This window comes from Pleurodeles waltl, chromosome 12 (assembly GCF_031143425.1).
Source record: "Pleurodeles waltl isolate 20211129_DDA chromosome 12, aPleWal1.hap1.20221129, whole genome shotgun sequence".
In the NCBI taxonomy this organism is placed as follows: Eukaryota; Metazoa; Chordata; class Amphibia; order Caudata; family Salamandridae; genus Pleurodeles; species Pleurodeles waltl.
Window position 1 is genome coordinate 715,959,972 of NC_090451.1, and position 144,179 is coordinate 716,104,150.

General features: G+C 46.5%; 1 protein-coding gene and 1 pseudogene across 1 annotated transcript; both read right to left on the reverse strand.

The window, feature by feature from the left end:
• Positions 1–4,354: 4,354 nt before the first annotated feature.
• LOC138266968 (zinc finger protein 585B-like) lies at positions 4,355–73,007 on the reverse strand (annotated as a pseudogene).
• A 26,145-nt stretch (positions 73,008–99,152) lies between these two features.
• Positions 99,153–103,740, reverse strand: LOC138266966 (zinc finger protein 84-like). Its single transcript, XM_069215774.1, has 2 exons — positions 103,651–103,740; positions 99,153–102,450 (listed from the first exon to the last, which is right to left on the reverse strand). The coding sequence occupies exon 2, from the start codon at positions 102,440–102,442 to the stop codon at positions 100,838–100,840; it is 1,605 nt and encodes a 534-aa protein (XP_069071875.1). The 5' UTR covers positions 102,443–102,450; positions 103,651–103,740; the 3' UTR covers positions 99,153–100,837.
• Between the last annotated feature and the right edge of the window lie 40,439 nt (positions 103,741–144,179).

The window sequence follows — 144,179 nt, forward strand, 5'->3', positions numbered from 1 at the left end:
TTGAGCTCCAGGCTGAGGAAGATGCTAGAGGCTGGATCTGATCCTTTTTAAGGGACAGAACACAACCTGTCAAGAAACTAAAAATGTAAATGCAAAATTCAAACTAAAAAAACTGCACTCAATGAGATGAAATCAATCGTACAGCAGAAAATGCGCAATACATCATATAAAATCATAGGCCATTGGAGCTGAAGAAAAGGAGTCCATAACAGTAAAACAAAACCATATGCTTACTGAGCCACTGACATTATTTAATAAAATAAAATAAATGAAAGAAAGAATACAGTGCAATTTAAAAAATAAAGCAATGAACACAGCAATGGAGGACAGCTCTTATCTTGACTGCCAAGCAGCAAAGAAAGAGACATCAAGATGATCTGCATCCTATTTAGAGACACCTTGGATGGTAGAGTAATAATTTCAGAAAGCGTAGCTTGTGTTTTTAACTTTAATAGGCTGCCATGTTTAGTGTGATAAAGAAAAAAGAAGCATACTCTGAGCCTCTGGTCCTCACTGTGTTCTGTGGCACTATTAACTGGGCAGAGCCCATGTTCTATTAAACTATAAACAATGCTGTGATGTCCCATTATAAACTAGGCCTGTGCCGTGCCTTGAGACGGTGCATGCCAGACTGCATCAGTTGTCTTTATACCACATGTAGCACATTTTGCGAGTAGCCAGTCTGCACATCTGTGGCAGCTAGCACACATTGCTAATGGCAGATATGATCACTGCTGTCAGTTCTCAGTGTATATATCATTGCCCTTTTCCAGTAAGTGCATAATTGTCAGCTCGCAGTAAGCACCCCACTGTCCAGAGCTCTCACATTGTCCAGTGTCAGAACGGAGGGCCTCATATGCGTTTAGGACAGAAAACCGGCACTCTGGTTTTCTGCCCGGTGGCCCTATTACGAGTTTCCTGCTGGCCCGGCGGGAAATAGGGCATGACATTGACACCGGCTCATAATCGAGCCAGCGGCAATGTTGCATAATGTCAGCTGCCCAGGTGCATGCGCAGTGCAGGGGCTCCCATAGGGCCCCTGGCACCCTATCTCCGTCAGCTTTTGCATAACAGTGGAACCGCCATGCAAAAGCTGGTGGAGACAGGACTCGTAATCCCCAGGGCAGCGCTGCCCTGGCAGATTAAGACTGCCGGCACCGCCAGGCTGTTGACTGGCAGAGCCGGCGGTAGGACCGTGGCAGCTCCGCCACGGTCATAATGTGGAGGCCGGACCACTGCTTTTGCGGCGGTCCTACCGCCACCGGGACTGCCAGACTCGTAATGGTGACCTGAGTGTCTAATTTAGTATTTTCTTTCTCGTTGCTTCTAATACTTGTGTTCACTCTTGTAATAAGAATCAAAGCAAAAAATATCAGAGCAGGAGGAGCTGGTCTTGCTTGATAGGAGTCGGTGCAGGTTGCATGTATCTTCTCAGCACATTATCACCAGTTTTGCAATTTCCCACTAAGAGTATAATTACCATTTTCTACAGAGCATGCCCTGGCCTCCCTCACAAAGCACGTCATTACCATTGCCCAATGACTACATTTTCATTAATGTCCATTGTGGGTCCCCTGGAAACCTCTGTAGAGCATGCATCCCTTACCCAAAGTCATTACAGGAAATTGTCGCTTTTTGACCCCCTACTTCAGCACACACTATGGTCCAGAGCGGGGAAGTAACTTGTGTGACAAGGATTGAGACCTGGGGCCCAGCTCTGTGTTCGCTGTTATGGCCCACACTGGTCAGCAGTGCACAGCTGGATCAGTTCATAGCCAGAGAGGAAATATACATGTGCTCTGGATGAATACAAAGGGCTGCAGTCTCCTCCCTCAGGGCCCAAGGTTTAGCCTGTCGTGGTCTTGGCCCATCGGTAGTGCATCAGCTGCCGGGTACTGTCCACCTCAACATAGGCTGCCTCTGACCCTGCACCTCCCTATTCAGTCTTCCCCACTCTCCTTACCACCAGGAATCCAGAGTATGGGCGGCCGCTTGCTTGGTGTGTCATGGGTTGTCCCCGAAGGGGGGCAGCGTGCAGGCGCCGTGCCGAAGAGTCAGCCATTGACAGTGGATGTGCAGTGCCACGCAAACCCGATGCTTCAAGGCCTCAGGCGCGGGTAAGATCAAATTATCAGTGGGAGTGGGGGAAATCGCCAGGTATTTCTTCCTTGAGGCATCGTCGGGGTGAAAATCACATGTAGATGGAGTCTATCAATGTTAAATGTATATGGCTCGACCGTTGGTGCGCTCTTAGAGGGAGGCCCTCTTCGTCTGGCTCTCCAGCACCCCGATAATTGTGTTGTTAGCGTGCTCACATGTAGGTGCAACACAGTAGCACAGGCACTAAAACATACAAGTCTTGGTTTTCTATTTCACGGATTCCCTTGTTTCAATAATAAAGACATGTGACACTTAGTTAATTGCTGGGTACGAGGCATTACCCAACACAAGGCGAACCTTGAAAACACTACTAAATTCACCCTTTTCACTGAGGGTTTATCATGCTGCGATGCCTACCCTCTACATTAGTATTTTATTTTTTCAACTAGCCTTACTAAAAGATGGGTATCTTCAGTACCTTATTATGTTTATTAAATTTGATACAATTATAAAAAGTAGAAATAATTTAAAGAACACTGACAATGCTTTTTCTTTTGAAATCTTGCTCCTAAAGTTGACAAGCGTGCTACAATGTTGAGCTTTAACTGACTTTAAACATGCAGTTGGAGAAAAATCAAACAGGGGGTGCAAGGCGGCACGTTGAATATATTGCGCACCCTTCTGACTGAACAAGTCTTGTGATGAACAAAAGCTGGCTGGTCACAGTTTGAAGCAAAGCATGCCCCAAAGCAGCACACGAGGAAGAATGACCATGCATATGTTACCACAAATCAAAACACAACATGAAATCAAGCATAAATACTATGTAAAGTATTACCAGTATAATTAGCAAAAAAGAAGAAAAAGCTAAAACACTGGTATTTGTCTCTGCTATTGCAGAGAAGAAGAGAGAGAGTTTGCTGCTCTACAGAGGCCATTATACCAAAGTACGCCTGTTATCAGGGGTCCTGTTGTGGTGTCAATGGATGACTAGTCTGTTAACCTGCGTCCACTGTCACTGTGAGTGATTTCTTCACCCATGTTTGATTTGTTTTTCATAAATGCCCGATATTTGAGGCTAGAGTTTGCAGTAACAAAGATTTGTCAATAACAGAGCCTCCAGCCTTGTAATACAATACGTTTAATTGACATTTACTTCAATTATTATAGAGGTAATTCATACAAATGATGCTGTTTTTCAAAGAGCTACCATTTTGAGTCACAGATATTAGAGAAAACATGATTAAATGCAAGCAAACAAAGTAATGTTGGGTAACAAATACAATAAGAAATCAAAGTGGTGTTCTGTGTGTAAATATGATGTGTTTTACACCAACGCTTTGAGCTACACCACTTCAGTGCACTCTATACACAATATATTACAATACAGTGGAATGCTTGAATTTACATTTTCGTGTAAGTTATGTAATCAAGTTGTAAGAGGAGATAGCGCACAGAAGGAAGAAAAAGGGTTACCTCTTTACCAGGACTATGCATTTGCAGAAATGTTCCAACGTAAAGTTATTATTTATGATGCACTCAGAAAAATATCTACATTTACGGAGTTGGATTAAACACAATTGCTTAGCCTTTTCTGGAAGGTAGAGCGTTAGCCGTGGGTGTATACAGATGATAACCGGGTCCAAGATTTCACAAGTGAAAGAAGTCACTACAAAAGCAAGAAGGGGCATGATATACACCCAACAATTACGGATTTGTGTTGTTGGGTCCTGACCCAATTTTATGTCTGGTACTCTGGTGGTTGAATATATTTACAAGGTTTCTAATGCACGAGACCACCTATTTTGTTCTTTTTCAGTCACAGACATACGGCATCCATAAATCAGGACTTAAACTGTCTCCATCTCTGTACAGACAAAACTGGATTTATGCATTCACTTGTTCTTGTATGTCTGCCATACACCACTCCGTACAGTGTACAAGGCACTATTGTGGGCTCAATTTACTACTTTCTCAACTATGAGGTTCGGTTTTCTGTGTCTCTTCATCATTGATATGGGGTTTCTTCGAGTGTTAGTATAATTATCATTGCACGTTTCCACTCTGAAATTGTCTTTTCTTTTGTGATGATCCAGGTATTCCTTCCTGTTTTGCTGCTTGGTCATGAGGCTTCTTGCATTACTGTGGCTGTTCTTAGATTCACAGCATCTGCACACTGTTCCAGTGTTTAAGTGTAAATGAAAAATCATAACAGTTTAAAGTTTTTCTGGCATCAAAATTTTTTCTTCATTTATTTCATTTATAAGCATGCTTTTTCATGTCTGTGGATTAGTTGATGTTCTTTTAAGGATGATAACTGAGCCTCTTTTCACATTCAATGTATTTGCATGTTGTTTTCCCCTGTGTGTATTTACTGATGAGTCAAGATTGTGCTTGACTGAGTAAAACTCTTCCCACATTCTTTGCAGCTGTATGGTTTTTCTCCTGTGTGTATTCGCTGAAGAGATTTCAGATTTGATTACTGATGAAAGCTCTTCCCACACTCACTGTATCTATATTGTTTTCCTTTAGTATATGTGTTTGTTGATAATTCAATAGTATAATTGACCAAGTAAAGTTCTTCCCAGATTAATTGCACCTCTATGGTGTTTCTTCTGTGTGTTCGCTGATGAGCTTTCAGATTTGAAGTTCAATTAACACTCTTCACCTACTCACTGAATCTGTATGTTTTCTCTGCGTGTTTTTTTGGTGATGATCCAATAGTGCTGCAGACTGAGTAACGCTCTTGCCATATTCATTTCACCTGCACGGTTTTTCTCCTCTCGGTATTCGCTGATGAGTCAATAGTGTAATTTACAGAGTAAATATCTTCCTGCATTCATTACAACTTTATGGCATTTCTTCTGTGAGTATTCTCTGATATTTCAGATTTGATTATCGATTAAAGCTCTTATCATGCTGACTGCATCTATATGGTTTTCCCTATTGTGTGTTTGTTCATGGTTTAATAATGTAGCTCTTCCTAAATTCATTGCACTTGTATGCTTTTTCTCTTGTGTGTTTGATGATGAGATTTCAGATTTGATGACTGATTAAAGCTCTTCCCACATTGATCACATCTGTATGGTTTTTCTCCAGTGTGTGTTCGTTGATGGTTTATTAGTGTTGATGACTGTGTAAAACTCTTCCCACATTCATTGCATCTGTATGGTTTTTCTCCTGTATGTGTTCGCTGATGAGTCAATAGTGTGCTTGACTTAGTAAAACTCTTCCCACATTCATTGCACCTGTAAAGGTTTTCTCCTGTATGTACTCGCTGATGTGTTTTCAGATTTGAAGATAGACTAAAGCTCTTCCCACACTCACTGCACCTGTTTGGTTTTTCGCCAGTGTGTGTTTGTTGATGATTCAATAGTGTTGCTGACTGTGTAAAACTCTTTCCACATTCATTGCAGCTGTATGGTTTTTCTCCACTATGTGTTCGCTGATGAGTTAACAGTGTGCTTGACCGAGTAAAACTCTCTCCACATTCATTACACCTGTATGGTTTTTCTCCTGTGTGTGTTCGTTGATGATTCAATAGTGTTGTTGAATGAGTAAAGCTTTTCCCACATTCATTGCACCTGTAAGTTTTTTCTCCTGTGTGTATTCGCTGGTGATATTTTAGATTTGATGATCGATTAAAGCTCTTCCCACACTCACTGCACCTATATGGTTTTTCTCCAGTGTGTGTGCGTTGATGATTCAGTAGTCTCAATGACTGACTAAAGCTCTTCCCACATTCACTGCACCAGTATGGTTTTTCTGCTGTGTGTATTCGCTGATGATATTTCAGACTTGATGAGTGATTAAAGCTCTTCCCACAGTCACTGCAGCTGTATGGTTTTTCTCCTGTGTGTATTCGTTGATGAGATTTCAGATTGGATGACTGATTAAAGCTCACCCCACACTCACAGCATAGATATGGTTTTTCGCCAGTGTGTGTTCGTTGATGGTCCATTAGAGCCATTGACTTAGTAAAGCACTGCCCACACTCATTGCACTTGTATGGTTTTTCTCCTGTGTGTATTCGCCGATAAATTTTTAGATTTGATGTGCGATTAAAGCACTTCTCACACTCACTGCATCTGTATGGTTTTTCACAAGTGTGTGTTGGTTGGTGATGCAGTAGGGTTGCTGAGAGACGCTCTTCCCACATTCACTGCACCTGAACTGTTTTTCTTCTGTGTGTGTTCTCTGATGTATCCTTAGCTTTGATGAGCCGGTAAAGCCAGTCCCACATTCACTGCACTTGTATGGTTTTTGTCTGGTGTGCATTCTCTGATGTATCTTTAGTTTTGATAACGCAGTAAAACCTTTCCCACATTCAGAGCACTTATATGTTTTGTCTCCACTGTTTATTGGCCGATAAGATGTCAGTTGTGAGGACTCATTAAAACTCTCACCACACTCACTGTACCAGTATGGTATTTCTCCTGAATATACTCGCTGACAGGCCATGAGTTGCATTCCCACATTCACTGCATTTAAATGGTTTTTCTTGTGTGTGTGTGTGGTTGCTGATGTGCCCTTAGTTTTGATCCTTTAATAAAGCATTTGCCACATTTACTGTAGATGTATTGTTTTTCCAGTGTCTTTGTTGAATTTACCTCATAACTGATAATTGAGTAAAGCTATTCCCACAATCACTGCATCTGTATGGTTTTCTTCAGTGTGCAACTGCCAATGAGAAGCTAGATTTGATTAACCATTAATCTCTTGTCACACTCACTGCATCTATGTTGCCTTTCTCCGGTGTGTAATCACTTATTTGAGGTTAGATTGGATGACTGATTAAAGCTCTTCTCACATTCACAGCACCTGGAGCATTTCTCGGCTGCCTACACCTGCTGGTCAGATGTTATTTTGGATGCCTGGATAAAGATTTTACCCAGTCACTGCATACATAAGGTTATTCACCTATGTAATTTTCCAGATGCGAGAGGAGATTACAGCTCTTCGCAAGGTGGCTTCTTCTGTCTGACCTTTCTCTAGGGCTTAGGGCCTCTAGGTTAGTTGTGTGTGCAGTCTCTGTTTGCTGATCGACCCTTATGACTAATGAAACACTATAGATATGAGAACACCGAGTGCATGCGCGGAATTTCCAATGCAGGTTCATCAGTCTGATAAAAATTTTGCCTTATCTTAAAAGCACTTGCCATATGCTTTTCAGTCTAGGTTTCTGCCTTGCATTAGTGTGACACGAGTCAAAAATTGGAGAAGGAATTGAGAAGAGACTAAATGAGAATGGATGGTATTGTCTTATAAATGTAGGCACTGTTGCCATCAGCTGCTATCAGTCTCTGGAGCAAGGCTCATGTATTATGTGGATGTAGAGCTAGTGATGTTTACTTGCTTAGATATTAGAAAGTATTTTTCGGAGTCGCAGAGTATGAACGTACTCAGCTCGGAGACCTGCATCAACGGGGTAGCTCTTCCATGTTTTATCTGGAAGGGGTTATTCATGGTTAAGTTCCTTTTTATCTTGTTGGAAGCTTTAGTTTCACAAGACTGATTACAGTAATATTTGACTCTTCTTCCGCATATCTGAAATGTTTTCAGTAATTCAGCATGAGTCAGCTATCTGTTGAATGTAAAGTTATCTAAAATCAGTACAATATTAGTCCGACGTAGATAACCTTCTTATAAGATACAAACAATAAGAGAACTGACTAGGACATAGCCATATAAACTACTATAAAATTAGAAGGCAACATTGCTATCCTGAAACTTCCCATCCATTTCCATGTGTGCAAAATAAAATACAACCACAGCCAAACCTTAAATTAAAAAAACAATTAACCTATGCACATGCAGCAAAACTCAGTGATAAAGCCTGGATGAATTTGCAAAACGTATGCAACTGAATTGTCTGTAGATTACCTTTTCACCTTAAATTATGAGTACAGAGGCCAGTCGTGCACACCAGCAACACAAAACCCACAATATATGAAGAAATAAATAGGACTTTTTGAGAACATATTCCTGAATACCACATATCCCCCTTTTCTTGCAATGTAGCTAAACTGGTACTAGAAGATCTTATTCTAAATGTTGGTTTGTGTAAGAAAATGGGTGGCTTTAGACAACAACCGAAACCCTAGTTGGGCTGAACCACAGAAAGTAACTAAATTAACCGGTGCTTAAGCATCCGGTAGCTTGCCGCAAAAGCAGTTAGAATTAACTTACAGGCAAGGAGTAAAGTGTTCATCCATCACTCAAACAAAAACAACACAATAAAAATCACGAACCAATTTAGGAAAATACAGTACATAAAAATAAAAAAAATGACATCAAAACAAATTAAATGTAACAAGTCAAACTAAACGTATGAATTTTTAATGTTTTAGTGAAAAATAGCGCCAACTATGGGTATCTGGTCATGAGAGACAGGATAAAAGTCAAAAGTTTGGGATGATCGTGACGGAGCGTGGGTCAGATACAAGGGGTGAACTGGCCTCAATCTTGACTACCTTTGGCCTTGGAAAGACTCTTCAAGATTTCCAGGAAAAGATAGTCATCCGCGGGGCAAGGCAGCAGGCTGTGACCGAGAAGAAGTTGTCGTCGAGGAGCCAATGGACTAGGTCGGGTGAACATTGTTACTTTCAGACTTAGACAATTTTTTTAAGTCAGATTTCTCTAGCGGGATACGCTGTGGACTTGTAGTTGTAGGGAACTCAACAGGAACTGCTGCGAAGTCAATCACACCAGTGGTGGTCCTTTGTTGGATAGGCTTGCAAGTAGGTCCCAATCTCCTGTCAGTTCTTACAGCGATTTTTCTTGAAAATGATTTAAATTGTAGGTTTTAGAGTTTGTCACAAGCAGTACTTGTAAGTGTCCAGGAGATGGGAGCATCACTTGGGGGTTAGGACTCTTTCCAGCAGCAGGGCTAAAGGCCTCAGGAGCTTGTTGTGTTGATGTAGCTCACAAAAGGAGGCCACCCAACTACCCCTTGGAGTCACTCTGAGGATGAAAGAATGGACCTGCTCTTTGAATCCAGGACCACCAAGCTGCATAGCAGTCCTTCCAGCAGCAAGGCAGCAGGTCAGTCCTTCCGGAGCTAGCGCAGTCCTTCTTCCAAATCTGACACAGATCCAGATGTGATCTGAATTGGGGTCTGAGAATGTCACCTTTCATATCCAGTGCTACTTTTTTGTGTAGTAGACACCAGCTGGTGCACTACTCTGCCTTTCATGGGTGTGGCTCCCCAATGTCAGAGTTGACAAAAGTCTAGTGTCAGGTACTTTGTGTGTAAAGGAGGAACAGTTCTGTGTAGTGTAAGTGGGGCTGAGTGCAGCTAGGCCCCCAGCCATCCTGGCAGGATGACCCATCCTGTCACACCTAAGCCCCCTTTGTCCCAATATATGTGAGCAATACACAAACCCCAACAGCAGGAGAGCCATTCACAATCATGTGACCCAAAACACTGGCAGGAAGGAAAAAGATAAGGCACACAATGTGGCAATTTAGTAAAAGTGGCATTTTCACAGTTGCGACTCAAAATCCAACGCTACCATTAAAGAGGATTTTAAATTACAATTCTTTTGAATGCAACCCTAATTTCTCTATCTGATCCCAATCCTAAATTCTCAATTAAGTATACTAAGGTAACCCAATGTTAGTCAGTGGGAGAGATGGCCTTACAATTATGATAAACGTATTAAGGAGTTTTTCACTATTAGGCCATGTAAAGCTTAAACTTGCGATGCACCCTACCTTAGGAGATGTTATGGTCTACCTTAGGGGTGACATAAGTATTAAAAAACGGAGAGTTAGGCTGGGCAAAGGGTTTATTTTGCCAGTTTAAAGATGCACTACAGGCTGAAGTGGCAGGCTTGGGACATGTTTTAAAGTGCTACTTTAGTGGGTGGCACAATCAATGCTGCAGGCCCACTAGAAGCATTCAATTTAGGTGCTCTGGGTACATGTAGTACCATACTTTAGGGACCTGAAAGTAAATTGAATGTGCCAATCAGATGTAGGCCAATTTGGTCATGTTGTCTCCTAGTAGTCCGGAAGTTTGATTATAAGCACCTTCTCAGAAATTTTAATCAAGACAGACCACTGGCCTGATGTTTGTGGGCTCAACTGTGTTCTAAAAATTTTGTTTTTAACAACGGTTTTCCCAACAGTGTTTAAGGCATTGGAGGCCGCTCAGGATGCAGGTGAGTGATAAAGACCAAGGAGTTACTGCTGGCATCGCGGCTGGATAGCCCAGATGACGTTATGCACATGGAACCATGTAAAAGCTTGGAGGAGATGGGCAGTGCATGAGCCCCCTACCACTAGAGTGCAGGATGGTGTCCCGGGAAACCTAGGATGTTTCTGCCAGCAGCAGGGGACGATGCTAGGTGTGAGTCATGTAATTCTGAAGCATCGGGGTCTTCATGGGGCAGTCATCTTTCTAATTCAAGGGGCTCTGGCTAGAAGGTGAAGCCATCTCCACGATGCAGCTGAATCCACTCATCTAACAGAAAACAATGAGATCTAAGTGGCGACAACACTGAGGCGGACACATTGTTTTCAGATTAAACTCTTATGGGGACACTATCTCTCTCATAGCAGACCTGGAAAAAGATACCATAGTATCCCAGGTGGTTCAGAATTTATCCATCAAAGTCCATGTTAAGACCTTATTTTGAGCTATGCTTGCCAACACGCAATGACCATGATTACAAGTGGGCTTGTGATCCATGTACAAATACTGTTTTTCTCACAGATAGCAATTACAAGTGTGCGAAGTTTAACGCACCCGGTAAATTTCAAGAGGTCAAACCTGAGAAAATTTAGCAGAGAGAAAAGGTCCAGTAAATAAAGAGACATGCAAATAATATTTCAGAAAGCACTAAACTCTGCACATTGGGAATCATTTTAAGGGAAAAGTTGTGAAATGTGGAATTTATCACACCCAACAGAATTCAGAATCCAAGGATTTGAGATTTTATTGGGAGTGATAGATACTGCATACGTTTCTGGGGTACTCATAATAATAGCCAATGTCTATCAATTTGGGGCACAGTTGACAACAACTATGCTTTCAACACATCCACAGTCAATGTAGAGTGTGTATTTATCTTAGTCAACAGTTTGCTTGTTAACTTAGTAAACCTTTCGTTCTTTGAGTCAAAACGGGACATACTTGCAAAGTGAAACCTCATCAGAAATGTTGTGTCTAATTTGTGCTATATAAAATAGCAAATTAATAGATACAAATAAATACATAAATCCACTACCCTCCAGTGTGCAGAGGGTGAATATATCTCTGTGATCACTGAGAAAACCATGTGCCTAGGTTACTTAACCAGCATCATAGGCAGAAGTCACCGGGGTACAGGAAATGCTAATGTCTCCGATTAGTTACTCAATTGTTACAGCAAAAGCCTTTCTTACAGCAAATATAAGTGGTGGTACTGAGATTGGTCTAAAATCCGGAGGCAGTGTAAGACAGCAAACTTTGATCCTCTTTCCTTTATTTATTGGATTATATTATGCCATTTGTAAAGAACTTACTACCATCTGTGGGGTGGTGAGCATGCTACAATGTGGGTGTGTGGTTGGAATTGGTTTGTCTTTGCACTGATCCTTTGTGGGAAGTCTTTCCATGTCGTACGTGATGAGCACAAAGGGGCAGTTATTGTGTTATAGAACCCAGCGTCTGGTGGTCAGTTGAATGAGGAAGTGCGAGAGAGGTGCACATGTGTATAGTCTGTGGTTTGCGGACAGTTGTGAAGGTCCCTCTGTAGTGCTGGTAGTTCACTTTTTAGGCTCTATATCTTATTTTCAATGCTGGCTGTGGTAAGAGGCTATCCGCTAAGAGATCTTAAGGATCCGGGGAAGGTAAGAGGTGTAGAAAAAGATCTGTTTGGACAGTGTAACAATCCTCCTGTGTATGATTGCCACAATAAGATATTGAGCAAGGAGAATATGGCAAGGTGATCTACATATAATTATCCTTTTTGTCATTATTAGATGTTGGTGTTCACAGTATGAGAATATTTCAGACCTGGTAGGCTCACTACTTTAGAGTTGTCCTTGAACAGCAATTCTGGGCAGATGCCTTCGGTCTTTGAAGGCCTGTCTGGTTAGCATTGAGTGGATATTTAAACAGCCTATATCTGATCACTTCAGTTGCCACCAAGGTTCTTCAGGTCCTTCCATATATTTTGCAGTTGTACTATTGATAAATGCAGGATTTTGCATGGTCATTTTGCATTTTGGTGCCACCCTTTTTTCTAGACCCCCACTTGACAGATCACCCCGAAACATTCCATGTATAAACTAGTGAAAAACTAACACCTTTTTCGAAAGTTTCATGGAGATTTGTCAAACAGTGTCAAAGTTAATAGCAACAAAAACAAAATGCTATTCTTATGGAACAGCAGACCTAACTATAACTATTTAGGGGCAACAGAGTCACTACCCAAAATGGGTACCTAGCCCACGTGGGCTCAGAATGATCTTGATGCGCGGATGGAATATGATAATTATGTCATCCAACCATAAAATAAGCCCTGCAAATCAATAGTAGAGGCATCCAACAGGGGTGTGGAATTTAATAAAATATCTACTGGTCCATGGGACAGGTCGCTCCATAAATCATCTTATCCTGTAAAAATCTACTTGTCCCTTTGCTGCCATGAAGTGCAACAACAAATTATGGCAGCAATCTCATTATAGAAAGGCTCTGATGATAGCCTCCCTGAAAAACAAAGTCAGGGATTATACTATAGTAGGGCTTTAATACTTGCAATTTCCTTATTTTGCCACCGTCCCCGCAGATCTATGTACTGGGGCTGGAGGTAGTGGTAAGCAACATTTCCGAGTTTGGAATGCCCTTATGAGTCTGCAAATCCACTGACCTGCATGTTTGGAAACTTACTCCTGACAAGGGCTGAAATAAAGCTTCTTTCATGGTTGGGTAAAAAGTGGTTGGAAGGAAAGTGACTTACAGATTCTCACATGAGAAAATCTACCATGCATATTTGCCCATTCTAAAATACAGCTCACACTTTTTAGGAGTATGATTTTCTGGGCTATTCTTGTCAGTTCATGAAATATGTTGATCTGCACTAATGGAAAGACATATGCCGTGGGGGCACTTTTGTGACTTTCTTTAAGAATTGGGCCCCTAATTAGGTCTGGCATTAAACAAGGCCTTTTTGTTTTTATTAAAAGTCTCTCTCTCTCTTTATACATCTGTTGGCTGGCTTCACTGTGAACGACAGCAAACTCCTTACTCACAAGGAGCATATCAGCACACAAAGTAATTTTGTTCAGTGACAAGAAAAATGTTAATTTGCGCTGTTTGAGACCAAAAATATTTTGCTTTTTGCCAGTGTTTGTTACAATGGTGATGGTCAGACAGCTCCCACAACCATACAGTTTTACAAACTTTATGCCAAAACAACACACATTGACAAAACCAAAAGACTGACCACCAACGTCTGACTTATTGGCTTTGCCAATGCTTGTTTATTTTAATGTTTTCCCCATAATCCTGTTGAAATTGGTTACACTGATTTTTCATTAGGAACATTTTTTGGAAATACTAGCAAGCATCAATACATTTTACTAAATTTTGCTTCAAAGAAACAGTACCTAAAATGTCACAGTAGTTTAGCAAAACATTTTTTCCAAGTTCTATTTTTTTTTAAACATTTTATTTTGAAAACAAAGACTCATCAGTCTTGAAGTCTAGCCACCACCACATGACTGAGGAGCTTGAGGTCTACATTCAACATAGAAATGGGTCTATTTGTGCCAGTCTCAGCAGGGTTCCTACCTGGCTTAGACACCACAACTATTAGAGACTCCCTCATAGACTGTGGCAGTTCTCGTGTATCAAGGGCCCCTGCTAAAAACCTCTAACAACCTATTGGCCAAAATGTCTGGGAATTGCTGATAAAATGCAGCCAGAAAGCCATCTGCCCCTGGGGTTTTGGCAAGCTTCAATACCTTCATCGCTTTAAGCAGTTCCAGCTTACTTAACAGACAGTCTTGACCTCACAGTCCCCAGAGGTAAGACAAGGGAGTGAGACACCCTTCAGATAAAACTATATTACCTGGACATTCACATCGCTATTCAGATCAGTGTAAACAGCCCCTAAATGGTCTGCAAACACAGAGTTAATTACCTGCTGTGTATGTAGCCGAGTACCACCACTGTCTCACACCGCCAAGACAGTAAGAAGCTGTTTTCCAACCTAAAGAGGCGTGTCAGTAGGCATCCCGATTTATCACTCTCCAAGTACCAAAACGTCTGGCTAGTACTCCTAATATATTTGTCTAGTCTATCCCATAACTCTCCAGTCTTTTGTCGTTGGGCATTCCAATTCTATCTATCAGGCTGCCCTGAGGGGAGGGCCTTTTCCAGAGTCAATTATTTGCGTTCCTGCCTAGATAATTCTTCCTCCAGTGTACGACGTATCCCAACCACAGTGGACATGCATACTCCTCTAAGGACCACCTTCATGGCATCCCATTCTGTGACTGTTGGAAACGGCCTTTTTTGCAGGGTTATCGCCAAAATTTTTGCCTTCTTTCTCCTATTTTTTATGATTTTTTTTGCTGGTTTATTGTCTCTGCACACTTTACCACTGCTCCCTGTGTAAATTGTATTGGTGATTGGTTTATCCATGATTGGCATATTTGATTTACTCATAAGTCCCTAGTAAAGTGCACTATGCGTGCCCAAGGCCTGTAAATCAAAAGCTACTAGTGGGCCTGCGGCACTGATTGTGCCACCCACATAAGTAGCCCTGAAATCATGTCTAAGACCTGCCACTGCAGTGTCTTTGTGTGCAGTTTTAAACTGCTGATTCGACCTGGTAAGTATACCCACTTACCAGGTCCAAACCTTCCCTTTTTGTACATGCAAGGCACCCCTTGGGTAGGCCCATGGTAGCCCTGTGGGCAGGGTGCAATGTATGTTAAAGGTGAGACATGTACTGATGTGTTTTACATGCCCTAACAGTGAAATACTGCCAAATTTGTTTTTCACTATTGCAAGGCCTATCTCTCTCATAGGTTAACAAGTGGGCTGCCTTTAAATATCCTTAAAGTGTGGTTTCCCTTTGCGAACAGATAGAGATATGGAGTTTGAGGTCTCTGAACTCACAATTTCAAAATACATCTTTTGGTAAAGTTAATTTTTAGATCGTCGGTTTGAAAATGCAACTTTTAGAAAGTGGGCATTTTCTTGCTTTACCATTCTGTGCCTTTACCCGCTTGTGTATTCCATGTCTGGGTCAGACTGACAGTTGGGCTGTTTTTGAATCTCTACTAGACAGTGACACAAAGGGAGCTGGGGTGTAGCCTGCATATCCTGTTGGGCCATCTGGCTGGAGTGGAGGGAGGAGTGGTCACTTACACCTGAAAGGGCTTTATCTGCCCACACACAATGCAGTCTCCAACCCCCTGGTGTGTGTCTGGGGCCAACAGAGACTTTCCTTTGAAGTTTGTTTACTTCAAAGGCAGAACTGGGTATAAGTAGTGGACCCAAAACCCCAGACTTTGAATACACTTCCGGATCAAGAGGAACCTCTGTCAAGGAGAAGAAATGAAGAGCTGGAGGAGGAGTACTGCGCCTTTGCCGTGTGTGCTTTCCTGGGTTGGCATGCAGCAGCTGCTAATGGCTTAAAGAGGGCAAAGACTGGACTTTGCTGGGTATCCTGCTTGTTAAGTTTCTCTAAGGGCTGGGAGTGGAGCTTGTATCCTGTTGTAAGTCTCAGGAATAGCAAAGAGTTCAGCTTCATCTGTCTCCAGCACTGGGAATTCTGTGTTTTGTGCAGCAACAGAAGAAAAACCACAGCGATGCTGTCAACGACACCGCTGTCTGCACTGTGACCTGAGGAGGGCACATGGAGCTGTGCCCCATGTCATACTGCAACCCAGGTCTCACCTCCACCGCCACCGCCACCGAGCCGCTGCATGCACTGTGACCCGTGGGCCCTGCAGTCCGCATTGGCATGCTCACATCGCAGCCTTGGAATCCACGATGACACCACTCCAAGCTGACACCGATGCCTGTACTGTGACCTGTGGGCACTGCTTGTGAGGTACACAAAGCACCATCCTGCACCGACCTGTGTGCGCCACACGGAGCCCGCCCCTCCGTCTTGGGCCTACCGACAACAGTGCTTCAGCAACAATGACGGCGCTGCCTGCACTGTCACCTAGAGGCACCGCCCTGCTTCACACCACAGCCCTGGTCTCACGATGCTGCATGACGCCGTCACTGAGCTGCAACCTGCACCATGACCTGTGGGCACTGCACATTGCATCATTCCAATTTGCACTGCAGCCCCGACGCCATCCACTCCTGCGCTCCCGACTCTGTCATCAGCCTGGAGTTCGATCTGCAATGCGTGTGACTTCAAGGGCCTGGCGACCCCCGCACCGACCTCCGGAACAGATGCCTGTGATGCCAGCAACGCCACACTCCAGATCTCATTGCGAGGATCACAATGCCTTGCATTTCCAAGGCACTGTTTGTGGGTGTTCCCGACACCGTAGCTGGCCTGCAACGCTGCAGCCAGCGTGAACTGTTGGACTTGTTGTTCACTACGCCATGATAGCCCCAGACGGAGCTATCGACTTCAAGGAACTGCATTTTTAAGTCAATTCTTGCAAAATTCATATCTTCATTACTGTATGTTTGATTTTTCTTGTTTTGGTCTGGTTTTACCCAGATAAATATTGGCTTTTTTTCTAACACTGGTGTGGTGTCCTTTTGTAGTGTTTTCACTGTATTACTGTGTGTTATGTACAAATGCTTTACACATTGCTTCTGAGATAAGCCTGACTGCTCGTGCCAAGCTACCAAGGGGGTGAGCAGGGGTTATCTAAGCTGGGTATCTCACTTATCCTGACTAGAGTGAGGGTCCCTACTCTGATAGGGTGCAAACCGACTGCCAACTAGAGACCCAATTTCTAACAGTGACTACTGTCACTGGACTTCCAATTAATCTCAAAGTATTGTGTCAGCTCCTGACATACAGTCTCTCAGAATATCAGATCGGTAAATGCATTTGTATTGAGCCGTCAATGTGGTATTCTGGTAGAGGTCTATGTAGTGTTTATTTAACTAATAATGGACAGTGATCTGAAAAATAGCAGACTCATAGATGTGTACTTTACCATCGTGTTGTACACCGAGTCTCGCCCGGAACACAAGGCTATATTTAATATCATGCTTACGCTTGACCACCGGGAAGCCATTAAAAAGGTCCTGAATCCATCTAGTGCAGTCAGGATAAATATGAATCAGCTTATCCTCATAGCGAGAAGGGCCATGAGCTCCTGCGTATTGTAGCATTGCATCCTTTTCTCTGTAGTTGAACATTCGTACTATGAGAGCCCAAGGAGGCATTCCCGGGCGAGGGACAGGACCCAGTGCCAAGTGAGCTCTTTCAATAGTAAAGAAATTAGAAAGGCGAACAGGGCTAAGTGCAGTCAAAGACAATTTTCCAGGAATAATTCAGCTGAGGGTCCTTCTGCCTTCTCAGGAAACCTTAAGAAATCGGAGATTATTCCTTTGGGATCGGCCTTTGGCATCTTCTGAGTGTTCTTCCATTTGGGCGTGTTAGTCTGGAGAATTGCCACTGTGTCCTGTAGCATCTGCACATTCTCTTGGAGTGTTACCACTTCCCTATTTGTGACCCTCTCACCGAATTTATGAATGTCGAGACGTAAATGATTAATGTCCATAATGTTCTGGCTTAACCTGCACCTGTTCTTGATGCTCAGGGCCCAGCTGCTCTCTTCACCCCTGTTCTCCAGTTCCAAGGCCAGGGACTGTGTATTGCACTATTTTATTAGCCTGTGATCCCCTCTGAGATTTATATTTCACCACTGTCAAGTCCTGTTTCACCTGTAGCATTATACTTAATGTCTAGTCTGGTTAGTATTGAAAAGCAAACCTGTAGACTCGATCAGAGAGATGACCAGGAACCCGCCAATCCTCTCAGCACAGCATCTACCGAAGAAATGTCCTGCAGGTCATATTAGAGTCCGTATCATCAAAGCCCTGACCATTACAGAAGGGCGTCGCAGTATCCACCTTGTGTGCCAGTCTGCACCACCCAGCCTAACGCTCTGGGCGGGCCGCTAAATGATCACACAGGTTGTAATAGGCCTCTCACCATAAGAACCTTCTTGTACCCCATGTAGAAATACTGTGTATTTCAATCCCTGTGGCCCCCTCTTGATCATCTTAGTCCCACAGGGTTATCGGCCCAACCCCTGTGCATTTGGTTCTGTGGGCACCAGCACTTAATTCAAGATAGGTTTTCTGGGCAGATTCCCACTGACCTCTTCATCCAGCTCCACAGGGCCCTGTAGTCTCTCCTGGAGGGGTCACTTTAAAAGTCAGGCACAGGATATTTGTAAGGTGCATCACCCCTCGTGGCATCACCGCCAGGGCCCGTACAGCAAGGCCGGCACGTCCTTCATCCCAGGCAAGCCCTCCTCTCTTGGGCCTATGATTATAGTTGTTGGTCACATGGCTGCCTCTGCCTCATAGCAGGTCAGGCCACACCATGTCATGGTCAGGATGGGTTCTCTTTGTTACAGTTGTTCTTTCTTCACAGTTGTTTATTCGTGGGGGTGCCTCCTGCAGGGTCAGCAAGCAACCACCCAGTCGCAGGAATCACTCCAGTGGCATTTGCATTAGTAAACGCACCGGTCTCATTAGGATGCTTTAGGATTTTGTATCTTAAAGCAGGAGCTCAGCCCGAGCACGTCAAACCAGACATTTTGTCAAGCCACGGCCCAGGGGCAAGTTAGTTAACTCTGCTAACTATAACTGGTGAATGGCTGTTTTTTTTTTTTCAAAACGTAAATGTCACTGACAAATTCACCTAACTATAATATGACTTCAGCCTTTTTTTTTTCAGTATGTATGTTAAGTCGGTGTGCACAGAAGCATGAAAGTTTGTTAGCCCTCGTGCTCTGAAGCCTCTGGGTGTGTTGGCCCTTCTGCAATGAACCCTGTAAGTTTGTTGGCCAATATGCGGGGGGCCTGCATGATTGTTGCAGCAAGTGAAGACGTGCACCGGTGGGGTGTTGATCTGTGCACCCCCTGCACTGTGCATCCAAAACTTCTCTGCTTGATCAGTGGCTTGTTACACAGTTGGAAAGAGTCTCAGGCAGTTCAGGGCCATTTTAAACCTGTCTGGAGAACCTATGATTTCATCCCAAATTGCCCCAAGTTGGCTTGAAGCCTTGCGACCTGGGTGAGAGAGGGCTGGGGTATAACAACAGTGCGAGGGAGGGGAGAGACAGGAGGGATGGGGTCAGTGACACTTTGGTAGGTACAGGAGGGCTGGAGCAGGGTCAGTGACACGATGGGAGGTACAGGAGGGCTGTGGCGAGGTCAGTCACACCATGGGAGGTACAGGAGGGCTGGGGCGAGGTCAGTCATACGACGGGAGGTACAGGAGGGCTGGGGCGGGGTCAGTCACACGATGGGAGGTACAGGAGGGCTGGGGCGAGGTCTGTCATACCATGGGAGGTACAGGAGGGCTGGGTCAGTCATACGATGATAGTACAGGAGGGTTGGGGCAAGGTCAGTCATACGATGGTAGAACAAGAGGGCTGGGGGAGTAAGTCACACTTTGGTAGGTACAGGAGGGCTGGGCGACGTCAGTCATACGATGGGAGGTACAGGAGGACTGGGGCGGGGTCATTGACACTTTGGTAGGTACAGGAGGGCTGGGGCGAGGTCAGTCATACGATGGTATGTATAGGAGGGCTGGGGCAAGGTCAGTCATACGATGGTAGGTATAGGAGGGCTGGGGCAAGGTCAGTCATACGATGGTAGGTATAGGAGGGCTGGGGCGAGGTACGTGACATTTTGGTAGGTACAGGAGGGCTGGGGCGAGGTCAGTCATACGATGGTATGTATAGGAGGGCTGGGGCAAGGTCAGTCATACGATGGTAGGTAAAGGAGGGCTGGGGCGAGGTACGTGACATTTTGGTAGGTACAGGAGGGCTGGGGCGGGGTCAGTCATACGATGGGAGGTACAGGAGGGCTGTGGCGAGGTCAGTGACACTTTGGTAGGTACAGGAGGGCTGTGGCGAGGTCAGTGACACTTTGGGAGGTACAGGAGGGCTGGGGCGAAGTCAGTCACACGATGGGAGGTACAGGAGCGCTGGGGCGAAGTCAGTCACACGATGGGAGATACAGGAGGGCTGGGGCGAGGTCAGTCACACGATGGGAGGTACAGGAGGGCTGGGGCGAGGTCAGTCACACGATGGGAGGAACAGGAGGGCTGGGGCGAGGTCAGTCACACGATGGGAGGTACAGGAGGGCTGGGGCGGGGTCAGTCATAAGATGGTAGTACAGGAGGGCTGGGGCGGGGTCAGTCACACGATGGGAGGTACAGGAGGGCTGGGGCGGGGTCAGTCGTACCATGGGAGGTACAGGAAGGCTGGGTCAGTCATACGATGATAGTACAGGAGGGCTGGGGCAAGGTCAGTCATACGATGGTAGAACAAGAGGGCTGGGGCGAGGTAGGTGACACATTGGTAAGTACAGGAGGGCTGGGGCGAGGTAGGTGACACATTGGTAGGTACAGCAGGGCTGGGGCGAGGTAGGTGACACATTGGTAGGTACAGGAGGGCTGGGGCGAGGTCAGTCATACGATGGGAGGTTCAGGAGGGCTGGGGCGGGGTCAGTCATACGATGGGAGGTTCAGGAGGGCTGGGGCGGGGTCAGTGACACTTTGGTAGGTACAGGAGGGCTGGGGCGGGGTCAGTCATGCGATGGAAGACACAGGAGGGCTGGGGCGGGGTCAGTCACACGATGGAAGACACAGGAGGGCTGGGGCGGGGTCAGTGACACTTTGGTAGGTACAGGAGGGCTGGGGCGGGGTCAGTGACACTTTGGTAGGTACAGGAGGGCTGGGGCGGGGTCAGTGACACTTTGGTAGGTACAGGAGGGCTGGGGCGGGGTAGGTGACACTTTGGTAGGTACAGGAGGGCTGGGGCGGGGTCAGTCATACGATGGAAGACACAGGAGTGCTGGGGCGGGGTCAGTCATACGATGGAAGACACAGGAGTGCTGGGGCGGGGTCAGTCATACGATGGTACAGACTGGAGGGCTGGATCAGTGAGTCGATGGCAGGTACAGGAGGGCTGGGGCGGGGTCAGTCATACGATGGGAGGTACAGGAGGGCTGGGGCGGGGTCAGTCATACGATGGGAGGTACAGGAGGACTGGGGCGGGGTCAGTGACACTTTGGTAGGTACAGGAGGGCTGGGGCGGGGTCAGTGACACTTTGGTAGGTACAGGAGGGCTGGGGCGGGGTCAGTCATACGATGGGAGGTACAGGAGGGCTGTGGCGAGGTCAGTGACACTTTGGTAGGTACAGGAGGGCTGTGGCGAGGTCAGTGACACTTTGGTAGGTACAGGAGGGCTGGGGCGGGGTCAGTCATACGATGGTAGTACAGGAGGGCTGGGGCGAGGTCAGTCACACCTTGGTAGGTACAGGAGGGCTGGGGCGGGGTCAGTCATACGATGGTAGTACAGGAGGGCTGGGGCGGGGTCAGTCACACTTTGGTAGGTACAGGAGGGCTGGGGCGGGGTCAGTCATAAGATGGGAGGTACAGGAGGGGTGGGGCGGGGTCAGTCATACGATGGGAGGTACAGGAGGGCTGGGGCGAGGTCAGTCACACGATGGAAGTACAGGAGGGCTGCGGCGGGGTCAGTCACACTTTGGTAGGTACAGGAGGGCTGGGGCGTGGTCAGTCATACGATGGTAGTACAGGAGGCCTGGGGCGAGGTCAGTGACACTTTGGTAGTACAGGAGGGCTGGGGCGGGGTCAGTGACACTTTGGTAGTACAGGAGGGCTGGGGCGGGGTCAGTCATACGATGGGAGGTACAGGAGGGCTGGGGCGGGGTCAGTCGTACCATGGGAGGTACAGGAGGGCTGGGTCAGTCATACGATGATAGTACAGGAGGGCTGGGGCAAGGTCAGTCATACGATGGTAGAACAAGAGGGCTGGGGGAGTAAGTCACACTTTGGTAAGTACAGGAGGGCTGGGGCGGGGTCAGTGACACTTTGGTAGGTACAGGAGGGCTGGGGCGAGGTAGGTGACACATTGGTAGGTACAGGAGGGCTGGGGCGAGGTCAGTCATACGATGGGAGGTTCAGGAGGGCTGGGGCGGGGTCAGTCATACGATGGGAGGTTCAGGAGGGCTGGGGCGGGGTCAGTGACACTTTGGTAGGTACAGGAGGGCTGGGGCGGGGTCAGTCACACGATGGAAGACACAGGAGGGCTGGGGCGGGGTCAGTCACACGATGGAAGACACAGGAGGGCTGGGGCGGGGTCAGTGACACTTTGGTAGGTACAGGAGGGCTGGGGCGGGGTCAGTGACACTTTGGTAGGTACAGGAGGGCTGGGGCGGGGTCAGTGACACTTTGGTAGGTACAGGAGGGCTGGGGCGGGGTCAGTCATACGATGGAAGACACAGGAGTGCTGGGGCGGGGTCAGTCATACGATGGAAGACACAGGAGTGCTGGGGCGGGGTCAGTCATACGATGGTACAGACTGGAGGGCTGGATCAGTGAGTCGATGGGAGGTACAGGAGCGCTGGGGCGGGGTCAGTCATACGATGGTAGTACAGGAGCGCTGGGGAGGGGTCAGTCACACTTTGGTAGGTACAGGAGGGCTGGGCGAGATCAGTCATACGATGGGAGGTACAGGAGGGCTGGGGCGGGGTCAGTGACACTTTGGTAGGTACAGGAGGGCTGGGGCGGGGTCAGTCATGCGATGGAAGACACAGGAGGGCTGGGGCGGGGTCAGTGACACGATGGAAGACACAGGAGGGCTGGGGCGGGGTCAGTGACACTTTGGTAGGTACAGGAGGGCTGGGGCGGGGTCAGTGACACTTTGGTAGGTACAGGAGGGCTGGGGCGGGGTAGGTGACACTTTGGTAGGTACAGGAGGGCTGGGGCGGGGTAGGTGACACTTTGGTAGGTACAGGAGGGCTGGGGCGGGGTCAGTCATACGATGGAAGACACAGGAGTGCTGGGGCGGGGTCAGTCATACGATGGAAGACACAGGAGTGCTGGGGCGGGGTCAGTCATACGATGGTACAGACTGGAGGGCTGGATCAGTGAGTCGATGGGAGGTACAGGAGGGCTGGGGCGGGGTCAGTCATACGATGGTAGTACAGGAGCGCTGGGGCGGGGTCAGTCACACTTTGGTAGGTACAGGAGGGCTGGGCGAGATCAGTCATACGATGGGAGGTACAGGAGGGCTGGGGCGGGGTCAGTGACACTTTGGTAGGTACAGGAGGTCTGGGGCGGGGTCAGTGACACTTTGGTAGGTACAGGAGGGCTGGGGCGAGATCAGTCATACGATGGAAGACACAGGAGGGCTGGGGCGGGGTCAGGCATACGATGGTAGTACAGGAGGGCTGGGTCAGTCACACCTTGGGAGGTACTGGAAGGCTGGGGCGGGGTCAGTCACACCTTGGGAGGTACTGGAAGGCTGGGGCGGGGTCAGTGACACGATGGGAGGTACAGGAGGCCTGGGGCGAGGTCAGTCATACGATGGGAGGTACAGGAGGGCTGGGGCGGGGTCAGTGACACTTTGGTAGGTACAGGAGGGCTGGGGCGGGGTCAGTCACACGATGGGAGGTACAGGAGGGCTGGGGCGGGGTCAGTCATACGATGGGAGGTACAGGAGGGCTGGGGCGGGGTCAGTCATAGATGGTAGTAGAGGAGTGATGGGGCGGGGTCAGTCATACGATGGGAGGTACAGGAGGGCTGGGGCGAGGTCAGTCACACGATTGTAGTACAGGAGGGCTGCGGCGGGGTCAGTCACACCTTGGGAGGTACTGGAAGGCTGCTGCGGGGTCAGTCACACCTTGGTAGGTACAGGAGGGCTGGGGCGGGGTCAGTCACACCTTGGTAGGTACAGGAGGGCTGGGGCGGGGTAGGTGACACTTTGGTAGGTACAGGAGGGCTGGGGCGGGGTCAGTCATACGATGGTAGTACAGGAGGCCTGGGGCGAGGTCAGTGACACTTTGGTAGTACAGGAGGGCTGGGGCGAGGTCAGTCACACGATCGTAGTACAGGAGGCCTGGGGCGAGGTCAGTCATACGATGTAAGACACAGGAGGGCCGTGGGCGGGGCCAGTCACACCTTGGTAGGTACAGGAGGGCTGGGGAGGGGTCAGTGACACTGTGGTAGGTACAGGAGGGCTGGGGCGGGGTCAGTGACACTTTGGTAGGTACAGGAGGGCTGGGGCGAGATCAGTCATACGATGGAAGACACAGGAGGGCTGGGGCGGGGTCAGGCATACGATGGTAGTACAGGAGGGCTGGGTCAGTCACGCCTTGGGAGGTACTGGAAGGCTGGGGCGGGGTCAGTCACACAATGGGAGGTACAGGAGGGCTGGGGCGGGGTCAGTCATAAGATGGGAGGTACAGGAGGGGTGGGGCGGGGTCAGTCATACGATGGGAGGTACAGGAGGGCTGCGGCGGGGTCAGTCACACCTTGGTAGGTACAGGAGGGCTGGGGCGGGGTCAGTGACACTTTGGTAGTACAGGAGGGCTGGGGCGGGGTCAGGCATACGATGGTAGTACAGGAGGGCTGGGGCGAGGTCAGTGACACGATCGTAGTACAGGAGGCCTGGGGCGAGGTCAGTGACACTTTGGTAGTACAGGAGGGCTGGGGCGGGGTCAGGCATACGATGGTAGTACAGGAGGGCTGGGGCGAGGTCAGTGACACGATCGTAGTACAGGAGGGCTGGGGCGAGGTCAGTGACACTTTGGTAGTACAGGAGGGCTGGGGCGAGGTCAGTGACACTTTGGTAGTACAGGAGGGCTGGGGCGAGGTCAGTCATACGATGGGAGGTACTGGAAGGCTGCAGCGGGGTCAGTCGCACTTTGGTAGGTACAGGAGGGCTGGGGCGGGGTCAGTGACACTTTGGTAGATACAGGAGGGCTGGGGAGGGGTCAGTCACACCTTGGTAGGTACAGGAGGGCTGGGGCGGGGTAGGTGACACTTTGGTAGGTACAGGAGGGCTGGGGCGGGGTCAGTGACACGATGGTAGGTACAGGAGGGCTGGGGCGAGGTCAGTCATACGATGGTAGGTACAGGAGGGCTGGGGCGGGGTCAGTCACACCTTGGTAGGTACAGAAGGGCTGGGGCGGGGTCAGTGACACTGGTAGGTACAGGAGGCCTGGGGCGGGGTCAGTCACCCGGTGGGAGGAACGGACACCCTGCTGCGGGCTCCTTACCCTGTGCAGACATGTCCGGGCTCCTCTCCTCCTCCTGGGGCTGGAGGGGTCTCTGAGGACTGAAGATGAAGGGACTTGGCACGCAGAGGCGGCTCCTTCCTCCAATGCCGGGGACTGACGGAGGGGCGGAAGTGATGTCACCCATCCGCTGCTGGTGCTGGCTCTGCTGCCGCCAACCCGGAAGTGCCATGGGCGTCCATGAGCCCCAGGAGGCGGAGCCTGGGATTTACCGGCATTCCCTGCTGGTGCTGGCTCTGCCGCCGCTGACCCGGAAGTGGACGTCAGCCGCCAGGCTCCCACTTCCGCCTCCGGCGGTTTCAAATCCCTCCGAAGAGTTAATAAACACAAAGAGAGGAGAAGGAAAGAAGCAAGAGTGAACTTAAATAAACTCACTAGAACCGGACGCTACTTCTTCAAGGAAAGGGCGCCAACGTGTAAAATCTCCCAGAACTGACCTGTATGGAGCCTGAAGGCCAGAGCTGCCTGTCTCCATTACTGTTCTGCAACCAGCCCCCCTGTGTCCCCATCATTACTGTCCAGCCCCCCTGTGTCCCCATCATTACTGTCCAGACCCCCTGTGTCCACGTCATTACTGTCCACCCCCGTGTCCACGTCATTACTGTCCAGACCCCTGTGTCCCCATCATTACTGTCCAGACCCCCGTGTCCCCATCATTACTGTCCAGACCCCCTGTGTCCCCATCATTACTGTCCAGACCCCCTGTGTCCACGTCATTACTGTCCACCCCCGTGTCCACGTCATTACTGTCCAGACCCCTGTGTCCACGTCATTACTGTCCAGACCCCCGTGTCTCCATCATTACTGTCCAGACCCCCGTGTCTCCATCATTACTGTCCACCCCCCTGTGTCCCCATCATTACTGTCCAGACCCCCGTGTCTCCATCATTACTGTCCAGACCCCCTGTGTCCCCATCATTACTGTCCACCCCCCTGTGTCCCCGTCATTACTGTCCAGACCCCGTGTCCACGTCATTACTGTCCACCCCCCTGTGTCCCCATCATTACTGTCCAGACCCCCGTGTCTCCATCATTACTGTCCAGACCCCCTGTGTCCCCATCATTACTGTCCAGACCCCTGTGTCCCCATCATTACTGTCCAGACCCCCGTGTCTCCATCATTACTGTCCAGACCCCCGTGTCTCCATCATTACTGTCCAGACCCCCGTGTCTCCATCATTACTGTCCAGACCCCCTGTGTCCCCATCATTACTGTCCAGACCCCTGTGTCCCCATCATTACTGTCCAGACCCCCGTGTCTCCATCATTACTGTCCAGACCCCTGTGTCCCCATCATTACTGTCCAGACCCCCGTGTCTCCATCATTACTGTCCAGACCCCCTGTGTCCCCATCATTACTGTCCACCCCCCTGTGTCCCCATCATTACTGTCCAGACCCCCGTGTCTCCATCATTACTGTCCAGACCCCCGTGTCTCCATCATTACTGTCCAGACCCCCTGTGTCCCCATCATTACTGTCCACCCCCCTGTGTCCCCGTCATTACTGTCCAGACCCCCTGTGTCCACGTCATTACTGTCCACCCCCCTGTGTCCCCATCATTACTGTCCAGACCCCCGTGTCTCCATCATTACTGTCCAGACCCCCTGTGTCCCCATCATTACTGTCCAGACCCCTGTGTCCCCATCATTACTGTCCAGACCCCTGTGTCTCCATCATTACTGTCCAGACCCCTGTGTCTCCATCATTACTGTCCAGACCCCTGTGTCTCCGTCATTACTGTCCAGACCCCCTGTGTCCCCATCATTACTGTCCAGACCCCTGTGTCTCCATCATTACTGTCCAGACCCCTGTGTCCCCATCATTACTGTCCAGACCCCTGTGTCCCCATCATTACTGTCCAGACCCCTGTGTCTCCATCATTACTGTCCAGACCCCCGTGTCTCCATCATTACTGTCCAGACCCCCGTGTCTCCATCATTACTGTCCACCCCCCTGTGTCCCCATCATTACTGTCCAGACCCCCGTGTCTCAGTCATTACTGTCCAGACCCCTGTGTCCCCATCATTACTGTCCAGACCCCCGTGTCTCCATCATTACTGTCCAGACCCCCGTGTCTCCATCATTACTGTCCACCCCCCTGTGTCCCCATCATTACTGTCCAGACCCCCGTGTCTCCATCATTACTGTCCAGACCCCCTGTGTCCCCATCATTACTGTCCACCCCCCTGTGTCCCCGTCATTACTGTCCAGACCCCGTGTCCACGTCATTACTGTCCACCCCCCTGTGTCCCCATCATTACTGTCCAGACCCCCGTGTCTCCATCATTACTGTCCAGACCCCCTGTGTCCCCATCATTACTGTCCAGACCCCTGTGTCCCCATCATTACTGTCCAGACCCCCGTGTCTCCATCATTACTGTCCAGACCCCCGTGTCTCCATCATTACTGTCCAGACCCCCGTGTCTCCATCATTACTGTCCAGACCCCCTGTGTCCCCATCATTACTGTCCAGACCCCTGTGTCCCCATCATTACTGTCCAGACCCCCGTGTCTCCATCATTACTGTCCAGACCCCTGTGTCCCCATCATTACTGTCCAGACCCCCGTGTCTCCATCATTACTGTCCAGACCCCCTGTGTCCCCATCATTACTGTCCACCCCCCTGTGTCCCCATCATTACTGTCCAGACCCCCGTGTCTCCATCATTACTGTCCAGACCCCCGTGTCTCCATCATTACTGTCCAGACCCCCTGTGTCCCCATCATTACTGTCCACCCCCCTGTGTCCCCGTCATTACTGTCCAGACCCCCTGTGTCCACGTCATTACTGTCCACCCCCCTGTGTCCCCATCATTACTGTCCAGACCCCCGTGTCTCCATCATTACTGTCCAGACCCCCTGTGTCCCCATCATTACTGTCCAGACCCCTGTGTCCCCATCATTACTGTCCAGACCCCTGTGTCTCCATCATTACTGTCCAGACCCCTGTGTCTCCATCATTACTGTCCAGACCCCTGTGTCTCCGTCATTACTGTCCAGACCCCCTGTGTCCCCATCATTACTGTCCAGACCCCTGTGTCTCCATCATTACTGTCCAGACCCCTGTGTCCCCATCATTACTGTCCAGACCCCTGTGTCCCCATCATTACTGTCCAGACCCCTGTGTCTCCATCATTACTGTCCAGACCCCTGTGTCCCCATCATTACTGTCCAGACCCCTGTGTCTCCGTCATTACTGTCCAGACCCCCTGTGTCCCAGTCATTACTGTCCACCCCCCTGTATCTCCGTCATTACTGTCCAGACCCCTGTGTCTCCATCATTACTGTCCAGCCCCTGTGTCCCCATCATTACTGTCCACCCCCCTGTGTCCCCGTCATTACTGTCCACCCCCCTGTGTCTCCATCATTACTGTCCAGCCCCTGTGTCTCCATCATTACTGTCCAGCCCCCCTGTGTCCCCATCATTACTGTCCACCCCCCTGTGTCCCCGTCATTACTGTCCACCCCCCTGTGTCCCCATCATTACTGTACACCCCCCTGTGTCCACGTCATTACTGTCCAGCCCCCTGTGTCTCCATCATTACTGTCCAGACCCCCTGTGTCTCCATCATTACTGTCCACCCCCCTGTGTCTCCATCATTACTGTCCACCCCCTGTGTCCCAGTCATTACTGTCCACCCCCCTGTGTCCCCGTCATTACTGTCCACCCCCCTGTGTCCCCGTCATTACTGTCCAGCCCCCTGTGTCTCCGTCATTACTGTCCAGCCCCCCTGTGTCCACGTCATTACTGTCCACCCCCCTGTGTCCCCGTCATTACTGTTCACCCCCTGTGTCTCCATCATTACTGTCCACCCCCCTGTGTCTCCGTCATTACTGTCCAGCCCTCCTGTGTCTCCATCATTACTGTCCACCCCCTGTGTCTCCATCATTACTGTCCAGCCCCCCTGTGTCCCCATCATTACTGTCCGCCCCCCATGTCTCCATCATTACTGTTCAGCCCCCCCGTGTCTCCGTCATTACTGTACAGCCCACCTGTGTCTCCATCATTACTGTCTGCCCGTGTCTCCATCATTACTGTTCAGCTCCCCTGTGTCTCCATCATTACTGTGCACCCTCTGTGTCTCCATCATTACTGTACAGCCCCCCCTGTGTCTCCATCATTACTCTCCAGCCCCCCTGTGTCTCCATCATTACTGTTCAGCCTCCCGTGTCTCCATCATTACTCTCCAGTCCCCCTGTGTCTCCATCATTACTCTCCAGCTCCCCTGTGTCTCCGTCATTACTCTCCAGCCCCCCTTGTGTCTCCATCATTACTGTCCACCCCCGTGTCCACGTCATTACTGTCCAGACCCCCTGTGTCCACGTCATTACTGTCCACCCCCCTGTGTCCCAGTCATTACTGTCCAGCCCCTGTGTCTCCATCATTACTGTCCAGCCCCCTGTGTCCCCGTCATTACTGTCCACCCCCCTTTGTCCCCGTCATTACTGTCCACCCCCGTGTCCCCGTCATTACTGTCCAGCCCCCCTGTGTCTCCGTCATTACTGTCCAGCCCCCCTGTGTCTCCGTCATTACTGTCCACCCCCCTGTGTCTCCGTCATTACTGTCCACCCCCCTGTGTCTCCATCATTACTGTACAGCCCCCCTGTGTCTCCATCATTACTCTCCAGACCCCTGTGTCTCCATCATTACTGTCCAGCCCCCCTGTGTCTCCATCATTACTGTCCAGCCACCCTGTATCTCCGTCATTACTGTCCACCCCCCTGTGTCCCCGTCATTACTGTCCAGCCCCTGTGTCTCCATCATTACTGTTCAGCCCCCCTGTGTCTCCATCATTACTCTCCAGACCCCTGTGTCTCCATCATTACTGTCCACCCCCTGTGTCTCCATCATTACTATCCACCCCCCTGTGTCTCCATCATTACTCTCCAGACCCCTGTGTCTCCATCATTACTGTCCACCCCCTGTGTCTCCATCACTACTGTCCACCCCCCTGTGTCTCCATCATTACTGTCCACCCCCCTGTGTCTCCGTCATTACTGTCCACCCCCCATGTCTCCATCATTACTGTTCAGCCCCCCCTGTGTCTCCGTCATTACTGTCCACCCCCCTGTCTCCATCATTACTGTCCACCCCCCATGTCTCCATCATTACTGTTCAGCCCCCCCTGTGTCTCTATCATTACTGTCCACCCCCCTGTGTCTCCATCATTACTGTCCACCCCCCTGTGTCTCCATCATTACTGTCCAGCCCCCTGTGTCTCCATCATTACTGTCCACCCCCTGTGTCTCCATCATTACTGTCCACCCCCCTGTGTCTCCATCATTACTGTCCACCCCCCATGTCTCCATCATTACTGTTCAGCCCCCCCTGTGTCTCCGTCATTACTGTCCACCCCCCTGTCTCCATCATTACTGTCCACCCCCCATGTCTCCATCATTACTGTTCAGCCCCCCCTGTGTCTCTATCATTACTGTCCACCCCCCTGTGTCCCCGTCATTACTGTCCACCCCCCTGTGTCCCCGTCATTACTGTCCACCCCGTGTCCCCGTCATTACTGTCCACCCCCTGTGTCCCCATCATTACTGTCCACCCCCGTGTCCCCGTCATTACTGTCCAGCCCCCCTGTGTCTCCATCATTACTGTCCACCCCCGTGTCCCCGTCATTACTGTCCACCCCCTGTGTCTCCATCATTACTGTCCACCCCCCTGTGTCTCCATCATTACTGTCCACCCCGTGTCTCCGTCATTACTGTCCAGCCCCCTGTGTCCCCATCATTACTGTCCACCCGTGTCTCCGTCATTACTGTCCAGCTCCCCCTGTGTCTCCGTCATTACTGTCCACCCCCCTGTGTCTCCGTCATTACTGTCCACCCCCCTGTGTCTCCGTCATTACTGTACAGCCCCCCTGTGTCTCCGTCATTACTGTACAGCCTCCCTGTGTCTCCATCATTACTGTACAGCCCCCGTGTCTCCATCATTACTCTCCAGCCCCGTGTCTCCATCATTACTGTTCAGCCCCCGTGTCTCCATCATTACTCTCCAGCCCCTGTGTCTCCATCATTACTGTACAGCCCCCTGTGTCTCCATCATTACTATCCAGCCCCCTGTGTCTCCATCATTACTGTCCAGCCCCCGTGTCTCCATCATTACTGTTCACCCACTGTGTCTTCATCATTACTGTTCAGCCCCCGTGTCTCCATCATTACTGTCCACCCCCCCTGTATCTCCATCATAACTGTCCACCCCCTGTATCTCCGTCATTACTGTCCACCCCCCTGTGTCCACGTCATTACTGTCCACCCCCCTGTGTCCCCGTCATTACTGTCCACCCCCTGTGTCCCCATCATTACTGTCCACCCCCCTGTGTCCCCGTCATTACTGTCCAGCCCCCCCTGTGTCCCCGTCATTACTGTCCACCCCCCTGTGTCCCCGTCATTACTGTCCAGCCCCCTGTGTCTCCATCATTACTGTCCAGACCCCCCTGTGTCTCCATCATTACTGTCCAGCCCCCCTGTGTCCACGTCATTACTGTCCACCCCCCTGTGTCTCCGTCATTACTGTACAGCCCCCCTGTGTCTCCGTCATTACTGTACAGCCTCCCTGTGTCTCCATCATTACTGTACAGCCCCCGTGTCTCCATCATTACTCTCCAGCCCCGTGTCTCCATCATTACTGTTCAGCCCCCGTGTCTCCATCATTACTCTCCAGCCCCTGTGTCTCCATCATTACTGTACAGCCCCCTGTGTCTCCATCATTACTATCCAGCCCCCTGTGTCTCCATCATTACTGTCCAGCCCCCCTGTGTCTCCATCATTACTGTTCACCCACTGTGTCTTCATCATTACTGTTCAGCCCCCGTGTCTCCATCATTACTGTCCACCCCCCCTGTATCTCCATCATAACTGTCCACCCCCTGTATCTCCGTCATTACTGTCCACCCCCCTGTGTCCACGTCATTACTGTCCACCCCCCTGTGTCCCCGTCATTACTGTCCACCCCCTGTGTCCCCGTCATTACTGTCCACCCCCTGTGTCCCCATCATTACTGTCCACCCCCCTGTGTCCCCGTCATTACTGTCCAGCCCCCCCTGTGTCCCCGTCATTACTGTCCACCCCCCTGTGTCCCCGTCATTACTGTCCAGCCCCCTGTGTCTCCATCATTACTGTCCAGACCCCCCTGTGTCTCCATCATTACTGTCCAGCCCCCCTGTGTCCACGTCATTACTGTCCACCCCCCTGTGTCCCCGTCATTACTGTCCACCCCCGTGTCCCCGTCATTACTGTCCACCCCCCTGTGTCCACGTCATTACTGTCCACCCCCCTGTGTCCCCGTCATTACTGTCCACCCCCTTTGTCCCCGTCATTACTGTCCAGCCCCCCTGTGTCCCCGTCATTACTGTCCACCCCCCTGTGTCCCCGTCATTACTGTCCACCCCCCTGTGTCCCCGTCATTACTGTCCAGCCCCCCTGTGTCTCCGTCATTACTGTCCAGCCCCCCTGTGTCTCCATCATTACTGTCCAGCCCCCCTGTGTCTCCGTCATTACTGTCCACCCCCCTGTGTCTCCGTCATTACTGTCCACCCCCTGTGTCTCCATCATTACTGTACAGCCCCCCTGTGTCTCCATCATTACTCTCCAGACCCCTGTGTCTCCATCATTACTGTCCAGCCCCCCTGTGTCTCCATCATTACTGTCCAGCCACCCTGTATCTCCGTCATTACTGTCCACCCCCCTGTGTCCCCGTCATTACTGTCCAGCCCCTGTGTCTCCATCATTACTGTTCAGCCCCCCTGTGTCTCCATCATTACTCTCCAGACCCCTGTGTCTCCATCATTACTGTCCACCCCCTGTGTCTCCATCATTACTGTCCACCCCCCTGTGTCTCCATCATTACTCTCCAGACCCCTGTGTCTCCATCATTACTGTCCACCCCCTGTGTCTCCATCATTACTGTCCACCCCCCTGTGTCTCCATCATTACTGTCCACCCCCCTGTGTCTCCGTCATTACTGTCCACCCCCCATGTCTCCATCATTACTGTTCAGCCCCCCCTGTGTCTCCGTCATTACTGTCCACCCCCCTGTCTCCATCATTACTGTCCACCCCCCATGTCTCCATCATTACTGTTCAGCCCCCCCTGTGTCTCTATCATTACTGTCCACCCCCCTGTGTCTCCATCATTACTGTCCACCCCCCTGTGTCTCCATCATTACTGTCCAGCCCCCTGTGTCTCCATCATTACTGTCCACGCCCTGTGTCTCCATCATTACTGTCCACCCCCCTGTGTCTCCATCATTACTGTCCACCCCCCATGTCTCCATCATTACTGTTCAGCCCCCCCTGTGTCTCCGTCATTACTGTCCACCCCCCTGTCTCCATCATTACTGTCCACCCCCCATGTCTCCATCATTACTGTTCAGCCCCCCCTGTGTCTCTATCATTACTGTCCACCCCCCATGTCTCCATCATTACTGTTCAGCCCCCCCGTGTCTCCGTCATTACTGTCCAGCCTCCTGTGTCTCCATCATTACTCTCCAGTCCCCCTGTGTCTCCATCATTACTCTCCAGCCCCCCTGTGTCTCCGTCATTACTCTCCAGCCCCCCTTGTGTCTCCGTCATTACTCTCCAGCCCCCCTGTGTCTCTATCATTACTCTCCAGCCCCCCTGTGTCCCCGTCATTACTGTCCACCCCCCTGTGTCCCCGTCATTACTGTCCACCAAGTGTCCCCGTCATTACTGTCCACCCCCTGTGTCCCCATCATTACTGTCCACCCCCCTGTGTCCCCGTCATTACTGTCCAGCCCCCCTGTGTCTCCATCATTACTGTCCACCCCCCTGTGTCCCCGTCATTACTGTCCACCCCCTGTGTCTCCATCATTACTGTCCACCCCCCTGTGTCTCCATCATTACTGTCCACCCCGTGTCTCCGTCATTACTGTCCAGCCCCCTGTGTCCCCATCATTACTGTCCACCCCGTGTCTCCATCATTACTGTCCAGCCCCCCTGTGTCTCCATCATTACTGTCCACCCGTGTCTCCGTCATTACTGTCCAGCTCCCCTGTGTCTCCGTCATTACTGTCCACCCCCCTGTGTCTCCGTCATTACTGTCCACCCCCCTGTGTCTCCGTCATTACTGTACAGCCCCCGTGTCTCCGTCATTACTGTACAGCCTCCCTGTGTCTCCATCATTACTGTACAGCCCCCGTGTCTCCATCATTACTCTCCAGCCCCGTGTCTCCATCATTACTGTTCAGCCCCCGTGTCTCCATCATTACTCTCCAGCCCCTGTGTCTCCATCATTACTGTACAGCCCCCGTGTCTCCATCATTACTATCCAGCCCCCTGTGTCTCCATCATTACTGTCCAGCCCCCCTGTGTCTCCATCATTACTGTTCACCCACTGTGTCTTCATCATTACTGTTCAGCCCCCCGTGTCTCCATCATTACTGTCCACCCCCCCTGTATCTCCATCATAACTGTCCACCCCCTGTGTCTCCATCATTACTGTCCACCCCATGTGTCTCCATCAGTACTGTTCACCCCCTGTGTCTCCATCATTACTGTCCACCCCGTGTGTCTCCATCATTACTCTCCAGCCCCCTGTGTCTCCATCATTACTGTCCAGTCCCCCTGTGTCTCCATCATTACTGTCCACCCCTCTGTGTCTCCATCATTACTGTCCACCTCCCTGTGTCTCCAACATTACTGTACAGCCCACCTGTGTCTCCATCATTACTGTCTGCCCGTGTCTCCATCATTACTGTTCAGCTCCCCTGTGTCTCCATCATTACTGTGAACCCCCTGTGTCTCCATCATTACTGTACAGCCCCCCCTGTGTCTCCATCATTACTCTCCAGCCCCCCCTGTGTCTCCATCATTACTGTTCAGCCTCCCGTGTCTCCATCATTACTCTCCAGCCCCTGTGTCTCCATCATTACTGTCCAGCCCCTGTGTCTCCATCATTACTGTACAGCCCCCTGTGTCTCCATCATTACTGTCCACCCCATGTCTCCATCATTACTGTCCACCCCCCCTTGTGTCTCCATCATTACTGTCCAGCCCCCGTGTCTCCATCATTACTGTACAGCCCCCCTGTGTCTCCATCATTCCTGTCCAGCCTGTGTCTCCATCATTACTGTACAGCCCCGTGTCTCCATCATTACTGTCCACCCACCCTGTGTCTCCATCATTACTCTCCAGCCCCCTGTGTCTCCATCATTACTGTCCACCCTGTGTCTCCATCATTACTGTCCAGCCCCGTGTCTCCATCATTACTGTCCAGTCCCCCTGTGTCTCCATCATTACTGTCCACCCCTGTGTCTCCATCATTACTCTCCAGCCCCCTGTGTCTCCATCACTACTGTCCAGCCCCCCCTGTGTCTCCATCATTACTGTCCAGCCCTCTGTATCTCCATCATTACTGTCCAGCCCCCCTGTGTCTCCATCATTACTGTCCAGCCACCCTGTGCCTCCGTCATTACTGTCCAGCCCCCCTGTGTCTCCGTCATTACTGTCCACCCCCTGTGTCTCCGTCATTACTGTCCAGCCCCCCTGTGTCTCCATCATTACTGTCCAGCCCCCCGGTGTCTCCGTCATTACTGTCCAGCCACCCTGTGTCTCCGTCATTACTGTCCAACTCCCGTGTCTCCGTCGTTACTGTCCAGCCCCCCTGTGTCTCCGTCATTACTGTCCAGTCCCCTGTGTCTCCATTATTACTGCCCAGTCCCCTGTGTCTCCATCATTACTGTCCAATCCCCCTGTGCCTCCATCATTACAGTCCAGCCCCCCGGTGTCTCCATCATTACTGTCCAGCCCCCTGTGTCTCCATCATTACTGTCCACCCTGTGTCGCCATCATTACTGTCCAGCCCCCTGTGTTTCCATCATTACTGTCCAGCCCCCCTCTGTGTCTCCATCATTATTCTCCAACTCCCCCTGTGTCTCCGTCATTACCGTCCAGCCCCCTGTGTCTCCATCATTACCGTCCAGCCCCCCTGTGTCTCCATCATTACTGTCCATCCCCTGTGTCTCCATCATTACTGTCCAGCCCCCTGTGTCTCCATCATTACTGTCCAGCACCCTGTGTCTCTATCATTACTGTCCAGCCCCCCTGTGTCTCCGTCATTACTGTCCAGCCCCCTGTGTCTCCGTCATTACTGTCCAGCCCCCCTGTGTCTCCGTCATTACTGTCCACCCCCTGTGTCTCCGTCATTACTGTCCAGCCTCCTGTATCTCCGTCATTGCTGTCCAGACCCCCTCTGTGTCTCCGTCATTACTGTCCAGCCCCCCTGTGTCTCTGTCATTACTGTCCAGCCCACCTGTGTCTCCATCATTACTGTCCACCCCCGTGTGTCTCCATCATTACTGTCCACCCCCCTGTGTCTCCATCATTACTGTCCAGCCCACCTGTGTCTCCATCATTACTGTCCACCCCCCTGTGTCTCTATCATTACTGTCCAGCCCCCCTGTGTCCCCATCATTACAGTCCAGTCCCCCTCTCTGTCTCCATCATTAGTGTCCAGCCCCCCTGTGTCTCCGTCATTACTGTCCTGCCCCCTGTTTCTCCATCATTACTCTTCAGTCCCCACTGTGTCTCTATCATTACTGTCCACCCCCCCTGTGTCTCTATCATTACTCTCCAGCCCCCTGTGTCTCTATCATTTTTGTCCAACCTCCCTGTGTCTCTATCATTACTGTCCAGCCTCCCCTGTGTCTCCATCATTACTGTCCAGCCTCCCCTGTGTCTCCATCATTACTCTCCAGCCCAGTGTCTCCGTCATTACTTTCCACCTCCCTGTGTCTCCATCCATACTCTCCAGCCCCCCTGTGTCTCCATCATTACTGTCCAGCCCCCTGTGTCTCCATCATTACTCTCCAGTCCCCACTGTGTCTCTATCATTACTGTCCAGCCTCCCCTGTGTCTCCATCATTACTGTCCAGCCTCCCCTGTGTCTCCATCATTACTCTCCAGCCCTGTGTCTCTATCATTACTGTCCAACCTCCCTATGGCTCTGTCATTACTGTCCAGCCTCCCTGTGTCTCCATCATTACTGTCCAACCTCCCTGTGTCTCCATCATTACTGTACAGACCCCGTGTCTCCATCATTACTCTCCAGCCCCGTGTCTCTATCATTACTGTCCAGCCCTCCCATCTGTCTCCATCATTACTGTCCATCCCCCCTGTGTCTCCATCATTACTGTTTAGCCCCCGTGTCTCCATCATGACTGTCCAGCCCCCCGTGTCTCCATCATTACTGTCCAGCTCCCCCTTTGTCTCTGTCATTACTGTCCACCCCCTACGTGTCTCCATCATTACTGTCCAGCCCCCATGTGTCTCCATCATTACTCTCCACCCCCGTGTCTCTGTCATTGTTGCCAGCCCCCCTCTGTCTCCATCATTATTGTCCAGCCCCCTGTGTCTCCATCATTACTGTCCAGCCCCCTGTGTCTCCATCATTACTGTCCAGCCCCCATGTGTCTCCATCAGTACTCTCCACCCCCTGTGTCTCCTTCATTGTTGCCAGCCCCCCTCTGTCTCTATCATTAATGTCCAGACCCCTGTGTCTCCATCATTATTGCCAGCTTCACCAGTGTCTCCTTCATTACTGTCCAGCCCCCCTGTGTCTCCATCATTACTGTCCCGCTCCCCCTGTGTCTCCATCATTACTGTCCAATCCCCCTGTGTCTCCTTCATTATTCTCTAGCCCCCCTGTGTCTCTATCATTACTCTCCAGGCCCCCTGTAGCTCAATCGTTACTCTCCAGCCCCCCTGTGTCTCCGTCATCATTGCTAGCTCCCTTTGTGTCTCCATCATTACTGTCCAGCCTCCCCTGTCTCCATCATTACTCTCCAGCCCCCATGTCTCCATCATTACTTTCCAGCTCCCCGTGTCTCCGTCATTGTTGCCAGTTCCCCCTTGTCTCCATCATTACTCTCCAGTCCCCGTCTCTCCATCATTACTGTCCAGCCCCCTTGTGTCTCCATCATTATTGTCCAGCCTCTCTGTGTCTCCGTCATTATTGCCATCTCCCCGTGTCTCCATCATTACTGTCCAGCCTCCTGTCTCCATCATTAGTCTCCAGACCTCCCATGTGCTTCCATCATTACTCTCCAGACCTCCTGTGTCTCCATCATTACTCTCCAGACCCCGTGTCTCCATCATTACACTCCAGCCCCCTGTGTCTCTGTCATTATTACCAGTCCCCCTATGTCTCCGTCATTACTCTCCAGCCCCCCTGTGTTTCCGTCATTACTTTCCAGCCCCCCTCTGTGTCTCCATCATTACTCGGCAGCCCCCATGTGTCTTCATCATTACTCTCTAGGCCACTGTGTCTCCATCATTATTGTCCAGCCTATTCTGTGTCTCCATCATTACTGTCCATACCCCCTGTGTCTCAGTCATACTGTCCAGACTCCCTGTGTTTCTATCATTATTGACCAGCTCCCCCTGTGTCTCCATCATTTCTCTCCAGACCTCCCCTCTGTCTCCATCATTACTCTCCAGCCCCACTCTGTGTCTCCATCATTACTTTCCAGCCCCCCTGTGTCTTCATCATTACTGTCCAGCTCCCATGTCTCCATCATTATTGACCAGCTCCCCCTTTATCACCATCATTACTCTCCAGCCCCCGTGTCTCCATCATAACCCTCCAGCCCTATGTCTCTGTCATTATTGCTAGATCCCCTGTGTCTCCATCATTAGTGTCCAGCCCCCCTGTGTCTCCATCATTATTGCCAGCTCCCCGTGTCTCCATTGTTACTGTCCAGTCCCCGTGTCTCCATCATACTGTCCAGCTCCCCCTGTGTCTCCATCATTACTGTCCAGCCCCCCTGTGTCTCCTTCATTACTCTCCAGCCCCTCTGTGTCTCCATCATTACTCTCCAGCCCCCCATGTCTCCGTCATTATTGCTAGCTCCCCCTGTGTCTCCATCATTACTGTCCAGCCTCCCCTTTCTCCATTATTACTCTCCAGCCCACCCTGTGTCTCCGTCATTATTCTCCAGCTCCCCGTGTCTCCGTCATTATTGCCAGCTCCCCCTGTGTCTCTATCATTACTCTCCAGCCCCCCTGTGTCTCCATCATCATTGCCAGCTCCCCGTGTCTCCATCATTACCGTCCAGCCCCCCTGTGTCTTCATCATTACTGTCCAGCCTCCCTGTATCTCCATCATTACTGTCCAGCTCCCCTGTGTCTCCGTCATTACTCTCAAGCTCCACGTGTCTCCATCATTACTCTCCAGGCGCTGTGTCACCATCATTACTCTCAGCTCCTGTGACTCCATCATTACTCTCCAGAGCCCCATGTCTCCATCTTTACTCACCAGCCCCAGTGTCGCCATCATTATTCTCTAGACTCCCGTGTGTCTCCATCATTATTCTCCAGCCCAGTGTCTCCTTCATTATTCAACATCCTGTGTCTCTATCATTACTCTCCAGCCCCTGTGTCTCCATAAGTACTCTCCAGGCCCCTGTGTGTCTCCATCATGATTTCCAGACCCCTGTGTGTCTATTCTTACTCTCCAGCCCGTGTCACCACCAGTACTCTCCTGACTCCTGTGTGTCTTTATAATTACTCTCCAGCCCCTGTGTCCCCATTATTATTCTCCACACCGCATGTCTCCATCATTATTGTCCAGTCTGTGCCTCCATCATTACTCTCCAGACCCCCATGTGTCTCCATCATTACTCTCCAGCACGTGTCGCCATCATTGCTCTCCAGCTCCTGTCTCTATCATTACTCTCCAGCCTGTGTCTCCATCATTACTCTCCAGACCCCTGTGTGTCTCCATCATTGCTTTCCATAACCTTGAGCGTCTCCATCATTACTCTCCAGACACTCATGTGTTTCCATCATTACTCTCCAGACCCTGTGTGCCTCTATCATTACTCTCCAACCCCTTGTGTCTCCATCATTATTTTTCAGGCCCCGTGTCTCCATCATTATTCTCCAGCTCCTGTCTCCATAATTACCCTCCAGATCCTTGTGTGTCTCCATCATTACTCTTCACCCCCTGCGTCTCTATCATTATGCGATAGCCTCTGTGTCTCCATCATTATTCTCCAGCCCCTGTGTCGCCATTGTTACTCTCCGGAGTCCTGTGTGTCTCTATCATTACTCTCCAGCCCCTTTGTCTCCATCTTCACTCTTCAGACCCCTGAGTGTCTTCATCTTTATTCCCCACCCTTGTGACTCTATCATTACTCTCCAGTCCCCTCTGTGTCGCTATGATTACTCTCCAATCCCACGTGTCCCCTACTATTCCTTTCCAGCCCCCTCTGTATCTCTATCATTACTCTCCAGACCCTCTGTGTCTCTAGAATTACTCTCCAGCCCCCTGTGTCTCCATAATTACTCTCCAGACCCCGTGTGTCTCCATCATTACTCTCCAGCCCCAGTGTCTCCTTCATTATTCTCCAAACCCCATGTGTCTCCATCATTACTCTCCAGACCCCAGTGTGTCTCCATCATTATTCTCCAGCCCTGTGTCTCCGTCATTATTCATCATACCGTGTGTCATTACTCTCCAGCCCCTTGTCTCCATCACTACTCTCCAGCCCACATGTATCTTCATCATTACTCTCCAAGCCCCCATGTGTCTCCATCATTTTTCTCCAGCCCCCACGTGTGTCTCCATCATTATTCTCTAGCTGCAGTGTCTCCATCATTACTCTCTAGCAAGTCAATAGAAATACCCAACTTGGGTCCGGAGAGTTCTATCTGGTGGGGTGACATGTCCGACAGGTGGGTCGTGAAGTCTGGCTGCTAGACTGGGAATTCTGCCTAGTGTGTTTCAATTTCAGGCTGGTAGCTTTGATTGTCAGGCTGGTGAATTTGTGTGTTTGCGTACACTGATGTCTAGCTGTTGTACCCTGAGGGCTAGCTTGAGTGTGTTGAAGCCTGGTTTGTGTGCCTTGAGATATGGCTGGTGGGTGTAGCAGTCCAGCTAGTGGGTGGAGATGACCGTCAGGGAGGTGGTGAAGTCTTGCTGGTGGGTCATGAGGGCTGGCTCCTGGGTGGCGACATTTTTCTCATGGTGATGAATTATGGCTGCTGTTTGCAAGGCTAGGCTGTAAAATGTGGCTGGTGAACTCTGGTGACAGTCTAAAAGTGGGTGCCAAGATCAAACTGCTGGGCTCTGATGTCTGGCTGGTGCATTTTGATTTCAGCCAGTTGGGGTACAATGTCAGGCTGCTGAGTTGAAATGCCAAGTTTGTAGAACCGGAAATCGAGCTGGTTGTCTGACCACCTTCAGGGGGAGGGGAGAGGGCAGAGCAAAGGGTAGGCAGCGGCTATTTGACCTCAACTGTGAGGGTTGAGATTGTTTGTGAACTGATGCCTCTACAAAACACTAAGAATGCCGAAACATGATCCAGCTAGTCTTCTGGCTTGTATTTCCATTGAAAGATTTTTATCACTTCTAAAACCCAAGCTTCTTACTGCTTAGGCCGGCTTGGGTAGTTCTCCTAGTTGTTCTGGCCAGGATGGCTCCAGCCACCTAGACCTATTATTGCCTACCACAAGCACCTGCGTTTTTGTCACCATTTAGTTTTAGGCAACTGGAGGCCATCCAGTCTGAGACCTCATAAAGCCACGTCTTAAGGAGGGTGGAGGAGTGGCTGACTTCTGGTGTAAGGGCCATGATGATCTGGGTGTCATCTGCATATGATACTATGGTGAAACCATGTGATTGTATGATTTCCTCAAGAGGCGACACATGCGAGTTTGAAAATTGTGGGGCTAAGGGAGGATCCTTCTGGGACGCTGCACTGGAGAGACTGAACTGCAGAATGTAGAGCACCTTCACACACTTAGAAACTTCTATCAGTCAGGAAAGCTTTCAGCCATTTAATGGTATCTCCTGTGATTCCAACTTCCCCCATCATCTGGATGAGGGTGGGATGTGGCACGGTGTCGAATGCTGCACTGAAGTCCAGCAAGATCATAGCCGCTGAACCTCCCTGATCTATGATTGCCCTAAGTACCTCAGTTGCTATCACAAGAGCCATTCTGTGCTACTGCCTGTCTGCAAAGGATGAAGAATCTCCTGGTATTCCAAAAAACTAGACAGGTGCTTATTAACATCCTTCTCTAGTATTTTCTTGGTTACTGGAAGCAGTGAGATTGGCCTAACAAGGGATTTGCTGTTTTTTTTTTTTTCAAAAGCGGTTTTACCTTTGCATGTTTCCCTTTTTAGGGTTGAGCGCAAAGCGCTCTGTCCCTGGTGTAATCTCTCTGTGGGTTTTTAACCACGCCCACTGCACGCCCATCAGTTTGGTTGGTTTGTGGGCTTGCCTTTAAAAAATTGCTCCATTTAATTAGTGAAAGGCATGCATAAGTCATGCCTTTTCTGGCGTTTAGCCTCACTTGAGCGCATCGGCCAACTACTGAAAACATACGAGGGTCAATGTTTTCCGTATGGTTTCTGGACTACTTTTTCTTTTTAATTCATAGGCCGCACGATCTCGCTGGGCAGTAGTTGAGCGGTTTGCATGACACTGACCGTGTTACATGGATAATTGCACTTTTGCAGGTACGTTTCACTGTGAGCGAGCTTCTGTTTCCTTTTGTGTGTTTGCTTTGTGCTCATGGCGGCCGTCGGCTTGCTTATATGAAACTGTTTTACTTTTCTTTTTCAGTTTATGTGGCAAGAAAAGTCCGGTTAGGAGTTTACAACGCTGAACTCGAGGAAACACAAGACCCATTGCATTGCAAATGCTTGTTGTCTGATGCAGCCTGTTCCTAAGGAATGATTACATTTTGAAGAAGAATAGCCATACCGGTGGGGCCAGCCACAACTAGAACATCCAGATAGGACAGGTCTTTAGGGGATCCTGACTTATTGGATCTGTATCTTCCTGACTCAGAACAGGGAAGGTCAACAGGGCAAGGCCTTTCCTCCGTCTTACCGGGGAAGTCCTAGAGGCAATAGGCAATGGTAATAAACTTCACATTTTGTTGCCTTTCTCAAGAAAAACGTTTGCTTACAAGTTGCATTGTTGTATAGAAGGTGTGGGGGAGGGCTTTACTACAAGAAGGGAGACGCATTAAGTATTTTACTGCCTTAACTATGTCCTTCAGGACATTAGGTGTACTTCGTAATTTTCCTTAAAATGGACACATCTGGCCTGCTCTATGGCTTTCTTGTAGTCTTTTAAGGCAGTGCATTTATTATTTTACTGTGTTCATTATATGCCTTTTCCATTCCCTTTCCTTTCCTTTGCTTCTTTCTTCCGCATGATCCTTTCTTTTGTATACCATGGCGCCCTGCATTTAGTTTTTATCGAGCTCCCGTGTGTTAGTACATCAGTTCTCAGAGATATTATATCTGTCCAGTGTGTCACCCGTAAGAGTGGGAGTTGATTCATTCAGCACATCCTGCCATTCCCTCACATTAGGTTTAGACCAGAGTTTCTTATGTGTTTGAGGCAGGGGCTGTGTGGCTGTTGTTTCTAAAACTTCAAGCCTGAAGGGGACTATGAAATGAGAGAAACAGGGTATCGGAAGGGACTGATCAGCAGCCAGCTTATTAAGAATTGTAAACACAGAATCCAGGAAATGCCTCTATTCGTGGTTAGATGTTTTTACAGTTGGTGCAGTTGAAGTGCTTCAAGATCTTGGATTAAGAGTTTTGCATTTTTACAACTGATTTCCTTGAAGTGCAAATTGAGATCCCTGATGAGGTAAATTTGGCTTTCATTAGCTGTGTTCAGCCACTAATTCCGGTAGAACTATGCCAAACTGGGAGACTGATCCAGGAGAGCGGTATAGCTGGATCCCAGAGAATGTAAAAATCAAGCTCACCACTGGAGCGAACTGGAAGCTCCCACTTCCCTGTATATTGATGGGAGTAAAAGTGGCAACAAACTCCTCTTTGTGTATCATGGCTGCCCCTCCCCCTCTACCCTGCTGTTTTGATTTGCTGTTAAATAACCAGGTGGCAGGGCCACGGCACTGTCTGGGGCTGACTCGTTTGTGAGCCAGGATAAAAAAAAATCTAGCATTCGCGTTAAGAATTTTTCAATTCTATTAAGGACACGGAGGCGAGGATTATGCTTTTCTTTCCATGCTTTATTTTTAACAGCAGCCAATGAAAATCATGGAAAACAAAAAACTACATATCCCAACACTCGATATGTCACATGATGATCATAGAGGAGGAAGCCTATAAAGTGTTGCTTCACACCCAGCCACTCCTCTTTCTTTGTCCAATATTTGCAACAGATAAAGTCAAAGTCTTAACATGAAACTTGTAAACGCAATCCTGAAAAAAGGAAGAACTGGAAATCAACTTGACTGGAAACTTGAACGGTGCCAGAACAGACCAAAATTTACTTCTCGTCATTTCCTAGGAAAAAAGAGAAGATTCAGGCCATAAAAACTGAACATCATAAAATGATACTTATATCTACTACTAAATAGGGTGGGTTAGCACTGAAATACAGTAAACTTGTACATGAACTTCATAGCAATATTATGTACCACAATATAACATATACAACAGTGCGGCGGGATAATCCTCGCCTCCGTGTCCTTAATAGAATTGAAAAATTCTTAACGCGAATGCTAGAATTTTTTTTATTCTATGTCAGGACCGGAGGCTCAGATTATGCTTGCTCAAAGCTGATTCACAGCCACCGATGCAATATCCACAATAGGTTTACAATAGAAAGTTTTAAAAGTCGAAGGAGAAGACCAGTCTGCTGCCCTTAGAATGTCCTCTAAACGAGAACCCAAAGCAAAAGACTTTGAAGCCAGAGCACCTCTGGAAGAGTGAGCACCAAATCTCAAAACATCAATACTTGATTCATTCAGTAACCATCGCATCCATCTAGCAAGGGATGCCTATGAAACAGGATGATAAGGCTTAACCAACGAAATGAGCAATTGACCCCCCATATCAGAACGAAACTCTTCTGTACTCACCTCGTAAGCTATAAGACACTGCACAAGACATAGTTTGGGGTTATCCACAAAACAAGGATAAGAAACGGACTTCAGACTGCATTTAGTTCTACGTGAAATAGAAAAAGTAACCCCATCAGGGGAAAAAACTCTCCCAGCCAAATCCAGAGCTCTAACATCTGAAACCCTCTTACATGAAATTAAACATAACAACATTGTGAGTTTAGCTGAAAGTTGTTTCCTAGACAAAAATCTAGTGGAAGGCCATGATTCCAAAAAATGAAGAACAATGTTCACATCCCAAAGGGAAGAATAACGAGGAATAGGAGGGTTAGCCAATCTGATACCTCTCATCAATTTACAAACAATTAAATTAGCAGACCGATAGTTATTAATGGAGCGATAAGCTTGACCTGATGCCGATAGAGAAGATAGAAAATTTAGGACCAGGCAGCAATCTGCTGAAGAAGGGTTCGCACCCCTAGAACTACACCAAGAAGACCATCGTTTCCAAGCCGAAGCGTATCTCTCGTGAGTACTGGAGGACCAGGAACCCGCAATGAACTCGGAAGACTCTTGCGAAAGTCCTGGGATACTCCATCTTTCCCTGAAAGACGCCAAGCCATCAGGGATAGTTGACCCAACAGGATCAATGGATGCAAAAGACCCAGAGGGTCCTGGAGAAGATTCTCCCAGAAGGGAAGTAGGATCGGATGATCACAACTCAACTCCATCGCCAACGGAAACCATGCCTGAGATCTCCAAAGAGGTGTCACCAGAACCAACTCCACTTGCTGACGTCTGATCTGAGCCAATACCCTGGGTATCATTAAGAAGGGGGGAAAGGCGTAACTCTGTTCTTGGGACCAGTCCTGGAGAAAAGCATCCGTCTCCGATGCTTCCGGATCTGGCCTCCAACTGAAAAAACTTTGACCTGTTGATTGAGGCGAGATGCAAACAGGTCTATCGAAAAGGGACCCCACCGAGCAGCAAGTGCCCGGAAAACTCTGGGGTGTAACCTCCAATCCCTGTAGTCTCTCAGGTGACCCGAGTTCCAGTCTGCCACCAAGTTGCTGGCTCCTGGAAGGTACTCCGCAACGACTGAAATCCTGTGCTGAAGGCAAAAATGCCAAAACTCCTTGGCTATCTCCGCCAAGATGCGGGAACGAATTCCCCCCAACTTGTTGACATATCTCACCGCTGAGATATTGTCCATGCGAAGAAGAACACAACAGTTTGCCCTGAGAGGAGAGAGACTCTTGATCGCAAATGAGCCGGCTAGGAGTTCCAAACGATTGATGTGGAGGTTCAACTCCATGTTGGACCATTTACCTCCTGTGGACACTGATCCGCAACGGGCTCCCCATCCCCAACGACTGGCGTCGGACTCTATCACTACATCCGGGTAAGAACTGAAAATAGCTTTGCCGTTCCAGGCTTCCATATGTTCCAACCACCAATTCATCTCTGCACGAGATTCCTCTGAAAGGAGAACCTGATCCGCATAGCTGAGACCTCTCTGAAGATGGGAGATCTCTAAACGTTGCGGGGCTCGGTAATGTAAAGGGCCCCGAAAAATCGCTTGAATCGAGGAGGAAAGCAGGCCACCATGCGGGCAATTGCCCTCAATGATACAGTCTGTTTGGATAATAGAGACCTCAACTCTCTCTTGATCGAATGAATCTTCCTGGGGGGAAGCACCAACTGAGATAGTACTGAGTCTATCCGGAACCCCAGAAAATCCATCTGCTGAGAGGGAGTCAGAATGGACTTCTGGGCACTGATTATGAAACCCAGACTCTGAAGCAGCGACACTGTGCATTCTAGATGTGAAAGCAGCAGATCCTGATTCTGGGCCATGATCAGGATATTGTCTAGATAAATTATTAACCGAACCCCTTGGGAACAATGAAATTCCATGACTGGACGCATTACCTTCATGAAACACCAGGGAGCAGAAGAAAGACCAAAAGGGAGAACTTTGTACTCGTAATACTCGGTCTCCCATTGGAACTGGAGAAATCTCCTATGAGGAGGAAAAATAGGAATGGTCAGGTAAGCGTCCTTTAAATTTAAACGGACCATCCAGTCTCCCTCTTGGACAACATCTCTCAACAAATGGATACCCTCCATCTTGAAATGACGATACAGTAAGCAACTGTTGAAGTCTTTTAAGTTTAGAACTAGGCGAGACCCGCCCCCTTTCTTGTCCACTAGAAACACTGGTCTGAAAAAAAACGGAAGGGTGATGAGGTACCTTGACGACGTCACCTTTCTTTACCAAAGCCGCAATTTCTGCGGAAATGAGATTGTGTTCTTGATGGGAGAAATATGCTGGCCTGGGTGGACACATCTGAAACGGGGACTCGTAAAATTCTAGTTTGAACCCCTGTACGGTCTCTAAGGCCCAAGCATCCGAAGATATCAGACGCCAAGATGAGTTTTGCCCCCCAACATTACATCTGAACTTACAACCAAGCTCACCTGTGCCTCCCGACTCCTGGGAGAAAGACTGATGAGCTTTGGATCTCCCCCTGCGGAATCTGCCCCGACCAGATCTTGGCCTCAAAGGGTAGAAGGTAGAAGAGGAGGAGTTGTACTCCTGAAAACCTCCTCTTCCTTGCTGGTAGTAACCTCATTGAGGGCCTTGTTGGTTGAAGCGGCCGAAGGCACGCCCTCTGTAAGTAGAAACAAATTTAGAAAGCTCTTTCATAAAGGGGGATCCAAACAGCAAACTCTGGGCCACGGGGCCTGATTCAGAGATAGCGAGGTCTGCCAATTTGGGTTCTAACTTCATCAATACTGATCTGCGACGTTCAGAAGATATGGCACAATTGGCATTGCCCAGGAAGCAAAGTACTCTCTGAGCCCAACCCACTAGAATGTCAGGGTTGATAGGCTCACCTGACTCATTGGCCTGAAAAGCCAACTCTGAAATCTTGGTTAATGGACCGGAGACATCCAACAGCTTATCCTGACATCCACGCCAGGCACGATCTATACCCTTCTTTTGGTCCTTTGCGGATTTCTTGAGAAAAGTGACCAGAGTAGGGTCTAATTCGGGAGTTTCAGTCACCTTAGAGGTGAAATCTGGTCTGGAACATTCAGACCTCAGCCTAGAACGGACCTCCTTATCGAAACTGTGTCTAATGTGGGATTCCACATAATCCGCCACCTCAGGGGGTGGTAACCAAAGCGAAGACCTGGGGTGCACAATGTCTTCGGGCTCGAATGTCAGAACCTTAGGGGTAGGTGCTTCCTGATGATGAACCTTCTTCTTGCGCTTGCGAGGGGGATTATCTCCCTGCTCGGAGGACTACTCAGAAGAAGAAGAAACTGGGTCACTTACAGCTTTCTTTTGTGATCCTGAATTATAATCATGTTCCCATGCCATATTCCTGATAAGGGATTCAAAGTCCACAGAATGCGGATTAGTACTCTGATTAGAAGCTTGGGTGTTCGCCAGAAGGGGCAGTTCCCCAATGGGTTGGGTGCCCGACGGAGCTATCCAGCCTTGTTGCTCCACAAAACCCAAGAGATGGTGTTTAATGGGCTGAATGGCTGGAGCTAAAGCTTGATTAACAGTATGACGCACTACTGCGTCAAGCGCATATACCAAGCCTTGATCAAGGGAACCAGCCAGTTCATCCAGATAATATAAATCTTCGGCTTGGTCTTCATAGCCAGCCATACTGTAATACAGCAGATGAGCTCCAAAGGAGCAGTATCAATAGTTGTAATAAAGCAGGGTAGAAAAAACAAATTTAGTTTAGGACGTGCAGAGAGCTGTACTGAGATGAGAAAAAACACACCCTTAGAGCAGGCCCAGCCTGAATAATAATTGTTGGAAAATGGGTTATTGGTAAGGGCAGGTAGGTACCTACACTTAGCAATAGGCCACTAACCTCCACTAAGGTCCAGTTAGGTCTCAATAAATTAAACCCAGCTCAACCCTTGGTAGCTTGGCAACAAGCGTCAAGGCTTAACTTAGGAGACAGAGTGTAAAGCATTCAAATATCACAAAACAGTATTTAAATAAAACACAAGCAACAGTTTAAAAATCCAAAACCAATTTATAAAAATAGATTATATTTTTATCTTTAAAATGACACCAGAACGAATAAAATCAGATAAGGGGAACCGGAGATATGAATTTTTAAAGAATTATTATTTTTTAGCGCCTAGAAACAAAAAGCGCCAATCAGGTCATCTGGTTGCACCTTGACCGGGGCAAAGACAAAGTTTCAGGCCGACCGCGATGGAGCCCTGCTCGGCAACAGGCCGCGGGAGGCCTCGGTTAAAAGTTTACCTTCAAACTTAGTCTCTTTTTTGAAGATTTTCTTCAGCGGGCCAAACCTGCCAGTCCAATCAGACCTCCTGGAGCCCTTCTCCGGATACGCGATGCGGGAATCCTCGGTGGAGATTTTTACCTTCGGACTTAGTCGTTTTTTCGAGGTGAAAATCCTTCGACCGGGATAAACCTGGATCTTGATCCGACGTCCATGGAGCCCTCCTCGGATACGCTGGCTGGGTGGTCCCGGTCAACTTTTTACCTTCGGACTTAGTCTTTTTTTCGGAGATTTTCTTTACCGGGACGAACCAGCAAATCAGGCCGGGTCGCGGTTGAGGCAAGCCGGCTAGAGTTGCCGCGGCGGGTCGGTCCCTCTATGGAGCTTTTTTTTTCAAAAGTTGTCCAAACTTCTCCAAACTTCTGGGGCTTCTCCCAGATGTCCTTTTAAGGTTCTTTTGGGGTCCACAGCTCACCCCAAGGGTCCAGAAGTTCTGAAATGGTCCTTGGGGGGTGCGGACTACAACTCCCAGAATGCACCTGGCGCAAACTCCTTTTTGGCCACTGGACAGTGGTCAGATGGTCGCTTTCTTCAGGAGTTGGTGCAGGGGACTCTGGATAGCAATTTTTCACCTGTAGCAAACAGGGAGTCCCTCCTTGAACCAGTTGAAGCCAGGAAAAGTCCTTCATGTGGTGAAGCCCAAGTGTGCAGCTGGTGCAGTCCTTCTGAGTGCAGGTTCCAGGTGCAGGTCAGGGGTCCAGCAGGGCAGTCCTTCTTCTTCTGTAGTTCTTCCTTGTTGGATGCGGTAAGGAACTGAGGTGTGGGTGCAGGTCTGCCAGTTTTATCCTTGCTCCTGGGTGAAAAGCAGGGGCTCCTGGTTCTCCAATCAGGTGCAGGGTCCTTCCCCCTGTGATGACCACTTCCTGGGAAGTGTGGCAAAAATCAATCCCAGGAGGCAACATTCTCTAAAAATCCATCATGGCTGAATCTGATTTTTGGAGGTTACATCTGGCTGAGCCCACCCACTGGTGTGGCTAAAAATCATAAACACACCCCTCTCCTGCCCTCTCCTAATCTAATCAAGGGGGCACCTAGTTGTTTGGGGTTGCAGGATGTGGGGGTGTTGCTGGTTGCTCCAAATGTCCTTCTCTGCCTTTGAAGACCAGTTTGGCAGCCCTCCCCCTTCCTGTCTCACCATCTGCTGAGGGGAGATTCCTTCCCACAGGCACATTCCTTTGTGTGAAGCCAGGCCACTTCACACCTCATCAAGGCAGCTTGCCCAAGCTGCTACAGGCTGGCCAATCAGAGCACAGCAGCAAAAACAATGCAGGGCTGAAATTGGCAACTTTTTAGGTAAAGTTTAAAACTCTTTACCTGAACAAGTTATATTAAATCCAACAACTGGAAGTGGTGGGATTTATTACAACAATTAATTTGATACCAAACTCTTGGTATGCATCATTTAAGGAGACTTTAAAAATTTAAATAAAGTCTCCCCATTCTAGCCTAGAAAGGCCATTTACTAAAATGAGGGAAAAACGAATTTGGCTGTTTTTATCTCACCAGGGCTTATAAAACTATTTTTATAAGGTCCCTGCTTATAGTTACATGGCACCCAGCCCTAGGGGCACATAGGGCACACCTTAGGGGTGACTTATATGTAAAAATAAGGTAGTTTAAGACTTTGGAACTACTTTTAATTCCAAAGTCAAATTTGCATATAACTTTATTTTAAAAGCAGCCAGCAAGGCATGCCTGCCTTTAAAATGACACTGGGCGCCTCAGCAGTATGGGTGCACTACCTATGCTGTGGTCCCTAAACCTACATGCCCTACCATATACTAGGGACTTATAGGTAGGTTAACTTAGCCAATTATAATTAGCCTAATTTACATATCCATTTTACACAGAGCACAGGCCCTGGGACTGGTTAGCAGTACCCAGGGCACCATCAGAGTCAGGAACACACCAGCAAAAAGTGGAAAATGGGGGCAAAAAGTTAGGGGGCCTCTGCAATCAGCCCTGTTTTCTCACAATAATTTATTGCAACCCCAGTGTACAGGCACTGGGGTGTAGGTGGGGAGCTGAGCCGGTGAAGTTTTATTGTTTAAAATAACAACGGTCCAGTCATGAGCATGTAAACAAGGAAAAAGAAAACCTTCAATCAGATGAAAAATGCTCAAACGAGCGTGAAATTGCCATAATAGGCTTAACTTTGTAGTGTTCAAAGTCGCTCGGCATGAGCGCTTGTTAAAAGGGCCCCCGGGGCAAAGTAAACATCAAACTCAGCCCGGCTCACTGAACGCTCGGGACGTGAGTAAAGATATCCGGCCCCCTGGGGCAGAGTAAACGCTCTTGCAGCTCTGCTTCAGAGTCAGAGAAACAAAGCCTTCGGGGCACAACACTCCGGCACAGAGACGCGCACTTAAGGGACTGCATGGACTCTGGGAAGACGCGCTCACGCAGAGAGTGAGCAGGATATATATAATAAATTAAATTAAATTAAAAGTACCGTCAATAAAGAGAGGACTGCGCGGGAACGCGCGAGTCCTCGCTCATCTGCTCCCAACTCCACAAAGATAAAAGCGATCCAAACGGACGCTTTTAGGGAGGGAAACACCGCTCCCAGACACAAATCAATTAACATACAACTCATGAGAGAAAATAGGAAAACCACTTAACTGGCTGCGGAGCAGCAAAGAAAGAGGAGTGGCTGGGTGTGCAGCAACACTTTATAGGCTTCCTCCTCTATGATCATCACGTGACATATCGAGTGTTGGGATATGTAGTTTTTTGTTTTCCATGATTTTCATTGGCTGCTTTTAAAAATAAAGCATGGAAAGAGAAGCATAATCTGAGCCTCCGGTCCTGACATAGAATTCTCCTTTCCTCTGTAAGCTGAAGAGGCTCTGCGCTGCGCTTGGGGCAGAACCTGCGATTCGGGAGGTGCATGTGTAGTTTGTAAGGATGGGCGGCGTTCCAGCACCCTTAGCGCAGCTTCCCTTCCAGTTACAGTTGTGCTATGCCAAGGGTGAGTTGTTGACTTGCACTGTGTTCCTAGAGTTGCTCTTCATGGTGTAGTTAATTAGAAGCTGTTGTTCTGATGAGTTAATTCTACCCGTCTTAAAATTAGCAGTTTCTCGCCCCGGCAGGGCGCAGACAAGTGTCCCTTTGGCACGTCCGCACCACAGTGTGGCTTACATACTGGGTCTGACTTCTGCAAAACAACTAGACCATGCTGCCAAGACAGCCGATCTAGTCAGTAAGGATCATTTGCAATGTTGCCACCCCACAGTCCACTCACCAGTGGCGCCCATGGGTTCCCGGCCTGCTAGCTGTCCACCAGAGGCCACGGAGTCCAGGTGGGTCTGTGGAGCTGGGCAGCCACACCCTGGGCCTGGGGAATGGGGGCATGGTGGGGGTATGTGGCGTGAGGGTGCTTTGTTTCCTCAAACAAAGACGAACATCAGAAGGTCGTGGGACTTCAGAGTGATAGCTGTGGGTCTCTGTCCCGCTGTCACCTACATTGAGATGGTACTCGTTCCTAAATAATAAAGGGCAGCAAGATAAAGGCGAGCGAGAGAGGAGGAGCGGAAGTGGGAGCCGCAATCCCCCGGTACAAAAGCAGCACATTATGCTAGTCAAGCATGCTCCAGGGGGCAGAAGGGATCGCAAATCCCCATTCAAACGTCAGAAGTCTGAGCAGAACAATTGACACAAAATTTGCATTTTTGGCAAAATGTCCATCTGCCTTCTCATGGCGATGTGTGGACCCCCTGGCACTCCTTTCCTTGTTTTAAGGCAGATTTGCAACAGAGGGGATCTGTTCTTTGGGGGTCGCACCTAAGATGCGCGGTCTGTTGCTAGACATTTTGTTGTCCTACAGTGGGCTTGGAGCTCGCCACAACTTCACCGTGATGTTATTTTATGGTTATTTGTAGGGCGCACATACTACTGTGGAGGGTATCCGGGCTCCTTGGGGGAGGAGGCCCTGGCCCGACTGTGGGCCTATTAGAAGAGCCATGCTTGTGGGATTTGTTTGCTTATTCGATGCTTGTGTGGCACTGCACACAGAGGGCGACACAGATTGTGAATTAACATGTAAATGGCGAACAGAACAGGAATTCGAACCTACCCGAGACACATTATTTCAAATAGCTTGGAACAGTCAGAGCAACAGGCCCCGAAACCCAAACAACACGTCTTGTGTGTGGGAATCTCACTGGCATGTACAAACAGTAAACTGCAAAAAAGGTGTCAATCTGATGAGGTGTTTAAGCACTGCAAAAACTAGGTGCTAGCGAGTGACTTCTTGTGCAATCTGGAGGCTCTGAGGCACCAGCAGGAACAATTCAGCTTATTATGCTACAGCGGTCGATAAGATGTGATTTAATATATAAAGTACTCGCAGCAGACACCATTTACAACACTTCGAAATGCCAACATGTTTTATTAGTATTATAGCATCACAAAATTACAGTCTTGTGTATAAACTGGAGCCAAATACCAAAGAAAAGTACAAAAGAAATTTAATTGTGATTATGTAAGGCAAACTTAAAAAGTAGATGTTCAAAAACAGAGGTGAAGGAGAAATGCATAAGTATGGATAAATACCAGGACATACTTTATCACAACAAATAACATGTTCTTGCCATGGAAAGATAAAAACAATCTTGGAATACCAGAAGATACAATAACAGACTAATTAGGTTTTGATGGTCGATTAAAAGGAGTCAGCGTGGATTCTGGCCTCAACAGTTACATTTACAATAACAGACCCAGACAGTTTGTGTGTTACGGTGGTTGCTTAATGGTTATTTTAACACAGAAAAATCATATACATTTATTCTGTCAGTATGTACGATCACACAAATAAATACTTACAATGGCGTGATGCCCTACTTTGCGATTTTGTGTTACAGTGTGTATCCAAGCAACCACCTTTGGCTTTGATGCAACCACTGAAGGGTTTTGATGCAAATCCCCACAAAATAATTACTCATCCCCTAGGGAGGCAGAAAAGTGGAGCAAGTTTTAAAACTCTCCATTTTTTTCCAACTTTACATTTGAGCTGCCCTGTACGTTACACACATCGGGAAAAGTATTAAAGCATAGTTTTGTCTCCTTCGATTCTAAGCAGCACAGTAACATCAGGACGTGGTTTGTCTTTAGTTCATTGGACCACAAAGTTATTCCTTATTTAATCTTACACTTAGGCACAAGTTTGCGCTGAAGTGAAAATATAAAAATATTTTTTATGAGGACCTTTTCACCAATCTAGGCTGTGGTACGGAGGATCGATTTGAGTTTAAAGGCAGCCATGATGTCTCGGCCCCACTCTGCTTCTTGCAGAGCAGAATGACATCAGGATTCTTGAGTTTCTACGTGACTGATCCAGAGGTCATCGGGGTTTAGATGGACACAGTGAGGAGACAGGCGGAGGCTGGGAAACCCACTCAGCAATGGAAATGTCGAAAGAGGAGACTTAGAAAACCAACTAAAAGTTTTGTCACTTAATTTCCTTGACCAGGGGTGGTGAAGTATATATTCTACGAATACATGAAAGCTCTGATTCACAAAGCTTTCTTCAGTGAGTTTAGGACTCTGGGCACTTTAAAACTACTAACCCGAGCTAAAGAGCATATGCTCACTGTCTAAAATGTATTGGAGATTGGTTTCTCTATGAATGGAATATTTCATTACTAGTAAGTCCCTGCTACATTGCACAGTTGGGCCAAGGGCCTGGTAATCAAATGGTACTAGTAGGCCTGCATCACTGATTGTGCTACCCACGGGTAGCCCTACAAACAAGTCTCAGGCCTGCCATTGCAGTGTCTGTGTGGGCAGTTTTAAGCTGCCATTTCGACCTGGCAAGTGCACCCACTTGCAAGGCCCAAACTTTCCCTTTTATTACTTGTAAGGTGCCCCTAAGGGAGCCCCATGGTAGCACAATGTAATTGTGTGTTTTCCATGTCCTGACAGTGAATACTGCTAATTTCAGGTTTCACTATTGCAAGGCCTATCTCTCCGATAGGGTAACTTGGGGATTGCCTTAAAATATCTTTTAAGTGTAATTTCTCATTGGAAGCAAAAAGAGAAAAGGAGTTTGGAGTCTCTGAACTCACAATTTAAAAGTATAACTTTTGGTGAAGTTGGTTCTTGAACTGCAGGTTTGAAAAAGCCACTTTTAGAATGTGGGCATTTTCTTGCTTAACCATTCTGTGCCTCTGCCTGTCTGCTGTATACACATCTGGGTCAGGATGACAGTTGGGCTGTTTATGTATTGACTCTAGACAGTCACACAGAGGGAGCTGAGGTGTGCCCTGTATATCTTGATGGCCCATCACCATCCTGATGGGTCTCCCCGAGCTAGTGTGGTGGGAGGATCTGACACCTGCACCTGAATAGGGCTGGGCTTACCCTTACACAAAGCAGTCTCCAACCCCCTGGAGTGTGTCTGAGGCCAGGGCAGGAAAGGCAAGATCTTGTGCACTACAAAGACTTTTCTTTGAAGTTTGTCTACTTCAAAGGCAGAATGGGTATACATACTGGACCTCTGACCCCTCCAAATTTAGAATCCGCCTAGACTGGGACAGTCAGCGAGTAATTGGAGCTGGATGCTATAGGAGGGACTGCCACGCAGCCTGCTGCTGTGCTGTACTGGCCTACTGCTTCGGTCATGGGAGTGAAAGGACTAGACTCTGCTTTCTACATCCTGCTTTCAAAGGTTCACCAAGGGCTTGGACTGAGCTTGCCTCCTTTTAAGAATTTGCAGGGCACCCAAGACCTCATCTGACAACACCTGGGCTCTCTTGCTGAGAGTCCTGCCTTGCCAAGTGGTGCCAAATCCAGTTCCTGTGCCCCTGGGAGTGAGTTCTGGTATAACCAAGAAGAAACGAGAACATCGACTACAGAATAACTTCGGAACCTGTGCCACTGTCCAACTCCACGCCACTGCCTGCACCACAGTCGTGGTCCCCGCTGAGAGCAACGACCGCAATCAATGCCGTAGGCTTGCTGCAGCATCCCAAAGTCCTACCACAGTGTGAATCTCAAGTTCTGGGTCAACGATACCCGTGACACCCGACTCTGATGCAGTACCTGTGGCCCCGTGGTGTGATTTTGACACCGCAAAGTGAATGCCTCACGTCTTGACCTGCTGGGTTCACTGACTCCACCTTGTTGTAAGGAACCGATACCTTGCCACTGAAACCGCATCACCTCCCCCGCAACCATAATGAACCGACCCCTCCACCCCCACAGTAAGGAACCAACACCTCACCTCTCCAGTGGCAGTAAGTAACCAAAACCGTACCGGCTTCAGCAACGCCTTACCTCCCCAACTCCGTGCAACGTCTTTGTTTCCTCATTTTCTAAGGTACTGTACCTGGGGTCCGTGCGACTCCGTGTCCGGTGAACACTCCCTCATGAGTGGTGTTGGACTTCAGGGAACGACTCCGTCAAGCTGTTGTGATAGCCCCAGTTGGAGCTATTGTCTTTCTAAGCACTTAGATTTAGTCTTTGAAAATTTGTATCTCTGAATAAGTATGTTGGATTTTTGTCGTTTTGGTCTTGTTTTACTCAGATAAATGTTGGCTATTTTTTAAAACTGGTGTGGAGTACATTTGTGGCATTTTCAATGCGTTACTGTGTGTGTGTGTGTGTGTGTGTACAAATACTTTGTATATTGCCTTTGAGATCATCCTGACTGCTTAAGCTAAGCTAACAAGGGGGCGAGAAGGGGTTATATTAGCTGTGTGACTCTCTTACCCTGACTAGAGTGAGGGTCCCTATTTGGACAGGGTGCAAACCACTGCCAACTGGACACACCATTTCTAACAAATACATTTTTCCAAAAATAGCTAAAACACACTTCTTTGTAAACACTGCACATCGACTCTTCTTAGGAGAGGAATGAGGACTGAGGCAGAAGGAGCAGGCTGAAGGAGCTCACCAGCATGAAATGACGGGCCACCCGTTGCCAGGCTTCCTGGAGCTTAGATTTCTAAGCTTGTGAGATGCTACAGCACCTAAGTAACATCATCTTGAAGAACTAGAGGGGCTGGAATGTTACAGAACAACATCTCGGCTGGCATGAGAATGTCACCAAAGCAGTCCTCTGTTTCAGAGTGTACTATGTCTACTTCTGCATCTCCTAAAGAACACCTGCAGAGGTCACAGCTGGGTTCCTGATCTGCAGAGGTCACAGCTGGGTGCTTGACCTGCAGAGGTCACACTCAATCTGCAAAGGTCAAACCTGGCTTCACGTGCAGAGATCACACCTGACCTGCAGAGGTCACACTTGAGTGCCTGACCTGCAGAGGTCACACTTGGGTGCTTGATCTACAGAGGTCACTGGATGCTTCACCTGCAGAGGTCACGCTTGGATACTTGACCAGCAGAGGTCACAACTGGGTGCTTGACCTGCAGAGGTGATACCTGGGTTTGTGAATGTAGGGGGATTCGGCATTTTATCAAGATGTCTTTCTGTTTTGATTGCTTCCTTTTGAAACTGGAGTTTTTAGAGCGTATTGGTCGAAACTCTTCAGCTTGACTCTGCTGCAGCTAAAACCACGCTGGGTGATGGTTTTATACTGCAGTGACATTCTTAAAACTTGTCTCCCACAACCTGGTGGTTCACTGTCTTTAACAGTTATTTGTGGTCTCCCATTTGTGGGGACACTGTCCTTTCATCGGACACACTCAGCAATAGTCTTCCTGCTTTATTTTCAAGTGTAATGTCAAATAAATACTAATACAAGAGTGGCAGTGCATAAATACACACACATTTTACACACACACCCACCTCATTTGTGGAATGACTGATCCAGATCATTTAAAATGGAGAAAAAAACAGTGATTAATTATAAACAGAAACTCTGAATTACAACACAGTGAAACAGAATGCTGGGCAGAGATTTAAGGGACGTCCAAACATGCTTCTTCACTAACAACATTTATCCTTTTCAGAAAGGAAAACTAGGACAAAGCCAGTGACGCTGAACACCAATTTACACCCGATGGCACCAATGTGTAAAACTCGCTAGTGGTGAACACTGTAGTGACACACTTTACACATTTACTAGATTTCACTTGAGGTTCGTGTTTCCAAGTTTTAATATTTTCACATGGCTGAGATGATGCAGCTGGAGCTCATGTAAAGTGAAGCTGGTGCAGGGTCTCGTATTAGGTGATTACATAATGCCATGGTAAGCCTGGAGAGCCTATTACACACCCTGTTGCACCTTTTACAAACAGAGCAACTAAGGTCTTGTATTGAAGGTTACGCTAATGCATGATTGCATGCGTTTTGTAATCTTCTCGCTTTTCAGCTGCTGTAGCTGGAAACAAAATATTTATCCAGCTGACAGGATGCCTCAGTGAGTTGAACGCTCGTCACCAAGGTATGCTGTGATCGGCAGGTCTTTGGTTTGAATCCCGGTAAGGCCGTTTCAGCCTTCCATCCTTCTGGGGTAGGGACAATGAAAGTGCCATTAGGGTGGGATAATAGTAAAATCAGGTATTTACAGTGCTGAGTAGGTTTGTATGAAATGGTGCATAACAAATGAAGATATTATAATTATATAAATACAAGTTCTTGGTATAAGTTTGCTATGCTTGTGTTTTTCTTCTTCAACAACATGTTTGGTTTTGGAGTTTCCCAAGTATTCAGGACATCCTCAGTTCTGTAATCTCTCTGGCTCCTGCTTCCAGAGTTTCATGGGATCTGGTATATTGTTCAGCCAGGCCCTCGAGACCCCTTGGTTGAAGGTAATATATACATTGATTTGGTTAGTGTTCTCAGTGCTGTCAATGTACAAGTCTGCAAACTATCAGGTAAGTGGCTGTGTCATCCTGCTTAGCCATGAGCGACCTGCACCAAGTGGGATGATGAGACAAGCTGAATGCAGAAGCAGTTTCTAATTTTCCAGTGTTGTGTACACTTATTGAACAATAATGTGGGCGTCCACTGCCTGGGGCTGCCATGTTTAGTCACTATCCTTTAGATCTGATGCTCATATCTCAATAATATGGCATTAGCTGCAACAGCTACTTGCACTTTTATATAGTTGCTATTTCTCCAAACTAGTTTTCTTTTCAGTTTCTTCAATTTCATAAATTATTAAATTTTACTGCTTCTGTCACCTTTCAAAAGTGGTTTGGCATTTTCTAGCCATATCTGGAAGGCTTCTCCCCATCGGCCTGATTTGAGATTGCCAAGCACGTCTGCAGACCTATGATGGGTGAAGTGTCGGCGCACTTGCATCCTGTAAAACTCCTATGCCGCCATTATTTTATTCCATAATCTTGGAAATTTCTAAAAAATTTTGTGTGTCCTTTCTCATCCCCAAATAGCAGTTTTCTTGTTCCTACACAGGACTGGGTTACTCACCAAACTAAGGCCCTCATTATGATCTTGGCAGTCTGGCCTGCCATGCTGGCGGTGGCGGGAAATACCACCATCCGGCATGGCAGCCCAGACAGCCATTGAATGTCCCGCCCAAAACCCCACAGCGGAATACACTGCGGTGATGCTGGCGGGGGCGGTGTATTGTTATCCGACAGGCCCATTCCGCCAGCCTTTCCCCAGCGGTTCACATCGCCAGGGAAAGGCTGGCGGAATGGGTATCTTGGGGCGATTCGGGGGCCCCTGCACTGCCCATGCACTTGGCATGGGCAGTGCAGGGGCCCCTGTGCAGTGCCCCATAGCGCAGGTCACTGCCCGATTTACGGGCAGTGATCTGCACGACGGGTGCCGCTGCACCCGCCGCACAGAGGCATTGATGGTGGCTCCATGTGGAGCTGCCGGCAATGTCCCGGCCAGGTATTCTGCTGGGCCGGCGGGCGGAAACAATGTTTCCACCCGCCAGCCCAGCAAAATGTTCTTTATGCGGCCGGCGGGGTCCCGGGTGGCTGGCGGTCAGTTAAATGACCGCCAGCCTGAACACGGCAGTAAACACTGACGTGTTCATAATGAGGGCCTGAGACTTCAGTGTTTTAGGACAGCACCAGAACGACAACTTGCTTTATAATTTTTGTTTGGTTTCCTGTTATTAAGAATCTTCTTAGAACCAACTTTAGGGGAGGCAATTTTTCTTGCTAACCTTTTCTTTCTGATATGCTTTTCACTGTGCGTAGCTAATCCAGACCTGCGCCGGAAACATTCCCCACATTCAGCACAAGAAAAGGGTTTCTCTCCTGTGTGTATCCGCTGGTGGTAGACTAACGCAGAAGACTGCCTGAAAGACTTTCCGCATTCACCGCATGCATAAGGTTTCTCACCCAAGTGTATCCGCCGGTGACCGATTAATGCGGAGGACTGGCGAAAACACACCCCACATTCACTGCAGGCGTAGGGCTTCTCTCCTGTGTGAACACGCTCATGTTGAATTAAATGTGATGACCTGCTGAAACTCTTGGCACACTCACTACATGTAAAAGGTTTCTCTCCCAAGTGTGTCTTTTTGTGTTCTTTTAAGTGGGATGATCTTCTATAACACTTGTCACATTCACTACATGCATAGGGCTTCTCGCCTGTGTGTGTCTGCTGGTGTCGGACAAGATGCGATGACCTAATAAAACACTTCCCACATTCACCACATGTATGTGGCTTCTCTCCTGTGTGTATTCGATGATGGGCAACTAAAGAAGACGACTGGCTGAAAGACTTCTTACATTCACTACAGGTGTACGGCTTTTCTCCTGTGTGAACTCGCAAATGTTTGATGAACTCTGATTTTTTACAGAAAGTTTTCCCACATTCGGTACATGTGTGCCCAGCTGCTTTTCTCTGTAGCTCGGTGGATTGTGCTTCCTTGCGGACATAGACTGCATGTTCAGTAGACTTTATAGGTTTCCTTTCTGGGAGGAATCTTCCCTTTCCCTGTCTCTTGTTTAGAGTCTTGCCTGTTTTTCTGAGCGGTGACAGTGGGGGAGATTGCAATTTGCAATTCCTTGGCAAAGTCACATATATCTTTGGGTTTTCAAGACCTCCTGTGATGTTTCTCTGCCTTTTGTATATGGGTCTGAAGTCCTGTCCTGTTGGAACAAAAGTGAGGAGATATTTTAATGCCCATCTAATGAAATATTGGACTTCTATTGAGAAGTATCATAAATGACTGACAATGTTCACTGCAGCTCTCGCTTTAAGTTAAACCATATGTAAGATAAACGAGAAGCTGCTCTGAAAAAAATATTTGCCTACCTGCATCTTAGGGAATAAACCTGTGACTAAAGAATATGTTTACCAGTTAATCAATTCTAAGTCTTATATTTGTAGAATGCAAAATAAAATTATGTAATATGCTATCCTCACGGATGTCAAGCATATCAGAATTCCTGATGACGAGCCTGCAGACTGTGACTCAAGCATATAGATGCATCACCCACTCCAGCCTCTTCTGCGTTTAGTCAAAAGCCATGCAATTTGAGCACTGGCTGCCAGGAGGACGTGGGTGCAGAGCCTGTGTCAAATACCTGTTAACCCTGTTAAATTCCAGCTTGTGAGAGGTAAGGTTTCATTAGGACTGATCTGCTAAAGGAACTCTCATGCTCATGAAAAGCAAGACCACTGTCATCCAGTGCCAGCTATCAAGATAACCATCCATTAGACTAAAGCCTGGACTCGGCAATGTTAAGTACCTCAAGGTGGAAACAGAGTTAAGAGGCTTCCACAGATTAGAACCACTTATAGGTAATTAATGTTGGTGAGGTGGAAACAAAGGAGCCCCATGATTTACAGGCATTCGGGGTCTGATAATCAAATCAGCAACACGCCCGCAGTAGAAGAATCATTAACCCTAGAAGCATTTGATGTTGCTTTGCAGCCATTAGTCTGAGAACCTATCTTGGATTATAAGAGGTCAAGGATTGCATTGGATAAAATGTCACAGGAAAACCTCTATACCTTGAAACGTGCACAGAGGGGGAGAAACCACAACATGAAACTGAACTCTCTTAAGACCATTTTTCGAAAAGTAGGTCAGTTTTCTCTTTTTAAGATTTTATATTGATGGTGGTTTTGGGGGCCAAGCTGTCTTGGCTAAAAGTAGGCTTCACTCAGCCAATGCATAGATTGATAATAATAAGGCTTCCTTATCCACTGCCTTTTTGATAAACATACTTCAGTTATGGGTTGATGAAGCTGGATAACACTATGCTTGGGCTCAAGACGTGAAATGGTGAAAAGTGCGTAATTTGTCAAAACTTCAGAATTACGTATCTTAAGAAAATCCATCAATACGGCAGACTTTGCAGATCCTACCTGTATAAATACTGACTTAAAGGATATACGACCTGCACTATGCCCCACTAATACATTGACATGTATTATTGAGATGGTAGAAGAAGGTGATCCTCCTACTGATCAGTTTCTGTGGCTGTTTAATTGGGTCAAGACCCCTTTGTTGTTGTGAGGGTTTTAGCACATATGCTTCTATGGCAACTGGTTTACTATACCAGCAAAGACGTTATGCATATCTAACATCATAGAAGAAAGTGGGCGATCTGCAACATTGGGCAGATGAGCATTTCTATCAGACGCAGGTGTGGACTCATGAGAGAATATGGGAGAGACATACTTCACTAACAATAGCGCATATCTGATTTAAATCAGAGTGTTACGTTAATGGATTCTTTTGATTTCTGACCACTGACTCCCCCACTTGAGTATAGAGCTCACATGGAGCAAGAGCAGATAAAATGTCTGTTACCGTGCTATTAAAATGTATCTTTGGTAAAGTCTACCTATATTTATCAAATACCTGTCCCTTTGAATTCTCTACTAGGGCTCCCTCAGTGTTACGCAGAACAGGGAAATCAGGCATCAAAGAGTGAGTTAAATGATTGCATGGAAAGGAGGGTAGTATGTGGGCATCATTGCCAAATTCTCTAAACTATGGTGAACATTTGTCTATGATGCTGTGTGTGTGTCAGCAATTAGGGGAGAAATCAATCAACAAAAGTCTTTCTACTACACTTCCCCAAGCTAACAGGGACACAAACTGTATCTCTGTTCATAGAAACAGATTCATACTTACTGGAAGTGTCTTTATATTAAACAGTTCTAAGCAGTATGGGACAGATGTAGAAAGCGTTTTGCATGGTGCAAACAGCGAATTTCGCTGTTTGCGCCATGCAAAACACACATTGCGATTCTCATTCCCATTTTGCGAGTCGGTAAGCTTGTTACCGACTTGCAAAATGGGAATGTGACTCGCAAATAGGAAGGGGTGTTCCCCTTCCTATTTGCGATTTGCATCGCGATGTAGAATTGCTTTGTGACCGCGGTCGCAAAGCAATTCGCAGTTAGCACCCATTTCAAATGGGTGCTAACCCATTCGCCAAAGGGAAGGGGTCTCCATGGGACCCCTTCCCCTTTGTGAATGGCTCTGAAAAAATGAAACAAAAATGTTTCATTTTTTCGAGTGTATTGCAACTCGTTTTCCTTTAAGAATAACGGGCTGCTATACAAAAAAAAAAAACTTTCTTTATTTAAAAGCACTCACAGACATGGTGGTCTGCTGTCTCCAGCAGGCCACCATCCCTGTGAGTGCTGCGAATCGCAAGGGGGTCGCAAATTGCAACCCACCTCATGAATATTCATGAGGTGGGTCTTTGCGACTCCCTTGCGATTCAGATGGTGTCAGGGACACCATCCAGCATCCGGCATTGGGACTCGCAATTTGCGAGTCGCAATGCGGTTTTACCTACATCTGGCCCCATATGTCTAAACCTACCGTTTCAATTGCGGCTGGTATGAGAGTTGTATACCGGAGAAGATACAAGAGGTTCTGGATCCCACAGCCCATTAATGGTGTGGTTTGTGCATCAACACACTGCTGAGAGCAAAGAAATCTCACAAGGTGACAGGCAGATTGGAGGTCCACCACAGGCAATCCTAGAGGGTGGGTGACACTGGAAAGTGTTGAGGGCAACTCGTCCCACATAATCACCACCAGTTCCATGTAAAAGTACAACTTCCCGGTCCTTGAAGAATCAATGAGGGAGATTGGATAGAAAAATAAAGTAGACAGTTACACGTTCAGTGCCTGAAGTAACAGCACCGCACTGCTCACCATGCAAGGTTTAGAAAGAAACAAACAGATCAATTTGTGGCATCACTTGAAAGGCAGGCAATCCTTGCAGCAGCGGGGTGAGAGTGGAAATAGTTGAGGATAACTCATGCCACACAGGCATCTTGCCCCTACGTGCTGCCTTAAAAAAAACGAAGTAGACCAGCAGCAAAATTACATTGGATGTCGTAACTTCAGCCCCCCAACCCTATGTGCCCAAACCCAGAATGCAGGGATCTAAAGAGGATATTTATCCAGGTGTTTCTGGGCTTTTTTACTTCCCCTATTGTTTTTTAAGCAAGGTTATAAGAGATTAAACCTCAATGGACTGAAGGAAAATTCATTTACTAAACAGTCCAGTTCAAACATGGATTCTGCCTCTTCACTGGAAAGGAAAGGAAACTCTAACCCTGAAGGAACGATAGCTGCTGTGGGCAGCACATTTGATTCAGATTGATTTGGTATCAGTCACTATGATTCATGCTCTTATGGCAGTGCTGGTATTGGCAATACCTGATTTTATCATTAGCGGCTTGCAAAGAGCTACACCAGGATTTCCACTTCAATGAATTAGAAGAGATGCCACTGATGGAAAAACTGCTGCTGGAAAACTGGAGGTTGATTTTACTTCACACAAGCAGGTTCAAGATTTAGGGCCTGATTACGACTACGGCAGATGGGATACTCCGTCACAAACGTGACTGATATGCCCCCAGCCGTTTTACAAGTTCCATATGACATAATGGAACTTGCAATAAGGCGAGCGGGATATCCGTCACACTTTGGACGGAGTATCTCATCCACCAAGGTCGTAATCAGGCCCTTAATTTCTTCTACGGTGTAATGATGTTTCTAAAAATGCTTCAGATCGTTTTTATTATGCTCCGTTATTTTTCTAATACTTGGCGTATATTCTAATTCGGAAATTATTTGGTTAATTTCAATTCTCCGAAAAACAGGGAGAATGATGGGTCTTTATATCAATGCTACTTAGAAACGCAAATGCTTCTTAAAATTATTGCCACTAAGGTTTAAAAGTATTGAACTAACAGTGTTAACATAATGCTATGTCGCAGGTTTCTAGTTCTTATGCCGGCTGGGTGGGCAGCTTTAATCGGTACCGTTTGTATGGAACTGTTTGTACACATGCTCGTGGCTTCAGGGTCCTCGTAGAAAGTTGGAGCAGTTCTTTGCTGTTCCTACTTTCTTCACCAACTACAACGTAGCTGACAATGCTGGCACGTCTCATAATGACTACTCATACCTCTTCTCCTTGCTCATAAGGACATGTACCTCAACATCTGGCACATAATGACTGCTCATGTGCCAAGTTTGGAAAGTAATTTCTGCTTGTAGTTGACTACGTGCGTTGAGTTAACTGACCTTCATCTTCCTTAATAGAATTTATTACAGGGATGACTTCTAAAAATGGGTGATTTTTTTTAACTTTATCTAAGGGCAAAACTTGTTACGTAAAATTGGAATATTGTGTTCCTGCTTTACCTGCAGATGTGCTTTGAAGCCTTCCTCCTTGCTCAGAATCTGGAGGATCTCCAGTATCTCGCTTTTCCTCCTCTTCACAAGTTTTCAATTTCCTGACTTCGTGTGCTTCTTTGCAAGAAGGCTCTCCTTTTCCACTAAAGTTTACAGAACTCCTCGAGGTCGGACAAGCCCAGATAGGGGGCGTCTCTCTTACTTTCACATTAACATGGTGGGTGGAATACTGGTGAATCTGGGCAGAGGCCTTTGCCTCTGCTCCAGTTCTTAACTCATCAATAATGTCCTGAACAATGGCGGCAGGAGGCTCCACCCGTGCTTCAGATCTGATCAGGGCTGTTTTGTCTCCATGACCACTGCCAAGAGGATCCTCTTCTCCTTCAAGATCACTGCCAAGTGGATCTTCAGTGCACATCGGGTCAGGTTTGTCTCCATGGTTACTGCCACGGTGAACCTCGCTTTCTTTAGTTTTTATTGGGATAGTGTTGACAACATGATCTTCACCACATAGCTCCCTTCCACCTTCAGCTACCAGATAAGTATTGTCTTTGTATTTATTGCCAGAGGGCTGCTCTCTTGCGCTGGATCTTAATGGATCATTATTGTTTTGATGGTCAACAGGCAAGAGCTCCCTTCCTGCATCAGTGCTTATGGGAATGATGATGTTGTTCTGATCATTACCAGGTTTCTCACCTACTTCAGTTCTTATTGAAAAAGTGATGTCTTGATGATTGGTAAAAGAAGGTTCCTCTGCTGCTTCAGTTCGTCTTGGATCAGTAATGCAATCATCATTGCCAGAAGGCTTCTCTCCGACTTCAGTCCTTATAGTATCAGTGATGTCATGTTGATAATCAGTAGAAGACTTTGTTCTGGCCTGGGGTCTTGTTGCATCAATCATTTTGTGAGTATTATCAGAAGGATTCTCTCTAACTTCGGTTCTTCTTGAATCAGTGACGTCTTCATGAGTAAATAGAGAGGGGTTCATTTCTGATTCAGTTTGTATTGGATCCGTAACATTATCATGAATGGGTGGAGATGACTTCTCTCCAGCTTCGGTTCGTATTGGATCAGTTATGTTGTCATAATCTTTACAAGAATTCTTCTCTCGAACTTTGGTTCTTACTGGATCAATACTATGTAGATGATTAGATCGAGATTTCTCCTTTCCGGCTCCAGTGGTTACTGGATTAGTAATGTTGTGATTATTAGTGGGACATGTCTCCTCTCTGGTTTCAATTCTTATTGGATTAGTCATCCTGTGATCATCATTACCAAAGGATTTCCCTTCTGCTTCGTTTCTGATCGGATCAGTGATATCCTGAAGCTCACTACCTGAGGGCGCCTTTCCGGCTTCAGTTTTTATCTGATTGTTGATGTCCTGATGATCATCTGAAGAAGGTTCCTCTCCTACTTCAATCTTTACCCAGTCGATGGACTCCCAATGATCACTGGAATCCTCTGCCTCTTCTATCTTTACCAGGCTCACAGAGTCCTGGTAATCACTGGCAAAGGGCTCTGCACCTTCCACATACATTTTGTCAGTGGAATCTTGAGCAGCATCGTCAGAGGGCTCCTCTCCTATTTCAACCTTCACCCAGTCGATAGAGTCGTAATGATCCCAAGAATCAGAATCTGACTCTATCTTCACCAGGTCAATGAAGTTTGACTGGTCACTGGCATCGGCTTCCGCTTCTGAGTCCACCTCTGCATGATCCATTGTATGAAATATATCACAGGAACAAGGGTTCTACTATTGTTCAGATTTCACATGGTTTTTAAGTAACAACAAACACTGGAAGTTGAAGTCATCTCTTTTACTTCAATCCAACTTCAGTCCAGGCCTCCTCATAATTCCTGGCAGCAGGTTCCTCCTCATTGTCCTCCCTTTTCTGAGCCATGGAGCGCATTTGGTCCTCAACAGATTGCTTACTTTTTTTGTAAATCGATCTCAACTCATTCTATGTACTTCAGCTGTTCCATTGGACATTACAACCTCTCCGACAATCCTCTGTTTCTCCAGTCACCATTTCCTATCTGAAGCAAACATACTTTTACTCAGCCTGTAATAATATTTATTACAAGGTCATGAAACCTGACGAGAGAAGGAAAGAAAGCACATTTTAAAATATGCACCCTTGGAATGCAGCATGAAGTCCACCAGAACCAAAACATAACCCACATACTAATGAATTTTCTCTCAGCAACAGAACATCAGTATTGAAATAGCAGGTTACAGAGCAGTGATCATGCTGAAAGGATAATCTTTCTAGTTTTATAAGATGGGGGAGAGACTGGCACAAATCTCTAATCATAACGTTTATCTGTGATCATGAATTGTGCATTTCCATCTATCTAGGAAACAGGAATTCGACAGAGTGACAGCAACTTCTCATTCACTTGTCTTTTCACAAATGTTTCATGTGTTTCTTTCATATACGCTCCTCTATGACATCTTAAAATTGGAGTGGAATTACATTTTAGTAAACTCAATGGCAGAAAAAAACATTTTCATCAGAACTGTGACCACATTTGTCTGTGGTGGGTGGCTGGGTGTGAGGGGTGTTTGTGATGGGTGGTTGTGTATGAGTGGTAAAAGGTGGAGGTGTCTTATGAGGATGGGTGTCAGATGTATACTTGTGGTGGGAGTGTTTATGGTGTGGGGAGGTTCGTGCATTTGTGATGGGGGTGTATTTGGTGTGAAGTGTCTAGCAGGCAGGTAAGCCTGGAGGTAGATGTGTGGTCAGTATCTTGTGAGCTAGAGGTTTGGAGTGGATGGTTGTGTGAGGGTCTGAGGTTGTTTGCAGTGCAGCTTGTGGTGAGGAGGGGTGATTGTGAAGTGCCTAGTATCCATTGAAAAGGGGTTAATTGTGGTGGGTGGTTGCGTGTGACTAGGGGAATGTTCAGGTATTCAGATGCCGTTGGTTGGAGTGTTTATGCTTTGGGGGCTATTTGTACTGGATTGAGCGTCTGGTCTGTAGAAAGGTGTCTTGTGAGGAGTTGGTGCTACGGACAGGTGGTTATCAGAAAGTTTTAACTTTGATCTGGAGGTAGGTACCTGGTGTGGAAGTGTGTGATTTGTCGCTGTATGCAAGTGATTCATGTTTGTGGCGAGTCGTGCCATAGGGGTATTTCTGGAAAAGGGGAGATGTCTGATAAAAATGTCTGTGGTGGAATTGTTTATGCAATGGAGAATGTATTTAGTTGGTAAAGGAAAGTACTTTTTGGTCATTTTGTGATTAAAAGTGGTTTGTGGACCGTGGCCATGTGTGGGTGAGGGATATTTGTGATGGTTGGTTTTGAGAAGGTGTTTGCACTGTGGGGGTTTGTGACCGGAAATAAATTGGGATCATAGTTGTGTTTGAGTGGTGAGTAGTTTGCATTGTGAAGGCGACTAAGTAAATTAATAATTTTGTGTTCGTTGAAGGAGGAGTGCTATTTGACCTTGAGATGGATGTCTAGCGAGGAAGGGTGTTTGCTGTGGTGGCTGAAGCAATATTTAGTGTGATGGCATGTGTCGAGGGAGAGGGGAGTTTTCTGTGGTGTGTGGGTAAAGGGGTGCATGGGGTGGGGGTAGATGTTTGGTGAGGTGTTTGTGTTGAATAGTTTGAGTGAGGTTTCATCGTGCTTGGAATAGATGTCTGGTGGGGAGTAGTATGTAGTGGGCAATTTAGTCAGGGATGGGTGTTTTATGGGTGATCAGGGATTCTTCTTGATGTGGCCTGTGTCTATTTAGGGAGGTTGTGCTGGGTGCGTAAGGAAAAAAATAGATTGGTAGGACGCAGAAAATGGTTTTTCAAAGGGCAGATTGTCATATGTACACAGGATAACTATTTAATGAAGAGACACAAGTTTAACACTTACATTGGGATTATTTATGTGTTAACAGAGGGTCTGTTGAGAAAGGCATACCTCTCATCTTGAGCAGAATGCCCATCAAGAACTTAATTCCGAGCACCTGATGTTAACCTTGCTGTCCCTCAAAACAAATGTTATCACAACTGATTTTAATGGACCAATTGTTCGAGACCACTTCAAAAAATCCTCTTTAGAGATTCAAAATGGTGAGGTATGTGGTATATGAGAAAGGTGCTTCGGATGGGATTTAAGTGTGTGTGTCCTGGGAGAAGGGGTGTTTGGCGTGTGTGTGCCTTGTGAGAAGATGTCTGTGGTGTGGGTGTCAGAGGTATGTGAGAAGGGATGTTTGTAATGTGGGTTGTGTGGTTGGTATGTGTGAAGGGGTGTTTGTGGTGTGGGCTGTGTGTTTGGTATGCGTGAAGGGGTGTTTGTGGTGTGGGCTGTGTGTTTGGTATGCGTGAAGGGGTTTTGTGATGTGGGTTGTGTGTTTGTTCTGTGTGAAGGGATGTTTGTGACATGGGTTGTGTGTTTGGTATGTGTGAAGGGCTGTCTGTGGTGTCTTTAGTATGTGTGAAGCGGTGTTTGTGGTGTGGGTTGTGTGTTTGGTATGTGTGAGGGGTGTTTGTGATGTGAGTTGTGTGTTTGGTATGCGTGATGGGGTGATTGTGGTGTGGGCTGGGTGTTTGGTATGTGTGAAGGGGTGTTTGTGGTGTGGACTGTGTTTGGTATGTGTGAAGGGGTGTTTGTGGTGTGGGTTGAGTGTGTGGTATGTGTGAAGGGTGTTTGTGATGTGGGTTGTGGGTTTGGTATGTGTGAAGGGGTGTTTGTGGAGTGGAATGTGTGTTTGGTATGCATGAAGGGGTGTTTGTGATGTGGGTTGTGTGTTTGGTCTGTGGGAAGGGGTGTTTGTGACGTGGGTTGTGTGTTTGGTATGTGTGAACGGGTGTCTGTGACGTGGGTTGTGTGTTTGGTATGTGTGAACGGGTGTCTGTGATGTGTGTGGTGTGTTTAGTATATGTGAAGGGGTGTTTTTGGTGTGGGTTGTGTGTTTGGTATGTGTGAGGCAGTTCTTGTGATGTGGGTTGGGTGTTTGGTATTTGTGAAGGGGTGTTTGTGCGAAGGGGTGTTTCCGGTGAGGGTTGTGTGTTTGGTACGTGTGAAGGGTGTTTGTGGTGTGGGTTGTGTGTTTGGTATACGCAAAGGGGTGTTTGTGATGTGAGTTGTGTGTTTGGTATGTGTGAAAGGGTGCTTGTGATGTGGGTTGGTTGTTTGGTATGTATGATGCGGTGTTTCTGGCTGTGGTGTGTGTGCTTGTGTGTGGAGGGGTGTTTCTGGCACCTTTGTCTGTGGTGTCTGTGGAGAGGGGTGTTCTTGGCACATGTGTGGTGTGTGTGTTTAGGGGTGTTTTGGCACGTGTGTGTGCTTGTCGTGTGTGTGTGTGTGTGTGGAGGAGTTTTTCTGGCACATGTGTGTGTGCTTGTCGTGTGTGTGGAGGGGTGTTTCTGGCATGTGTGTGTGCTTGTCGTGCATGTGTGCTTGTCGATGGGTGTTTCTGGCACATGTGTGTGTGGTGTGTGGAGGGGTGTTTCTGGCACATGTGTGGTGTGTGTGCATGTGGAGGGGTGTTTCTGGCACATGTGTGTGTGGTGTGTGGAGGGGTGTTTCTGGCACATGTGTGGTGTGTGTGCATGTGGAGGGGTGTTTCTGGCACATGTGTGGTGTGTGTGCATGTGGAGGGGTGTTTCTGGCACATGTGTGGTGTGTGTGCATGTGGAGGGGTGTTTCTGGCACATGTGTGGTGTGTGTGCATGTGGAGGGGTGTTTCTGGCACATGTGTGTGTGGTGTGTGGAGGGGTGTTTCTGGCACATGTGTGGTGTGTGTGCATGTGGAGGGGTGTTTCTGGCACATGTGTGGTGTGTGTGCATGTGGAGGGGTGTTTCTGGCACATGTGTGGTGTGTGTGCATGTGGAGGGGTGTTTCTGGCACATGTGTGGTGTGTGTGCATGTGGAGGGGTGTTTCTGGCACATGTGTGTGTGGTGTGTGGAGGGGTGTTTCTGGCACATGTGTGGTGTGTGTGTTTAGGGGTGTTTTGGCACGTGTGTGTGCTTGTCGTGTGTGTGTGTGTGGAGGAGTTTTTCTGGCACATGTGTGTGTGCTTGTCGTGTGTGTGGAGGGGTGTTTCTGGCATGTGTGTGTGCTTGTCGTGCATGTGTGCTTGTCGATGGGTGTTTCTGGCACATGTGTGTGTGGTGTGTGGAGGGGTGTTTCTGGCACATGTGTGGTGTGTGTGCATGTGGAGGGGTGTTTCTGGCACATGTGTGTGTGGTGTGTGGAGGGGTGTTTCTGGCACATGTGTGGTGTGTGTGCATGTGGAGGGGTGTTTCTGGCACATGTGTGTGTGGTGTGTGGAGGGGTGTTTCTGGCACATGTGTGGTGTGTGTGGTGTGTGGAGGGGTGTTTCTGGCACATGTGTGGTGTGTGTTCATGTGGATGGGTGTTTCTGGCACATGTGTGGTGTGTGTGCATGTGGAGGGGTGTTTCTGGCACATGTGTGTGTGTGTGTGCATGTGGAGGGGTGTTTCTGGCACATGTGTGGTGTGTGTGCATGTGGAGGGGTGTTTCTGGCACATGTGTGGTGTGTGTGCATGTGGAGGGGTGTTTCTGGCACATGTGTGGTGTGTGTGCATGTGGAGGGGTGTTTCTGGCACATGTGTGTGTGGTGTGTGGAGGGGTGTTTCTGGCACATGTGTGGTGTGTGTGCATGTGGAGGGGTGTTTCTGGCATGTGTGTGTGCATGTGGAGGGGTGTTTCTGGCACATGTGTGGTGTGTGTTCATGTGGAGGGGTGTTTCTGGCACGCGTGTCTGCTTGCCGTGCGCCTTTCTCTCACCTCAAAGCCTCAGATCTCGTGACATCTCCAATCTCCCGCAGGCCGGGTCACCGAGGACTGAGCTGTCTGCGGGTGCCGGCAGCATTGCTCATCCGGGTCACCGAGGGCAGAGACAGAACTAGTCCTGGTGCAACGACTTCCGCTTCAGTGGACGCGCTGGAACAAGATCCGGAACTACTTTCGCTTCAAGCGAGAGACGCGGTACAAGCCCCGGAAGTACTTATGTGCCGGTGTCAGAGTAACTACAGGCCCTGGCACTACTACTTCCGTTTTCAGCGGCGGACACCGCAGTAGGCGACAGAGTCGGGGCTACGAAGGTCCTTGTTACCCCACTGTTGCATGAGACGACGCCTGACCCGTGTCAGGCTGCAGCTGGGGGTCCAGGGCTGCAGAGGCCTTTGTTACCCCACTGGTGCATGAGACGTGTGACCCGTGCCAGGCTGCAGCTGGTGTCCCAGGACTACGGGAGCCTTTGTTACTCCGCTGGTGCACGAGACGACGTCTGACTCGTGCCAGGCTGCAGTTGGTGGCCCAGGCCTGCGGGGGCCTCTGTTACCCCTACGGTTGCATGAGACAACGTGTGACCCGCGGCAGGCTACAGCTGGTGGCCCAGGGCAGCAGAGGCCTTTGTTACCCCCGTTTCATGAGACAAGGTGTGACTTGTGCCAGGCTGCAGTTGGTGTCCCAGGACTACGGGGTCCTTTGTTACCCCGCTGGTGCATGAGGCGACGTGTGAGCCGCGCCCGGATGCAGCTGTTGTTCCAGCCTTCTCTGCGGCGTGGGCGGAAGATTCCTCATTTGTATAAACTGCCGTAAAATGACAGAGCCCCGCAGAGCTTGTGTGTGGGCAGAGGCTCTCATGGAGGGTGTAACTGCACTGAAAGCACCAGCTAAGCACACTCCAAGGGAGCCAGACGGGAAGCATCTTACAAGGCAGAGAGTGCTTAGTCCCAGTCCTGTTTTTACTATTTTTTCCTTTCTGGTGCCACTTTGGTTGGATTTGTGGCAACAGACGCTGCAATCACGCACCTGTGGGTGTCTAAAACTTCTGAGCCCGGCTCTGCTGTGCCAGGAGAGGTGCAATGATTCGTGCTCCTGTTCTGCCCAAACTCCACCCAGTACCACCTGTTCCTGAGGCAGGGCTCCATCAAAGAGACTTTCAGGGCGAGGTTTGCGAAGGAGAAGGGGGTGCAGATATCAGTGCTAGACAGACACAGGCCTAGTTTAAGGGCCCTGCACAACTACTTCAGGCTCTGAACGAGGGATGCTCAGGGAAGGGTGGATCTGGCACCACTGGAGTGCAGTGTAAAAGAAATAACACGATCCAACCCAGAGACTAACTTCCCACTCCCATAGCTGGGTGGGGTGGGGTGGGATAGAGTGTCAACTCCTCAGTAGAAGGTCTACAGGTATGAAAGTGCCCTCCCCCAGGTCATGAAGTAATCAGGCCACCAGGGTGGTCTCTATGCTGTGATTGGGGAGGAAACCCACATGTTCTGGGGCTCAGGTTATTTGAATGCAGAGGCTGGGAGTCCTCCACATTTACAGCACCCACTTTGGCCTTGGATGGAAAAGTCAGCATTGACATGGTTCAATAGTTTGACCGTTATCAGGAAGGTGATGTATATTCTCGCTGGTTATTCTCAGGTAAAAGAACCAACTGAAACATACTGTATTAATCTGAGAGGGGAGTCTATTTTGAGCCAGATTTTTTTGCAGAGCGGATAAGAATGGGGGGATCCTAACGCATATGGCCACCAGTTTGAGATCCAGATATCAAACAAACTCCCAATAATAAAAGGCTCAGTTTTATCAAGTTAAGCTTTAGGTGAGCAACTGAGGAAATATGACTCAAGCATAGGACAATATGTGTAGACCATTATGGACAACCCGTACAAAGGTGTCCGCCTGGCCAGAGGAGCAACATCCCAGTAAAAAATTACAATGTATGACACTTGGGATACATCATAGATGAAGTGACAAAAACTGGATTGATAAGGTGGTAAGTGGTCAGCCTGACACAGACCCACAAGAAAGTATGCATACCATTGGAGCGCATTGCCTTGAATTCAGCAGATGTCAACAAGGTCAAGTAAAATGGAAATGATTCACATTACTGACCTTGAGATCTTCAGCAACAGATAAGTGTGCCTAGGTGCTGGGAAGATGCCTGAGCCGGACCGAATTGCATCAAATATAGGGTTATCTTCAAAATAGGACAACTGTCCATTTACAAGCTTTTCAAGGGTTTGGATGGAAGAGGGTGTTAAAAGGTGGGGCAAAAATAGACCCCACCGCGTGGATCAGCCGAAACCACCTTCAGCGGAGGAACCACTAAAGCCACCTTGGAGGAAGTAGTCACGGTGTAGTAGGGGTTGTGCAGGGAGGCGAGGTTGGGGACAGGGAGGCAGTGATCCTGACTGTATGGAAAGAAGCACCTTAGTAGACAGATCAATAGTGAGTAGTGAGAATTCAGAAAGAGAACGCCTTCAAGGACTTCCTGGGTCTGAGTGAGTTTGACAGTTATCAGAAGTAGAGGGGTTCAGGATAGTTCTGACAACCGTGTGGTAGTCCATTGGAAAGTCCACAACAACCATATCACTGCAGAATGTGCCAGAGAAAGTAGTGTGAGTAGTATCAATTTTGGAATGGAAAAAATTAAGATAGGTGAGACCAGAGTTCCAAAGAAGGCTTCACTGTTGTATAGGAATAATCAGGTGAAAACAGCCCATGGACAATAACTAAAACGTCTCTGTTATATAGGCACGCTGGGAGTTATTCGATAAACCTCTTTAAGTGTCATAGAGAATATCTATATTGACCCATCCATGCAGCAGTCCTCTCGCCTCCAGCTCTCCTTCCAACTGTCGACCCTTGCACACTCACTGAGAATTCTAAATTCTCTTTAGAATTAATACAACACATCTTCCCTTTATAACAAAACAATGACAAAACATTAAACAGCCTGTGAAAAGAAAGATTATTGGTAAGAGGAAAAAGTCTATACATAATCATGAAGGTAGGCTGGGCTCTGCGTCTTCCTGGTGGACTTCCTCTGCGACATTTCACTGTGCTTGTGTTCATCTCCACCCTTAGCCAGGTCGCCGTTCACCACTTTGTCAGATAACTTTTCCTTGTCATGTTGATGTTCATATACAGAACTTCCTTTGTATAAAACCACTCTGCTGAGGTTCCACACCCGATGATAACAAGTTTTTACACCATTGGTGAAGATCTTGATGACTCTCAACGGTTTAGACAGCTTATCACCAGTAAAGGACAAACCAGGGCGTTTTATCATGACTAAATCAGCAACCTTAACCTTAGTCACCTTGACGGCGTGGTTACGATCAAACTGAAATTTGCTCTTCTTTACTTTGGACATCTCTCTCCCTTTAACATAAGCATTCTTCTTAGCACACTTCGTACTTTCCAAGAATTGATTTACCCAGCCAGGATCAAGAATGGTGTTGGGACACCTCTTACGAAATAAAACAAAAGGAGATACCCCGGTGGTTGTATGTGGTGACAATCTATAAATACCCACGCTTTTGACAACTTCCTCCTTCCAATCTTTATTCTCATTCTTGGCCAACGCTATGGCTTCCTTCAATGTTCTATTGAACCTTTCAACCATACCATTGGCCTCTGGATGGTATAAGGCACATTTTTTGTGCTTAATACCACATAAATGGAGAAAGTCTTACATCTCTTTAGAAACCAATTGAACTCCATTGTCTGTGAGCAGTGATTCAGGTAGACCCTCCCTTAAAAATAAGTCCTTGAGAAAACGTATAACAGAAGCAGTTTCAATACCTTTAGAGAAGTAAATTTCTGGCCAACTAGAGAACAAGTCAATAACAACCATGATAAACCATTGAGAGCCAGCACCATGTATGGGACCAAGAATGTCTAACGCAATGTCCTTCCACGGCTTCTCCGGTCGGTTCCTCACCTACATGGGCTGGGTTTGTGGTTTATTGCACTTCTCACTAACTGAACACTGCACACACTCTTACTAGGCGTTCAACTTGGATGTCTAACCCAGGCCACCAGTAATTGGACCTTAACCTTTCTTTAGTCTTAGAAATCCCTGAATGACCTTCATGTGCAATCTCCAACAGCTCTTTTCTCAATTTGGTTGGAGGTATTAGTCTGGTGCCTCGTAATAACAGCCCATCCCTGGTAGCTAACTGATCTATTACAAGCCAATAATCTTTACATAATTCACCCCCTTGTTGTTTATATTTCCACCCACCTGTGATAAGGTCAATGATCTTTTGCAAAGTGGAATCTTCTGCTAGTTCTTGGCGCCATTTCTTCTCTGATATCGATGCCTGATTAATCTCACATACCAAATCTAAAGTCTCCTCGTCCTCCTTAAATGAATCCGAGGAGTCTTCTGTAACCAACCTGGATAGTGTGTCTGCTATAACATTTTCAACTCCAGGGATATACTTCACCTCAAAATTGAATTCTTGAAGGTCAATTACCCTTCTAGATATCCTGGAAGAAATGGCATCAACCCCTTTTTTTATTGAAAACTTCGCATAGAGGTTTATGGTCTGTTCTTACCATGAATGAGGATCCCCACAATAAGGGCCGTATTTATACTCTGGTTGCGCCGAATTTGCGTCGTTTTTTTCGACGCAAATTCGACGCTAAACTAACGCCAACTTACGCCATATTTATACTATGGCGTTAGACGCTTCGGGCGCCAAAGTGCCCGGAGTGTGCGTCATTTTTTAGCGTGAACCCCTTCCTTGCGTTAATGATATGCAAGGGAGGCGTTCCCGTCTTAAAAAATGACTCCCAGGCCTTTACGTGGTATTTATACTCCCGGGCAAAAATGACGCCCGGGAGTGGGCGTGGCCAAAAACGGCGCATTTGCGCCGCTTTTTAACGCCTGGGTCAGGCATGGCGTTAAGGGACAAGTGGGCTCAAAATGAGCCCAGAGTGCCCTCCCCTGCCCCCAGGGACCCCCCCTGCCACCCTTGCCCACCCCAGGAGGACACCCAAGGACGGAGGGACCCATCCCATGGACATTAAGGTAAGTTCAGGTAAGTATTTTTTTTTTTTTTTTTTTTGTGGCATAGGGGGGCCTGATTTGTGCCCCCCTACATGCCACTATGCCCAATGACCATGCCCAGGGGACAGAAGTCCCCTGGGCATGGCCATTGGGCAAGGGGGCATGACTCCTATCTTTACAATGATAGGAGTCATGTTGATGGGGGATGGGCGTCGAAAAAAAATGGCGCAAGTCGGGTTACGACGATTTTTTAGCGTCAACCTGACTTGCGCCATTTTAAGACGCCTTAACGTCATTTTTTCCCAACGCCGGAGCTGCCTGGTCTACGTGGTTTTTTTCCACGCACACCAGGCAGCGCCGGTCTGATTGCGCCGTCTAACGCCATTCCATAAATACGGCGCCCGCATGGCGCTTCAGAATGGCGTTAGACGGCGCAAAATTTTTTGACGCTAAACTGCGTTAGCGCAGTTTAGCGTCAAAAAGTATAAATATGGGCCTAAGTTCCTTAATTTCTTTAAAGCCCAGTGGACTGCTAGCGACTCCCTCGCTATTACAGAATACTTGCTTTCGGACCCTTTTAGACTCCTTGAAAGAAACATGATGGTGTTCTGGGGACAACATCCTCCCTGTTGTAATACTGCACCCAATCCTTTTAAACTAGCATCAGTTGTAACATTGGAACTTTTGTTGGGATCAAAGTTCTTGAGGCACGGAGCCAAAGTTAACTTTTCTTTGACCAAATTGAATTCTCTTTCACACGTTTCATTCCATATCAAGTCAACTCCTTTTCTGAGGAGGCCTCTCACATTATATGTAATGTCAGCAACATTTTTAATGAACTTATGGTAGTATTCGACCATTCCCAAGAACCTCAAAGGTTCTTCTTTAGTGGAAGACTAAACCAATGTCTGGATTGTACTAAGTAAGTCGGCCTTTGGGGATACCCCTTCACCTGTAATGGTATGTCCTAAATATTCAATTGATTTAGTGCCAAATTTACATTTTTCCAGTTTGACTGTCAAATTATTATTATTTATCCTTCTCAATACCTGCCTGACTCTGTGGTTATGTTCTGCATGATCCTTTCCATAGACCAGCACATCATCTTGATACACACAGACGCCCTCTAGACCTTTCAGAATCTTTTCTATAACCCTCTGGAAGACGGATGCTGCTGAAATCAGACCAAAAGGCAATCTGGTGTATCGGAAAGTCCCATAAGGTGTAATGAAAGCAGTGAGGTCCATGGAAGCCTCAGTGAGTTGTATTTGGTGGTAGGCTGAAGCCAGATCAATAGTGCTGAACACCTTAGCATCCCCTATCATCATTAACAATTGACTAATATTTGGTAACGGATATCTATCCACAATGACACATTTGTTCAGCTGTCTGAGGTCCACGCATAGCCTGACTGAACCATTGGCTTCCTAACCATGACTACCGGAGCCAACCAAGAGGTGCCTTCAACTTCTTCAATAATGCCTTGTGATTTTAATTTACTTATTTAATTTAACATGTCCTCTCTGGCATTAACTGGAATGTTTCTAACTTTGCTACAGAAAGGGACAGAATTTGGAGCAATTTTAATGTTATGGCGATAATCTTTTAAACAACCAACCTCACTTCTGAACACCCTCGGGAATTCTTGCAAAAGTGTCTGATGAAGATCCGCATCAGCGTAATGTGACAACACTGACTCCACCTGAGAAATGTCCTTTAATATGATGGGATCCACACCATTGGGATCCAACATGACCCCAAGATCTTTCTGGTGCCACCAACTAATGATGCTATCACCTTTTATTGAGACAGAGATTTTACCTGACGTAAATCGACCTCTGAATTCAATTAACCCTATGAAGTAACCAAGTAGAGATATAACTTCACCTCCATAAGCGCACGGTTTAATATCAGGTTTACAAAGGGTAACCTTCTCTCTCAAACAGCGAGAAAATAAATCACGAGAGATTATTGTAATTTTCGCCCCAGAATCAAATAAGACCTGTGTTTGCATTCCCTCTACCATAATCAGCTCCAAAGGACCTCTATTCTTCCCTACCTGGAGAACAATTTGTCCACAATCAAAGTCGGAAGTCCCAAGGTCTTCATCAGGATCAGCATGAACCTCATTCACATTAGATTTGGATTTGCGTACCCTACAAACAGAAAACAAATGTCCCTGTTTCTTACAAAATGAACACATTGATTTAAGTGCTGGACATTTTTTTATCATTAGCTAAATGACCTAGCCTGTCGCATCGAAAACAACGCTTATCTCTGACTGTAGGGGAAGCTTTTGAGATTTTTTGTTCTCATTTATGGCATACACTACACCCGAAGAGTCACCAGCAGAGGCAACTTTCTTGATAACATCCATACACTTTAAATTTGCAACCACCAAAACGTCATCCAGAGAGGGTTCATCCTTAAGCCACAGTTCCTCTTGAATTTTTTCAATATTACAACCCAACATAAATTGATCCCTTGTTCTCTCATTGGTAAGCAGGCCAAATTTACATGAGGAGGCGAGACGTCTAATAACGTTCTAGTATGGTGTTGACCTTAGGAAGATAATGCAAGTCCAACTTCTGTATGCAAATTTCAAATTCATTTAAGTTTATTGCTTCGCTGTCAGGAATATCTGGAAGGTGGTCAAATATTTCTTGCCCTTCAGAACCCAAACAGTGAAGCAATAAAGCAGTGCGCCGTTCAGCACTTAGTGACGTACCACAGACTTTGGCGTATCTTTCAAATTCCCTTTTCCATTTTGACCATTTGATGGGAGGTTCTCCTGGAGAGGATAGAAAAAACGGAGGTGCAGTTACGTTTTGCATTATAAACAACTGAAGATTGAGTCCTGAACAGACAAATATTTGATGGTACCAAGGCTGGAGAAGTTAAGCTGTGTGTATCAGCGTAAAACAACTTGACTTAGAAACTTGATACACAGTTCGAACTTGTTATTATCAGTAAGGCATAATGTCCCAGAGAGAGAAAAAAAAAATGATTTTCTCCTTCTCTTTTCTCTCTCTTTTTTTTTTTTTTAATAAAAAAAAAACGGGGCATTCACTGACCAAATCAAGTGGAGAGGATTTCCTCGAGGTTGGCAGGTTAAAGTGCACTCTGCTGTGAAGACAGAACGCTGGGTGCTGCATGGCAACAAGCTAGAATTCAGGAAGCATCCAACAAGCAAGACCGGCTGTTGCCTAGACACCAGAGAGCGTACAAGCGGCCGTTGCTTAGCAGCGCGTGCGTCTCAACATACGCGCGTGCAGCCGGTCCTGTGCACGCTTAATGTCCAAGACTTGCTCTGAAGGAGACAGATCGCTACAGAAAATTAAAAGGTAATATTTTAAATACAAAAATGCTTGACGTCTTTGTCGCCTTTGATTTCAGCCGCCTGAAGCGAGCGCATGCAGCCGCTCCTATTCACGACGTGCGCTCGAAGAGGGTCATCCAAGATAAAAGGTAGTTCCAGCTTGCCGCCTTTAATTCTGTCCGCAGTCGCCTTTATCTCCGTTAGCAGCAGCCTCGTCCATTCCGTCTGTCTCTGTCTGTCTGTCGGCTGCCTCGTCCTACCGTTGGCAGCTGATCCAGAAAGCGTGTTGGGCCGAGGAGAGGTTTAATCCCATCCTCGTCGCCAGTGTTATATAGACATGCTGGGTTGATAAACTTCTTTATTTAAGTGTTGTAGAGAATATCTATATTGACCCATCCACGCAGCAGTCCTCTCGCCTCCAGCTCTTCTTCCAACTGTCGACCCTCGCACACTCACCGAGAATTTTAAATTATCTTTAGAATGAATACAGCAGTCTCCCTTTGAATTGTTGGCAGATGAATCTGAGAAATCATAATATCTTTTATGAGCCTTGCGGATCTGTCTTTAATAGGGCAATGTCCTTCATATTAAATGCCATGTCATCGTTCACTTGTCACTGCCTTTCTGGTACTAGCAGGAATGCTTAAAGCCTGCAAGATCCTGAGTGAACTGTGAAGCAGAGACAGGTGTACATGTGACACTTGGAAAGGTTTCAGATGGGGCAAGGGACTTTCCAGCTGTTGATTCCCACTCTTAGTTATTGTTGTGGATGGATATGTTGTCATTATTAATGAGTGCCGTGCTACTGAGTGTGTATTCCAGTCATCTGGGCATAAACGTAGCCCAGTGCCATGTATGGGAGGCAGTAGCGAGCGATCTAGGGTCCTGCTGGTGATCAAAATATAAGCAAAATGGAATAGAGCTGTGGCCAGGCCAAGGGAGACAACTAGGGTCAGAAATAGAGATCTCTGAAAGGTTGGAAAACATAGGATTCAGAAATTGCTGAATGAGTGGCTGATTCACATCTTGACTCAGGCCAGAGACCCTACAACACAGAGAAATTGAGCAACCTAAGGTTTAGTAAGAAGATCAGTCTAAGGTGGACAGCACCTAATATCGTAATGTTGAGACACTTTAGAAATAAGAGAACCTCAGATCTCTGATACCAGATAGAGCAGTAGATGAAGATCACATAGCATGATAATTCAAATGACATAACACTGAAGAGGTAGGAAGGGGTAGCAGTTATTATGAATCAAAGGGCTTACATATCAAGTTCCATGGTAACAAAAGATGAACCTTCTGTCAGGCACAAACCTTCCTTTTAAATACAAATGTCACCCCTGAGGCAGGCCCTGGAAAGCCCAGAGGGCAGGGTGCAATTTATTTAAAAAGTAGGACATGTATTTTTATATTTTACATGTCCTGGTAGTGAAAAAGTCTTAAAAACCTTTTCAAAGCGTGAAGTCCGACCTCTCCCATAGGATAACATTTGAGTTACCTTATTACATTTATAACGGTAATTTCCAAATGGGAACAGGTAACCAGTTTATGTTTGGTGCATACCCCCTGTAGTTAGTCTGGATCCAGGAAGGCAGGGCACCTGTGCACTTTAAAGGCAAAGAGCTAGAAGCGTTTCCCCACTTCAGAGGCTTAACTAAGTACTGGTCCTCAGAAGCCAACACTTCAGTACACTTCTGGAGCTGTGGATACTCTGCTAGGAAAGAGGACTGCTGTGCTGCTACAAGGACTGTTGCACTGCTGCCCTACTGTGCTGACATGCTGCCTGCTGCCCTCTTGCCTGGAAGAGGGGAGACTGGACCTAAAACTTCACCCTTGAACCCAGGACAGCACAGTGACTCCAAGGGCTAGTCTGCTGGCCTCCTGATCTGAGCCTCAGGGACATAAAAGACCCCCCAACATCTTGCACCAGCCTCTGGACCCACCTGCAGCGAGTTCCTGACCCCTATAAGGTGCCCCTCAGGCCATAAACCCTTGGTGTGGCTTAAGGGAGCTGAATTCAAGCTTCTGGGCTCTTCACGACCACAACCGGGCCTATTCGCACCAAGACCTTGTCACTCGCACCACAAATCAGTGAGAAGCATCAGCAGCCACCTCTGCCCTCTACAGCATCGACTGCTTGTAAGGGACCGCCCTTGCGAACCTCCGCTAACAGCCACACACAACACTGGCCGACTCTTTGCAGTACACTGACCAGCTCCCGCAACAATCTCCCTGCTCCCCCCCCAGTCTTCCCCAACATGAATGGGACTCTTGGCACAAATCTGAGAAGGTAAACTTCAGCAGGCCCAAACTGGTGACTCTAGCCTGCCTGAAAGCATGACCCAGTCCAGCATGACCAGATATCCCGAGTTGGCACTTTGTGCTTTTTTGGCGACATTTTCAATAAATTCTTCAAAAATTCATATCTGCGGTTCTATTAAGTGGATTTTTGTCATTTTAGTTTTTTTATTTATTAAATATTGCTCTGTTTTTGTAAACTGGCGTGAAGCCCTTTTTGTGGTGTGTTTTCACTGTTACTGTGTTGCACAAATACTTTACACACTGACTCTGAGTTAAGCCTGAATGCCCTGTGCCAAGCTACCCAAGGCCATAGGTATTTTTAGGGTTTGCTTTTGACTTCACCCTGACAAGGATTGTGGTTCCTGCTTGACCCCTGCTCACACCCCAATCAACCAACACCCAATTTCTAACACTTCCCTTTCTGTTAAGTCCTGGATTCTTTTTCTATGGTCGTTTGTGGTTGTAAGTCTTGCACACTCACTTATTGCATACTGTATCAGCCAGTTTTTCTAGTTTTCTCATGGGATGCTCGGCTGTATCATGACCATGCCAACTTTATGATTAAAGGTGGTGTACATTTCAGAAATTGCCTTTAAGATCAAATCCAGTTTATCTTGGCTAGAGGATCCAGCAGGCAACACCACATCCGGGCCGTTTTGTTCCTCCATATTCCCAGGACTTGAGTTATGTGGCTGTATAAGTCGTCCCACTGCAGTTGCCTCCTGGATTCATACACACTGTTTACGTGGATACTGGCAAAACTGGACAACCACAGTGTTGCGAATTAGAAAGCCTAACTCACCACAAGATGGCCAATACTCTGCAGACCAATAGTTGTAATCTTGAAAGTGGGTCTAGTCATTGAACTGGGTTTGAGAGTTTCAGTTCCACAGTTTACATTAATGTCTTTCGGCCCCACCTCACTCAACAGTGAATGAGTGCTGGTAACAATCATATTACCTGATGGGACACGAGCACCCAGTACCAGGAAAAATGTACCTCTCATGGAACTGGTCATATGACGGCTTTTCTTGTGTCTTCTTTGCCAGTGTTACAAAAGGGGTGTGTGCTGCCCTAGCTGTGTCACATGCCTGCAAGTGCCGGAGTTCAATATGTTTACACAAGAATGTCCAGTATATTGTGGACAGTCTTTACTCTAATTTGTGTATCTCCCTGTCCCTTGCTGCACTACGTTGGCTTCAGAACCTGTCGGGAGGGCATAGAATAAAACACTTCCACTGCAATGCTTTCCAGGTAGAGGCCACATTCTTTCCAGACAACGGGGACTCAGGTGACCAACCAACCCATTTTTCAATCACAACCCCCTCTTTCGTTTTTTCAGGCCCAGAAATCCACCCAAATGCAGGTCAGCCACAAAGGTCACATTTTCCCATCTGCACCCACTCTTGCCCAAGATCCAAGCCAGAGGCTGCTGAGCGAGGGAGAGATCAGCCCTCCTGTGGACTCCGCTATGTCACGTCACCTTAAGGGCCCTGTTAGGCAAATTGGTATTCCCAACATACATTCTTCTGTCCACTATTTTCTGCTTGGTGGAGCCAAACACACTGGGTTGAAGACCCTCCAGTCAGTGGTCGCTCCTAGGCCCACGCATCGCAGGCACAGCAGGGGAAGTGGAGCATGTCTTGCCCCAGGCCGACCTTGAGTCCAGGGAGGGCGCCTCTCACACATGTAGTTTTACCGATCTGCAAATTCAGGCCACACCATCAGTCCATGAGTGTTGCCTTTTCCAGATGTTCACAGACTTGGTAGGTTTCACCCAGAGTCTCATATGAAAGAGGCCACCATGATGGATGTGTGACAATGCCTCCCTCATCCCTATGGTTAAGAAGAATTCTTGTGAAATATGCAGTAAAGGCACTTGATACATTTAGACAGGGATCAATTATGTTAATACAAGATTCTGGACATGAATTTGGCTGAAACAAAAAATAAAAAAAATAAAAGGGACAATGAAAACAAGTGTGTATATGTTTCATAAACTCACCCACCTGGGAAAAACACAAGATGTGTCAACAAAACAAATACCACACACTTACATACCTGCCCAAGCGCCTGGATACCCGCTCAGTAATTAGTGCGTTACACAAATTGACATAACATAATAATGTTGGGATGAGAGCTTCTCTGTGACTGACTGACTTTTTTGAGAAGGAGGCTAAATGAAGGAACTACCAGTACTAGATAGGAAGGATGTAGTTAGACTTAATTTTGACTGAGGCATTTGAAAAAAGTGTAACATCTGAATGTGAAACTGAGTTTTATTTTAAGCGGAAAACATTCTTGAAAAAAATGTAATAGCAGTAAACAACATATAATTTCTAACATTTGGTTCTAACATTAGTACTGACAAGTTACCAACTTTAAAAAGTGGGAAGTGGGGGTGGGGACCTGGGGGGGTGGGGTTAAAGTGGCTGTTCTAAATGTGGATGATTACACAAATGAGGTATATAAACAACAGATAACAGGGGTATATATCAAAACCTTAGCAAAGACCCCACTAGTGCCTTTCTGAATTAAATGATGAATGTACTACGTCTTAGTATGACAAACACATTTTGTATTGGCAGGAACTTGATTTCCTGGTGAATCTGAAAACGAGAATAGCTTCAATTTATATACTCTTCAAAATTCACCAGGATATCAGACCTTCTCTTGGTAAACCCATTATGCAGAGTATTAGGATCTCAATGAAAAGAATGTCAACCTATATAGATGAGTTTGTCTAACCACAAGTGCTAAATTTAATTTTGTATTTTATTGACAATCCATTTAAAAACAAATAAACTCTAACACTAAATAAGAAAGTGATGTGGTTAGTGTTGATGGATGTCACAGTGCTTTATACGTTGTATGGACAAAAAAATGGTCTCTTTGCTGTGAATTTTTTTCTGAATAAGTTAACTGTGAGTTTTCCTCAAAATGTAAGTATGTTTACATACTTTATCGAATTTGTTCTGACACATTACTAGTTTGTCTTTAACAACGAGTTCTTTCGTCAAACCTGTGGCGTTGCCGTGGGATGTTACTTTGTGCTATACCAGGCAAATTTAATTATGGGGTGGTTAGACGAAAATAATGCATGGCAAAGTAACACCCATAACTTTATGAATCATGTCTGCACACGAACATTTCATAGATGCTATCTTTCTAATTTGGAATGGCACTGAAGCCTAGTTGATTAAATTATTTGTGCAATTAAATGACAACATTTAGATCATTTGCTTGACCATGCACAAAAGGAAACAAAAAACTGTCTATCGAGATACAATGGCTGAAATAAAACAAAATACTAGGAGCAAATTTATTAATTTATAAGGCACTGCAGTAGAGGAATCAAAGTCCCTGAGCTGTGTTATACTCGTAGTAGAGAGCACAGAATCATCCCCTAAAATATAGCACTGCTGCTCTCTTTCCTAGTGCTGCTGCACAGCTTTGCACCATAGTACCAAGGTATGCGCATGATGTCTGGTGCAAGGTTTGTACTGGAAAGGTCATTTATACTGAGACATTTTTAAACATTTTACTCATTGGATGTGTGCTCCGTAGTACAGCACACATCCAATGTTTCAAATGTAAACATTTCTTAGACTTAATGCTTGTTTCAAGGAGACATTTCCGGGAGCAAAGCCCTATCTACCAATTTTCATAAATATGTATTTTCATCAAAACACTACAAATGGTAGTGTGGAAATGCCTGAGTGTAACCAATGAGATACGCCTCTGATGAAAGGTAGTACACAACACTATTTGTGTTACTTTTAGGGCTACTAAAGATGTGCACTGGAAAGTAAAGTTCATCAAGGCCTTGCATCACTTTGCGACAGCATAAGGTCTTGATAAATGTAGATTTTCCACAGCCAGGTGGGCAGAAAATCTGGATTTTATTAAAGACACTGAGGCTAATATTATGCACATTTCATTATTGCTATTACCCACACAGCATGACTTTAAAAGAATATCAGAACATAGAACATTAGAATCTTCAACACTATAAACCCAGAGAACCCACAATCCTCAGCCTTCTTTTGCAGCTGCCTGGACAAAATATTATCAAATGCATAAAAGTCTATAACAGTTGAAACCAACAGACGACAGAACTGTGAATTCCTTGAGCAATCAAACAAAGACTGACATAACTCTTCTTGAAAAACTCTTGTGTTCATCCTTAAACATGACCTTGTGCTATATGACAAGCAGAAACAAATTATTAAACAATGGTGGGTGGAAGGGAGGCATAATATTAGCCTCTGTGTTTTTTTTGTTAAATCCAGATTTTCTTCTCACCTAGCTGTGGAAAATCTACATTTTATGGCAAGTCCCAGAGGCTAACAATATGCAAGTTTAAAGCTTCTTCAACAAACAATTTGCCACATTTTCCACAGGTCTAAAATAAAATCTCTTGAATGTCACATCATTCGACTAGTCCGTACAACGAAGAATATCCTGCAAAGATCTCCCCCATCAAGAAAGTTTTAGAAGCAGCCGCTCCTCTCACAGAATATGCACCAAACATGCTTATATCAACACCTGCTCAATTCATTATCTCCTTCACCCATCTTCCAAGAGTTGGAGATGATACTGCCTTAAAGATTTTCTTAAATGAAATAAGTAACTGACTCATTCCACTCAGTTTCACAAGCACTGTTCTCCTTTTATACTCCTTGACACACTTAACCACAATTTCTGTTTCTCCTCAAAACAAGGATAAAATATAGAAAAATAATTTGTTTTTTTCCTTCTTGAAAGATAGAAACATATACCTTCTTGTGAATAAATTCTACTTGTTACATCCAGAGCTCTCACATCTGAGAACCTCCTAAACGACATCAAACATAATAAAATTGTCAACTTCATGGATACATCTCTCAAAGACAACCATTCATTAGAATCCCAACTAAGCAAAACATTCAAAACGTTAGATACATCCCTTGCAGAATTATATCTAGAAACTGGAGGCTTGGCTAATCTTATACTCATCAACCTATGTACCACTACATCTTGACCAATGGAAACACTGTTCACCAATACATGGCCAGCCGCAATAGCTGACCTATAAACATTGACTGTTCTATAAGCCAAGCCCTCCTTAAACCTTTCCGTCAGGAAATTTACCACCTCCTCTGAAGATACAGAAACAGGACCACAACCTTTCTACATGCACCAGCAAACCCATTTCTGCCATGCCAATCTATAAATCTTTCTTGTTCCTGGAGCCCAGGATTCTTTAATAAGAGTTGAAGCCTGTTCCGAAAGGCCTGGCACTTCCCAATTTCTCCTGAAATTCTCCATGCCACTAGCCTCAACTATCCTGATGTTATTAACTTGTGAAATTCCTTTGTTGGACCCACTAATAGTTCTGGAAACCATGGTAACCGAATTGCAAAATCCACTGACAGTTCCAGAAGAATTGGATACCACACCTGAGCTCTCCAAAGTGGAGTTACTATCACAATTGTCTCTTTCTACCTCCTGACGAATAAATTCATGCGGGCAATCATTGAAAATGGTGGAAACGCATGTGGTTTGAGACCCCTCCAATCCTGCTGATTCTGGATCCGGACGCCAACTGAAAAACGTGCTCACTTGAGCATTTATCCTGTTTGCGAAGAGATCCACCCCAAACCTCTTGCACCAGAATGAAAATTAAATTTGTCTGCACAGCATCCACTCGCTGGTATCCCTGAAATTCCGAGAACATCAGTCTGCTTCCACATTGCTTAACCCCGGTATATGTTCTGCCTGAACTAAAAGACCAATCTTCAGACAATACCCCCAAAATATCTTAGCTACATCTGTTAAATCCTTTGATTTTGGACTGCCCAATTTGTTCACATACCAGACAGCCAAAACATTGACCATCCTCAGACGGAATGAACATTTTACTCTGTCCTTTGTGAAACATTTTATCGCAAAGGATCATGCTAACAACTCCAAACAATTTATGTGAAGAATTTGTTCTTCTTCTGTCCACTGACCTCTAGCTAATAGTGAACCACATCAGCACCCCATCCATCTAAACTTGCGTCTAATTCTATTACCAGCTCTGGGCTCTCGCCAAAAATTGCTCTCCCGTTCCAAGCTTCCATATTTTTTCAACCACCAATTGAGTTCCTCTTTTGCTTCCAAGCATAGGACAAGTTCCTCTGAGTATTTTATACCATTTCTTAAATGAACCCCTTTTAACCTTTGTAAAGCACAGAAATTCAAAGGAGCAGGAAAAAATTGCCTGAATTGTAGAAGATAAAAGGCCTATCACACAAGCCAACATTCCCAGGGAAATTCGATCTGGTTTCAAAATTTTCTGAATTTCCTTCCTCATTCATCTCCAGTTGTTGACTGGTAACCTCAAAACCCCTTCTATCCTATTCACTTGGAAACCTAAAAATTGAGTCCCTTGATTTGGCACCAACCAAGACTGTTCCCTGTTTATCACAAATCCCAAAGATTCCAAAACACTGACTGCCAGCTGAATATGTTCCTTGACCTTCAATCTGCTCTGATCCATGATCAAAATATCGTCCAGATAGATGATTAAGCAACTACCTGTCTCTCTCAGAAAAGATGCTATAGGACGTAAGACTTTTGTAAAACACCAAGGATCCGATGATAGACCAAATGGTAGACAAACAAACTTCCAAGTTTTTCCAAACTACCTGAACATGAGGTGCCTTCAGATGTGGCTCCCATATAGGAACTGTTAAACATGCTTCTTTCAAATCTAATCGAGTCATCCAATCTCCTGTCTGTAGAATGTCTCTCAACATATGCATCCCTTCCATTTTGAAATGGTGAGATACCACCCAATCGTTTATATTCCTCAGATTTGTAAATGGTCTCATACCCTTGTCCTTCTTTTCTACTCGGAAAATATTGCTCACAAAACATCCTAGTTCCTGACCTGACTCTACAATGGCATTATTTTCTTTGAGACCCCGAACGTCCTTGTCCACCAATTCTGCCTGTTCTGTACTGAACCATACCCCACTGGGAATCCAACTCTGAGTTGGCACTCCTAAAACTTCTATTCAATAACCTTGAACCGTCTGCAATACCAAAGGATTTTTGGTTATACAAACCCGATTGTGATAAAACTGGGCAAGTCTGCTGCCCAATTTTACAGGGATAACCGTATGGTCTAACTCGATTCCTCCGATCACTGTGTCCTCCACTTCCCTCTGACATTGAGGGTAGAAGGACGACTCCAAACTATAATTTGAGGGGCCATATCCTCGGTAATTCCTAATCCTCGGATGGAAAAGCGACCCCTTGTTCTTTCAGCCCCACCAAAAACACCATCTTGAAACATTCTCTTTATATCTCTCTGAGATTTTTGGATGGAAGAATAGGCCCCTACAAACTCTGACATAGACTTGATAAATTCATGCCCCAAAAATAATCCATTTGCAGAAGGCCCTGCTTCATTTTTAGCCAAACCAATAAGCTTCGGATCAATTTTAAGTAAAATGCTTTTCCTTCGTTTCACCGAAAGAGCAGTGTTTGCATTACATAACAAACATACTGCCCTTGGGACCAATTGACGAAGATCTTCAACATCCACCATTTTATCCTTCAAATGTACTTCTTCAATTAAATCAAAACTCTTGGTCAGATGTACTACTACACCCAAAAGTCGACCATGGCACATTTCAAATCCCTTATCTAAGCCTTTCCGAGGAAGCCTCTTTACTTATAAAAGCTGAAATCTTAGAATCCAATGCAGGTGTCATCAACACCTTATTCTCCACACAAGCTCTAAGACATTCTGATCTCAATCTTACTCTCTTCTATTTTGGACTTTGCTTTCTCATCTAAGCATGCACATAATTACCAACATGCTCTAATAGGTGACCATTCTGGTGAAAGTGGATGTCTTATAAGTAAAGGATCAAACATAAAATCTGCCTTTGGATCCAATAATATATTTTCAGAGTTATCATTTCCTCTATCTTTAGACTCCTTTACAAGGATCACATCGTCTCTCCCTGAGTCCCCAGACTCAAAATCAGAAGAACAGTTTAATTCAACCTCTGCACTACCTGAGGAGTCATCACAATGGACCGATTTATGTTTACGGCCCCTCATTTTGATCTTTGATCCTTCATCTGGGCCTTTATATTGCCCACCATGTGTGTCCTCGACACAGTCAATTAAAAAATTCAGACAATTTCTTTGGGGCATTTGTTTTGAGGTACGGTCCGATCATAAACCACTGCAAGACATCTTTGGAAAGAAAGGTCTGGATAACGAATCCTTCCGCATCTGCAAGTGGGTAGTAGGGCTCCAAGATTATCAGTTCACTGTAAAATATGTTCCTGGGTGCGACAACAAAACTGTAGACTGTTTGTCTAGGTTGACTTCTAATGATGTATCTGATGATTTCAATTGTACATCGTGGTGGACGGATGAGGAAGTAAAAGTTTGTGCCATTGCTGATGGGTGTGTTTCAGAACGTGAGTGGCGAGAAGAGTTGGGTAAGGACCAAGATCTTACTAAAGTGATAAGCTTGCTGGGGTCAGGGGAGTTGAGGAATGACAAAGATGTTTCTATTTCACCTTTCAAGAAAGTGTGGGATGAGTTGTAGTTACATGAGGGTTTGTTGTTGAGAGGTAACAAGCTCATACCTCCTTCTTCCCTGCAAGAACGTCTTCTTGATCTTTCACATTCTGGTCATCAAGGTATAGGCAAAACTAAAGAAAGAATGAGAGCCACGTATTGGTGGCCTGGTATGGACATTGCGTTGGAAAGGAGAGTTAGAGAATGTATTGAGTGCCGCCTGGCGGACAAGACACTCAAAGTTAGGACTCAACCCATGATACTTAAAGAAATTCCCAAAGAAGTTTGGGAAGAAGTTGCAATTGACATTAAGGGACCCATTTCTTCAGGGTCATGTTCTAAGTATGTCACTGTGCTTCTGGATAGGCTGTCTCGATGGCCTGAAGTGTTGATTGTCTCAGAAATAACTTCTAAGGTGGTTGTAGGCTTTCTTTCCAAAGTTTTCAGCAGGGAGGGAAATCCTGGAACTATTTTGACTGACAACGGAGTTCAATTCACCTCGAAATATATGTGTGACTTTCTTTCCTCCAGGGGAATTGTGCACAAAAAATGAGCACTTCATCATCCGGAAACAAATGGTATGGTAGAACGCTTTAACAGAACATTGAAAGAAACTATACAATTTGCAAAAGTTAATGGGGTTCATTGGGAGAATTTGGCGGAGGCCAAGGTTGAAGAGTATAGGTTTACTCCACATTCCAGCACGGACCAGACTCCTTTTGTGTTGTTTAGAAAGCGTGTACCACATACCAAGATCAATCCTCCTTGGCTTAAAAAACATCTTTCTTTTAGTTTGGATGAGGAAATCATCAAAAAGAACGCAAAAGAGAAAGTTAGATATCTCCAACGTAGAAGAAAAGAAGTCTATAATGTTCGCAAATCGGTGAAAAAGTGTGCCGTGCGTGCAGGTGATAGAGTTAAAGTTAAATTGCCAGAAAGTCCCAGCTCTGGCACATCACAATTTAGTTCTATACATGAGGTTGTCAAAGTGTTTAAAGGGGCCGTCAAACTTGATGATGGACGTATCTGGAATTTGAATAGAATTGTTGTTTTATAGCATGTGGGGAGGGGGATTGTGTAGTATTGTATTTAGTATTTGGTAATATTGTATGTAGTGTTGTATTAGTATTGGGTGGTATTTTACATCCTATGTTTGTGTTTGTACCATGTAGTGTAAGTTTGTAGTGTATGGTATCTTCCATCTCTACCTGTGGCATTTAGATTCTTCCTCAGCTGAGATGAGCATTCTGAGCTGGACAGTTGGAAGTGCTTGATGCCTAGGATGAGGTTGGAGTTCCTGTTAACTTATGAAGATTACTTGGAATAAATTATAGAAGATAATTACACTTGCGTGGACCTGCTTTCATCTAAATCCACCTTACTTCACCCGGACAGGCCCCTGCCTGAGAAAAGGCCGGACCCAGTCACTGCAAGCGCCTTGAGTCCTTCCTCCAGAGAGTGGCGCACGTGCAGCAGACGCTAATCTCTGCGCATTCACATCAGATCCCCGTTACTTCAGAGACATTTCCGACCTGGAGGAACCTCTACGCGCAGGTGCGGTCTCCAGTACTACGTCACTTCAATTGTTTTTCTGCGCATGCGCCTCAGATCTGTGATTCTCCTGAGACCACAGGTTCCGCGAGGCTCCTTTCCGCGCATGCATGGTTCTTTTGGTGCAGTAATGTTCTCTGCTCCAGGAAGTGACTCGTGTATTGCGCATGCTCCATTGCACAAATCGTTAGGCTCGTTAATGCAGCTCTTGCTGTTTGGGAATGTGGGAGGTTTGCACAAGCGCACTAGTAGCTGTGTTGACCCTGCACAACTTTTTATTTAATTTTTTTTTTTTTTTATTTGCTTGAGATGGAAATATAGAAGTGCAGGTATTCAGGGCCATATTTATACTCTGGTTGCGCCGAATTTGCGTCGTTTTTTTCGACGCAAATTCGACGCAGAACTAACGCCAACTAACGCCATATTTATACTCTGGCGTTAGACGCTTCGGGCGCCAAAGTGCCCGGAGTGTGCGTCATTTTTTAGCGTGAACCCCTTCCTTGCGTTAATGATATGCAAGGGAGGCGTTCCCGTCTTAAAAAATGACTCCCAGGCCTTTACGTGGTATTTATACTCCCGGGCAAAAGAGACGCCCGGGAATGGGCGTGGCCAAAAACGGCGCATTTGCGCCGCTTTTTAACGCCTGGGTCAGGGATGGCGTTAAGGGACAAGTGGGCTCAAAATGAGCCCAGAGTGCCCTCCCCTGCCCCCAGGGACCCCCCCTGCCACCCTTGCCCACCCCAGGAGGACACCCAAGGACGGAGGGACCCATCCCATGGACATTAAGGTAAGTTCAGGTAAGTATTTTTATTTTTTGTGGCATAGGGGGGCCTGATTTGTGCCCCCCTACATGCCACTATGCCCAATGACCATGCCCAGGGGACATAAGTCCCCTGGGCATGGCCATTGGGCAAGGGGGCATGACTCCTATCTTTACAATGATAGGAGTCATGTTGATGGGGGATGGGCGTCGAAAAAAAATGGCGCAAGTCGGGTTACGACGATTTTTTAGCGTCAACCGGACTTGCGCCATTTTAAGACGCCCTAACGTCATTTTTTCCCAACGCCGGCGCTGCCTGGTGTACGTGGTTTTTTTCCACGCACACCAGGCAGCGCCGGTCTGATTGCGCCGTCAAACGCCATTCCATAAATACGGCGCCCGCATGGCGCTTCAGAATGGCGTTAGACGGCGCAAAATATTTTGACGCTAAACTGCGTTAGCGCAGTTTAGCGTCAAAAAGTATAAATATGGGCCTCAGTGTCAAAAGACGTGCAGGCATTCTCCCTTTGAAAGCAATGGAGGAAGCACAGCAATCGCCATAAATATGACCTAGGCTCAGGGACACTTCATGGAAAGAGCCAAGAGGCAGGAATTGAACACCAGAAGGCGCACATAGCTTCAAGTTTTCACATTGCCTTTATGTGTTTATGTGACCTTTCCATTCTTTCAGTCCACTTAGGCCTGACATTTTGTTTCCCAATGTGTGACACTTTGTCCAGATTTACAAATCCGGCACAGAACGCATTGCAGCAGCAAAAAATGCTTTGCTGTGCAGTGTGACAGGATGGGAGCAGCAGAGCCCCATATCTACAGAAATATGGCTCCCTTCCCCTCTCCCTAGCGCAGGCGGAGAATTTAGCGACTGTGCGCCACACACACACACCTTTGCGCCATAGTGCGGGGGTGCGGGAGAGCCTGGCTTAGGTTTTACTGGAAGGGTTCCCTAGCAGTACCAATCACTAAGCTTAGTCAGACTCTAGAACTTTTCCTACTTTGTATGAGTGCTGCACAGTGCAACATGCATGCAAAGTCAGAAAAAAAGAGAAATGAAAACACAGGAAGCGTTTTTAGTTTAGCTACTTTGACACCATTCGACAAATCTTCCAGAAATGTTCAAAACTAGTCTCTTGGTCACTTCAGCTGCTGTCTGGAAGTTTCAGGGCAATGGGGGCCGATAAAAAGGGGAAAGGTGGTGTCCCAAAACACATTTTCTTCAAGCAATTTCCCATAGGGATTTTAGACAAAACTACAGCAGGAACCAAACAATATTTTTGGAGATTATAAAAGAAAAATAAATATACATGTCCAGGGACTTGGATCCTCTGTGGATCTGATAGAGCTCATGCTGAGATCTGATTTGCTGCCAACACTTCAACAAGGAAGTGTTTGCAGCCATCTTTAGACTCGGAGTCAGCAGTATCCCAAGAAAATAAAGTAAAAACCCCACCCCCCAAACAAAACCACAAGATGGCAGTGCAGGAATACCCTGAGCCCCCTAAGCCTACTGGTGGGGTCCCACAGGGATCTCACTAGGGCCAAAAAGTTTTTTTTTTTTTAAATTTTACCTGCAAATTTGAGGATGATCCTCAAATCTAGGCAAAAAAGTAAAAAAAAAAAAAAGAAAGAACAAAAACCGTGGTCTTTTGTGCTTGTTTTTTCATTTACACCCAGTGGGCCAGGCATGTGGGGGGTGGGGGAAAGTTTATAATGTTATCAGGGAAGTGGGGTGCTCGTGACCCCACTGTAGTGCCGTTTTTGTCCCCAGGGACTGCAGCTCCCCAGGGCTAGGCCAATTTCTAGAAAGGGGCCTTGTGCAGGGGGGCAACAAGGGGCTTAATTGTGGCCTCCTACCCGGGCCACAATGAACCCCAGGGATCCCATCCCCTGGGGCCCAGCCATGCACTTTGAAAAGAAGGGCAGCCCCCTCCTCTAGACATTAATGACCCTGGGTTCCCTCATCCCACAGGGCTGGCTCACTGTGTCCCAAGGTGACCACCCCCAGGACATAGCTGTTAGCTGTCGCATGGGAGAAGCAATTTAAAGCTCCCCCCAAGCAACAGCAAACAGTAAGTCTACTCCCAGCAGGCAGGAGCAGGAAAAATGCTCTGGCTGCTGGGAGTGGGCATTTCATCTGTTTCATTGGGCAAGAAAACAGATGAAAAAATTGCTTCCACCTGCACGGAGCAGCATTTTAACCTGTTTCTTCTGGGAAGGAGCAATGCCGGCTCCCACAGGAGGCAGGAAGTCAGCTGGGGCTGCAGGGTCATCAGAGCTCCCCCCAACAAACAGGAAGTGGGTGCCCTGAGTGGGCACCAGGGTAACCACCATGTACTGGCTAAGGGTTGGGGTCCTTGGGCTAATATTGGCCCATGGAGGGGGGCTGCAGGCCCCACTCTTCCTTAATAGTAAGGCTGGGCCCTGGGAGATTGGGTCCCTGGGGCAAAAATCGACCCAGGAAAAGGGGGGCAGCATGCCTTCCACCCCTTTTACATATGCCATTTACTTGGCAGTCCCCGGGGCCAATTTTGTTCCCGGGAAGGGGGCTGCGTGGATTCCTCCCCCTCTACATACTGGCCAAGTTCCAGGGGATGGGGTCCCTGTAGCTAATATTGGCGTGGGATGGGGACTGCATGCCTGCCTTCCCGATAATTTCATTCATGGGTCCTGGGGGATATGGCCTAATGATTGGGGCCATGTACCCCCTTCCCCTGGTGGCCTAAAAAATACAAACCGGGGAGGGAGGCTGCGTGCCCTCCACCCAGACTGACTGCATTTGGGGACTGAGTGAAAGGGCCTGGCCACAGGCCAGGACCATAAGCCAACCCCACAGCTGTACATGACAGAAGACAGTACATGGAGTGTGGTTGGCTGGATATAAACGTTTGGCCACTGGACAGGCTCTGTAGCCAAAGGCCGTGCCCAGTGGAGGTTGGAATAGCATAAGGTACTTAAATATTGCTTTATATTAAAGAAACTGGCAGAAATTCACTGTAAAAAAACAAAGGTTACAGGGATGTTATAGTTAGGGAATAGAATTTGAAAAAAACATAAACATTCACTAAAAAAAACAAAAGCTACAGGAGAATTATAGTTAGGTTCACATTTTTCACACACAAAACCATAGAAATTCATCCCTTATAGTTACAGTGATGTCAAGTAACTATAACTTGTGCCCTTACATTACTATAAATAAATTGAAAGGAAACCCAAACAAGAGCTAATGATTACGATGTTCCCAACTAAACCTCCAGTGGCTGCTTTTAACCTGGTATGGCACTAGATGTTGCCAGCGGTACCATAAGGTAACTATAACTCGCACCCTCACCATGCACTGCTAATTACCTCACATATTACAATACTCATAACATCTTCTATGAATTCATCAATAATATCTCAGCAACATTTGTAAAATATTTGCTGAGAAAATTGTGCATGGCAGGGGTGCGAGTTGTAGTTACCTCAGGGCTCACTTCATAGTTACGATAACTGCAGATTTATATGGCTTTGTGCTGAGAATGCTAAGAATACAGAGCAACGGTCCACAAAATAGACATCCTTCTCACCAACCCACTTCGACTGATTTGATGTCTCAACTAATTCATCTGCTACCTATTCACCCCACGAGCAAACCACTTGATCACCACAATAGAATATCAATGAATTCTGAAGTGTGGTCAAGAAGGGCCCTTACTTTTATTTGTACTTTGTACTTATTAGATGGTATTTCTTCACCCTAGGTTGTGGGCCACTAAATCTAATTTAGGGTAACATAATTTTACTACAGCACCTTATTTCTCTGTCATACAAAGAGTTAAAATTCCTCAAATTTTCTTTACTTAGTTATTCTCTAGTCCCTCCTTCCTTAATCCATTCACTGTGCTCTATCTCACCAATTGTTTATTCGACTATCTCCTTCAAGCTTAACGTTTTATGTTTTCTACATTCCTGGGTTTGCTGCTATCAAGTTTCTTGGACTTAGTAGTTCAGAGGCCAACCACCATTGCTGCTTAATACAGCTTTCCCAGTCTTCTTAATCGGTTTAGTAATTTCGATGTCAATGTTACCAATTATTTGACTTCAGGCTTTTTTGCCTCCTTCGCAGGGGTGAAAGCACAAAGGAACTGCTTGATTCAACACTGAGAACACCTGGTGTGAGATTATGTTTCTATCTCCAGCCTTTTTCATTTCTCCATCTTTACTGACATGTTTATCTTTAATAACCATCTTTAAAATAATTAGGTCTTCTTTTATATCTCATGCTTTCCGTCGCACTCCTTCCCCATGCTTTTGTGCACAACCTCCCCACCTTTAATCATTTTAACCATTTGGGGTCTTCAATTGTTGCAGTCACATTTGATGGAGTTTGGCCCTCCCACAGTTTTTTAAATATAATTCCATTAAAAAGTCCCATGCAGTTTATTACTGTATTGTTTTCTGACCTAGTAACATATTACTCATGTTTATTTCCCGAGTGTACTGTAAGATCTACTTTACCATTAAAATTTCACATTTTGGTATTTGCAGCAGATCAGAAGACTCACCTTATGATATAAAGATTCTGAAAGAAGTGCGCAAGCAATCGGTCTTTAAATTGTTGTGCATGTACACAAGGCATTTTATTCCTCTAGCAATGTTTACTTTCAAAGTAAACTCTTTTTCTGTAGACCCCTCAGGGCTTCAAGCTCTGCCACCCCTGCTCTGCTGTACACAAGGTGCACATGATCTAGCAGGATGGGAGGTTGTTCCTTTTCCCTTCTGGTGTCTAATCATTGGAACTCTCTCCCGCGGAATATTAGACTAACTGTGAGGAAATAACGTTCAACCTCAGTGGAGGGATGGAAAGAAATACAGAGGACACCAAAGTGCTCAGGAACAGTTGGAATATATTTGTAGGAGCCAACGCCAAGGAAGGAGAGATGTCCCCCCAGAACATGTGCTATACAGGCTTCGAATGAGCAGTGTAGGACCCTGTTGTACAGAACAAAGAAGGCACAGAGCCAAATATTACCAACTGTATAGGAATGTCGGGAAAGGTGAAGACGGGAAATGTTACTCGTATAGTATAACTCGTACACAGGGGTGCTGTTGGAAGGGCTGGGGAAGGGAGGGGGTAGAGTCTTTGCCTAGACCTTGGAATGTAGCTTTGTCGATAATTAATCTGAGGGCAGGGAGTGGGGGGCAGCCACGACCTCTGTGGGATATTGATGCCATATGTCTAGGGCCTCTGCACGGACAGGAAAACAGAGAAGTTCTGATAGAAGTGAAAGCTGCAATCCCAGCACCGAGCACAAAACAAAAGAGAAAGGGGAATCACAAGCGGGTTGGAGAGGAATCCCTTGAAGTAAGAGGTGAGCTAGGCCAGTGGTTTGGGATAGTGTGGATGAGAATTGGAAACAGATACATGGTACATACATATAGATACATCTATTGTTCATAACACTAACCCCCAACTTTAGAGCATTAAAAAAACTCATTGTTTTCCCCAAGTCCATTGCGCGAGTATAATCCTATGGTGGTGAGTTTGGTGAGTTTCATTACATGCTCTCTGTTCACAATAGATGTGTTGGTGAATTCCACGTCTTTCAACCAAGTACTTTCTAGTTAAAATGAAAGATAACAGGGTGGTTCTATGATCGAGCAACTACTGTGTCCCGTGCAAAACTAGGGGCTCCTAATCCCAATATAGTTTATCATCGGTGAGAAGCGAAAAGCTCGTTCTCTTAGATTGCTTGAACTGTTCAGCTGTAGGCGTGCTCCAGCAGTACACAGACACTGCACTTCTAGGCGCTCAGAACTGGCTCGCCTGTCACCGCAAGATGAACAAAGGAGTTACAAAATCCGGGCTCTCACCTCCATTTGTGGTAAAACATTTTGCTGATGCCCATCTCCTGTTCAGTGACTTTCCTAAACACCATGTTTCTGCATTTCAAAAAGCAGTTTGTAACCTCCTATTTGTCAGTAAAGATGAGCAGGGCATTGTGGATAAGACAAACATCTAAACAATGACTCTCAGTTTATTTCATTATAACCCCTACCGGACAAACTTCTGTAAATTTGGGTCCTTTGATATTGCTGGTATGTTTTAGAGAACTGTGAAAGACCTTTGAGGGGACTCAAATTCTTCGCCACTTCCTTAAGATACAGTGCAGTGAGATCCTGGGTATTGAAGACTAATTTGTGCAAACCAAGGCTTTTTCATTTTCTGGTATCAACATACATCTGAAATCATTTCGTTGCCCATCGGACTGTGAAGTAGATGGGCAGCATAAGGGCAATTTGGATTCTGGCCAGAATTGTGCGCTTTCTTTTAAAAAGTTCTTTGTAGCTTTCACGGTGGGTTGGCTGTTTCTCTCATGGGTTTGGGGTACTTCAGATATCCTCAGGCTTTGAAGAGGTAGGACTGGTTATTGAAATACTGAACAGAGCTGGAAAGTGCATTTTATGTGCCATTTTTTATGTTCACAATAAGTAATAAAGATTTACAGGTGTGGGTCTTCTCATGAGTTCGCAGACTTTTGCTATAGCTGAAACACTTCTCACACTCCTTGCACTTGAACAGTTTTTCTCCTGTGTGAACTCTATGATGATCTTTCAGGTGCGAAATCCACCTAAATTTCTTACCACATTCCGTGCACTTGTAGGGTTTCTCCCCTGTATGAATCATCTGATGGTTTAATAGAGCAGATCTGTGAGTGAATCTTTTTTCACACTCCATACACTGGTATGGTCTCTCCCCTGTATGGGTTCTCTGATGCCTTCTAAGATGTGAACGGTCAAGGAAACGCTTTTCACACTCAGTACAGTTGTGTGGTTTCTCCCCAGTGTGGTATTTCTCATGCTGTCTCAGGAAAGACATGTGACTGAAATGCTGACCACATTCCAGACACTGGAATGGCTTCTCACCAGTGTGGACCCTCACATGAGTGTTCAGATCCGACCTCCGAGCAAAGCTTTTACCACACTCTGTACATTGGTATGGTCGTTCCCCTGTGTGGGATTTCTGATGTTGCCTCATTTTTGACAACTCACTAAAATGCTTTCCACATTCAGTGCACACGTGGGGTTTGTCCCTGAAATGGATCATTTTGTGCTTGCCTAGAGCTGAAGAATAACTGAAGCTTTTATCGCACACTGTACATTGGTATGGTCTTTCCCCTGTGTGTAATCTATGATGGTGGAGGAGTTGTGACTTACGCCTGAAGGATTTACCACAGTCATTGCAGTCATAAGGCTTCTCCTCAGTGTGGGTCATCTGATGCCTGTGCAACTGTGACCTGCGTGTAAAGCTTTTTTCACACACTGTACACTGGTACCGGCTATCGGCCATGTGTGTTCTCTGATGTAGCCTCAGCTGTGATGTCTGAGTAAAGTGGAGGCCACAGTCTTTACACTCGTAGGACATTTCTCTAGCGTGGACCAACTCATGCTTGCTCAGACTAGAGCTGTTAGCAAAGCTTTTATTGCAGACCATACACTGGTACGGTTTCTCCCCTGTGTGGGTTCTCTGATGGTCCATCAGAGATGACGACTGCCTGAAGGATTTACCACATTCCATGCAGTAGTAAGGCTTTGTTCCAGTGTGTATCATCTTATGCTTCATAAGTCCTCCCTTGTGAGTAAAGGTTTTCTGACACTCAGTACATTTGTAGGGTCTCTCCCCTGGAGGCAGGGTCTCTCCTGTGTGAGATCTCTGATGTTCCCTCAGGTCTGATGTTTGCCTAAAATGCATCCCGCACTCTGTACACGTGTGAATCCTCTGATGCCGTGTCAGACCTGAGCGGTGAAGAAACACTTTGTCACACCCCATACACTGGAATGGCCTCTTCCCTGCATGGGATTTATGATGCTCACTCAATAATGAGGCCCACTGGAAACTGTGACCGATCTCTGTGCCTGTGCAGCCATTCTCCCGGGTGTGGTTCATTTGATCTGTACACAGGCTCAAACTTTGATCAACACATTTTTCACATTCTGTGCACTGAGGTGGGATAATAACGTCATAGACCGTGTGCTGCACACTCGAGATCCTGGTTTTGTTATGCATTCCATTCCCTGTCAAAAGAAGCACAAATCTATGTATTACTGCACGCCTTCCGATAGTAAGAATGCTAATGTGTAAACCAGCAGGTGTTCTCATGCTATACAAATTCTTGTGTGAAAATTAATGTACTTGCCTCCCTGTTGCATAGTTAAAAAGTCAAACTGAAAACCAATATCTCAAAATGCATAAGGAGCATTGGTACATCAGTACAAAATAATGTAATGAGTAGCATGAATACAAATGTAAGAATCTTTGCAAATACGAAATCTAAAACTATGCTCTAGCTTGCAATAACCAGGACAATTAAAATGGGGACATTTCTAGAGGAAAAGGTCATTTTCCATTATTTACAGTCTTGGGGTGAGCAAACTATGAAGTGCGAATGATAACACACCGATGTGAAAGATCAATGCGTCTTTATGTACAAGGCACATTCATATGGTCACGGCCTGTATGTAGCATGCAATAGGGCTAGGACACAAGTGGCATGACCATGCCCTGTGAATGATGTACATACGGGCAGAAAATACACCGCGCATGGTTTGCAGCCATGCCCTGTATTTAATCCAGGCAGAGGCACACGGCACACATGGCATGACATCCTGCAATGCCCTGCATCTAGTGAACAAAGTGTTACGTGGCACGTATGATACAATATGATGTCTATGAATGTCATGAGCTTAGGTTCCTCTGCAGCACCTCGAATCATATATGCACTAGATTATCATGACATGATCATATTGCTGCTCTTGTTCCCTGTGTTTATATTGACTTCAGTTGTATCCCCAGGGGCCAGTAGGCTGACCAGTGCTTATAATGGCTCATTGGTTATATTATTAGACCCCCCAGGGCTGGTTTCGATGGTTATTAATATGTGTAATATTCCACAGGGAAGGTTATAATTGTTGAATATCCCAATGTATTATTGCACGTGTTTTAGCCACATGTATTTTCAGGTGATTGACAAAACAGTTGCCTCATGCCGAAAAGAACCGTAGATGCCTTGTGTCTCCCAAGGTCCCAGGAGACGCTGGAAGACCTGTGTACCGACCGTCTAAATTTTGAGTGTGATCCAGAAGACGGTGCTTGGTTTTGCACGGGTGAGAGAGAACTGGTCAGTCTCTCTCCTCCTGTTCTCCTGGAGATCCATTTCCCCAGCATCATTGCCAGCATCCAGTGATTCTGACTTCAGCGCAGTGAATCTCGCTTACCTAATCTCCCGTGGGGTTGCGCGACAACCGCTCCCTGCAATCGACTCGATTCTTCCTCAGTCAGCGTCCTGAACCATCGCGGCACCCGAGTACCTGCCAGAGAGACAAAGAAACAAGATAAGTAAAGACAATAACGTTTGTGCATTACCTCTCATCAAGCAGATGTCACAAAGACAACATCTACTAGCAGAGATAATTGTTCAGTGGAGGCAGAAACTGGTGATGATATACTGCATTACATTTCACTCTTGGTTGACTTTCTTACAGATGGGATGATTTAGCAACGAGAACTGTCAAGATGTAATGAGTACAATGAGTCATATGTAAACCTCATGTTGATAATGCTTATAACAATGATAATGCGTACGGTGAAAATATCTATGATGCTTTGACATCATATGCCAATATAATAATTTCATCTTTGGTATTACTCCTATTACAATCTCATTATACGAATTAGAAGGCGCGTTCCTGGAGCTGGAAGAGCTCGCTCACAAGTATGCAGCCTAATGGACCAAAGCTGATCCAGAGACATAAGCCTATTTTTTTATTATTTTATACCAACCCCCCCTCTTTTCTGTGGCACCGCCTGGTTTGGGGGTGTTCAGGCAGCTGTACCAGGAGTGAGTGGAGGTCCAGTATTTTCTCAGCACGCAAATACTCCAGGTGAGTGGCGCAACAATTAAAATGAATGGTCACAAAAAAAATACTTTATGATGCCAGGACCAGATTCATCTATGAAAGTCAGAAGAACAAATGAACGATATAACCAAAAATGAAGAGAAGAGAGAATCAGAAGAAACTAACTGATCAGATATGTCTTTAGTGCTTTCCTAAAGCTATGCTTATAATAAGAAGTGCATTCAAGATTCTGGTCCATAATGACCTGAAATTGCACCCCCCTAAGTCACTTATGCTTAATGTATGGTCATTGGACCAAATCATGATTTCTCATAGTAAAAACATCTGGAGGGTATGTAGTGAGTGATGCGCTCAAAAAAAACTTGTGCACTGATTCCATAAGAAGGGTGTTGTACTGGGCAAACGACTTTAAACAAAGTGTTCAACCAAGAGCCACTGCAGGCCTCTTTGATCACTAGAAATATGGTCATATACGTGCATACACGTAATAATCCACCCTACGAAGTTGTGAAGTTGTTGCAGGCTTCATATAAGAACAGGCCTGAAAGCTTAAAATGTTTTCCTGCAGGCGGGTGAGAATGGAGTGTAACGTAAGCAAAAGTCCATGCATACGACAGGTAAGAGAACTGTAACTGCCTTAGTGTCCAGGGAGGAGGGCGGGCACATGTTAATCTACATTACTACATGTCAAGAACAAACTCTTACAGGGTAAATTACATAATCCAGACTGTACAGCAGCATCCTTCAAAGCAGTGGCTAACCTGTGGGTTTTGCACTTGTTTGAAAGAGTGTAGGTAGCACTGCCTGACCTATATAAGCTTGCTGTCATGTTAGAACATCCGCACAAAAATGTTTAGTGGAAGTGTGTGGTGTAAACCATGTATCCTCTGCACATATCAGCTATTGGGATATTGCCGAGGAAAGTCACAGAAGTCCCTATCTTGCAAGTGGTGTGCACAATAGTGGGTGTAGGAAAAGTCCTTTTGGCTTTAATGTAACATGTCTCAATGCATTTGCCTATCCACCGGTGCATACCTGGTTTGGGTTTAAGCTTTCCTTTATGAGGGGGCTAAACAGCAACAAAGAGTTGTTTGGTTTTGCGAAAGTCTTTAGTTGTAATAATGTAGTATGTAAGGGCTCTCTTAAAATCTAATGCATAAAGAACCCTTTCCACAAATGAGTCTGGTTGAGGAATGAACACAGGTTGATTGAGATGGAAATGAGAGAACACCTTTGGTAGGAAATTGGGTTGGGGCGAAGGACCATCCTATCTCTGACTAGCTGAAAGAAAGGCTCTACTAAAGTCAATGCCTGGTGCTCACTAACACATCTTAGGGAAGTAGTGCAAATTAAAAAAGTGACCTTCCAGGATAGAAACTGAAGGGAGTAGTTACGTAGTGGTTGAAATGTTGGACCCATAAGTCTTGTGAGAACAATGTTAAGATTCCAGGTATGTGCAGGTGTAACCCAGGCTGGAATCACTCTCTTAAGACCTTCCCTAACGGCCTTGATGACTTTGACCTTGAACAAAGACAGGCGTTGTCTATTTTGGAGGTAGGCAGCCAATGCGGCCAGATGGAAGTGTATGGATGTGAATGCGAGACCAGGGAGCTGTAGATGCAGCAGTTAACAAACAATGTTTTGTACTGTAGCATTAAATGGATTGATATTCTTATTATAACTTATGTAACAGAAGAATATTTTCCATTTAGCTGCATAGTATGCTATAGTAGTAGGCTTGCAAGCTTCTTCGACAATGGTCATACATTCAGGTATGGGATTGATTGAAATAACCAAATTCTATGACCTCTGGAGCCAAATTGCACAATTGAGTTCCTTGGAATTTGAGTGCCTGATTTCTCCACGGTTCTGAGTAAGAAGGTCTGGGTCGAGAGGAAGCTTTTCATGAGGAACAGGTCTATTTTTGGAAATCCCCATTTGTGGAAGTAGGGGAGGTGGACTTGGGTGTGGAGTTCGCACTCGTGGACTTATTGCTGCATCCTGCTGAGGAGGTCAACAAAACCGTTGTCTGTTTCCGGAAGGTGTTCCACTAAGAGGTGAATGTTGTGATGTAGAGCCCAACGCCAAATGGTCTGAGATAGGCGAGATAACTGTAGAGAATGTGTGTCCCCCTTTGTTGTTGTAAATAGTACATGGCTGTCATATTGTCCGTCCAGACTAAGACAACCTTGCCTATCAGGTAAGGTGTGAACACTTTCACAACTAGATGAACAGCTTGAAGCTTTCGGCTTTCAGTAGTTGATGTGAAGACCCTGGAGCTTGGTGTCTCAGAGACCTTGGACTGTGAGATTCTGTAAGTGAGTACCCCAGCTTGCCAGTGTTACGTCCGGTGTCAGGGTGATGTGAGGAACAGTGTCGAGGAAGGTCCGCCCTTTTAACAAGTTGTTTTTGTTCCACCACTGCAGGGAGTGACGAGTGCGGCTGACTATTAACACTTGATCCTCTAATTCACCCTGTGACTGAGCCACTGTAGTGCTAGACATTCCTGCAATTGATGTATGTGTAGCTGTGCATGTGGCACTATGCATGAGGCCATCATACCCAGTAGGCGCATAACTGTCAACTGTTGACTGGATTGGAAACGTGTTAGTAATGTTTGGATATTTTGGATTCTTGCTGTACTGGGACAGGCTAATCCCAACTGTGTGTTTAGGATAGCCCCAGGTACGGTTGAATTTGTAAACACTGAAGATTAGATTTTTGGACACTGATGGTGAAGCCTAGTTAATAGAGACGGTCTATAGTAGTTTGAGTGTCGTTGGCACAGAGGAAGAGTGCTGGCTTTGATAAGCTAGTCGTCAAGATACGAAAAGACATGGATGTTTTGTCTGCGTAAATGTGCTGCTACTACTGCTAGGCATTTGGTGAATACCTCAGGTGCAGTAGTCACCCCGAACGGGAGGACTCTGCATTGGTAATGCTTGCCTGCTATCACAAATCTGGGGTATGTGCTGGATGTATAGGAATGTGAAAGTATGCATCCTTTAAGTCTAGGGCAGACAGAAAGTTGCCTTGCTGGAGAAGTGGGATCACATCTTGGAGAGTGACCATATGGAAATGATCTGACAGGATATAATGATTTAAGTCCCATAGATCTAAGATTGGCCTTAAAGATCCATCTTTTTGGGATTAGGAATTACAGAGACCATACTCCTGACCCTTGATGTTGTGAAAAGGCAGGCTCTATAGCTCCTTTGAGTAGGAGAGCTTGAACTGCCTGTTTGAGCAGTGTCTGGTGTTCCAGGGAGAGTCTGTGAGTGTGTGGTGGAATGTTTGGAAGTGTGGTAGTGAGCTCCAGACAATAATCAGGTTGGATAATGCCCAACATGCCCTGGTTGGAGGTTATTGATTGCCATGTGGATAGAAAATCCAGTAATCGTTCCCCGACAGGTGTTGAGTGTTTAGGGGGAAGGATAAGGAAGTCCTTGTTTTGTGGTGGATGCTGCACCACATCGGGAAGCACCTTTGCCTCTACCTTAGGCATTGTTGCCCCTATAGGAGCCTATATAGCAACCTCGGGGTTAGGAGTGGTGACCCTGGCCACGTTGATACAAGGTAAAGGCCTCTGAGGAGGTGGTTTTCTAACTCGCTCAGTAGGTGGAGCAGCGAAACGGTCCAGGAGGCACAAGTCTGAAGCGCACCCATAGATGTGGCAGTCTCCGTATCCTTTTTAATTTGTTCTATCGCCAAGTCAGCTTAGGGACCAAAAAGATGTTCTTTGGTGAAAGGGACATTTAATAGACTTTGTTTGACTTCTGGCTTAGCATGGCCATGCAACAAGATACTAGTATTGAGCCCCTAGTGGTATCTGCTAAATCTAAGGTGCAACGGGCAGAGGTTTCTGAGATACGCTTGCCTTCAGAGACAAGCTCTTGACCCCTTTTCTTGTGCTCCTCAGGGAGCTACTGAAGGATTCCTCCATTTCCTCCCAGTGGGCACGGCCATACCTTGCATGCAAATCCATTGAGTTGGCAATACGCCAAAGGTTGGCACACTGAGCTGCCACCCTATTATTAGAGGTAGCAATGAGTCTGCTTTCCTTGTTAGAAGGTGGTGCATCAGTGGCAGCCTGGGAATTAGCTTGCTTGTGAGTAAGGAAGAATCTGTCCCGTGATGTAGATGGGGCCGGGTGAAGAGGCTTTGTATTTTTTATTTTCCCTGGGAGTAATGATTCTGGCTATAGCAATGTCTTGAAAAATGTCTTCTGTATGACATAACTTACCCTTAAGCATTGGGTGGCCTTATATGTGCAGGAGAGTGTTTCAATAAGGAAGTCCTCTTCCAGAGATTTATTGTGTAGCTTGACTTGATGAAAAGTAGCAGCTCTACCAATGAGCTCCTGGTACGATGTGGCTTCATCAGGAGATGGACAAGAAGGGTGTGGGTCTGGATTGGTGTCCCCTGGAGGCTCTACATCACATGCAGTCCAGGGATTGGTGGGGGGTGAGTGTGTATTAAAAGTGCCATCTCCTGCCCAGATCCACCGGTATAAGAGTGTGGAGATAACTGAGGTGTTATGTCTAAGGGATCTCCATGTGAGTGTAGTGAAGATGGTGGAGGGAGGGGTAGTGGTGGGGGAGGTGGGGATGGTGGTGGAGGTGGTAAAGAAATGGTGGTTTGGTGCGCCTTCTTCTTCTGTTTGGCCGGGACCGGTATACTAATAGCCTCCTGAAAGGAGAGTTGACTCTTCAATGGCGGTTGAGCCAGAACCATAGGTTTGGCAAGAATGCGCCCTGTCAGGGACCGAGTGTGTATCTGCTTTTAGCGAGCATCCAGTTTTTCTTGTAATTTGTAGAGGATAGGTTCCACAGGCTTGCCAGGATCAGATTTCGGAGCCAGTTTTGGAGCCGAGGAGTGTTTTTGTTTCAGCACTGAAGGTCCGGTTGCAGCCGAAGCTAGGGCTGGACAGATTAGTATCGAAGGTCAACCGAGGTGAACGATTTTGAAGATTTTGGAAGGTCTTTCAGTGCCGAGCCAGAGGGCAGGGCATGCGAATCAGTCTTTCAGTGCCGACCGTGGCCCGAAGGCAGTGGTGGTCCGAGGGCCTTTTGTTTAGTAGGGATCAAATGTCTCTTAGGGTGTTTGAGATAGGGCTGATAGACAGGGAATACCATTCCCCCGAATTGTTGAGCCAGTGAAATGTCCTTTATCTATATTTCAGGTTCGAGGTTGGGGCCAGAACTACCCTCAACGGAGCACACCGAGAGTTCCTACTCCTCTTCCTCGACATCTTAATGTCTGAAAATGTCCAGAGCGTCTTAATTACTGCTGTGCTGCATTTTGCATTGCGTGCCAACAGTACCTAATAGTCTTTTTTGGAGCGGAAAGATCGACAGGCCTCACAACCCTCCTCCCTGTGTTCTGGTAACAAACACAGGTTACAGACTAGATGGCGATCAGTCCTGGAGTATTTAGCGTGACTGTTCGGCCAGACACGGAAAGTCGTCTGTAGGAAATTGGCACTTGTGCAGTTACTCCCCCACTTTTTGCCTGATATGGATGCTGACTTGTCTGAGAGTGTGCTGGGATCCTGCTAACCAGGCCCCAGCATCAGTATTCTTTCTCTAAAAACGTACCATTGTTTCCACAATTGGCACACCCCTGGCACACAGATAAGTCCCTTGTAAAAGGTACCAGTGGTACCAAGAGCTCTGTGACCAGGGAAGGTCCCTAAGGGCTACAGCATGTGTTGTGCCACCCTAAGGGACCCCTCACCTAACACATGCACACTGCCATTGCAGATTGTGTGTGTTGGTGGGGAGAAAAAGGCAAAGTCGACATGACATCCCCCTCAGGGTGCCAAGCCCACAAAACACTGCCTGTGGCATAGGTAAGTCACCCCTCTAGCAGACCTTACAGCCCTAAGGCAGGGTGCACTATACCACAGGTGAGAGCATAGCTGCATGAGCAATATGTCCTATAGTGCCTAAGTCCATTCTTAGATGTTGTAAGTTCAGTGTGGCCATATCAAGTATATGGTCTGCGAGCCTGTCAAAACTAACTCCAAGTTTCCATAATGGCTACACTGAATACAGGGAAGTTTGGTATCATACTTCTCAGCACAATAAACCCCCACTGATGCCAGTTTTGGGTTTATTACAAAATGCACACAGAGGGCATCTTAGAGATGCCCCCTGTATTTTACCCAATCCTCTAGTGTATGACTGACTGGTCTATGCCAGCCTGCCACTAAGAGACGAGTTTCTGACCCCATGGGGTGACGGCCTTTGTGCTCTCTGAGGCCAGAAACAAAGCCTGCTCTGGGTAGAGGTGCTTCAAACCTCCCCCTTTCAGGAACTGCAACACCTGGCGGTGAGCCTCAAAGGCTCAGGCCTTGTGTTACAGTGCCCCAGGGCACTCCCGCTAGTGGAGATGCACCCCCCCGGACAAAGCCCCCATTTTTGGCGGCCAGTTCGGCGGATAACTTAAGAAAAACAAGGAGGAGTGACTACTTCAGCTGGGACCACCTCTAAGGTGTCCAGAGCTGAAGTGACCCCCTCCCTGCAGAATCCTCCATCTTGGTTTGGAGGACAGGGACCAATAGGGATAGGAATGTGCCCCCCCAAAGGGAGTGGACACAAGGGTGTAACCCCCCCAGAGGGACAGTAGCCATTGGCTACTGCCCACTGACCCCTAAAATGCTCCTAAAGCTTGTATTTAAGGGCTTCCCTGAACCCAGCTCACCAAATTCCTGACGACCTCACAAGAAGAAGAAGACATGCATAGCTGAAACCCCAGCAGAGAAGGAAAGGAGACAACAACTGACTTGGCCCTAGCCCTACCGGCCTGTCTCCTGCTTCAAAGAACCAGCAGAAGAAAGGCGACGGGTCCTGCAGGTCCAAAACCTCCAGCGGACTGCCTGCATCACAGAGGATCAAGAACTCCTGTGGACAGCAGCCAAAGAAGAAAAGAGGAAGAAACCTCCCACCTCACTCCAGAAGCGTGAGTCCTGACCACTCTGCACCCGACGCCCATGGCCCGTGTGTCCAGGTGGTCCATCCAGCCACAGAGGGTCCCCAGGCGATTCTGAGCAAGTGCTCACTTTGGGTTGACCCCTACACGACATTGCCTATAGACGGAATCCTGAGGACCCCCCTGACCGCAAAAGCTCAGGACCCACTGCACCCGCAGCCCCCAGGCCCAGTGCAGCAACGATCATCAGGCGGCCTTCTTCCCTATCTGACCGGTTGTGTGCCTGAGACACCCCCTGGACCTCACCTGAAGCCTCTGAGGGACCCCCGGGGCCCCCCTCATAGACCAGCATTGGGAGCCCGACGTCCTGTTTGCACCCTGCACCCGGCTGCCCCTTTGCCATTGAGGGTGTGTATTTGGTGCCTACTTGTTGTCCCCTGCAGTGCTCTTCTAACCCACACTCTGGTCTGCCCTCTGAGCCGCGGGTACTTACCTTCTGGTAGACCTGATTCTGAGTACCTCCCCTGTCTCCATAGGGACCCACGTTAAAATTGCTCAACTTTGACCTGTGCACCCAGCCGGCCCGAGTTGCTGGTGGTGGGTGTTTAGGGTTGACTTGAACCCCCAACGGTGGACTACCTGTGACCCGGAGACTGGAACTGTAAGTTGTGTACTTACCTCTAAAACAGTACTTTATTTTCTTACCCCAGGAACTGTTCAGAAAATGCAGTGTCCACTTTTAAAATAGATATTCTCTATTTTCTTAAAAACTGTTTACTTGACTAAAGTGAAAACAAGTTACATTGATGTCTATGTTAAGTACTTACCTGCAACAGTATTTACTTCTGAACTGAATCTTGTGGTTCTAGTAATAAAGTAACAAAAATATATTTTTCTATATAAAATCCTAGTGGTCTGGAGTTGTCATTGAGTGTGTGCTTCTACTATTGCTTGTGTGTGTACAACAAATACTTTGCACTACCCTCTGATAAGCCAACTGCTCGACCACACTCCCACAAAAGAGAGCATTAGAATGATCTATTATTGCCTCTGTTAAGCCTCTGGGGAACCACTGGACTCTGTGCACACTATATCTCACTTTGATATAGTGTATACAGAGTCAGCTTCCTACAGCGTCCATTCCATCACCAGTAGGACATCCCCTTGGGTAAATTGAATGCCGGCCCCAGACGGTGAAGCCCTTGAGGGATGCATTTGAAGCGCCTTGATCAGACGAGCTATAAAGTTTTGTGTACCTCGAACACAAGATGAAATACGCAATTGAAAATAATGCAGAAGAGGGTGAGGGTATATCAGTACTTTTTTTTGCTGGGTTGAGACATACAAAGATGAAGTTTACAAATTATATCAATCAAGAATCAAATAATGGAATGAAACATTACATAAATTTGGTGTCTAATATCAAATAAGTTTAGATATTTTCTGCAGAGCTTACACTGGTGTATTAATTCATATGATTAACTTAGAGTCCGCACACAGATATTGAAAAACATGGGGACAAATACTGAACACAGTTTTTCAGCACTTGGGGTGGAAAAATAAAAGAGGAACTCACTGAAAGATTATCAAGTAACGGGCAAACCACTTTTAAACTTTATTGAACTGTATTGAATGGTCCCCCATTTTGCAATGAAGAGGTCCAAGAGGAAAATTCCTGCCTTATTTCTGTCAAAAACCGCAGCTCTGTGATCGTGAACTGTAGCTGGGAAAAGTGATCGCAAAACTTCCACTGAGCAGGACTTGTGTGGCAAGCAATACTCCAACCCCCTGCAGACACCGGGCAACCTATAGTTTACTGCAGAATGAGAAGCAGTGCATCCATGGCCTCTCTGGGATGGAGGACTGACAGGGTAGAGGGCAGATTAAGTGAGATACACAGAGCCCGAAGCCAACCATTGTGCTATGAGAAGGTGTGACCTACTCTAGTAGAACTCCTGGTTTACTTCTGAATTCCAGGAGTACTACAAGAAAATGTCACAGCAGAATCTTTGTGAATTGATAACAAGGACTGTTTATTCTTGAACACTGCAGATATTTTGTATAAAAAACATCTCTAGCAGCACATACTAACAAGCAGGTGGCACCAAGCTGCCAGCTGCTGTAAAGTGTACCTTGTGCTCAGTATAAGGACTCAAGAGGTTGTGTTTTTCACTTTTCAATTGGGTTTTGTAGGCCATGAACTACACATTTAAACACAATTTTAAATTTGATTTGGCAAAGACTAAAAAAAAACGAAGAATTCAGAAGTGTGAAGACTTACCTCTTACAAGTTTTTTTCAAAATTCTATAGCCCATAATATCTACATTAGGCAAAGAGGAATAAAGATAATTATAATCTTAATTCTGTATACCACCATATTTGAACAGACGTAGAACAGCAAATGTCACAAGCATTTTAAAAGTCTTATAAAGCGATCCGTGCAGTTAAATGGCCTGAAATGTTTGATGGCAACTAGATTGGTTCTCAAGTGTGGTGACCCAGGTATATTGGTTGAGTGACTGTTTCCACGAGTCCTACATTTTCCAGAGTTTGAATGATCAGCTGATGTATATCCCTAGGGCCAGGCCCAACAGTATGCATGGACTTAGGGAATTCATGCTATGGCCACATGCCTTAAAACTTGTACATGGTATGAAAAGATCAGGAAATATTAATACAACTGTATCATGAATGGGTGTGGAAAATTGAAAACTGCCAAGTATATAAAGGCTCATTATAGATCTGTCACGTGGTCTTGCCTTTTTCAGATTCTACTGCTCCCAGAATCCTACAAATTAATTTTGTCCTGTGTCTGGCTACTCTACTGGTACAAGGAGCGGGCTTTGGAGTTCATGTTACTCCAGACCGCAGGAGAATTGGAGAATCTGGATTAATTCACCAAGTTTATGAGGGCTTCTTTGGCACAGGCCTCCATTCTAATGTCACGCCTGCGCATTGCACTACTCGTGTGGCACCTCATAACATCCCGTAGCATCAACAGTACTGACGCGCTAGTTAAGTAATTAATAGGGTCGAGACATAGGATCAGAAATGTACGAGTCTCTATAAAATTTAGTCCAAAGCCAACCCAAATAACTTATGTGAGACAGTATTCCAGTTTAATCCTTACAGGTTTTTTCGAAATTAATATAATTACAGAAGGCAGAAAGTAGTTACTTAATGATTTCTTTAATTAGCTCACACAAAATAGTTAAAGTCATAATCTAGAGAGGACTTAAATAAAGGGCACCCCTACAGAAAGCAAAGAGCCCGAACTAAGTGTAGTTCAGCAAAAGGACTGACACAGAATCTGCATCAAAAGGGAAATACAATAAGACTGCCATATATCCCCAACACGTCATTGTATAGGGTGTTGGAGAGAAAGACCACACACACATTCAGGGTGATGTTTGATGAACTAAGGTTGATCTAGCACGGTATTATGCTAGTAAACCAATGAACATTCCAATACATAATTTACATTCAGTAATATACATCTAGTAACAACTTTTTTCTGCATATTAATGAAAGAGGTGTGCACAGGGAATTAAGGAAATGACATGACATTTATGAAATACAGACACAAAATAGGGCAGTGGTTTTTAAAAGTGACGTTTGTGGAGCGCCACTTAATTATTACTGGAATCCGAGGAAACCTAATGACTCAATACTGGAATCCGAGGACCCCCATTGAGTCATTACGGGAAGATGGTGGACCAGGGCTTAGGCAATTAATAAGATTTGAACCTCAAAATAATACATATAAATACAGAAACAACCATTCATCAATGAATGATGTTCTGATATACAGAGGTACTCGAAATGTAGATTGGAAACTTCTTTATTAAGTATGCAAGTACAACCCCTGCCAGATCACTGCGAAGGCATCCAAGCCGTCCGTGGTCTGCCAGGACACTTTTCAAACATAACAATCTAAGACGGAGCTCTATTGAAGTTGCTAGGATACAACACATTTCCCCCCTTTAATTCAACACAACCAAAAAGAAATTACTTTGGGAAAAACTAAAAGAAACAAAGGCAGTGCACAGAAAATCAATGCACATGCTAAATTACACCCACACTGTATACAAAAGGTCAGAGTTAATATCACATGCTAATTGCAATCATAATTTCTCATCCATGATGGTTTAGCTGACGCTCGACTGCTACTCCCCACGCTGTGATCCACTTGACCGGTGCTTTCTCTGGTAGTCTCCTCATACTTTGCCCCACTCTCCATCTCATTACAACTTGTCAATCTTCGCACATTCCATTTTTTACCATCACTTAACCATACACTATTACCTTTTACACCATTAACTAGTTTGGGTTTAGACCACCTAGATAAACTCCTTCTTTGACTGTATGGGTAAAACGAACTAACCCAGTCCCCATTTTTGTACTCATGACAAACTTTCCTCACACCGTCATTGTGTCTCTTAACATATTTGTCCTGATACTTCTCAACTTTCTCTTCAATATCCCTTCTGCGCGTCGTCTTGCCCCTTGCTCTGTTCATCCATGCAGGTGTCAATCTCGTGGCAGCCACTCTTCCTTTTAACAAGCAAAAAGGGGTCTCACCCGTAACCGAATGAGGAGTATTACGATAATTCCATATCATTTGCTTGACAGCCCCTCTACAATCCATGCCTTGTTCATCACCCAATTGCACATATTCCTTCAGCACTCTATTCAATCTTTCAACAAGACCATTCTCTCTGGGATTATACACAGCTGTGGTATAGTGTTCCACCCCACAATTTTCCAAATAGCTCCTAAACTGTTCTGCTACAAATTGTGGACCATTATCAGTAACTACACATTCCGGATAACCTTCTCTGTGAAACACCTCTTCACAAAAATCAATCACATTGTCAGCTTTCACCTCCCACATAAAAGCTACCTCTGGCCATGTGGAAAAATAATCCACTAAAACTAGTGCATTCTTTCCAACAATACCTTTGGAAACAAACGGACCATAAATGTCCATAGCCACTTTCTGCCAGGGTTTTTCCGGCAATTTGGTACATGATATGCACGATTCACCCACTACATGAGATTTGTCACTACACGTGCACGCAACACAATTGCGTACACACCTCTCTATATCCTTGTCCATTCCCAGCCACAAAAGTCCACATGAGCCCTTCTTTTCATCCCTGACATTCCACCATGACCTTCATGCAACACATTTACCAAGCTTTTGCTTAAATTCATGGGTACCAATAACCTCTCACCCCTTCTCAACACTCCATCTATAATAGATAACTCTGGCCACATTTTACTATACTCAACAAATTTGTCTCCCGTTTTATGTATTTTGGCTGCATCTGACATGTACTCACATAACATGCTCAAAACATCATCATCCTTTAAAGCCTGTATCCATTCCTCCATGCCAATGCTACCACCACTCGACTCATTAACACTGGCAACCAACCATTCCTCACCATCCTGTGTATCATCATTGTCCGATTTGTCTTGCACAGGGATGCGCGACAAGCAATCAGCATTTCTGTTAACCAGACCCGGAACATACACCAAATTAAAGTCAAACTCTTGCAATCGCTAAAGCCATTTGGCTATTCTTAGGGTTGCTTTGCCGGCTCCTTTGGTGGAAAATATGTCAACTAATGGTTTATAGTCAGTTCTTAATTCAAATTGATTGCCCCACACATATATTTTGAAATAATCAACACCTCACCAACATGCTAGGGCCTCTTTCTCAATTACAGAGTAGGTGGCTTCTGCTCCTTTAAGCGCACGTGATGCAAAAGCTACCACTCTTTCCTGTCCCATTCTTCTTTGCATCAACACTGCTCCAAGACCATGAGCACTAGCATCTACAGCTATAATTGACCGATCCCTGGGATCAAATGGTTTCAGAGCCACAGAAATCACAATTTCCCTTTTTATAAAATCAAAAGCTTCCTGACACTCCTTTGACCAGTGAAACTGATCTTTTGAATTCATGAGAAGCCTCAAATCAAGCACTTTTTCAGCAAACTGGGTTACGAACTTTGAACAGTATTCTGCCAGACCCAGAAAAGACCGCAGTTGATCCTTATCCGTGGGGGCTGGTGCATGTTCGATGGCTTCAAGCAAATTCTTTTTTGGCCTTACTCCCTCCTCAGATAAGGTGTGTCCAAGATTGTCTGTTTGCTTTACTCCAAATTTGCATTTATCTACACTAAATGTGAGACCAGAATTTTGTAATCGCTGTAGAGTCTCTACTAAGACATCATTATGGTCTTCAACATTCGTGCCCCAAACTAAAATGTCATCCTGAAATACCACTGCCTTCTCAACACCCATCAAAATGTTGTTCATTACCCTTTGAAAAACTGAAGAGGCCGATGCCAACCCAAGCGGCATCCGGACACACTGGAACATACCTTCAGGTGTAATGAATGATGTGAACTTGCACGACACGGCCAACATTCTCAATTCAGAAACATATTGCTCCACAGTTTCACCTGGAGCCTGAATCCTAGAAAAAAATGTGTGTCTTCCACAACCACACTAACTTTCTTGCCATAATTATCATCCAAAGCTTTCATGGCCACGCTGTATTCATCCCCATTGAAGTTGTCAGATACCGATTCATCATCACTCTCACCATCAACATTTGAAGAGGCACTTCGCTTAGATCTAGGCAGTGTTTTCAACACTCTTCTTCCCTCAACGCCCAAATTGTGCTTTAAAATAGCTAACTTTTGCAAGGGATCGAATGTGACTCCTCCGATTGCTTCAAGATAAATTTCAAAGGCTTCACGCCAGTCTTCCCAAATCATGCTTGGTGGACCTGGATTTTACAAAAACTTCACTGGTGCTAATATGGAAGACAGATCCATTGTCAAATTACTGAATATAAACCAAGAGCAAAAGCTGCTCCTGCTTGAAGCTGGCCTACTGAAAGCCGAACCCTCCCCTCAGTCCTTTTAATCCACAAAGAAATTAAAAATAAAGTAGTCACTGTTGTCTAGGCCGCTCGTTTCCTTCCTGGATGGACTCTTGAACCTTAAAGTTGCTTGCCAGAACTCAGAATGTGCACTAATTGCCGATTTAAATTATAGTGTACAATGTTTCCGTATGTCAGCAAACCTGCCGCAACAACTATGTTCTAACTTCCGCGTTGCATTACCTACACTCTGTTATCGCGTAGGTTCCGTTTTATGACTTCCTGTGGCGTTTTTCAGTTGCCATAACAACCACATGCAACTGACGTCACGCCAGGCGTCTGTGCGTCATTAACATGGCCTCCACATTGGCAATATCGGTAATGTCCACGCGCGTCACCTTTTGTTATTATTTCAAATGAAACGTATGTGCTGCACAATAGCCACTGGTTCTTCCGCTTCTTTTGTTATTGTTTAAGATGAAACGTTTGCGCTGAGGCACAGTTTTAATCTTAACTAGCGCTCTTACATCCACGGACATTCAAGTTCGGCACAATAGCCACTTCTGCACACAAGGTTTCCGCAAATTAAAATGAGATGTTATTCCTCACCGCACCGTGCGCTGTAATTTCTGTTACTCCGCCTTTTCGCAGATTACCTTTTCGCTTCGCACTTCACCCTTCGTAGTTTGCTCATCAATTTCTTGTAGTTCCTTATTCTTTTCCTTATTGCGGTAATAGTATTCACACCTGCAGTTTAGCCGAATGTTTACCAACTCTTCACTTTGCTTTTCAACATTTCTTCTTCTGACAGGGGTTGATATAATGCGCCGGCAGCTGGGCTTACACCAAACAGGATCCCATCCTCGTCGCCATGTTCTGATATACAGAGGTACTCGAAATGTAGATTGGAAACTTCTTTATTAAGAATGCAAGTACAACCCCTGCCAGATCACTGCGAAGGCATCCAAGCTGTCCGTGGTCTGCCAGGACATTTTTCCAAACATAACAATCTAAAACAGAGCTCTATTGAAGTTGCTAGGATACAACAAATGAAATATTTTATTTAAACATAAATATCTAAATTTTAATAAGAGGTTTGGGGATTTTCTAAATTTTCCCTGTGGCAACCCATCATCCATAATGTATTCTCTTTGATGCATTTGCACTGCTCATATGAATCAATCCGAGAACACTAATTTAATGTTAGCCTGAATTGCAATTTTGTTTTACATTTATGGAAATATCAACAATATCAGAGAGGTCCTTTGATAAATAGGTGAGAAGTGTGCTTTGAATCTGAATAAACATTAAAGCATTCATTGCTTACCTGAGATTGAGCTTCCAAGCCACCATCCTTCTTGCCAGCACTGAGGATCACTGGGCAACGGTTCTGCCTCGTCAGCTCTAAACTTTATCTGTCTGATTAAGTCCTGTGGTGTTTTCCTAGGGACTTCTTCCTGCTTTCCAGGCTTCCCGAATAGTGAGGATTGCTGATAATCCCTGGGAAATTGCTCCTTACCTTGTTCAATATTCCCAAGGAGATTTGAAACCTTATAAACCTGTGAAGACAATTCTGTGGAGTCCTTGCTTTTCTCAGAAGCTGACTCTCCCACGTCTTCAGCCCGAAGCCGGCGTATGGAGTATGGAGCGTCTAAGACTGACGTGGCATCCTCCACTTCAAACTTCGCTCTGTCTATGTTGTCATCACAATACCTGGCAGAAGGCTTCTCCTCGTTGCCCCTCTTTGCAGGGTCCATGATGCCATCAAAATCCACAGTTGTAGGCTTCTCTTCTTTGAAACTTTTCACCTGGTCCATAGAGTTTTCACAATTCCTGGCAGAAGGCTCCTTCCGTTTGTTTACATCTGTAATATCCAGGATGATATGACAATCGCTGGGAGATTGCTCCTTGCCTTCTTCAGTTTCACAGTGTGACTTGAAACTTGCTGAAGCTGGGAAGATGATGACTTCTCAACTTCCATCTTCAGTGGCACAGTGGAGATCATGGGTTTTTCATCAGCTGGGTCCTCCCAGGCCATGGAGTGCTGAGCACCTCCGGCGAATGCTTCAATCTCCACTTTGCCAAAGATGACATCACCGTCTCCGGCAGAAGATTCTGTCCCTTTGTGACTTCTCACATGATTCTCTAGGTCCATGAAATCCCAGGCTGATGGTTTCTCCTCTTCAATACTCTTCACCTCCTCCACAGAGTGTTCACGATCAATGGCAGGAGGCTGCAACTCTCTATTGCCATCCACAGGGTACATGGCTTCCCCAAAACCCATGGCCCAACATTTCCCCTCTTTAACACTTCACCGGGTCCATGTGGTCTTCACACTGCTGAGCTTTGGCTCCTGGGTGAATACTTCTCTCCACCTTTGATGTGTCTAGTCCTCCCATTTCCTTTCAATGGTGCCATACAACTTTGCTGGTTTCATCTGTAACAACAGTTATATTCGAGGTTACCAATGCTCAAAGTATAGAAATAGAGAAAGAGAAAAGCAGAGATTAAGAGAGATATAAAAGAGAAAACTAAGGCAGAAGTGGAAGAAGAGAATTTTATAATATATGTCCTTCACATATTCAATCTGCAGTCTACTTCTGAGACTGGCACCCTGATATCACTTCAGACTGGACCTAAGTGTTCAGATGCCCTATATCTCTATAATTGCTCTGGTAGGGGAGCAAGACAGTGCCACATCAGCATCTGTGACTGGTTCTCCAGGTGTGACCAGTTGCCCACTTTCTCTTTAGGTTTTCTGCAGTCAACATAAGCTGAAGAACAGCAGAGGGCTCATTGAACACTAGATATGTACCAGCAGAACTGCTAATGCATGATTAGCTGGGGTCCCTGCATGTCTGGGGTGCATCTGCAGAGCTTAATGCGTGTATCTTAACTATTGCATACATCAGGGTTTTCTAAACTCTCGGCTGCAATCCACTGGTGGGTCATGAACCGATCTCTGGTGGGTCGGAAATGTGGGAGCAACCACTAAAGGTGCATTTGAATTCTGAGTTTAACTAGTAATATTTGCCATGCTTCCAAGACAGAGGTCAAATGTCAGGCTATGCCTTCTGATAAGCTGCTGCAAGATTGGTGTTTATTTTTTTCCCTGGCTGCAAAATAAGAGGAGTTTGTAAAGTGAATTAAGTCACAGGAAAGGCTTTGGGATGTTGTGTTTTTGCAGTACCCAACAAAATGTAAATACCTGTAAATGAACTATACGAATTCAGCAATTAGGGCAGCAAAAATGAAGCACATTATCTTGTAATTCTGAAGTGTGCTTGAAACAGAGATTTTAAAAGGTTCAAAACAAATCAAGACACCTTACTTGGTGATGCACAAATGATAAATATTCACAGAACCTGCACATATTATAATTTGTATTCAGTGTAGTTCTATACGTAAAACTGTAGGTTTTTGCAAACTTAGTGACCATTTCAATGGAAAATGTGCAGACTGTAAATAACATTGCACTACCACACATGGCTTTAGTTACATTAGAAAATTGCCCCATCTCATACCCATTAAAGGTAGGTGGGTCGCAAAAGTTTGTCATTTTAAAAATTGGATCATGGTTCTGAAAAGCTTGGGAGCCACTGACCTACACGCTTGAGGTGAATCAACAAAGCTGCATGTGGGTACTTCAGCTTGAAGGAAAATACACAACATTTTGACACATCCTATGGAATTTACTACTGATCGGAAACCATACCTGAAAAGATACCTTGCATTATTCGGTTTCTCCAGTTTCTTCACTTTTATTAACTTTATTGAAGATACTTTCAGTTCATGGGTATGAAAAGCATTCCCTGTCAAAAAACGAATGTAGAGCTATCCATATTTCACGCTAAGAGAAAAACAAATATGTTTCCCAGCCTTTGCCTGCCTTGTCAAGCCTCTTTCTACAGGTTTCTGACGTATCTTAGTATTCTTCAGTATTTATAAAATGCATCAATTCTGAATATTCTGATGCTGTGCAATGTTATGTGCATTAAGCACAGAGAAAGAGGCAGCATGCGGGACGTTACCCCAACATTACAATCTTGGATACGGAGGTAGAATAATTCAGCCATCAGTTATATAAACAAGCGGCCTGCTGAACACTTCAGAATACTTGTTTCCATTAGGGAGGTTTATTCATAATAAAGCTCTTTTTTTATTGTACCAGTATGAATTCTCTTTGCGCAGCGGCGCTTTCACCTTCAAAAGGGGCTTCAGCTCATTGTCCACATGCTGTGCGTATAGTTATGCCCACTTCCCGTTTACTGTTCCTAGTGCAGCAGCTGGAAATGCCATAAATACTAAGATACTCTTCGATGCCAGAGAGGGTGACATATTTTTGCTAGAGTTATATCTGCCTGTTTCTACCCACAGAAGAATAAAGAGATTTCTTCTCTTCGCCCCAGGTCGGGGATTGTTGCTTTTGGTGCTTACGGTTCCAACAATGATTATTTTTAGTAACATATGGACCTGATATTAAATTCTGAGGAAACTATAACTTCTGCTGTTAAGTAACTTTAGGCCACAAGCTATGGTTTCTAACGTAAGTATAACGATCAGTACAACTATAACTGCAGAATTGCTATAGTTTTGTGTGGGTAAAATGTCACCCTAACTATAACGTCCCTGAAACCTTTGTTTTTTTCAGTGAATAACTATACATATTGCCCAGTGGCGATCGTCACTGGCTCGGTATGTTTAGGACAGCATTTCCACACAAAATGCATTTTTACCATTACTAATAACTTTGGCCCCGTTTGATGAATCTCCCCTGAACTTTCCAAAAAGGTGTTATTTTTGGACTAGTTTGTGCATGGAAGGTTTTGGGGTGATCTGTCATGTGGGGGTAGAGGAAAAAAGGGGATAGTCAAAATGCAAAAATCCCATGCATTTTCCATAGACTTCTTTAAGACAGGCTACAGCAAAACTACTGAACGGAATTATAACAAATTCGTCAGGAAGTTAGATCTAAGTAAGCAGATTATGCTTTCTGTGATTTAGTGTAAATCCGTTCAGTGGTTTTCAAGACATTAAGGGGAATATTTACAAGCCCCTAGCATCACCACTTTTTGTGACGCTCCAGTGGCGCTGTGCACTGCGCTGTATTTACAAGGCGGCGCTAAGCCACTTTTTTGTGGCTTAACACCGCCCTGTAAATATGGGCCAATCCGCTGCAGTTTTCTGCGGCAGAGGGGTGTGCAATGGGTGTTGCTGTGGGCGTTCCACCACAACAACCATTGATTTTGACGCTGCCCCAGATTTACAAGGAAACGAAAATCTGAGGCAGCGCCGAAAACTATTATAACCCCAGGGGTGGCTTTAGCATGGCACAGCAAGGAGAAATACTTTTATTCCTCCTCATTTTTACGTTTTCTATGTGTGATGTATTCTGCAGCACATATAGAAAGAGCAAGAAGCCATGAATGGTTCTTTATGTGCAGGAAGGGACACTTTCCTGCACATAAAGAATCATTCAATAATGATGATTTGCTACTTCTATGTGGGCCGCATTCTGCAGCACACATAGAAGTGCCAAATCGCCACTGTAGATTGTTTATGTGCAGCAAGGGACACCTGCCTGCACATAAACAATCATTCACTGCATTGCACTATGGTGCAAGGGTTCCTTCCTTGGCACAAGGCAGCTAAATTAGTGCCAGCGCCAGGGAAAACACAGGGGTCCGCCATATTCTTGTTAATACGGCACATCCCTGCATTTCTAAAGTGACTCAGTGCTGTGCTGCCAATTTTGGCGCAGCACCGCGCCCCTTTATTTTAAATGTGCCCCTAAAAGTAAAAAATATTTGTATATCTGGGCGGTTGGGTTTCAGGGGCTCCTGCGAGAGTCCCTGGAAACCAATTTTAGAAAATAGAGCATTCTGATTGGCCCAGGGAGATTTTTTTCCCCCGTGGGTCATCTTGCTCCAGCGGGAGTCATACTACCGCAGGAGAGGGTGTTCTGATTTGCTGCCAGCAACATGAGAAAACTATTTCTGGCAACCATTACAGGGTAGTCTACTGTCCTGAAGTTAAATAAAAAGTGTAAGGTGGCAGGTTAGGGAACTCTGCCAATGGGCCGGAGCTTTATAAATGCTCCTTCCAGCTGGGAGCTGACTTGAGACAACCTTCGTGAGTGCTGGCAGGGAAAAAGATCAACGGATTACTCCTGGCCACAGGGAGCAGCAAAAAAATGGCTGTTCCCCTCGGGTGGCAGCAATGAGGGCTACTGCAGCATGCAGGAAACCGGCTCAGGCCATGGGGGCCTGAGGGGCTTCCCCTCACAGCCCCTAATGTTGTGTATGTTGGGTGCCCTGGGTGTGAACCAGGGCACCCACCTTTCAGTATTGCAGACCAGGGGAATGGGGTCCCCGGGGCCTTAATAGGCTTGGGGGGCAGGCACAACCCACCTCCCCTTTAAAAAGAAACAGCTCTGAGTGAGGGGGTCCCCGGGGCTAATACGGTTTGGTAAGGAGGGGCCTAGTGGCCACCCTCCCCTTTAAGATCCATAGGGCCATGAGGGATGGGGGCCACAGGGCCTAATGAGACTCCGTGAGGGGCCCACACAGCCCGTCACCTTTATAAGCTTTAAAAAAAGGCAGTGGGAATGGAGTCAGCACGGCCTAGTGAGGCTCAAGGACTGGGGCTACATGGACTCTCAGCCCTTTAAACTACATAAGGTAGCGTACATACTTTACGTTAAAAAAGCCTTCTAAATTCACTGAAAAAAACAAAGGTTAAAGTAACATTATAATTAGGCTTGATAAAAAGATAGAGTTTTTGTTTGGAACAAAAAAACATAGAAATTCAGTGAAAAAACAAAGGTTAAAGTGACGTAATAGTTAGGTGAATATGTCAGAGACAACATTAATGTTTTGAACTCAAATAACCACAGAATTTCACCAGTTATAGTTAGCAAACCTAAGTATAACTTGTGCTCCCACCATGCACTGCTTATGACCTCACACATTACATCACTCATGATGTATGACATAATTTATGACATCAATGATGACTTCTCAAATCAAATAGATTACCTCAACAATGACATCATCCAAGCTTCTTTTCTATACATTATTCTATAAGCTAGTATGGCATTAGATGTCTGATATATGAAGCATCATGAAAGACATCACAGATAGAACTTCCTTAGGTGTAGCAAGTTTGTGTTATCAACATTGACCCTATACTACAAACTTCTCAGGTAACCTACTTTATACAAACAATAAATCACATACAAGTTGAAAATCCTCATTGCACATGCTGATCAATAAACAAAGAAAGCCAAGTTCATCAAAATACTCACCATCTATTCCAAAAATAATGCCCTACGTAAGCCAGCTTTTACCTGTATTAAATCCCTCACAGTGACAGAGCCTACATTTAGAAATGAAGTTGACACGAGTAGAAAAGTGAGTTCTCAAAGAGTGTTTACTCTGTGGAGAGAATTTGCTCTGTACCACACTGCAGGCAGTGAACCTCCCATGAGAAATACACCACAGAATATTAAAATTTCTACTAAGAACAATGTAAACTTGATGCCACACTTGACAAAAAAATACACTATTCAGTTACAATAACCAAGGGCTGAAGGTGCTAAAGATTATACATCCTGGGTCCTTCATACTGTGATGAAAAGTTTAAGAATAGCCTATCTTCAGAACCAAAACAAACACATGTATATAGGTTAGTACCTGGTGCCTATAGTCTCCGATGTAATGTAGAACTTGTCATGCTGAGATGATTCGGTCTAATAACTCAAGGCTGCGTACAGTACTAAGGCCCAGAATTATACTTTTTTTGTGCTGCAGGCTCCCAGGTTTCCATTTTTACAGCGTTCAATCTTTTTGTACTTTACCCCACTATGATGCAAAGCACCCGTAAACCTCCATGCACTTTTTACTCTTCTCCCCCTTCTATCACTTACTTTGCTCAAAGTTATTTTTTCATTACCCAATGTTCGGTACAGAGTGTGTATATTTTCAGTGCTGCTTTACTGTAATATTGTTGTCTGGGGTACATCTGTAGTTAATGTGTACTGTCTTTCTGGATCTTGTGTGCGCTATATATCAAGTACAGAAATGAATGTGTGAAAAAATGAAACACGAGTGTCTGATGTGAGATTTCGGACCGCAGAGCATTAGGGACAAAGGGTGGGTTTTGCAAGAAGGTGTTCTTCTGTGTATTGGTCACTGAAGACTTGGCGCAGTCTTTTCAAGGGGAAGACCTTTGAAAGGTGGACTCACAGCAGTTAAAGAATAAGCAGGAAGGATAAGGACTGATACACAGTCGACACAAGAGCTATCTTGAGACCTGAGAGGCAGGCACTGTTTCAGAGGGAGCTTAAAATGGATGACTCAACCCACAGGTACGACACTGGTAGCAGCAACTCCCCAGTTAGGAATTATGAGGATTTTGCGTTATTTAATCATTTTAGAGCACCGAGGGGACTGCTGATAACTCTGTGTGAAACAGGTACAGAGAGGGTAGATTCCACTTGTGTGTGGTCTTGGACAGTTGACCGACATTTAATTGTGTGGAAAATACTCTGAGACAAGTTTGTTGTTTTGGGGTGTTTCAGAACGGCATGTAGCCAGGTTCCATATTCATTTTAACAGTTTATTATAGTGGGACAGATTGGGGTCCTGAATTCCTAGGGGCTTGCTCCATGTTTCCGACACATATAAGGCTGTTACTTGACAAATCACAATGCAGCATGTTTCTATTACATTTTAACACCCATTGCCTATTTCTGAAATGTTTAATAATGCACAGGTCTCCATGATTTAACACCATTTAAAAAAACAACATCTTTGCAGAGGGAATTTGAAACACTTCTACACTTAAGGGCACGGGGTTTTGCTGTTCAAAACTGTAAGTGTACTTTTTGGTTTAAGAATGTCTACCATAAGTGGGATCTCTCCCACTTATAAAACACTTGAATGCTGAACCCACCAATAAAGTATGCGGTATGCATCAGGAAATTCTGGGTATGATTATAACGTTCTTTCGCGTAGCACATCAAAAGGTGCTCCTGCCTATTATAAGCACTGCAAAATAAAAGGTACTGTTACCAATTTAATGGCATTCAACTTACTGAGTCTCCCTCGGGTTTCTACACAAGAGCGAGATCGAACCATACACATATTCCTCTGACTGGATACTTTATTCCTGCTTTGTACACTAAGCACTGCACTTTTAGGACTCTTTTGGTGAACACTGCTACATGTACCTTATGTGATGTTAAACCGTGATGGGATGTTTTGTGACCACAGTAGCCTTATTTACTTCTTGGAGTGTTTCTCCTCTGTAAAGTGCTCTGTTACACTTAGCCGTTGTCCAAGTTATACAAAACTGCCAAATAAATAAATACTTAATATAATTCCCTCAAGGATGGATGCTGATTTCCTGAGATCACTGCATATCCAACAGGTGAGCATTCAGTTCACTGAGTCATCCTGCAAACAATCGCAACTTGTGAGTGGATGCACTGTGATAGAGGGTAAAAGAAGGGTAGGGTAGGGGTTTCTCCACAAGAGTAAAGTTGTACATGTTTATATGTGTGTGACTGACAAATTGTGAACAATACCACTGGGGGGGTCAACAAGATCCGAACCTCTGACCAGTGCATTGCTGTACCCTGAGGGATATTCTTTAAGTGGACAGCAGACTCGCTGGACTATCACTAGGCACACCAGATAGCAAACTGCCCCAAGCAAGTGCAACATCAGATATACCAACACTGGTCTCACCTGAATAGTTACAAGTCTGATTACAGATCCACCTGACCCTTCACCCTACCCTTTTACCTGGCCACATATCATAAGCCTGCTACAGACACCAGGTGAAAAGGCTTTCAATCTGGGTGTTATCATGAACAACAATCTCTTCTTTTACACACCTTGTGAGGTAAGTCACAAATTTGCTTTCTATTGCTTAGGCTTGCTGCACAGCATCCTCCACTTGAGGGAATGTACTAGATAATGCTTAATGTCATCCTCCTGGGTTACTTAAAAGGTACTCTTAGTGGTCTCCCTAAAATCCCCTTTAGGCAGAAAAGAGGGGTGCATCTGGAGAAAAGGTGAAAATACAATCTCTCCCCAGCCCTCCAATCACTGAACTAACTACCATTAAAGGCACAGAACATATTTAAACATTCTGCATTGAACACAAATCTGGCAACAAAATAGATTTTTGCATGGTTCATCCTCACTTCTTGGTAACCTTGAACTGATCCTGCTGGTTTTTTGACTCTGAGAGTGCATCAGGGCCTGTTAAGCAGGCTAGTGCCAGTGCTCTAACCCCTGAAAGTGCACGTACAATTGGCTGACACCCAACTGCCATGAGCTAACTTACTTATATGTCCCTAGTACTTGGTACTGAGTGAACCTAGGTCCTGTAAGTTAGAGGTCACTCATGGCTGCAGCACTGATTGTGCCACTACAACTGTAACAGAGTAAATGACACCCAGGCTGCCATTACAGTCTGTCAGGATGGTTTACACTGCCAACTGGACTTTGCCATTTTAATATGTGGTAAAGTCTTAACCTTCTATTTTAATATATGTTATGTTATGTTATATATTCCCAATATAGGCCCAGAGAGCGCTAAAGGCAGAGAGCACTATATTAAAAAGAAGAGCATGTCTTTTTATGTTTTACATGTCCCGACAGTAAAAAGGCTGGTAGCCCCATTGACTAATACAGAGTTACACACTGACAACTCAGCTGTGCTAACTTCCAAATGGGATAACTAAAGTCGGCAATTCAAGGTATCAATAGAATCAGTGTATTAAACCAGGCTTGTTGCCCAAGTCAGATTTATTGTCACATTGTTTACAAAATTCAACTTTAGAAAGTTGCCACTTTGTTGTCCTCCAAGAAAACCATGCAAAAGAACAAGCTTCAGAAAGAGGTGTTACCTCTTGGAGGCAGGATGGCCAGAGTAGGTGTGAGACCAAAAAGTGAACTTCAAGTGGGAAGTTGCCTTTGAAGGGAAAATGGTGATCAAACTTATGAGGGGCTGCTCTTTTGTATTTGCAGACAGGCTGGTATCTCAGACAGAGTGGGAAAAGCTGTTATTTTAGGGGAGTAAAGTCCCCAAGTAGCCATACCTCCGGAATGGAATAATGAGCTTCATACACCAAGAATTTAGTTCTGCCATGCTGACAATGGACAGAATAGTGCACCCTGGGATAGCTAGATGCAACACTTAACAGGAAGACGTTCTGGAGCCCAATTGACTAGTTAGCCGTCCCATCACCCTGGGCTCATCATGGGCATAAAAGTGATATTCTTGGCACGCACCCAGACCTCTGTTTACCCCACCATGGAAGATCTTATGAAAGACTCCCTTAATGTATCCTCAGAGTAAGAGAGACTGCAAGAAAGACTGGACTGCATTTGATACACTTTGGGGTAGTAAAAAGAAGACTGTTTCTGTGGTGCCTCGCTTGAGCAAAAGTTGTCCCCAACTACCAGACAGAAGGATTGAATCAAAGTGTCTGACTCTGTTACAGCCACAGGGCTTCAAAAGCTGAAGAACCCAGCCTAAAAAATCTGGTAGCCGGGAATGCCTGCTTGCCACTGACTGACGAAGTGCAGTGTGGTAAATCAATGTTGAAGAGTTGTACCCAATTCTGCTGGAACCAGGAGAGTCATCAATGTGAAGTTTGGTCACCAAGCAAAGAAATTAAAGGGAATCACTGATCTAGCTGTTAGCAGAGACAAGTCGCAACTGGTTTTGTGGTGAACTTTACCAAGACTTCGTGGGACATGTCCTCCTAAGGCAATAGATGCCCCCTCTGCTTGTAGTTCAAGGGGTGGCGAAATGACAACCCTCAATGCTGGCTCAGCATCCCCTGCATCCTTGAACATTTTTAGCATCCCTTGCATTAGGACTAATTCCTTGACGCCTAAGCGGTTTGCACATAGAACCTGGAACCGGAGTGGAGTCTGTTTTACTGCAAGATAACTGTTCAACTAGACCTTGGTGGCCCCTGTGACCAGCTCTCTCCTGGATTTGGCCCCCACACGACTGCCTAGAGAGCTGTTTTCAACTTGCTTGTTGTGGATAACCCTAATCTGCAGTAGCAGCAGATTACAATGAGTTATTTCACTTTCATGTAAAACAGCGATTTATTGTTTCTTTAAAAATTCACAACTCTGGAACCACTATGTTTATTTTGTTCAATCAAGCAAATATAAAAATATTCTATATATAATCTATTTTTATAGATTGGTTTTGTATTTTCCTTGTGTTTTGTACTTTTCTACTCTTTTGGTAGTACAAAATGCTTTACACTTGCTCCTTCGATAAAGCCTCACTGCTCTGGGGCACTGCTGCCCAGCCCTGGGGTAAGGTGTTTCAAATGAACCTGATAAAGAGTTGCGTCTTGATTACCCGGTGACGTCGCACAACCACACCATATAATAACCCACGTCCTCAGCGGCGGACCCAGTGTGCCCAACCCATCCCCGCCACTCCTAAAGGCACCTGAAGCCATCTCCTGCAGACCCCGGCCCTCCGCCCCAGCTGAAGGGCTCAGGGGTTTATCTCTGCGGGCCCAGGAGCTCCCTCAGCTCTCCAGGCTGGGCAGACTTCTTAAAGGTGAGCGTGGCCGGTGGTGTGTCCTGGGTGCCTGTGGGGTTCCAAGCGTCACCTCCCACACTCTCCCTGCAGCAGGTCAATGCTCCTCCTGCCACCGTGTGCTCATTGGTCCTCCTCACTGCGCATGCGCGAGGCCCCTGCGGCGTCACGACGTAGTTCACGACATGTATGAGCGCATCGTAAGGCTCAGTAATACACCAGTGCCGTTTGCGCTTCCGTGTTAAAACCCGCGCGCTGTGCAGTAAATTGCCATGTTCTGCAGGTGAAGCATCTTTTACGCGTGCGCACTACGGGGACATCACTTATAGTTACTGTCCCTTGCGAGCGGTGTTGACAGAGCTACGCAAGCTGTATAGATGGTTTCTTGTGCGCATGCGTACAACGGTGACACATCTCTACTTCTCCGAGAACTGTGTTGCTAGTTCTGCGCAACCTCTGCAGATGAACCTTTTTGTGCGCGTGCGTACTGCGGCAACACGCTTTGTACTGCTTGGGAGTGGTGTTGAAATTCTGCGCATGCCCTATAGATAAAGGTTCTTCTACGCGTGCGGACTGCGATGACACTCCTCGTACTTAATGAGTAGTGTTAGTAGTTCTGGGCATGCTCTATAGATGGAGTTTTTTCCTAAGCATTGCGCATGCTCTATATATGTGGAGTAGTGAGTTTTTCCAAGGCATGCGTACTGCGGAGACACCCCCCCTTGCACTGGCGAGCGGTGTTGAAGTCCTACGCATGCTCTCTACATAAAATTGCTACTGCGCGTGGGGAGTGCGGTGACACCTGTCTACTTGCGGGCAGTGTTGACAGTTCTGCACATGCTGGCTAGCTAAAGTTTCTTCTGGGCGTGCGGACTGCGGTGACACGGCTCGTAGTTCCGAGTCGTGTTAACAATTCTGCGCATGCTCTACAGATGACTTTTTTTTCCATGCGTGCGCACTACAGAGACACCACTTGCACTCACCAGCGATGTTAACTTCTGCGCATGATCAATTTCTTCTGCGCGTGCGTACTGTGGTGACACCTTTCCACTTGTGAGCGGTGTTGACAGTTCCGCGCAGGCGCACTGCACAGTGTTGGCCCGGTCCCGCTGCCGAGCCTTCGGACGCTTCCTTAAGCTTCTGTTTCCCGGGAGTCTTCCTCACTCCAGCCGGGCTTGGAGCCCCTGCTTGACGGGGCGTGAGAGGGACAACACCGGGGCGTGTGGAGAGGGCGCTGGAGAGACACGAGCCGGGGGGTACACACTTGGCTGGCATCTTTCATGAAGAGCAGCACTGGGAGCAGCACAGAGTTTTTCTGTTTTCAATGCTTCTTTAAGCGGTGCGGACTTCAGCCAGGGGTCTCAGAGCGCTTTACAACAGAACGAAAGGATGGCACATGAGACACGTAGCTGTATAGAGACACCTGGACCCTGATTTATACGTTTTTTTGTGCAGCATTACCGTCATTTTTTTTATGAAAAGCAGCACAAAATTACAAATGTATTTTGTAATTTTGCGCCTCTAGTGTCACAAAATGACGGTAATGCGGCACAAAAAAAAGTATAAATCAGGGCCTTGATATCTTCAGTTTGTTGGGTAGCGAGGGGTGAAAGTGTGAATGGGTTTGTGGGTGATTCCAGCAGTCTTGAATATAATCCTTGCTTCTATAGGAAGCCAGCTAAGAGTTAGGAGCATAGGTGTGATGTGGTCATTTTTTTCTCTCATTGTAGACAAAGCGTGCAGCTGAGTGGAGGACACATTTTAAAGGAGATACGCGGGTCTTGAGTAGGCCTGTAAGGAGAAAATTACACTCGTCCAGTCTTGAGAGTAGCAACAATTGGATAATAGTTCTGGGGTCTTGTTCAGAAATGTAACGCCAGATCACTAGAGAAGTCGCAGTTGAAAGCGTGCATTCTTGGCCATGGTGCAGATTTGGGATTGGAGGGTAAATCTTTTGTCCAGGATGACACCAAGGGATTTAGACCAGTCAACAATACTAGGTTTACTCTTAAGAATGTTTAGATTATCCATCCGTTATTTACCAAGAGGTGGGGCATAAGAGGTAGGAAGGAATTCAGTTTTAGAGGGGTTCAGTTTTAGGTAATGGGACGTCATTCATTCTTGGATGGAGTTGAGGGTGGTGGCAAGGAGTCAATGTCGTTGTGGAGCAAACCTTGAGGTAGAATTGGCTGTCGTCAGCATAGAGATTATAAAGGATCCCAGCCTCTTTTAAAAAGGCACTTAGCGGTTCAATGTAAAGATTAAATAGAGTCAGAGCAAGGATAGAGCCTTGAGGGACACCTTGATCCACCACCTTTGGAGTTGGGAGACAGTTTTTAATGTTAATCATATGAGATCTCCCCGTGAGGTATGATTCAAACCATCAAAACATGGGGATCAGGAGCATGGTGCTTTGATCTCGGACTGCCCGCAAGAACATTAAAGTGATAAGCCTCTGGAGATCAGGAGCACAGTACTTTGATCTCTGTTCTTGGGCGTGGCGCCCTGAGTGCCGTTCTTGAGCATGCCACTTTGATTTCTTTGATCTACTGCTGGGCTCAGTTTGCATAACATTCACAACTGGCAACAGTTTGATAGACTTGTTCTGCTTCTTCCCAGAATTTTCATTTAGTAGTTCTAAAAAAGAATGATGCACTGACATAGACCAGGGAACGACCTTGTCACATGGCTTTTCCATTTTTGCTAAGGATTACCCCTTTGAGAGGATATAGCTTTCTTGCACATCCATAGGCCTTAGGGCAAGAGTTCTGGTGTTTTGATCTCTGACTGCTTGGTCAGGAAAGCGGTAAATGTTTACCCCCCTCCCCCCCCCGTTCCCCAGACCAACGCAGTAAACCACAGCTGCATCATGTATAATCCCCTATGCTGAACTCTACAGTGCTTCAAAGCTTCTTCATACATTTAAGAACCCTCCACTCTGAATTTTCTTCTGATTGCAAATTAACCGCAGTGTCTGTCCTAGCCCTACGATCACTTTAGGATGGGGAACAATAGAGCAGTCTCAGACCCTGGGGGAGGGAGAGAGAAGAGAAAGGGTGAGAGAGAGAGAAGGGGACAGAGTGAGGGGCAGAGGAAGTGTGATGTGGGGGGTTGTAGGAGGCTGGCCTGGATTGGCTTATAGTGGGTACCTGATGGTGCTTACACCTTGTGACAGGTCCAGTTATCCCTTATTAGAAGATTAGTCATGTTCTAGCAGCTTAGGCTGATAGAGGTAGCTATAGCAGAGCAGCTTAGGCTGAACTAGGAGACATGCAAAGCTCCTACTATACCACTTATATCATATAGCATTATATCATAAGAATCACAATACTGAGTTACTAAAAATAAAGGTACTTTATTTTACTGACAATGTGCCAAAAATATCTCAGAGGATATACTCCCTTAGAAGGTAAGTAAAATACACAAAATATATACACAAACCAAAATCAGGTAAGTAAACAGTTTGAAAAGTAGTGCTAACACTGTAGAATACAATAGGATGCAATAGGCCTAGGGGCAACACAAACCATATACTGAGAAAGTGGAATGCGAACCACTTAGGGACCTCAGGCCTAGTGTAGTGTGTAGCGGGTCGCTGGGAGTGTAAGAAAACACTAAGGGTGTCCAAGATACCCCACCCCAAGACCCTGAGAAGTAGGAGTAAAGTTACCCTACTTCCCCAGAAACACACTAAAGTCGTGATAGGAGATTCTGCAAAGACCACAACTGACTGCAAAGCACCGAAGACGGATTCCTGGACCTGCGGATCTGCAAAGGAAGGGGCCAAGTCCAAGAGTCACGAAAGTGTCCAGGGGGGGCAGGAGTCCACTAAACCCGGAATGAAGGTGCAAAATGGCTGCCTTCGAGTGGAAGAAGCTGAAGATTCTGCAACAACGGAAGATGCCAGGAACTTCTTTGCACAGAAGATGTTCCACGGCGTGCTGGGGCATGCAGAGTTGTTTCCACGCAGAAAGACTGCAAACATAGCCTTGCTAGCTGCAAAGGTCGCGGTTGAAGAAAATGGGTGCTGCCTGGGCCCAGGCGGTCGCCCCTTGGAGGAGGAGACAGAGGGGTTGCTCAACAACACAGAGAGCCCACGCAGAAGCAAGCAGCACCCGCAGAAGTACTTGAACATGGGTTCAAGCAAACTGAGCACGGCGGTCGTCCCAACACTACAAAGGAGGGCCCCATGAAGCCAGTGGTCAACTCAGCAAGTTGAGCAATGCAGGACAGAGTGCTGGGGACCTGGGCTGTGCTGTGCACAAAGGATTCCTTGCAAAAGTGCACAGAAGCCCTAGCAGCTGTTCACGCAGTACACAGGATTACTGTCTGGCGTGGGGGGGCAAGGACTTACCTCCACCAAATTTGGACAGATGGACCTCTGGACTGTCGGGGTCACTTGGATCTAGCTCCTGTGCTCCAGGGACCACGCTCTTCACAATGAGAGGGCACCCAGAGGACTGGCGAAGCAGACGTTTGGTGCCTGCGGTAGCAGGGGGAAGATTCCGTCGACTCACAGGAGATTGCTTCTTGGCTTCCAGTGCAGGGTGAAGGCAGACAGCCCCCACAGCACACCCCACCAGGAAACAGTCGAGAAAGCCGGCAGGATTAGGCGCTACAATGTCGCTGGTAGTCTTCTTGCTACTTTGTTGCAGTTTTGCAGGCATCCTGAAGCAGTCAGTGGTCGATCCTTGGTAGAAGTCGAATAAGGAGATGCAGAGGAACTCTGGTGAGCTCTTGCATTCACTATCTGAAGAGAAGCCCACAGGAGAGACCCTAAATAGCCCCCAGAGGAGGATTGGCCACCTAGTCAAGTAAGCACCTATCAGGAGGGGTCTCTGACGTCACCTGCTGGCATTGGCCACTCTGAGGCCTCCATTGTGCCCTCACACCTCTGCATTGAAGACGGCAGAGGTCTGGGACACACTGGAGGAGCTCCGGGCACCACCCCTGGGGTGGTGATGGACAGGGGAGTGGTCACTCCTCTTTCCTTTGTCCAGTTTCGCACCAGAGCAGGGGCTGGGGGGGTCCCTGAACCAGTGTAGACTGGCTTATGCAAGAAGGGCACCATCTGTGCACCCCCCTTTTTAAAAAAAATTGTTTTTATTAACATTTTACTGTTGTACATAATCAAATCTGTTTAAGGCATTGACATACACTTATTCATGCACTTATATAAGCCGATGCGACTTCCAAGAATAATCTCTAATTAATCATCTGCTGAGGTCCTACTCAAAGTTAGTGCCCAGCCTCTGTGTGGTCCTGGCTCCGTGTTAAATCTGTGTGTCAAATGCATATGTTCTTTTGTTGTATACTATGTTATCGTTCTCTTGACCACGTAACATTCTTATGCTTAACTCTAACCAAACTATATACATGATGGTGCATTGTAGAAAGGGTGAATACTGGCTACTAGTATGTGGGTACGGGCCATGGGTCTTCTGCCGGGCGGGGCATCAGGTCCGCTCACTATCTCTACGACTTCTTTTCCGGACGGGGGCTTCACCAAGGGGCTGGGGTGCTCCCTTCCCATACCACCCCCTCCAGTGTCAGCTGGTGCCATCCGTGCCTGCCCGCTATCCTTCTGGACCCTTCAATCATAGCTCACTAGGGGGGGAGGGAGCAGTCCGATTCATCCATTTATGTTAGGGTTCATTATGTCACTCCTATTTCGGCTACTCTCTCTTCTTGTTCTGTGGCTGCCCCCAACCCATCTGTCGGGGTTCCCACTTCTCGTTCCCTACGCTCCCATTTGGTCAATGCCTCCTCCCAAATCCGTGCAGTGGGCGTCCGGCGCACTCCCCGAGCCTCCTCAAGCCACAATACCTGCAGATCGTCCCTTGCCCATTTCGACACATCCCGTTTCCAGTCCTCTATGGAAGGGCCCCTTGGCGATCTCCAGCCTAGCGTAATCCGTCTCCTAAACAACACCAAAGTCAGGTCAAGGAATCGGCCGCTTACTTTTCCAAGGGCCGACCCCGGGTACAAGCCCAGTAGGCACACAGAAGGGGCCAACACCAGTATGGCACCCAAGATATCCTCCAGGTCAGCCAATGCTGCCCTCCAGCTCCGCAGGAGCCCGGGGCAGTGCCACACCATGTGGTCCAGATCCGCGTCCACTTCACCCCATCTGGGGCAGCCTCTAAGCTCACCTTCATATATGAGATTCAGCCGGTGCGGAGTGAGGTACATCCTGTGGCTATAGTTATACTGTATGTATCGTAGTCGTGTATTTCGTGAGACCACTCGTGGGTATGCCAAAACTTTCCACCACTCTGCCGCCGAGATGTCTCTACCCAGTGTCTTTTCCTATCTCTCCCTTAGTGACTGTAGTGGGTCTAGTGTGTCGTCATTTTGGGCCCTGTACAGCCCGGATACCAGGTGACGATCTACTCCGGAGGTTAGTAGTAGGTGAAGGACCCGGTGTGAAGCAGGTTCTTCATTAACTGTGCCCCAGTGTTCCTTTATGTTATGTATCAGGTATTGGTATAGTAGGAATTGTCCAGCTGGTACTCCCCTTTGATCAGTCATGTCTGTGAAGGGCTTCAACACCCTATCCCGGAAGAGGTCTCCTATAGCCTACACCCCAGCTTTCGTCCAGACTCCCAACCCTGAACTCAGCAAGGCCCCCTCCGTGGTGCCCTGAGCTATCACCGACAGGGGCAGTGCCGCAGAGTAAGGCCGTCCCACTCCCACACGGCACAAGCATCTCTTCCAGCAAGACAAGGCTACCTTCGTCATGACACTCCCCTCCTGCGCCTCCACTCGCCGACCTATCATCTGTGCTATGATCCACTCTCTATTCTTCTCGCCATTAGCAGTACACCTATCTAGGCGACCCTCCCATGCGCACCACCTGGAGATCCACTGCAGTTGACATGCCCGATAATAAAATTAGAAATCTGGAGCTCCCAATCCCCCTGCGCTAGTCGGTCTGCACATGGTCGCGAACGCAGTGCGTCTGCGGCCTCCGTCCCAGATAAGGTCCCTGGGTAGGGTGTTCAACTCCTGGAACCACGCCGGGATTAACACCGGTAGGTTGGTGAAGTAGTAAAGGAGGTGGGGCAGCATAATCATTTTAGATAACGATACTCTGGCCATTATGGATAGCCTAAGAGACCGCCAAAACCCCTAGAGATGCCCGAAGCGAACAGAGCGCCCTACCTACGTTACCCTCTCGAAGGTCCTTTAGGTCATGAAACACCTGTATGCCCAAATACCTGAAAGTATGTGGTGGCCATACCATATCCTCTGGACAGGATGAGGGGCGCTCACCTCCGGCCATCGGGGGGGGGGGGGAGGGGAACAAAGGTCTTGCCCCTATTGAGGCGCAGGCCGGAGAGACTTCCAAAGTGGTCCAGACTAGCCAGAACCCACGGCAGCCCCAACACCCTCCCTTAGGTAGATTAGGGTGTCATCAGCATAGAGTGAGACAATATGTTCATCCTGTCCCCATTCCACTCCTCTGCCCCTGCCCTCCGTCCGTAGCCAGGCAGCCAGAGGCTCAATAGCCAAAGCAAATAACAATGGGGACAACGGGCACCCCTGCCTAGTGCCCCTACATATGGGATAAGCCTTCGACACCTTCCTGCCTGTTCTTACTCTTGCCAGGGGCGCCGCATACAGCAGGTCCACCCATCTCACCCATCCTTTCCCCCAATCCAATTCGGAGCATAACAGTCTTCAGATAGTCCCATCGAATCGAATCGAGTCAAAGTCAATCGCAAGGAGCATCCCTGCAGGGGGCTTCTCCTCATGTGGCATATGTAAGATGGCAAAGAGGCGTCTAAGGTTTAGCGAGGTATTGCGTTCCGGTACAAACCCATTTTGATCCTCTTGTATCAAATTGGATATATGTAGGAGCAATCGATTGGCCATGAGCTTACTGAGAATCTTGAAGTCACTGTTCAACATTGACAGTGTACGGAAGTCAGTCACTGACACCTCCCCTGAGTCCAGCTTGGGGAGAGGGACCACCAAAGCTTCCCTCAGTGAGTCCGGTAGGGAGCCGCGTTGGAACACCTCCGTGTACATTTCCACTAGCTGGGGGGCCGGCAAGGCCGAGTACCTCTTATAGAAGTCCATCGGGAGTCCGTCCGTGCCCGGGGTCTTCCCTGACGCTAGTTGTGCGATGGCCTACTGGACTTCCCCCGAGGTCACTGGTCCACCCAGTCTGTCCCTCTCTTCACACGCCAGTCTATTCAAGGGTAGTGGCTGCAAATAAGCATCCAGTGATTCGGTCTCGGGTATATCTGGACTCCTGTAGTGGAAGGTATAGTTATCTCTAAAGGCGTCATTTATGGCACCCGGTGTGTATCTGCTCTTCCCTTTCATATCACGCACCCTCATGATAGGTGTTACCCCCCCCTCTCAGTCTCACCAACCAAGCTAACATCTTGCCTGATCTGCCCTCCTCTGCCTGTATCGAAGCTAAGTATCTCTGTATACTATGGCATCTCAACTGCTCCTCGATCTGTGAGTGGGTTCTCTTCGCCTTCTCGTACCTGGTGTGCTCAATCACCTCTACACTCCCCTCCCTTTCTTATTCATGTATGATCTTCTCTATCTTGATTAATTCCAGCTCCAGAATGCATCTTATTCCTGCTGTCTGTCCTAGGCAGTAACCCCTTGTCGCCACCTTAAGTGTCTCCCACTCCACATGTCTGGCCTAGGCGGATCCCTTATTAATAGCAATATGGCCCGCCAGATAAGAGCGGAGCGTTTCTCTGTAAGCCTGATCTTCCAGCACTGCTGGGGTCAATCGCCACATTGGTATGGGGGGTCTATCGTCGATCGCCCTCCATGTAAGCATTAGGTGGTTATGGTCAGAGAGGGTGCGCCCTAAATATTCTGAGTGCGTCATTCCCTGCGCTACAGAGGCTGAGCATACTATCCTATCTATCCTGGTATGGACCCGGTGCAAGCATGAGTAGTAGGAGTAATCCCTTTCCCCTGGGTGTTGGTTGCGCCAGACATCTACCAGCTCCCAGGCCTGCATCCATTCCCTCAGGTTTTTAGCTATTTTGTGCGTTACTGCGCCTGACAGCGGGGGAGTGGAACGGTCCAGTTCTATGTCCATTATGCTGTTAAAGTTCCCCCCAATCAGTAACTCTTCGCCCTATTGGTGGGTAAGGTGACTCGATAGGCGCTGCATGAAGGGGATCTGATCCTGGTTAGGGGCATATACACTACTCAGGACAATCGGGGTTCCGTGGAGCTTCCCCTTCACAGTTACAAATCTGCCCTCCTGGTCTATGTCAGTCGAGGTGGCTTCAAAGGGGACTCCCGCTCTAACCCACACCAGTGCTCCTCTAGCGTAAGCCGAGTACTTGGTAGCGAACACCTGCCCTCTCCATCTACGTCTCAGTTTTTGAATTTCACCTGTGGTGAGGTGTTTCCTGTAGTAGGGCCACATGGATACCCCGTCTTTTCAACTGGGATAACACACTATGTCGTTTAGTAGGTGACCCCATCCCCCTTATGTTCCGTGATAGAAAATTATACTCTATCATATTGGTGTATCTGCAGCAAACCATATCTGTGCCCTTCAAAGCATTTCCAGAGGCTGGGGGAGGCTACTCCTCCCTAGCCCTTAACACCTCTTTCCAAAGGGAGAGAGTGTAACACCCTCTCTCAGAGGAAATTCTTTGTTTTGCCTTCTTGGGACTGTGCTGCCCAGACCCCAGGAGGGCAGAAGCCTGTCTGTGGGTTGGCAGCAGCAGTAGCTGCAGTGAAAACCCCAGAGAGCTGGTTTGGCAGTACCCGGGGTCCATGCTGGAGCCCTGGGGATGCATGGAATTGGCACCCCAATACCAGATTTGCCATGGGGGGACAAGTCCATGATCTTACACGTTACATGGCCATATTCGGAGTTACCATTGTGAAGCTACATATAGGTATTGACCTATACATAGTGCACGTGTGTAATGGTGTCCCCGCACTCACAAAGTCTGGGGAAATTGCCCTGAACTATGGGGGGCACCTTGGCTAGTGCCAGGGTGCCCTCACACTTAGTAACTTTGCACCTAACCTTCACTAAGTGAAGGTTAGACATATAGGTGACTTATAAGTTACCTAAGTGCAGTGTAAAATGGCTGGACGTTATTTCACTCAGGCTGCAGTGGCAGTCCTGTGTAAGAACTGTCTGAGCTCCATATGGGTGGCAAAAGAAATGCTGCAGCCCAGAGGGATCTCCTGGAACCCCAATACCCTGGGTACCTATGTACCATATACTAGGGAATTATAAGGGTGTTCCAGTGTGCCAATCAGAATTGGTAAAAATGGTCACTAGCCTGCAGTGACAATTTGAAAGACAGAGAGAGCATAAGCACTTAGGTTCTGGTTAGCAGAGTCTCAGTGACACAGTTAGGCCACAACTATCAGCACTGGGGTCCTGGCTAGCAGGATCCCAGTGAGACAGGCAAAAACAAACTGACACACAAATAAAAAAATTGGGGTAACTCGCCAAGCAAGATGGTACTTTCCTACACAGGTACACAGACGCAAAGAGGAAAGGAGGGACAGAGAGACGAGGATTGCACTCTGGAGAGCAGGAGTCGTCCTTTGTTGAGGTATGAGCAGTAAGCGTAACTCATGGAAGACAGAGTGAGATAGAAGGGAGGGATTAGAGGTGTATTGAGGGGAAAACAGGATGCAAGAGAGGGAAAAGCCAGGGGCTTAGCTTAGTAAGATTGTGGGTGAGGGCTTCAGGTTTTTCAACAATCACATGAGCATATAATGTTAAAATACATTATACCACAAACAGGGAGCATTAGAGGGACTTAAGGGGCAGTGGAAAGGAAGAGGACTGCAGGTTGGTAGGTCATGAGTGAGTAGAAAAAATATTTTGTAAACCAACCAATATTTTTTAAGACTTTCAAAACTGTGTGTGTGGGTTTTTGTCTGTGCGCACATCACAGTTCCTGGTGAAACCCAACAGACACATCACCACACCCGAATGAAAGTAACTGTACCTGAATATTTAGCAGAAAATACTTTTTTAAGGGGTGTAACATCCCAAAAACACCCCATGAAGCTACGGCCCTGGCAACAGCAGTTCCTTAAGGAAACAGGGTAGAAGAGAGAGGCAAATAGACAAAGATAACAGTAATTCCTATAAGGGGTGGCCTAGAAGGTGTCTATGTGTGTGTGGGGTCATTTGATTATCTTTGACTGGAAAATATTGTAGTTTAGGTGCCTCCAAGGACAGCAGCAGAAGTGACATATGTAGATACACTACAGAGAAGTACAAAATGACTAAACAGTTGTAAGTAACTGTAAAAATTGAGTTATAGCACTATCAGAATTATAAGGTCTGTGGTAATGCTCATCAGTCGAGTGTATTTCCCTGCGACACTGGAGTTGCTATAAGCAGACAAAATAACAAAGGGAAAATAGGGAATTAGCAGGAGAATCAGATGCAGAGGTCACAATTCCCCTGATAATTTTTGGATTGCAATGGTATCCTTATAGTGCGGCTATGAATCCTTCTATATTCCTTTCATCACACTCCTAATTACTGCCCAGTTCATTTTCTGGGCAGCAGTGATAATCTCAGTGTTGGACGTGGTCCTCTCTGCAGGGTCACCCCCAAACGTTTAGCCTTCACCCCTCCTGTATTGAGACCTTTTTCTTCTTTTTGGCTTTAGGACTCTGCACTTTTTACCACTGCTAACCCATGCTCAAGTCCTTCTGCTCTTTGCCTTAAACAGGATGAAATTGGCTTAAACCCAATGGCACATTTAATTCACTTAGAAGTCCCTAATAAAGTAGTACTACATGCACTCAGGGCCTCTACATGAAATGCTACTAGCAGGCCTGCATCACTTATTGTGGCACCCCGTTAAGTAGCCTTTTTTAAACATTGCTCAGGCCTGTCACTGCAGCCTGTGTGTGCAGTTCTAAATGGCCATTTCAACCTGACAAAATGAACCTTTTTGTCCAGCCTAAACCTTCTTTTTTTAATACATATGTCGCCCCTACTGTAGTCCCCAAACAGGCCGTAGGGTATTGTAAAAAGGTGGACATGATTTTTTTAGTTTGACATGTTCTGGTAGTGAAAAACTCCTACATTTGTTTTTCACTAGTGCATGGCTTACCTCTCCTATAGGATAACATTGGGTTACCTTACTATATTTAATAAGTGCTAACGTTTGTGTGGAGCAGGTAGGAATATCATGTTTGGCGGTATGAGGAATTTTTATTCAAAACCTTCTTTATTGCTAAAGCTGGCACTTTCTTGTCCTAACCATTTGGTGCCTGCACCTGTTCCTGGGTCACATGATGAGGTGTGGTTGGGAGTTGACCTCTGTGTATTCCTCCCACACAGCAGCACAACAGAAGGCCTAGGTGTTGGCAGGATGAGCCATCAAGGATGTGGAATTCCTATAGCCTGTCGCCCAGGACATATCGTTTGGGGCCAAGAGCAACAGGTTTTCATGTTTATTGTGTCCTTGGGGCAAGTAGGCCCAACTACCTACAGCACAAACTATTTGGATGCCAGTTAACAGAGAAGGAAACTGTTGAGGTAATATGTGCGTCCATATGTTAATGTTGTTCGAACTTTTATTCATGGTTCATTAATGAAAAGCCTTTATTATTAGAGAAAGCACTGTAAACGTGTTAAGGTCACACTGCACTACTTACAGTCATTCCAGTAAAAAAGGAAGTGTACCAAGTTTGAAACGTATAACAATGTGAGAATAAGTATAATGCTCCCAGAATGCTCTCTGATTAGATGTAAATGTTTGCAGAAGCTTGTGAGCAAGAGTGATGATTCTTTGCTTTCAAAATAAAATGTTCAGAAAAAAAATGAAAGTAGGAAAAAAAAAGTTTTGCTGCTTTGAAATTTTAGGTGCTGTTTCTTTGGAGTGTAATTTAGTCAAATGTGTTGATGCCTGCTAGTATTTCCCAAAAATATTCCTAATGGAAAATCAGTGTAACCATTTTCACAAGGTTATGAGAAGCATAAAAATAAACAAGCACTGGCAAAGCCAATTGATCCGACATTTTGTTGCGAGTCTTTTGGTTGCGTCGATGCACGTCTTGTTTTGACATGGCTTATGTAACACTTCATTGTTGTGAGAGCTGTCAAGCCCTCAACATTGTAATGAACACTGGCAAAAAGCAAAACAAATAAAAGTTTTTTTGTCTCAAAAAGCACACATTGCAACCAGTGGCCTAACAAAGACCCCTGCAGACTCTGCTGTGCACAGCACCAGCCCTAAGTGAGTCTGGAGAGGGCAGCCCTCCATTGTCTTTGCAGAGGGGCTCCCTCCAGTTTTGATACGCCACTGATTGCCACAGTAGTTCCTGGCATTGAACAAAACTACTTTGTGTGCTAATATGCTCCTTGTGGAAGAGAAGAATACAATCACTCACATTAAAGGGAGCTGATAGATAAGGGAAATCGAAGTTTAATAAAAACAAAATGTCTTGGTTAAATCCAGAAGTAATTAGGGAGCC

Bases quoted from the DNA above. Each gene is read 5' to 3' on its own strand.
- LOC138266966 (XM_069215774.1), bottom strand. From the start codon at position 102,442: ATGCATAACAAAACCAGGATCTCGAGTGTGCAGCACACGGTCTATGAC.